We start from the raw sequence: 121,896 nt of genomic DNA, 5'->3' as shown, positions 1-121,896 counted from the left end.
TATATATATATATATATATTCATTTTTTAGCATTGCCCCTCCCCCATCCCGCCCCCGCCCCTCGCAGCCCCTCTCCTCCTCCCACACATACCCACACTTCTTAACACTGGCCCACGCGGCGTGGGGGACATCGTGTAAATCCGCCTCAGAATGGGGAGAGAGCAGCACGATCCGCCCCACACACACACAGCCACCCCACCCCAGGGCAGGGGAGAGCCGTCATGCAGCCCACCTCGCCCGGCACCACAGCCTCCCTCCATCCCTCCCTTCCCGCACACCTCCCACTCCGGCGAACACCCAAACTTCTCCCCGCCCGCCCCCCGCGCCCTAAAACCCAGCCTGGCACTTCCAAACCCGGAGGGATGGACGGACCAGAGGGGACAGAAGGAAGGGGCAGCGCTTTCTGGCATTCTCCTTCCAGCGGCGAAAAGTCAAGCTACAAGTTTGCATGACAGCAGGGATGGGAAGAGAGTCTTTTTTAGCACAGTGATTTATTTTCCTTTTTTTTTTTTTCCTTTTTCTTTTTTTTCCTGCTGTTGCTCGGCTGATTGGTTTGGATAAAAGTTGCACAAAATGGCAGTGCCTTCCAAAAACAAGGCTCGGAAGAAACTGTTCTTCAGAAGTTAAGCGGAGGAAAACACCTTAGAAAAGTCGACCTTTTGCTGCAAATTTTTTTTAAGTCTCCAAAGAAACGTGCGCTTTCCTCCTTCTCAAAGAAAAGGCAGCCATTGCTTCTCTCTAGGCTAGACATTTCCAATTTGTTCCATCTGTCAGAGTGGGACTATGAGAGGTTTTGGTGCAAATTCATTATCTCTGGCAACGCACACCGTATAGTAGCAACTGAAAAAGACCGTGGCAATGGATGAACAATAGGGCTTCAGTTCATCAGCAACAAAAGCGTTGGGGAAATCGGTTGAATTTCAGAGCACGTCCTCCTCAGCAGAGAGGGCTGGACTAGACCTTGGCCAATCCCCCCAAAAAACTTGCAGAACCTCACATACAACACTTCACTTTCTACTTCGGGGGGGAGCAAGCAATATGGAGAAAAAAAAAAAAAAAAGAAAAAAGAAAAAAAAGCTAAAAAAAAGCCAACCCAACTTTCTATGTTTCTCTCCCGTATTCCTGGATGGAAGATTTCTAAGTCTTTTAGAGCCGTTGGCGCAAGAACGACACCATGGATCTAAGCGGCACTTTTAAATAGGGATGGCGAGGGGAAAGACGTGAATTTCTGGAGATACGGAAGAGATTTCTCTGCTCGGAGGGGGTTTGGCAGTGGGGATCTTTCTGTGCCACCCACCGGAGGCTCAGCTCACATCCCTAGACCTATGGTGAAATCTTTCTCTGATAAAGACTAAGAAATGTAAGTATGGCTGGATTTGTGACTGGGGATGTGTGGGGGATAGAGCGATCCTGACTTCCCTGTAAAACTGGGGGAGCTGAGCCCCGGGCAGGTTGAGGTTCCCTGGATTCGTGTGAGCCCGGGCTGGGGTGGTCGTTTCCCAAGCAGCAGGAGCCAGTCATCCTGGCGGGGCTCCGGCCAGTTCTACTCACCCTCAGAGAGGGAAATTTGATTAACAAGACCGGGTTTATGACTTGACACGGCGGCTTACACTGGTTAGCCGATTTTGTGCGTCGGATGCTAAACCTGTTGGTCGTGGGGCGTAGTTAAGTGCGGGAGCTGTTAATTACCCAGCAGACTGCTGGAGAAGGCAGAGCTGAGGCTTTGCAGGGAGTTTTTTTGGCAGTGTCTGGCTGCCCTTGGAAGATGGGCAGGCATAGGAAGCATAGGAACACACAGTCACAGGTCTGGAGTGTAGGAACTAACTTCTGTGACCTCTACAAATCAGAGCTCTTTAAAAAATAAAATAAAATAAAAATTAAAATAGATAAACCGAAGACATATCTTGCAGCAGGCCGGGGTGCAAGGGGTTGCTTGCTGCAGCAAAGCCCACCCGCTGCCTTCTCATGCAGTGGGTTACTGGGAGCAGGCAGCCATCACTTCCCAGGTCATCCTCCAAGTCATAGCCCTGTCAAAACATGCACCCTTTTCCCTGGGGGTGCTTGATAAACTCATGATGCCCCTGCTACTCGTTCCTTCCCGGCCGGGTCGACGGGATGGGCCGGGCCCAGCTGAGCCCGGCTCTGGAGCGCACCTTCGGGGAGGTCAGGGATGGGTCTGGCTGCTTCGGAGCCCGGGGAGGGTCGATGCAGAGCGGCACGGCCGCCGACCCAGCCCAGGGCGTCAAAGGAGCGGAGAGGATTCCTCCAAGGGTTCCTCGTTGCATCCCTCCATCCTTCCCACCCAAAGAGTAGCATCCCTCGGCAACTCCGGTCCACCCGGGATCCGAGACTGCTGCACCCTGAAATAGAACTCGGCTGCTCCCTGAGAAATAAAAAAACCCAATGTGATTCATTAATTTTTTATTATTATTATTATTATTATTATTATTATTATTATTATTATTATTATTATTATTATTATTATTATTATTATTATTATTATAGCTGTGGCTGATGTAATGGCTATGATGCAATGAAAGCGAGCAGCTTAGGTTGTATTTATTTACCCCTCTCACAGCGCTGTAAATAGAGAGCATGCTTTCCCGGTGATCCCGGTTTCAGGACACGGGAGGTCTGGGAAATCTAGTGGTGAAGGCTGTCTTAATGTGTTTTGCATGTTTTGAACTGAAGGCTAGGTGGAGCCTCCATCCTTTATTAAGTAACTGGCAGCTTATAGTATGCAAATCCTATATCGGCCTCTGTAGCTTTCGTCACTTCCATTCAGCAGCCCCAAATAATATTAATAACCTTTAATTTTAAAACATAATTCTCCAGAAATAATGAAGCAATGTGGTTTGTTAAAAAATCATATTATTCATATGATTTCCTGTAAATATTGATTACCACGCTTAACCCTGCAGATACCGGAGTACATGACTCCTATCTGTTTTGTGTCACATTAGATCATCTGCAGGAAATGTAGCTAGTTATTTCCCCATTTAATGTAGAGCCAAGTGTTTTAGTGATTCCTTTAATAATTTCAAAAGTTAATATACTCAGAGCCCCTGAACACACATAGGTTTACCTGTTCATATACATTTAATGGACACGAACCAAACACTGAAAGTGTTTAAATTGTGATCCTTTGCCTTTTATTTCCTGGCTATTTTTCAGATTTAAACAACCCAGACAGACCACAGGGGGTGACAATCACGACAAGAAATGGTAATTTTATTTTATTTTAAATAACAGACGAAAAGATGCCTTACTTACAGATATGAGTGTATGTTCTTTAACAGCACACTGCGTTTCCACGTGTAATTATGGACTCTGTGGGTTTAGTATTAATTTTTCCCGAGATTTTGAATTCTCGACAGCCTGCCTTTTCTTATTTTGGATTTGAGTTAGATATCCCTTTGCATATCATGCGTTCAGCATAACAGAAGTATAATCTGCGATTGCCTGTAAAATGAAATAGTGGTGACAACAGAAATGACGAAGCACCTTCATTAGAAGGTGAGACAGTCAAGTGACTTACCTGGCTGGGAGGAAAGGGATGCTCTGCAGGGAAAGCTGACCTGGGCTGTACTGGTGTGCCGTTGTTTACATCTACTTGAATTCTACCATAATTTGGTGCGAAAAGGGGATTTATGTAATGCTACACCCTCCTTAGGTACCTCACAGCAGTTTAAAAGGAGGGTTCCTGAGAATCTACCCCGCAGAGGGTGGGGATGCTGGCATCAGGACAGGATCTGATCGCAATAATTAGAGAATCATTAAGCATTCCTCTTTAAGGTCAGCAGAGACTGTTTATTCTTAAGAAATCCACGCAGGATGTTTCTTCTTTACGTCACAGCCATCTGGAGACCTATAAAAAGATTAGAAAACAAGCATGGCAATCACATACTAATCTACAGGCCATTAGCAGGAATTTATTAGAGAGGTAGGAGGAAAAACTCTACGTTTAGATTCTGTATTTCCCAATATGCAGGTCATTGCTACAGTGATTTTGAAATAAACAAGTTATATAGATTTATGACAACTGGAAGAAAGCAGGAATTTGACATTCAAGTGGTATTTTTGGCAGTTATTTCAGAACTACACATTGCTTGGACTTTCCACATGCTGGGTAACATTGCAGTCTTGGAAATGTATTTTGCAATTGCTGCATTCATTATTGTGATATTCAGACTAAGTAAAGACTTTTGAGCAGTTCGATTTTGAAGATCTAGAAGTCTGAGAGTTAGAAAATGTAATCAGTGAGGTGGCTAATGAACAGCTAGGTCATAGCCGTTGTGTTGGCCCTTCGGACTTACTGAGGATTCAATGATGAATCAAGAAAATGTGGCAGGTGCATTGCAGTTACTTCCCAAGTCAGTGTGTGGGCGAGGTGGTTGTGAGAACAAGCCTTGGTGTTTTAAAGGTCTACCTTGCATCTTTGAGACATACAGATTTGCGACGACATGCTCTGCATTTAAACTGGGAATATGGGGACATGGTGACGTCTCAAATGCATGCATTTACGTGTTTGCATGTGCCTGTGTTAATATGCATTATTAATACCCATATTTATGTAAGCATAGTTGTCCACACACACATACACGAGGAGCACTTCATTTTTCCTGCCTTGGACTGAAATAATTCAATGCATAAGCTCACAAGTCTGTCGTGTGCAGCACATGCCTGATCACCAACACTGCTGCCCCTAGCTATTGCCAGAAAAAAAACATCTTCTGTCTATCTGCCCATTCAGAGAAGCTCATTAGAATTTTACATAATATCAAAATGATCATGTGCCTCTGGACATATCAGATGTCCAATTCAGTCATCCTTGTTGTGCCTGGACAGCCTGAGAGGTAGTGAAGAAGCTCAGTAACTAATAGAGCAGCGTTGTAAGATTTCTAACCATTTTGTGCCAGGCTCTGTGTTCTCCACAAAGAACGCAGGCACAATTAGCTCTTACGTCTGTCAGGTACAAAGCACTGGTGGTAAATTGCAGTGCCCCCTGTACCAGGATATCTAATACCTGTTTAAAAAAATAAATGCTTGGTTTCAAAGGCCAAGAATCTGAAAGCACAACCAAGTGGTCTTTTAAATAATATGGAGATTTGGCAGGTTGGCAATGTACATGTGTTATTTCTTGGTGGCAGTACTAATTTTGGGCCTTGTCTGGCACATGAAATTCCATCTCCATTTTCATGCTTTTGTAATATTAACTCATGATAAAAAAGGACTGGTTGATGTCATTGTCATTTTACAGTGTAACCACATACACCTCCATGTGTATTTTAACACAAACACATACACACATACATACACATGCACTTGAACTGACACATGTCCATATGGTTTCCATGTGTACACACAAGCACACATATGCTTTATCATGTCAGCAGGCAACGTAGCCAACACAGAGCAACAACTTCAGTTTAACTCTGTGCATTTAAAATTTTCTCCTCCACAAATAGCACCATATGCAAACACAGGTTAATTAACAAGCAAATGTATTTAAAAGCAATGTGGCATATTTACTATGATTGGAACACAGTGCCTGGTATATTGTGGTTTATTTTGCACCCTGAAAGAGCAGCAGCAGAATTAATTTTAAGTCTTGATTCCTTTCAGAGTGCAGAGCAGTCTATATTCCGACTGTGCTGAATTTTTCAGTGTGCATCCTGTACAGGCAGCAGCATGCATAAGCTGCTGAAGTGCATTTATTAATTTCAACAGTAAATATGGTAGATCTCAGTGAGAAGATTCATTGTATCGTGTATGCTCGAGAGACTTTTAATGCTTGCACTTTAGGCTTTGAAAAATTCTATACAAATTGCACTGGTAAATAATTCAAAGTATAAAGTTCTTTTTTGGGGGTAGCAGGAAGGGGAACTGACTTAAACCCTAAAACTGTACAGAGTACATTCTAACAATTTAGAAGGACTTGCCTCCATTGGTTCCTTGAGTAACATCAGCATGCATTTCTTGGCTCTAAGTACGAGGTTAATAAAAACAAACTATAAATCAGCGTTTTTATTAAGGCATTTCGCCAGATGATATATAGCCTTGGGAAAATATTGCTGCAGCGTTCACCTGTCTAACACAGACACAGACACACATACACAGGGGCTGGGAGAGAGGAGAAGGAGGGCTGGGAGGGAGGGGGAAGAGAGGGTATAGAAGATATAAAATACACCGAGCCTGCTGCTCGCTGTTTTCCCAATAGGCAGGCGGAGGAAAACGCCTCGCACAATCGTCCCGGTGTAAATACCTGCAAATCCTTAAAGGGATGAAATACCCCCGAGATGAAGAGCCATTGAAAAAAAAAAAACAAACCACAAAATCAACAAACCGAGCCCCCACCCATACACACACAGACACGCCGCAGCACAGCAAATTGTCAATGTAATTACACATCGACTCACTGCGTAGCACAGACCTGGTCCCCGGCCTCAGCAGGCAAGGCCCCGGCTCGGAGGCACAGGGAAGTGCCTCGCATCCCTCTGCACAAGCCGAGGCTGCCAGAAGAGAAAAGCAGGCAAAGGCGCTCCCCGGCTCCGAGAAAAAAAAAAAAATAAGGGGAGAAAAAAAAAAAAAAAGGCTTTTATCTGTCCTTAGAGAGAGCTTTCCTCCAGTCTTTGGATATGAGAGCTGTCTGCGCTGGCGAGGAGGAAGGTAAAGGCGGCGGGCGGATCTCCCTGCAGCCGGGAGCGGTGGAGCAGGCGATGCTGGAGGCGAGGCGGGCTCGGTCCCCCGGCCGGGGCCGGTCCTTGCTCACTCATGCATACCAATAGCCGTGTGTACTTGAGATTTCTCATGACATCATCATTACCTTGGTCTCCCGCGGTCCAAGACCTCTGACCTTGCCGGGCTGGTCCACATTTTGGCAGTGAAAGCCCTCCAATGATGGCCCTTTTCTCCTTCTTTCAGACCGGGGGCAGCAGCAAGCCGGCAAGAACGCATCTTCTCCCCAGCCCTAGGAGCCCCGAGAAAGCGAGGATCTTCCCCCCTAAAACACACACGCACGCAAGACATTTGCAATCAAGCTGCCACCATTTGGTAAAGAGCACTGTGCCATGCATAATCTAAAGGGATCAGGAGCCGCATCCTCGAATCATCTTGTCACTTTCTACTGAAATGGGATTAAAAAAAAATAAATTATTTTACTATTTTTTTTTTCCTTCTTCCTCCTTACTCTGCGCTGGAAATGGCTTTACATCTTTATAGAGGCTAAAGAGTCTTCAGTGAGAAAGAAGCAATTTACAATGCAAAGAGAGGCCTGTGAAGGGATGGATGCTTCTCACTCTTGACGCACCTTAATAGCTGGTTTTATTTTCTTGTATTAACGGACGAATTGTTGGCTATCGCTGCCGGAAATTACGGGCTGAAAGGGAAAGTTCGGAATAAACTTTGAAGGCAACAGATCTCTTTTGGATGTTATTAGCTGCAGATACACACAGACCCAGAAACCAGGTCACAATTGCATAAAAGGATGAATATTTTAAAGCAGAACTAGTACTCTTGGAGGAAACAACACGCCTGTTTTTCAGAAATAATCTGGATTTTCTAGCAAGGGGGGGAGGGGGGCAAAAAAAAAAGCTTTGAGGGAAGCGAGTTGTTATCTTTGGTTATCTAGCTGTATGAGTGTTTTGGTCTTCATAAAGCTAGATAACCGAAAGTAAAAACTCCTTCAAGATCATCGTACAGCGCGTGAAAATGAAAGACTACTGGGAGAGACAGTAAAATCCGAGAAAGGTCAGGAATGCTTATTGAATCTAATATTTTTACAGCGGAAGGTGGGAGTGGAGGAGATTAAATGGCATACTTATTCCAAAACACGAACTTGTCAGATGGCACAGCACGGATAGCCAGACGCTGCACAGAGGAATTGGTACTGCTGGTAAACAATGCATGGGCAACTATTGCTGTTGAATAAATAACTAAAGAGAAACTCAGAGCAAGGCCAAGAGGATTTTTTTTTTTTTTTCTCCTCTAAGAAAGCTATTTGGAAGCAAAATGATTAATTGCAATGAAGTGGCCTTAAAAACAAAGGTGGTAGCTGATAATGAAGATGGCCGTGGTGCTGATGAAACAGTATGGACTGAACTGAGGAAAAAAACCAAACAACAACAAACCAACCCAAAAAGTGCCTGTGTACATCTAAGACATGGGAGATTATTTCAAATAACATGAAAGCAGGTTTTCAGGAAAAGTTTACACTGAAGTATAAGCAAGCTTAATAATTTGTATCTACTGAGAACTCGGCAGAGCTGCACAAAGATGGAAAAAAAAGTGTGATGGCCGATTTTTATTCTTCTATTCAAAACGCGAGCACAGATGCTTCTCTGTTCTAAGAGGGTTTCCTTGAGGAAGCTACTGAAGCAGAAAGACATGATGGAGACGAGATCGCCTCCCCCCTTGTCAAAGTGTTAAAAAATGTTCTGTGTCTTACTCTGAGCCTAGCATTGGAAATGAAAGTGACATTTACTCCAAAACCCACGTGTGCGCCTCCTCTCTTTTTGTTTAAGGATGATCAGATCTATCCAGGAAACAGCTCTGGCATCCCAAACCGAAATAATTAGGACGTATATAGACCTGACAAAAAAAAAAAAAACAAAAAAAAAACGGAGAGGGGGGGAAGGGGACGGCGAGGAGGGGGGAGCGGGGGGCGTGGAAGGCGGGGTGGGGAAGCGGCGGGTCTGTCTTGCCTAATTGATTCCGTTAAACGGCGTGCAGGAGATGTGAACGGCTGGGCGCTCCCATTCCCACGCTCGGGGCAAGTGGCAGCGCCGTGCCCCGGCAGCCCGTGACAGACAGCGCGGCGGGGGCCGGGGCCGGGGCGGGGGGAGAGCCCACCGGCGGCACCACGCAGAGCTCCTCTCTCTCCTCCTTCCCACCCCCATCTCCCAAACCAGCCCGATCCCCAGCATTTCCCACCCGTGGGGATGCCGGGAGAGGGGATGCGGATGCCTCCCGCGCAAGTTCCGCCCTTCGACCGCGGATAGCCGCGCTGGAGGGGTGTTGGTGGGGGTGGGGGGTGGGCTGCCAGGCTTGGGGCCGTTGGGGTGAAGGGAAGAGCAGGCGTGGCGGGCTGGCCTTGCAAACATCCCCGGGTTTTTTAAGAAACACTAGTTGTTGGGTGCTATTCATCTTTATAATTACCGCGGCTTAGGCACCTCTTGCAGTGAAATCGAGCGGGATTAATTGTGGAGGGTAACATTTTCCTTTGGACTTGACCTAAACATCTTCGCAGAGGCACACTGAGGGGTGATACTGTCCTAGGAACCGAGGGTCTCCGAGGCAAATTAAAACAAGATCAGAGATAAGGGCACGGGGCTCAGCGGTCCCCGTCAAGGCTCGCCTTCTGCGCGCGTGCTCTTTATTTTTATTTTTAACTTTGCAACCAGACTGTTGATATGGAACCTTGTTTTGGGGTTGACAGTGGGAATCTTTGCCTTCACGCCACACAGGGGTAGAGGAAGGGACCAAGCAGGTCCCGGCAGCACCAGGCGTGCTGTCGATTTAAAACAAAGTGTTTGGCCTCAAAAGTTACCCCATCCTCCCCGTAGCAGAGAAAATAACCGCACCGCAGTGTGGGTCGGGGGGTCTCGCCCGCTGGCTGCGGCAGTGCCGGCCGGGCCCCCGGCCAGGCTGTTTTGAGGTAAATCCCGGTTTTGGCTGCGCTACACGTGCCAAAGTTTTACTGCTGCGACGAGCGGCGAGCGGACCTGCTGTATTTACATCCGAAACCGTGTTTGTGCCATCAACCTTTCACCGCAGAGTGCCCGCACGCCTCTCATTTACTGCCCGTCCAGGGGTGCTATTTACCTAGAGCTATTGTCTGCTACAATTAACATTTACATGACAAAGTGCGCCATTTTCTTTCTCAAAGAGCTTCGATTAAGGCAATAGGCTGTTTTCTGGGGAAACCCCTTGTTTACTTAGGCATTCAATGGGGCCAATTTACTTAAGCTGTTGCTTGCGTCTTGGTCTATGATGGAAATTTGTGAAGGAACAAACCAAGAGAAAAATACCAGTACTAAAACCGCTTGTTGGCCATTCTTATACTAATTATTTGTACCTTATTGATGTTACGTGACTATCAACCAATAAAATACTTCTGGCGGTTATTCATATTACTACTATTGTTACTCCTTCACTGCTTTAGGAACAAAGTGTCCCGTTTCTCCCCGCTTTTGTCTTGCTCAACTAACTTCTAACTTGGGAAAAGACAGCAGGTGGAAATGTGGTAACATTCCCCCCAAGTTTATGTTTTAAGAGGCTCAGGCAGCAAGTAACGCTTCCCAGGATTATCTGTCTGTGCGGTGCCGCTTCCCTACAATTAGTGGGGAAAGAAAAAAAAATAATCAAACCCTATAAAGGTTTATGTAACAGAAAAAGAAAGAAAAACAAGTGTAGATATCAGTGGTGCAGTTCTTTACAGGCGAGTTTTAGCACTGGGAGAGGCCAGATACAGTTTATTTAGCATACCAGTGCATTGTAAAACAGTTGGAGAGAAGTTGCAGGTTGCGTGAGTGTGCATGTTAACTAGCAGGGACCCGGGCTCATTCTTTGTGAAAAGGGAGCAGCAGATTGCTGTGCAAGGCCAATGTTAAAAAGGCAGCTGAATTTAACACCATCTGGAAGAAAAGATCCCTTCACGACTTTCTCACACCGTCAGACAAAACTAGTGTCTCTTGTTCTGAGCCCTTGTCTATGCAACCATACAATACTGAGTCATTATACTTTTGCTGAGAGAAAATTTGAGAACACAATATGGGTAACCAGTGAATGACCAAGTTTCATTGTGCCCGCTTAAGTCGATTGAAATCTACGTCTAGAGCCATGAATGGCAGCATTGTTTTCCTCACCGGGGCTGTACTAAATGTCAGCACAGTGTAAAGAAAAACTTGAAGTCTGCAAATAACTTACCAGATCTCAATTATAATATTTTCCCACACTAGAACTAATATCATTGCTAGGGTCTACAATGCATGAAATACAAAAAGGAGGGGGGAGGGAAATGAGTTCATTTACAAGTTATTTTAGCCAGATAAACATTTTAATTTTCTTATGGGAACTGAGCTTCAGTGTGTAGAGGTCCCTAATCATTTCCTGAGAAGTTCAAGTTACCAAACTGCTTCTTATGTGATTAAGAAAACAAGCTGTGTGAACAAGCCTGTATTTGGCATCTATTGCAGCCCTCAAGCTTAGGTCTGATAAAATGTAAGTGCACTCCACAGTACACAGGTTGCTTCTTCTGAGTCCAGAGGAAGATTTCTTCTCCAGTGTATAGCAGAAATAAGGCTGGGACTGATAACCAAACCAGTAGGAAACACATTTCTCCAGGTGCTGGAGGAAATCCATCAGGGCATCTCAGTGTAGACACAGGTACCAGAGGGAGCGTTGCCAGTTCCCTCAGTTTTTACTGAAGCTCTTTCTTTTCCTTTCCCCCTCACTTGATAATGGTTTCTACTACGTGTGCTATGGAGTCCAGTCCTCTGCTTAGCATTTGTGCACAGTGCAGCCTGAGAAACATCCCAAACACACAGCAAAGAGTTGGCTCCATGTGCTTTATTGGAATGTCCAATGTTTTAAATCTTAAGTGACTACCATTTTGTCCATGTCTCATAAAGAGCTGTATGATTCCTGGCACAAAACAGCCAAATGATGAGTAACTACCTTTGTGCTGAACAACCTACCCCTTGGGCTGCTCCACCTGCTGCCTGTCCCAGCAGGGGCATCACCTGCAGCCCTGGATGCTGGGGATGAGGGTGCGTGGTGTGGGCAGAGGGCTGAGCCAAGCTGGGCAAGGCATTGGTGCCAGAGAAATGGTCTTCCCTTGACTTTCTCACACAACCAACTTGTGAGTGAGAGGGGAAGAAGCACAGGCAAGTGTTTAAACTCTGTCCATGGAGGTAGAAAGAGAAGCCAGGCCTCTGCCCGCTGTGCAAAACCCAGCAGCCAAGGAAAGGGGGGCTGCCTTCACCCCTCCAGAGAGGGCTGCTGCTATGAATGGGCATATTCATGAGTGCAGCTCCCCCTTCCCCAAAGCTGCCATTCATATGCATTAGCACAGGGCGGATTTATCATTTCTGCTTCAATTTAAGTAGGCGTTGTGAAACATTTCACGTTGGGGGAGGGGCTGAGGGGAGAGTGCTGTCTGTCAGGGCAGATCCTGCCCTTCCTGCAGGAATCCTAAGTTGTGCTCTGGTTTCTGTTGGCTGCCCCACGAGGAGGGGGGTGTGGGTGCACGGCCATCCCACAGAGACACCACGGAAAAAAAAAAAAAGTCCATTTAGGTTTCTAAAACATGCACCACTTCCCCAGATCGCTCACCCTGGGGTTAGCACATTGATTACCTCTTATGTCCTCCATTATTTAAATTTAGAAGAAAGAAAACGTCGGAATTTGACACTGATTTCCTAACAAAATGGCATAAGGTAAAAAATAAGGGGTGTTTTATAGGTTCTTCTGGGAGGGAGCAGGGAGAAAGGAGCTCTCTGGCTTTGCTGTTGTCCATCAACAGCACCTTGTTTTGTTCTTCCTGAAGCTCTCACTTGTGTGTATATAAACACGTGTGCGCTCCTCTGTATTTACACCCACAGTGTGTGGTGAAGAGATCACCCGGCAGGGTTAGAGTCTGACAGGGATGAACTTGTGCCACGGGCTATGCAGGGAGCAGGATGAGCCTCACACCACTCTGCTGGTTTTGGACATGTATGCCATGTCGTGGGAGGAGAATGCAGTGTTGATTCTGTGACTTTGAAGCTAACGCTGAAAAAAAGCTATTTTCCCTCCCACTTCCACAGAACTAAAGCTGTGAACGAGCCAACTCTTGCAGTCCCAAGAGCCAGAGAGAGGGCTCACTGCTGCCTTCTCCTGTACATTTGGCCTGGAAGGAGAGCAGGCAATACACAGCTGTCGTTAGGCTCCATGAATTACATCTTGCTCTTTCTCCGATAGAAATAACGGGAAACATTTACTCTTTCAGCCTGCTTCGCTGAGGAAGTAGCAGGCATTCCCCCTGGGTACTGTCCACATGGACTGACACAGAGGGATGGGGAGAAAGCTGGGAGGCTTCACCCTCCTCCTCCTCCGTGCCCCCCCCTGCAGAAAACAGCCTGTTTCGCCCCCTCAGCGCCCACCCGGGGGGGTATCCCCCGGTTTAAGAGGAGGCCGCGCTGGGCCTGAGGCCTCCCCAGCCTGCCGGCCGCCCCGCCAGCCTGCACAGCCCCCGTATCACGGCTCCCCGCGGAAGGTCCATGCCCAGCCCCGTTCCCGGAGCGGCAGGCAGCGGCTTCTGAAGCCCTGCCAGCCCCTCCGAGCCCCTGCCAGCCCCTCCGAGCCCCTGCCAGCCCGGCCGGGCCCCGCGCAGCCACCGCCTCCCTCACCCGCCCGAATGGCGGCCCGGCCGCCGCGGGGGCCGCCGGGGGTTAAGCCCCGCCCCTGCCGCACGGCCGAGGAGCTGATTGGTGTTTCCCGGGAGACCGGCGGCAGCGCTGATTGGTGTTTCCCGGGAGACCGGAGGCGGCGCTGATTGGTGTTTCCCGGGAGACCGGAGGCTGCGCGCCCGGGCCGGGATGCGGATGCGGTGGGATGGATGCGGGGCCGGCAGGTTCGGGGTTCGCGTCTCCCCCCGGCCTGTGCTCTCCCTTCCCACCCCCCCCCGGCCCATCGCCAGCCCCTTCCGGCAGCGGGGCTGCCTGGCTAACGGCGGCTGTTAATTGCTGTTAGCAGTTCTGGCTAATTAGTCCTGCCCGCCGTACGAAGAGCCGCCTCTGGCAGCAGCCAGTCCCCCCTCGCCCCCCGCCCCGGGGACAGCGTTGTGGAGTAATTGTGTTATTATCCCCACTGCTCCGCCACCGCGCCGGTGTGTTTGTCCGCCAAGGCAGATTAAAAAAAAAATAATACTTAAAACAGGGAAGACAATAAATAAATAAATCCGGGTCTTAAGCGGTTACTAAAGCCAGTTAATAACATCATGCATGGACATTTAAACTTGTTGTAAGTTGCAGAAAGGATTAGGGAGAAACCACGCTGCGCTGGGCTAATGATACCCCTCTTGGCTCTGGAGCGCTGTCAGGTGGAGCTCAACCAGCCCGCGATGGCGACGGCCCCGCGCCCCTCACCGCGGCATCGCGGCTCTGCCAAGAGACGGCTCTGCATGCCCCACGGCCATGCTCTTCCCCCCCTCCGCCAAGCACCACTGTGTGCTGGGCCGTTTTCTGTGTTAACAGGTTTCCTGGCAAAACATGACTGTACCCCATTGGATCTACTTGATCTTGAAGGTCCCTTCCAACCCAAACCATTCTATGATGATTCTGAGATTCTCTATGTTGATGATGTAAGGACAGGCAAATATGTGGACCCTGCTACAGCTTTGAGTGCTTTGCTTAAAAGCGCAGATGCTTCCAGTGCCTGTGAATAAAGGAGTAATGTTTTGGAAAGGGCTCTCTGGTATCCCAGCCATTTTAGATGCTGTTCATTTTTGTATATGTAACCACTTGCCTTTTATATTTTTGTGCTTTGTTACACTGTAAGGATGTATTTCTGAAGTGGTGTATACTAGAATGGTAAATACACACATATTTAGTGCACGTGCAGTTGTTGGATGCATGGAGTTGAAGGCAAAACTGACCCTGCTTCTCCAGGGGTAGATGCCTGTAGATGTAGTTCCCATCTTATCCAGTTTCTTCAGATCTTATCAACATCTGAGGCTTGTAACATTGGGGAGTCAGAATGAAAGCTCATTCACTCCTCCTAAAAACTGATGGTTTACACGTCTTCAATGAAATGCAGTGTGATAAGAACACTTCTTCATTTACTTAATGATTTGTAGTCTGTTCTGGCTTTGATGGTGCCAAAAGTCACGTGGCATGTGAGTAAAGATTTCAGCAGTGAGCAGGCTCAGCAGATACATTTGATAGAGAGAGTGAGAAACCTGCCAGTGTGTAGGAGGCTGTGATAAGGAACCACCTTCTGCTTGGCCTTTTGACCTCTGGTTTGTACACCAGTGTGGAGAAAGTAGAAGCCAGGTCACAATGAACTTCATAAATAAATGGCTATGGGAAATAGTCAGTAATTTGTCTTCTCTATAGTCTGAGGAGAATTTGTTGGGAAAAAAAATAATGTCCTGTGCTGTGGGTCAAAGCTTGGTCAGTCTATCTTCAGACTCAAAGAAGACCAGGATTTCATCCTTTGTAAAAGGACCTGTATGGTCTGAGCCAGACCATTTACATTCCATAATAAATGCTGTGTGGATGAAAAGATGAACATAATTGTTTTTAAAAATCAGTGGTGGTTGTTTCAGGGTGTTTTTTTTGGGTGTGTATGTGTGTTTTTTTGTTTGCTTGTTTGTTTGTTTTTTAGCAATGGCTTTTTAAGTAAGTTACATTTATTCTGTTAATAATGTCAGTTCTTTGAAAGGGACATTAACATCAAAAGACTTTGCTCTCATTGTCATGTAGAATACTACATGTAGGAAACACGAATCTGGGGTTTTATAAAGTAATATAATTATAATGAGAATAAAGATGATAGTTTAATGTGATTGGAATCTAACACATGATAACTTTTTATGAGAAAGCTGGAGCCAGTAAGAGAAAACTTGCACAGAGAGGAGGGGATCACACGTACATGATTTTCCTCAGCTGTCTAACTCAGCAGCAGCTGCAGTACATTAAAAAAATATTCAAAACTAACATTCTTTTGTATAAAGTATGAATTACTGTCTTTCACTGCTCTCTGTCACAGAAAGCAACTGACATTATAGCATCTCATAATTTGCTATAGGGGCACAGGAAAATATAACCTGGTGGTGGTATGGGCTGAAATAGAGGTAGAACTGATTCTTCACTTATTTTTCTATATTAAAATATTGCTTCAAAACAGACAATTGAAAACTCCTCTCTGTGGTTGGAATTGGTGTGAGCATATGTTATACAGGTTAATGTTCAGCTGAGTACAGAGAATTTTATGAGGTATCAATATTTTACCGGTGGGCATAAATATATTGTTGGGAAATTTATCAATATTAATTCTATGTCTTCCTCTATACTCTCATAATTCTCAAATGGTATAAATTGTGTTTGCATGACATTCACGTAGATCCTCTTTTTGTCTTAGAATCATGTAAACAGACAGAACTGGCATTTACAAACTTGTGTGTGTGTGTCTATGCAAGTAAGTTTGAACACAGAGAACTTACAGTCTGTATCTGCATGTGCATTGTCATGAAGTGAGTTCACTTCTCTCCATTGGATCCATAAGCTCTACCTCCTTTGCCTCAAAAAGACTTCATGGGCTTAGGGAAGATCCCTAATATGACACAGTAACCAGGACTAAGTTACCTCTGTCACCAGTCTACACTGACAGGACAGAAAACTTAAATTTCTTCCCTCTGTTTTCCATTACTACTGATGACAAATGAGATCACCTGAAATAACTATACAAAATCAAGTAACAAGTTGATGACATTGTAGTAAAATCAACAATATCTCTGATAGTTAAAGAAGAGAGCCTCCAGGATTTTACTGCCAATTATATTTGAATTTTCCTCCATTCCAGTAGAAACAATATTTCCTATAGACTGGTCTAATACCTATTATGTGTTTAAAATCTTTGTTTTTCTTGAAGTAAAACTGAAATGAGAAGACAATGTCATAGCTTATAATTTCAAAATGATTCACCAAGTATAACTGTTAGATACTACAACATCTTGCACATCAGTATATTAATAAGTTAATCTAGTGCTCAGAGTCATTATGCATGTTCCTGGGTGTCCTTCTGATGTCTGTCCAGTCCACTGGATTTTGAAATGTGATTATGTAAATTTTTCACTGATAAATAAATTACTCTAATTGTAGTTGAAATACTACTCAAATTCTTGAGGCCATTGCATTTAAATAATATATTATGCATTACTTAATTATTTATCAAGACTAATTCAAAATAACTGTAGGGCAAAGCATACATTTATTTATAAATAGCACATTTTTTGCACCAGGTACAAAAATGTTCCAGGTGTCAAAAAGAAAAACAAGATAGAGAAAGAGAGAATCAAGTTCATTAAATGTAAGGGTTTTGTTCAGATTTATAATACTGCAGCAGTGATGCCATTCTTACTGGGACTGTGCTATCAATTCAAAGATATGTTGGCCAATATCTATAATTTCTATTAGCAAGAAGACAAGAAGGGAACAGTTAATGTGAGTGCATGGAACAAGAAGAAAAGCATTTTTAATTTACACTGAGACACAGTGAGGAGCTGGTATGATTTTGGTGACTGTAGAGTTAGCAGGGAGTGTTAGAGACATATAAAGCACTGCAAAAATTAAAATAATGAACTATGTGGATTTTAAACCTAGCATTTAACACTTGAGTGTGGAAAGTCTCAATGAGCTGCCTTGTGGCTATTGGCAGCACTAGGCTGCCTTTCGGGCAACCATCTAGCTGCACTTGCCAAGGAACTTTATTTTCAGTCCTGTGCAAATTCTCATTCTAGACTGGGTTCTAATCATCACGCAGAAATCATCACGGGCGTCCTAACTTCACACTGTATACACAGTGGGTTTTCTTTTCCCTGTTCAGAACAGACCTTTCTCTAGCTGCTAATGCAATACAGCAGACTGACTGCAGAAAACTGGCAAGAGGGTATTTACTGTGCCATATACAGTAAGCTCCATTTGGTGCATTAGCATTTAGCTATTTTATGCAAATTGAGTGAGAAAATGACTGATGTATATGATTTAATATGCATCAGCGATAACTCGTCGCGTCCTCATAAGAAGAAAGAAATTAAAAATTCATTAGAAAACTAGGCTAGTGTTGCTACATGGTTAAAACATTATTAAAGCATATTTCAGTGTTTTGCTTACACTAGTGTTCTCATCATGGTGCCACCATTTCATGACAAAGAGCGTAGAGGAGGAAACATTCAACTTAAAATGTCTTCTGGCACACATCGCTAGATTTGTATGTCACTAAACAATGAGTGAGCATAGCCTTGAATACCAATTATTTAATTAGCACTTTTGCCAGCCATGCATAGGAAATAGTTCATTTACATGCGTCATGCTTAGCGACTATTTCCATTAAAAGCTGCCGATTTTTGTTTAATGCATGTAGCATCTTAGTTTGCCAATGCAAAAAAATCAAAACATGTTATTATTTTAAACACCTTGGAATTCATTATTTTAATTTAAACAAGTCCTTATATTTTTCTTGGAGGTGTAATTTAATTATTTAATTTAACCTTAAGTGCGCCATAAAAGGCTGGATACAACTAATAATTAAGACCCTCAAAGGGCAACAGAAATGCTCTAAAAGTCCCCAGTTTAATTAAAGGCTATTATTACAAACCTCTTGAACATACGGTTACATTTAATGACAAGTGTTGACGTATAAATGCTGCATTTGAAAGCTACCACTCTCATTCTAAACACTGTTGAAAGGTGATGCTGAAACATGTAAATTCTCCCAGTGAAATCCTCTATTCTGAATAAAAACAGGATACATTTGTGAAATTAAATATTTCTGTCACTTTGAAGATGTACAATTTTGAAACGTTTTACCCAGAAATATTCATTAGTTTTGCTCATGTCGCTCAACATCTGCATAATAAATAGAATATCATTGAAGGAAGAAAGATATGCCAGTTAATGTAAATGAAAGTCAGGCACATTTTGCCAGTAACACACAACATGCAGACACATTCACACGCACAACAAACATTAAGATACTACAAGGAAAACAAATGCTTAATTTCCTAATGTAGTTTAAAACATTATTTCACCCCCACCCAAGAAAAAAAAAATAAATCTCAGTGTATTCAACGAGTGTTTTCACAAGCAGAACATATTTAAGTATATGTAGGAATATAGGCCAAAATACCTGTCAAATCAAAATACAAAGCACAAACTGTTAGTCATGTATCGAGCCCAGTCCTGTAAGCTCCCTGTTATCCAGGTGTTTGTTACCCTCCTACAGTGCATCTTAAATGAGGCAGCTCCTACAAATAGATACTCAGAGGCTTTAGGCTGGGCCTGTCCTACCTTAATACTGAAATTTCTCATTGATGGGTACAAACTTGTGTATTTTGAATTTTAAACCTGACTTTGACTTGTTCTTTCTGTGTTTCCATCCCTGCAGTTTTGCCCCCTCAGGAAGAGCCCAATGCTGCTGTTAATTAGCCATCAGTTACACAGAATGTCAGAGAACACAGGGTATCTGAACTCTCAAGAATAATATGATGAGTTCACTTAGAAAAGAACAAAGGAATATATAATTTTAGTGTTTTAATAATAAAAAACAACATTTTTTTCCCTCAAAGTGCTTAAATAATTGCACAATTTTTATTGATGTTAAGGAAGTTATTTATTAACTAGCTCTATGAATGCTGAATTTATAATTGATAATCTTATTTACTAATAATTTGGAGAGTGCAAGTGAAACAACCCAAGTTACTGTATTTGGAGATGCCATAAACACTTTTGGGAGAAGTGAAGGAATAAGACTATTCAAGACAGGTTTGCTATGGAATATTGTCTAGAAAGCAGAATATAAGATTTAACATGAAGAAAAAACACAAGGTAATGAGTATGTGGGAGAGAAAAATATCTGAAACACAAATAAATATACAGTGGAAACAGATACTAAGTAATAGGAAGAGATGTAAGACTGAAAGTGGACAACAAAGTACTTATAAGATTAAAAGAAGATTAAAGAAAAAAAAAAGCCGTATTTTTATGCAGCTTTTCAATACCATATATTTAAAAGCATCAGATCAGGAGATTGTAACTTCCACATAGCAGTATTTAACTATCTAGGATGCAGCAGGTCATTAAAAAAGGCATGTAATGAGTTAAACTAATGTGATTCAGAGGGGGAAAAAGAAAAGGAAAATGGTTAAAGTGGTAGAATGGAGGCGTTAATTGAGGAAGAAAGCTTGAGAAGTGGCTTAGCTAAGTAATGATGGTCTGTCTGCCTAGGAAAGGTATATGAGAAGAAACTGAGAACAGGAGCTTGCTTTCTGAATATCTGGAAAAATTCCTAGTAAAGCAGTGGATGATGGGCTAGAGTCAAAAGCAATAATGGTGGCTCCATTGCTGGAGTAATTTGAGCCTGGAATGGAGAATAGTACAGAGAACCCATTGCAAGTAACAATCCTGTGTACTTAAGAGGATTGACTAGATCAGCTCTTAGATCTTCTTTCATCTCTAAATTTTTATGATTATACAGTCATTTGATCCCAGGTAATTCTCTTGCTTAAAGCCAAATCTTCAAATAAAATGATTTCTAAAGATGAATCTGGATAGTTCCTGTTTTGAGAAGCACACATGAGAGACCCGTCGTGATACTGTTTGCTGCCTGGCTGCCATCATGGGAGTGGTAGGAATTGGCTTAAAACATACATGCAAAAATAAGGAAAAAAGGGGGTTGGTTTAAGAGCAAGTCTTATACTGAAGATCCCAAAGGTGTAATTATATTAGGTATAGGCACATTTCTTCCATTTTTTTTTGACATAGATAGGCATGTACTGTTTTGCCTTTTTCACTATTTCCCATAAGGCAATATCTGAATTATTCTTTTCTGTGAACTGGTGAAGGATAAAAATATCGTATTACATATCACTATATTATCTCATATAGAAAAATATCATGTGTTTATAAATAACATAGTTAAAAACATGTATTTTTTTAATGCCCATGTCCTAGAGAATTTGCACTGTCCTTTAAAGACCCTAGCATCTTTCCCTTGAAGTCGACAAGTAACACTTGTGCTTGTGGGAGGTCAAGCTCCCTTCAGGAATGTTTGCAGGAAGTTAAAATCACTGAGTCTCAAATAATTTCTAAATTATTGTCTCTGAACTGACAGTGGCAGAACAGCAGGCCAAGTTAATTATAGAGGCACCTGTCCTCAGGTCACTACAGAGCCACTGGATCACATCTTGGTGATAAAAACAACATTCAATAATATGCATTAGCCTTAAATCCATGTTGAGAGAAAATATGTAGGAGAAATAGTTTGGTGCATTACAATTTTAAAATTTTACCATTAAAAAAAAAAAAAAAAAAAAGGAAAAACAAGACAACAAAACCATGAAAAACATTTGAAGAACCTTTGGAGATAATTTCTTATTTAATGAGAATTCAGGCAAGTTTGTTTATTTTGAAAAGCTCTCTTTTCCAGCATATATAAAGGGGATGTTCAGGAGTGAGGGTGAAGCTGTGCCAGTGTGGGGGGCATAACTGAAAGCTCAGCAGTGCAAAGAAGGAGGGACGATGAAGGAATGTGGCTTTTAGGTTTAAGGGTCAGGACATGCCCTGGGGAGGTCCTGGGTCTAATCCTGTGCCTGTGTCTGTGCTGTCTCATGCGATCTTGTTTGATCTGATACTGCCACATGGAGCTTCACAACCCCAGCTGGATGTTGGCACAAATTAGGTGCCACAAAGGGTTGGTGCAGGTGTGGGTATAGGCTTCTTTACAGGATCTGTGTCTTGCAGCCCCTGCCCACCTCACTTCTTGTTTCTGCCTTCTTAGACCTTTTTTTTTTTCCATGCTTGCTGTCTTTTCCTTATCAGTGCAGAGGAGGATTCTGCTATCAGAAGTAAACACAGAGAGCAAATACGTATCTGCTGCTCTGGGGTAAGAGCTTGGCTGTCCTTGAGAGTAACTCAGTGTGGGAGAAAAACATACTGCAGTGGGGGCATCAGTCCTAGAATTAAACTTTTACAAACCAGGGCATATTCTGACCTTTTGACTTTGGTTGTTTCCAGTGATGGTTAGTTGAATTAATTCAGATTTACCAGGATTTAAAACGAGATCAGGATTTTTTTTGGTCCCATTTTTGCCAGCTCTGTTTTCCCTTTTCTAATTTTATTTTTTTTTTTAATGTGCCTTGCAATAAGAACAGAAGAGAGTTTCCTCCTCCATGCATTTCTGCAGTACTTAAGTAAGTGATAAGCTGAGGTTGACAGGTTGAAAAGTTTGCATTCCAGAGCCAGTCTAAGAAGAAGTATGGTAGGTGATGGCAGAAGGAGGATTAGCAAAAGATAACCAGACAGTTATTATATACATTCTGTTTCTGTCTTTGGTTCATTCTCTGGCAAACAGCAGGATTGGATTTATAGGGTATGTGCTTACAGAGAAATAACAATGCAGTGATTAGGAAAACTAAAAGCTCTTCAGCCAATCAGAATATAAAGCATTGCAAAGCTAGGTCTAAACTTTATACCGTAATTGGACTCTCCTGTACTGCAATTTACAATAGGAAATAAATTTTATTCTAAATTTAATATGGAAATTCATTCTGCTGCGTATTTGTGAAAATTATTTTTCATAGATACAGGTTAAGATTCCAGATGAAATTGTATTTAATATATTCTGAATATATTAAAAAGAAGTGAATTATTGCAACAAAGCTTGTGGAACTCTGAAACTGCTACTCCAAAATGCTAGGGTCTGAAACTTAATTAGTAAGTGACAAGACATCTTTTTCTTTTCTTGAATAAATTTAACAAAATGTCACAATTTTTGGTTTTGCCACACCACCTTCCTTCAAATCAGGTATTAAATGTGACCATTAATTACTAATGAGCCTTTCTGTGCAATAAGTTTGGGATAGATTACAGAATGGTTCCCTAAAGTTTAATTAATACTAAAAAAAAAAAAAAAGTATTTTTCCCAAATGCAGAAAACCTGTTGAAGGAAATAACAGCAATTCTATCTTCAGTAGTTACAATGTCAGAAGAATTCTATTCTTTTTTAAGATACACCTCTGTATGTTGGGTATGACTAATAATATTCCATAAAATGTAAATTTCAAGTAGTGACTGAATAAAATGATGAACTCTGGAGTATCCTAAAATAGAAAGAACTTAAATATTCCAGTCTGTTGATCTTGACTTATAAACCAGGATGAAAATAAAACCATTTTCCTATTTTATCTCCAAAGACATTTTAAGTAATGCAGCATTCTTATTATAACATGTAGCATGTGTATGTCAGTACATGTATGTGCATATGTGTATGTTTTAAGTTTACAATGTAAATACATGGGTATATTTACATATAAAATTCTTCATAAATCATTACAAATTCATCCTAAGGTAAGGTACATTTGATTGTGAGGCTGACTGCTTGAGCTACTTATTTTAAAATGAACAAACAAACAAAGAGCCAACAGAGAAATGTTTCAAGACTGTAAGTGTTGTCTTCCACAAGAACTTGAGAGAGGGTCTTACTTCACCAGAATATATGTAGATATATTTAAAAGCTATATTCTGTATTTTAAGAAGGCTTGAGAGAATTGTTGCACTTAAAAAAAAAATAAATTAAAAAAATTAAAACATTGAAATTAGAAATCCTGCTTTGCATGAAGAATCTAAATGCCTATGTTTTCACTGGGAAAACACCTGTTTCTGTTGTCTTGGATCAGTAATGGGCACAGGTGACTTGGTACTGCAGCTGTCTAACTCAGAGCTACTTTGTACCAGAATATTTAAGGAAAGAGCTAGGGTTCAGTATCATCCATGAATGAAAGTGTTTATTGTGCTTTAACTAGTGAACATCTGGTACAATTATTTTGCAAAAATGAGTCTTCTGTTTACACATGACCAAGATGCATGTTTAGATGGATCAAGACTGCCTAGGTGCCAGTTTGGACCTTGCTCTGAAATGACATGTTTTATTCTTCTGAATATTGACAACTGATTTTTTTTTTTTCTCAGCTGCACATTTAGGTGACAACTGGCTTATCTTCAGTGAAGAGAGAGCATTACAGTAACTTGACAGCTAGTAGGATGACATTAGAAAAATGAAGGAGTTGAAAACAGGGCAACTGGGAAAGGAAAATAAGTTTTAATCAATTAGGTACAGACTTTTTATTTATTTTGAGACGTCAGATTATTTAAATAACTAAGGCACATTTTAAGAAGAGGCATCTTTGACTTTTGAATTAGGAGGTGACAGAAGCAATGTTGCAAGAGATTCTTTAACAGAAGTATAGAGAACCAAACGCTCACCCTCAAGGTCCTCATATTTTGGCATAGGAGACACAGTTATTCAGCTTCATGTAAAATTAGAAAGCTTCAGGGCCAGTGTTTTTCAGTTCAAGGCCTGATTATTAGAGAAATATTCACAGGAAGCAAAACTTGTGATTTGCATTAGTGATTGACTGCTAATTAAATAGATCATCATCAGTAAGCTTCCAATTAACTGAAGCTTATGGAAGCCAAACGTGTGTCAGTGGCTCATTTGATCAAAAATATTCTTAAAGCTCCTCAAAGCATCTTATCCTGAAATTCATTCTAGTGCAGCATCTTTTAAGCCTGGAGATCTTCTGAATAACATAAAGAAGTATTAGATTTAGAAGGCAACGTATTCTCCTCTAGATACTGGTTTAGTTAAAGATAAAACTAAATTCAAATATTTATCTGCAATAATTCTTGGAAAGGTCATCAACTTTTGGAAAGACCCAACATCTCTTTAGCAAAACATAATAAATAAATGAAATAAATCCACAGAGGATAGTTTTTCTGGAGAATTTCAACAAATTTATTGGAGCAGACACGGAAAACTCTTAACCCAAAGGTTGTTATAAAGCCCAAATGACTTCCAAGCAGCTGGAAAAAGGTTTTTGTAGTACTTCAGACACACAACAACAGTTTTCAGGGATATAAACTGCTGTGAGCATCCTTTCAGTAAGGATCACAACTGAAACTGGATTTCAGGACGAGGGTGACAACTTTGTCAGTCAGTTAAATATCAAAGCAAATAAGTGCTGAATCTCCCTGCCACTGGGGTCAAACACACCATGCAACAAACTTTCATACAAAGGTCTTATGACAAGTTTATCTGGGAGATTAATCTTCAAAAACATGAATCTAGAAAGACGTTTTCTGAAGAAAAGTATCACGGTGCACGAGGCTACCTTGTTGTTAAGTTTGACCATTTAATGCCAGTCCCATTTTGCCATGTTCTAGTTTAATCTTGTTGGACGCAGCTGAGGATCTTACATCTTCAAAAGCAGATCCTTAAATTAAGCAAAATAAATTATTTATATATAATTTTAAGAGATCATTCTATTTTTTATTTATTCAAAAAAAAAAAAGAAGAAGAAGTGTCCCTGCCCATGTAGAGGGGTTTGAACTAAATTATCTTTAAGGACCTTTCCAACCCAAACCCTTCTATGATTCTATGAAAATAATCCAACCAATGTGGTGTACATAGGTTAGGTATATATTGAAGTTCCTGGAACTTTCATGATTTGCCCTGGATTTTCTTTTCAAGCAATTTAACCCCTCCACCCCTGGCTCAGGACACAGGAAAGATATAACTCTGCAAAAAGCTAAATACTTTCTGTGATACTCTCATTTTAATTTTAATGGAAGCTGAAACCCTTCAGCACTTTGTAGTAGATCCTCAGCAGCTCAAAGGCCTTTGATTTCCTTCTCAAAGGTAGGTGAAAGAAAAACAAAGCAAAATCTCAAGACACAGTCAATGTGTCCTCAAGGAAATTTCTTTTCTGACCCAAATTCAGCAGTGAGTGAAACGTAATGTAGGACATCAGGAATATCTGACAGAAGAAGCTGCATCTGAAACCTGACTATTCTGTTCTGATCTTTAATACTGAGGCAAATGGCAAGTGCAAAACCAGTGGAGAAGTTCAGCAAAAGAGATGGGTGGGAGATTTACAGCTGACTGCCAGCTGAGGAGTTGGGAGAAGCTTCCACTTCCCAACATAAAATTTAGATCTTCTGATGTGGGGCCCTTGAGCAGGTTATATGAATATGTGCAAATATATACATGGTGGCCAATCCATTACCTGTGTTACTGGATGGTCAAATCTCCCACCAGTCTCAGAGGGTTTGGTTACATGCTACCCACAGAGGCAGGGAGTGATGCAAAACTGAGTTGAGTTTGTAATTCCTGTCCCTTTCCTGACGCTTAACCCTTAATCCTAAACACAGGAGAAAGATGCAAATTAATGCACAGGAGAGTAAACCCTTGCCAGAGTAAGAAGGGAATACTCTTGAGCTTTAATTTACTAGACATAATATCAAAATGCCCAAACAACTCTACTTTGTATTTGTGATTGTCATTCTACGTTTGACTTCTGTATATGAGTAAACTGGTCCTGGACAGATTTTAATTGGCAAGATTTATATCTGATTTGCTTTTTGTAAGTGTTATTTTTTGGTAGCTTACTAGTGAGTCAATCCATGGCTTTTCTTTCTCTCCTCTAAGACCGAAACATGATGTGTGGGTACCTAAACTCTTGAGACATTGCTTATAAAACAATGAAGCCTAAAACCTGAATTTTTAACTGCAGGATATCAGTACAGATATGCTGGATATTTGCGGTGTGCATTTCTAGCTTGTCTATCACTGAGGGCATTAATTTCACTGAGAGCATATACTGTGGCTTTCTTGAACCAGGCCAGAAAAGAACATAGGAATGGAAGTGTTCAAGAACAAATTTAGTGGGGAAAGAAGTTAAATTACTGTTGAGGAATTTCATGTTTGCTGAAATGTTTTTATTTTCTCCTGGAAAAAAAGCAAAATGTTTGTGTGTATTGCTATTGCGTTGTATTTCTCTGTGTTCTAATATTGCTGCATGGCTCTTGAAGGCAAGATTCCCTTTCCTGTCTATGAACACTGCAATATCATCTCACATCTAATCAAGTTCTAGCTGTATCATTGGAGTTGCGTAGTTGCCAGTGCCTGCACACTGCAAAACAAACCTGGTGCATAAAGAACAAAACCCACAACAGAATTACAAAACTTTTAAGGGAACAGAGTGCAAGATTTACCTATGGGAATACCTGATGTTGCAATTAGATTTTACAATGAGAAATCACGAAAAAACAATTTTTTGAATTATATTTTTGAACTTAGACTATTTTACAGTTGCATGGGTGTTCTAGAGAACAGAAGGTACCCTTATTTCCCACAGAGAAAATAATCAGGAATGGATTTAAATGGAAGAAAAAAAATGAAATTAAAGAAAAGAAATGATAGAAGATTAAAGAAAAAAACAGGATTTGAAAAATTTGAAACTGAAATTTGAAAATTATTATATTATAATTATAAAAATTATTAAAATTATAATTCAGCATGCTGGTTAGCATAACTAGCTTCACCTAAGATAAAATTTCATAACACCTAAAACCCAGGAATCATTATTTTCATCTATAAAAAATCAATGAAACATGACTTCAGTCCTAATTTTTTTGTGCAGATATATTCTTGCCTAAGTTAAGCAAAAAGCTAAGAGTAATTTTCCCGCTGTTGTTAATTATCCCAGCTTATGTATCCACTTCAAACATCACTTTTTTTCAGTTTGGGTAGAGGAAACAAAATCAAGACTAGTGACTAGTGTAAATAAAATGTGGCTGAATTATGAAGAGCAAGATTCTTTCTGCTATGACAATGAGTAATTTAAACAATTCTGTTGGTGTCCTGAAAATGGAGTCTGTCTCACCTGGTGTGCAAAAAAATGATCTACACACAGAGTTGAGATATTTGTTTTAATATCCAGTTCTGCACAGAAAAGGGAGCAGGGTGGTATTCCACAAAGCTATCTTAGCTTTCTGAAAAACAAGGGCTACTCTTATGCACAGAGACATGTGCAGTTACTTTATCTCCAATTATACTCGTACACATGATTGGTTAGCTAGTTCTTCAAGTGTTTGAAGATTTCACCACCCATGGTCAAAGAGTAGGGGGATTTCTGTTAGTAGGGATCTTTCTAGCCTATGGGTCTGTATTTTAGTTTGCTAATAGTACATAAACATGTTGATGAGTTGTTAATACAGTGAGTCCAATTATTCAGTGTTTTCTACCCAGTGCTCAAGGCTGTAATGAAGATAAGGTGTGGAGAGTACTCCCTTCCATCCTTTTAATCTGTCTCACAGGCTTCTCTCTGAAGGCCAGGCTGTTGACTACTTGGGATGTGTTTTTCTCTCATTCTTGCTTTTTCAGTGTTGTGCAAGCTTTCTGGGTCTCCTTGTGCTGTTTCACGTAATTATTCCTCCAAATGTTACCTATTTCAGTTAATAACTGACATCAGTATTGATTCCCCTGATCAGAAAGTTGACACATTCTCAGACAAGACAAATGAACAGTCAACCTCACGTCTTTGTTTATTTTAAAAAGTGATTTTAGTCATAATAACCACAACTAATTTATAAACAAGTTTGGTTTCTGGTAATCTATATGAGCAGAAATTGAACTCAAGCCTGCACTTCTAAAACCCCATCTATTGTTCTACACAGGTAGTAATGCAGACCTTATTTGCTGAATTAGTTTTAAGTTTGCAACCCTTCAGTGAGAACATGGGGTTTTCCTTGCGCTGGACCCTGGCACAAAGAGCAAATTAAATTTGATTTGAGATTTTAAATTGCAGCTCTGAAATTGGTGCAGCTATTAAATGTGGCCATTTTATTAATGAAAATAAAAATGTTCCTGAACATAAATTAAAAAAGCCCAAACAAACAAACAAACAGAAACGAAACAAAACCCAAAAAACCTCAAAGCCAAAATAACAACAACAAAAAAATCCCCCTACATCCTGGTTATTTGCTTGGTCAAGTATTTTAATAAAGTGAAAAATATTCTCAGAAACATGTTCAGATAAGACTAAAGTGTACTAGCCTAAAACAAATATGAAAATTATTTTTTCATTTGGATCACAACATTTTGTGGAGTTTTTGTTTCAGTTACAAGCATAGAGGTAATTCAAAATAAAAGATGCTCCAGATTAAACACACATTTAAAAAATGTATTGCTTCTGTTTACATTTTGTATCAAAGTTGAATTTCCAAATTAATCTTTTAAAGCACTGGTTTAGGTATTCTGATGACTCTTTTATTGTATTTAGTCTAATAACATGGAAAATAAAACATTCAGAGTTACATTATTGTGAGCTTTGTAACTTTCACAAGTATCAACAGCTGTTAAAATTTAAAAAGCAATCCTAATTAAAATGAATATACAAACATCAACACATAAATCTAATTAGGACCTTTCGAAACAAAATTAAAAGAGTATTTCAAGCAAGGCAGTATTTTTATGGCATCTAACAGAAAGATACTGCAATACACAATATGAATATCAATGCCAGCAAATGTGATCTTGTCAGTGTGCCACTGGTTTGAGAGTTGTTTGAAATGAGAAGTATGTTTTAGGAACATTTAGAAATGTAAATTATACATCTAACACAATAAATTAATAAATACATACATTTAATTGTATTTTTTGCTCAGCACAAAATGTATAGAAAGGAATGTGGCAAAAATCTCATAATGGATAACTGACATGAATTTGTTTTTCCTGTTTGCTCCTCAATCCATTTAAATTCTGATTATTTTTCCCTGTGTAAACCGAAAGTAGTCAAATTAAACCACAAATATGCTGTAGTGTTCAGGTTTTAAGGGCTTATGCAAAACATCCCATTTTGCATGAATGTGTCATTCATTTCTTGCTTTTCTCAAAGACTTACTCAGTCATTTTGGGTCAGACTGTGCCATTGATTTTTAACTAGAATTCCCCACTGACTCTAATAGGAGGTTCTGTTAAAAAAATCAATTGCCTGATCAGGATCACTGTGAGATTCCTCTGAAAAACAACAACCTGATGTCTCACAAAAATAAGTGGAAGTACTGATATTGTGGTAGTGGTCTGAAAGCTGGAAAATAAAGAGTTCGTAGCAAATGATGCTCAAATATAGAAGCCAAGATAAAGGTGATGTTTTGGCCTTTGGGTCTTCTTCAGGCCATAAGTAAAACCTACCATTTTAATTTATTTTTTTTTCTTCAAGCCTGAGGAAGGCCTCAAAGACAGAGCATTGCCTTTGACCTTGTTTGGTATTCCAACATGTATTTTAAAGAAAAGAAAAATGTTGCTGGGGCATAAGAAATAGGGTAGATCACAAGAAAACTGTCATTATTTTTCTTAACTAAACAGACTTTGAGAACTATAGCCCCAGAGTTACTCTAAATTCAGTATTCTGTCCAGGGACGCTGCTGGTAAATAATTAAGACTGCTACTGACTTAACTAAGCCCAATTATAGATCTAAACATTCCTCTGAAAATCACTGTCTAAACATTTCCCTAGTGATGGTGTTTTATGCATAGGACCTGATTCAGCCATCCTGACTTTCATGGTATGATATTACTTGCACATAGAGTTTCACCGAGGTTAAAAGGCCAAATTCTAATCTCATCTGTACAAGGGGTACATCTTGAGTAAAGCTGTTAAGGTCAGAGGACTTACTTTAGATTTACAGCAGTGTAAGTAAAAGCTTATAAGGTATATCCACGTAAGATTTATTTATGTTTGTAAAGGTGACATGCTCGGGCACCTATCTTTTCTCCTAAAGACACAAATTTCAACATTCACATCATGCTTTGTATGCTTACCTTATTTACATATTTCCTATAAGTTATTGGTTTATAATTCATATGTAAATGTAAACTCTTTAAAATAATTTGTCCTTGAATTTGAGGAGGTATTATGGGAGAAAAGAACAATATTAACTCCTTTTTTTCAGCTTTCTTCTCCCAGAGATCTCATACAGACCTTTCCTGTAGTGTATATGCCAGCATGCTCTGCTAAAAATGGGTCTGCCTTTGACAGATACGGCCTTAGGCATGCAGAGGCTGTGACATTCATGGGCATAATGTATGAAAGACTAAAACACAGAGGATGCATCTTTCTGATTTTCTCAAAATAAAGTGATGGAATCACAGAAGCTTTGTAGGAGTACACTCAGCCTCCACAAAAAACCCAAAATATTCTTGTTTAGAAGCACAAGAATAGCTAAAAAAATAATGCTTAGCACATTTACAGCATGGTCTATTCACAACAGTGCACAAACCTTCACTAATTCATCAAGATAGGTGATTTGACATGATGGCTTTTCCTCTTAGTATAGCCATGGCTTTGGGTAAGAGATATATATATATCTATATATATATATATCTATATATATATCTATACACACACACACACACATATATACACACACACACACACACACACATATATATATATGTATATATATATATACACATACTATGTACCAGTGAATAAATAGTGCCAGAGAACAAAACACAGTGAAGTCTACAGAGCCATGAGTGTTTCCATAACAAAAATATGCAGAGACAAAATATAGACACAGTGACAAAGGTGAATTCTGTTCTATACTGAGCCTTGTTTCAACAAGTTTAACTCAGAATATATATTTTTTAATATATATTTTCCATTCAGTGACAAAAAAATGGAGTACCTCTTCAGCACTGTAATTATTTGTAACTTAGATACTTCTGAAATTACAGCTTTGTGAGAGAATTCATTAGCCCCACTCCAGTTATTCTTACTCACCATCAATCTCTGCTGGGCTGCCAAAGAGCCAGGTTTCATAGTAGGGAGTTTCTCAACACATGGAAATGATGATATGAAATACTTGTCCAGGATGGAAAAATGTAATATTTTTCTGTGGTAAATTATTAACACGTTAAGTGTTTTTTTCTTGGCATGTATACTTACTAATGAAGATTATAAATGCTCTGATGGGCATGGCTGGCTGAAGCAGACTTTCAAGCATATAAGACATCATGGACTAGTGACTGAATTATGAAAAGAACCTGGAAGATACATCAACGATGTAGCAGTTGATAAAAGATACAGGCTGGATGACGCAAATGGAAGGCCTGTTGCTTTGCTTTAGTAACATAAACACAAGTCATAGAATCACAGAATGGTTTGGGTTGGAAGGGACCACAAAGACCATCTAGATCCAACACCCCTGTATGGGCAGTGACACCTCCCACTAGATCAGGTTGCTCCAAGCCCCACCCAGCCTGGCCTTGAACACTTGGAAGGGTGAGGCTTTCACAACTTCCCTCAGCAGCCTGTGCCAGTGTCTTGCCAACCTCACATGAAATAATTTTCTCCTAATGTCTAACCTAAATCTCCCCTTCCAGTTTTGATCCATTACCCCTTGTCCTCTTGCTACAAGCTCTCATAAGAAGCCCCTCCCCAGCTTTCCTGGAGCCCCTCCAGGCACTGGAAGGTGCTCTAAGGTCTCCCTGGAGCCTTCTCTTCTCCAGGCTGAACACCCCAACACTCCCAGCCCGTCCCCAGATCAGAGCTGCTCCAGCCTTTGGATCGTCTTCGTGGCCTCCTCTGAACTTTCTCCAGGAGCTCCATGTCCTTCTTATGTTGGAGGCTCCAGAACTGAACACAGTACTCCAGGTGTGGTCTCACAAGAGCTGAGTAAAGGGGCAGAATCCCCTCCCTTGACCTGCTGGCTATGCTTCTTTTGATACAGTCTGGGACATGGTTGGTTTCTGTGCTGCAAGCACACATTGCAGGCTCATGTTGAGCTTCTCATCCACGATCACCCCCAAGTCCTTCTTCTCAGGGCTGGTATAGATCCATTCCCCACCCACCCTGTATCTGTTTGTGGGATTGCCCTGACCCAGGTGCAGAACCTTGCACTTGTCCTTATTGAATTTCATGCAGTCTGCACAAGCGCACCCCTCCAGACTGTCAAGGTCCCTCAGGATGGCATCCCTTCCCTCCAGCATGTCACCTCACCTCACACTGTGGTGTCATCAGCAAACTTGCTGAGGGTGCACTCAATGCCACTGTCCATGTCTCCAACAATGATGTTAAGTAGCACTGGTCCCTGTACCAACCCTTGGGGAACACACTGGTCTCCATGTGGACGTCAAGCCATTGATCACCACTCCTGGAGTGCAAGCATCCAGGCAGTTCTTTACCCAATTAGTGGTTCATCCATTGAATCCGTACTGCTCCAGCTTGGATTCCAGGATGGTGTGCAGGACAGTGTGAAAAGCTTGCACAGGTTCTAGTAGATATCGGTTGCTCTTCCTTTGTCCACTCATGTCAGGACCCCATTGTAGAATGCCACCAAAGCTTAACATGTTTCTGAAACAAGCATTCAAGTCTTTTCTTTGTAGGCTATGAAAAAATACTTTTGCACCAATTTTGTATAATTTGCATAATTAGATCATAACGTAATAACTAATATTTCAACAGTTACTTTTCTGGCTTGAAAATTACATTCCCTTGACTTTCCTTTTAAAAACTGCCAATTCTGCCTATCCATTGATGTTGTGTTAAGGCTGCAAACTCCAAACCAATGCTGATGTATACCATTTCTCTACTATTGGGCTTTTAATAGCTCTTTTAAATAACCTTGTTAAAAATACCTGTGTATGGTTGCAAGAGTGAAACAGTATGTCCCATGAAGTTGCAAATGCTAAGTCTCAGGAAGTGATTTTATCTTCTATTTAAATCATAAGATGCATACAGCAACATTTTTTTTGGCATTTATTCCAAATAATCATTGTATTTACAGTCTAAACAAAATAACACACTATGCCACAGGCTTTATTCAGTAACTCCTGCCATTGTAAATAAGACAATCTACACTAAATTATTTTAATCATTCTCAAACCCAAAAAGAATGTTTTAAACCAGAGGCAGAGAAATGATATTTCTGAAGTTACTCTATATAATTGATGTGTGCAACTCACTTTCATAAGCAATAACCAGGATGATACACCAGCAAAGTATTAGGTATGTCGTGGACAACCTGAGTAGCCACAGTTATGTTTCCTGACAATTTATGTGCTGTTCTCTTTCCTTTTTCCCTTTGGATGTATAATTCTCACAGAACTAATGGAAATTCCACCTGGGACAGCAATGGTTAAAAATTAATTAGGATTGTGATGAAAGATTTTGTATGAGAAAAAAACAAACACTAGAGAAATTCTATTAATATACAGTACATAAACCAGTGTCGTTCCTCATTTGTAAAAATTAAAGATGCCTTAAACTTAATAATTTTAGAAGACATCAATAAATGTGTAATTTTAGGGCTGAAGTGCTCTTAAGCTCAGCAAATGTGATCATAGCAAGGTTTCTTTAGGCTACTTTCAAGGCATGTTTCTTTTAATATGTCTGTTTGGTACATCAAATATTCCACTGAAACTCTAAAATGAAGTTTTCTTTTTATCTGTAAGAGCACTGTCAAAACATAGAGCCCCTTCTGTAAAATCTGATGTAAACTGTAAAATCTGATGTAGACATCTGTAGTCCTTCTCTGTAAAATTTAGTCTGCTCTTTTTTGAGACTGAGGAAGACTCCTGCAAGCCTTTTGTATGTATCTTCTTTTCCTGTTTTGTTTTTTTTTGGGTCTGACTTTCACATAGCTCTTTTTTCTTTATGTCTTCCCACATGTATTTTGCTCTCTTCCTGATTTTCAAAGAAGCTTTTCTCCCTCTTTCTTATGCACACCTTTTGACTTTCCTACTCTTCTCATTCACTTACTGGCAGATGATTCTTAAGTTAGTGAAGTATCTCTGAGCCTAGATCACTCATGCTGTGATGTTATATGGCTATCTGTCACAACAGCCAAACATTCAAAATAGGTTTAGTGCTTTTAACAAACAGCCTGGCATAATTATGCAAAAATCACGCCCTTCTTTATGTGAATAGGAAAACCTGTATATTCCTGGAATTGTTATTCAAAGACTTTTCCAATTGTAACAAGAATCACAGACCGAAATTACAGTGCATTTTATGTATGCTTCACCATCATAGAATCAATAAAGGTGACACAAATTTGCAACCCTGCCTGGTATAAGGCATCTCAAGATCACCTCAACATGTGCATATCCATTCTGAAGTGACAGAATATGGAGATTTTAAAGGTGGGCTAAATAATTTCAGCTCTTTATATATCAAAATAATGTAAGGAATTAGCAGCAATGTCATAAAAGGTTTTTCTTAATGTTGTTACTGTTCCCCAGAATCTTTAAAAATTCTGTTCCAATAAAACGAGATATAAACTGAAGTTATTCTGCCTATGTACAAATATGCACAATAATAGGACATTATTACTACCTCATCTCTAGTTTTGGGATGTTGTTTATTGCTTTGTCATAGTTAGACTTCAATATCAAAGTCATGTCTCAGAATAAATTGGACTTAAACCCCAAGAAACCCTATTTTTGTTACTATGTGTTTCTCTTTCATTAAAAAGTAAACACCTTTTTATTTTCCATCTGGGTTATCTGCACTACATGCTGAACAAACAAACAAATAAAAGTAATGAAGACCTTTAATCTTTCTGTGACAACTTTCAGGGAAGTTAACACCAATAAGAAAATCAGTATGCTAAAAACATTTACTTTGGGCCTCTATTTTAAGTGATTTTTTTCCAATGGTCCTAGGCCACTATACAGAATATAAACATAATGCCAGTGAGGGGAAAAAATAAGGCTTGTCAAATTGAATACAGCAAATCAACTGCAATGCTACCTGCAAACTTCTAATTAAAAAAAGGTGTTGAAAATGAAATTCACTGGCTAAAGAAGAGAGCTGAACTTGTCCCATTAAGTACCTATATTAGTCACAGTTTTTAGCTGCACTGCACAGAGCAATGCACACAATGAAGGCAGCTGAATCCCCTTACAGGGAAGATCCCTGAAATTTTCTTTGCAGTAATTTTGGAAATCCCGAAGTAAGCATTATCGCACAGGGCAGAGAAAGATGACTGGCACACGAAGTGCCATTGTGAAGGTTTCCAGCTGGAATAGCAATCAGGGTCTGTTCTGGTTTGGGTTGGTGGGGTTTTTTTGGTAGTGGGGGAAGTGCCCCAGGAGCTGCTTGGTAAGAAGCTGAGAAGCTGCCCCTGCTCCAAACCCAGCCAAAGATCCATTTGAAGGACAATAGATGCGCCTCAGCAATTAACATATAAAGAATCAACGTAACACCTGAGCAGAGAAGCACCTGGGGGAGAAGAGCTGTGCTGGAGAGGGAGAGCAGTGCTGGTGGTTGGTGAGGAAGAAGGGGAAGAAGGTGGCCAAGCAGAAGTTTCCCTGCAGCCCATGGGGAGATGGCAGCTGTGCCCCTGCACTCATGGAGGAATGTGGTGGAACATTCCCTGAAGGCACCAGGAGGGGTGAACTTGGCCACTGGACTTGGATTTTGTGTCCAGAGGATTTGCTGCCTGTAGACTCTGATTATGCAGTGCTGGAAGACCCCAGAGCCAGGGGAGTTTGTTCCCTGAGCAGCCCATGACTCTGTGGGAAGCCCAGGCTGGAGCAGCTCCAGACCTGGTGGGAAGGACTCATGAAGGAGAGGTTGGTGGAGGACTCTGTCCCATGGGAGGGACCCCGTGGGGAAGCAGGGAAGGACTGTAAGGAATCCTTCTCCTGAGGAGGAAGGAGCAGCAGGAACCACCAGCCTGTGAACTGACTCTAAACCCCATCCCCATCCCCCTGTGCTGCTGGGGGGAAGGAGGGAGAGAAACTGGAAACAAAGGGATTTGGGCCCAGGAAGAAGGGAGGGGTGGGGTGACATATGCAAGCCCTGCTCTGGGTGTGTCTGTGTCCTGTGGGTGTTTGATTAGTGTGAAATTAAATTATTTTTTCTCCAAGGTGAGTGTTTTGCCCTGGACCTTAATCGGTGAAGAACCCTCCTTGTCCTTTGTCTCAACCCATGAGCTTTGTCCTCCTCATCCCAGAGTGTGTGTGTGGGGAGCTGAGTGAGGCCATGGGGCTGTTCCTTGGTTGTCCTGTTGGGCCCAAACCACAACAGGGTCTTGCACTGTTTGTGTGAATTTTTTAGTCTTGACTGTTGACTGTACCCTCCCCATCTTAAGAGCAGGCATGGGATCAAATGAGTTTTACTTCACCTTCCTTACCTATTCTACTGAAGAGTGTTATCAAAATAAATACCTGCCACTGAAAAATAGGGGGTAATAATAGTTCTGTGTAGCTACTCCTTCTCTCCCTAGGATGCTATAGGTTTTTATTTTTGGAAGTTAGAAAGCAGAGTGCAACTTGCCTTTCATGGACAGGACAATGAAAATGATGACATGCAGCTCAGCAGTGCTACTTTTTACACTTTTACTCTACTTTGAGACTTCCAGTTATGAACCTGCTGATCCAGGAGAAATATTATTCCAATTACTGGACTTTGTACCAAGATTTCTGTGTTGCTTCATATTATATCACGACTGACTATTTTAATTTATATTAATCATTACATAAATATGTTTGAAGTATTTTAAATGGTATTCTGTGAGAAATTAATTTTTAAAACTACATGGAAAACAACTCAAGACAAAAAAAATATATTTAATAATGATCAGATAGGGTTTGTATTAGAGCTTCTTCCTCAGGATCACCATCCATTCAAAATGTCTTGCACTGAGAAAGTTAATGCAGTGGATGGATCACAGATATTTGATTGCACTTCCATGCAAATGCCTGATGCAATGCTTGTGTTAAATGGTGTGCAATATTATTTTGCTGTCTTGTTATGTTATGTTCTACTATGGCCTATTGTTTGTTACTTCAGAAGACCAGGAGTTTTCAAAACCAATTTGTGGTTTGTCCTGGAGTAGGATACCTGCATTAACACGTGCTTGCAAAAGTACCAATATTAGCATTTTATGGTGCTTCCACTTCTACCCAGGTAGCAAAGACTTACCTGCATTTTCACAGGTCACATAGACCTTGTTAGAGAAGGGTTTTTTGTTAAATAACATTTGTGGTTTCTTACTGCTGCTCTACTGCTCTGGACCTTAAATTCCACAGAAATCAAAGATGGTGAAGACTTAATAGGTTATCTGGTGTTTTTCTGTGTCACTGTGGGATTGTTCCTAAAAGTATATTCTTCAGTGTTTTGTCTTGCAAAGAACAGGAGTCCACTGTTTCCCCCTGGGAAACTTTAAACAGTCTAGTATAATCCACCATTAAGAACTTTTTTCCTTGTGTTCAGCTTACATTTTCCTTGTCTTCATTTAATTCAGATGCTTATATTTAATGATAATAATCTGACAATCATACTTGTATCCTCTTTCTAGATACATTTCCAAACACTTTGAACCTAGTTGTGCAGTTACCACTCATGCACAATGTCCTACCAGCAATGGAAATTTAGTCTTTGAATGCAATTCTGCAAGGTGCTGGGCACATCCTGCAAGGTGTTTCAGGTCTCTCAAATTTTCCTGGTTAAATTCAGGCCTTTTGCCTTTGTATTCAAACTTCTCCATAACATTGTCCCAGCTTATTTGACCTAGATATTTGACCTGCCTCTGCCCTCTCTTTTCAACAAATGATGTTAATTTTGGTGCCCTGGGCATCTGCTTCCCTCCACATCTGCATAATTTTGTCTCCTCTTTTCCATTTGCATGGAGTATTTTCTTAGCAGGAGCTAAAAACCAGTTTTTGGCATAACAATTAAAGAAACATGGATGATATACTTCTTGCAAGCACAGGATCAGTGTGTCCCAATGGGTAGAAAATCTAGTAAGGGAGCTAGGAGACCAGCGTGGTTAAAAAAGGAACTGCTGGGGAAACTCAAGTGGAAGAGGAAAATCTATAGATCATGGAAGGAGGGACTGGTCACTTGGGAGGAATATAGGAATGTTGTCAGGGAATGTAGGGAGGCAACTAGGAAAGCTAAGGCCTCCTTGGAACTTAACCTTGCAAGTCGGGTTAAGGACAGTAGAAAGGGCTTTTTCAAATACATAGCCAACAAAGCTAATACCAGAGGCAATATAGGCCCACTGCTGAATGAGGTGGGTGCCCTGGTGACAGAGGATATGAAGAAGGCAGAGGTGCTGAATGCCTTCTTTGCCTCTGTCTTTACTCCTGCAGGCTTTTCCCATGAGCCCCAGATTCATATAACCCCAGAAGTAGTCAAGATAGGTGAGGACATAGTAGATGAGGATTGGGTTAGGGATCAGTTGCATAATAATGGACATCCATAAATCGATGGGTCCGGATGAAATGCATCCAAGGGTGCTGAGGGAGCTGGCGGAGGTCATTGCTAGTCCACTCTCCATCATCTTCAGTAAGTCATGGGTAACAGGAGAGGTGCCTGAGGACTGGAGGATAGCAAATGTCACTCCAGTCTACAAGAAGGGCAAGAAGGAGGACCCGGGTAACTATAGACCGGTCAGCCTCACCTCCAGCCCTAGAAAGGTGATGGAACAACTTGTCCTTGGCACTATCTCTAGACATATCAAGGAGATGGGGGTCATCAAGAGCAGTCAACATGGTTTTACCAAGGGCAAGTCATGTTTGACTAACCTCATAGCCTTCTATGAGGAAATTACTAGGTGGATAGATGATGGTAGAGCGGTAGATGTGGTTTATCTTGATTTCAGTAAAGCATTTGACACCGTCTCCCACAGCATCCTTGTAGATAAGTTGATCAAGTATGGGTTTGATGATCAGGCAGTGAGGTGGATCAAGAACTGGTTGAAAGGAAGAAGTCAGAGAGTTGTAGTCAATGGGGCAGAATCTAGTTGGAGGCCTGTGACTAGTGGAGTCCCTCAGGGGCTGGTACTGGGACCGGTGTTTTTCAATATCTTCATCAACGACCTGGATGAGGGCACAGAATGTACCCTCAGCAAGTTTGCTGATGACACCAAGCTGGGAGGAGTGGCTGACACACCAGAAGGCTGTGCTGCCATTCAGAGAGACTTAGACAGGCTGGAGACTTGGGCGGGGAAAAACCTGATGAAGTTTAAGAAGAGCAAGTGTAGAGTTTTGCATTTGGGGAAGAAAAACGCCATGCACCAGTACAGGTTGGGGGCTGACCTGCTGGAGAGCAGTGTAGGTGAAAGGGACCTGGGGGTCATGGTAGACAGGAGGATGACCATGAGTCAGCAGTGTGCCCTTGTGGCTAAGAAGGCCAATGGCATCCTGGGGTGTATTAGAAAGGGTGTGGTTAGTAGGTCAAGAGAGGTTCTCCTCCCCCTCTATTCTGCATTGGTGAGGCCACATCTGGAATATTGTGTCCAGTTCTGGGCCCTTCAGTTCAAGAAGGACAGGGAAGTGCTTGAAAGAGTCCAGCGCAGAGCCACAAGGATGATTAAGGGAGTGGAACATCTCCCTTATGAGGAAAGGCTGAGGGAGCTGGGTCTCTTTAGTTTGGAGAAGAGGAGGCTGAGGGGGGACCTCATCAATGTTTACAAATATGTAAAGGGTGAGTGTCAAGACGATGGAGGTAAGCTTTTTTCAGTGAAGACCAGTGATAGGACAAGGGGTAATGGATACAAGTTGGAGCATAGGAGGTTTAAGATGAATATCAGGAAAAATTTTTTTACTGTAAGAGTGACAGAGCACTGGAACAGGCTGCCCAGAGAGGTTGTGGAGTCTCCTTCGCTGGAGACATTCAAAACCCGCCTGGACGCCTTCCTGTGTGATGTACTCTAGGTGACCCTGCTCTGGCAGGGGGGTTGGACTAGATGATCTTTCCAGGTCCCTTCCAACCCCTAGGATTCTATGATTCTATGATTCTATGATATTTTTGTATGTTATTGAATTATTTTGCAATTCATAAACATTGAAATCATAAACCCTAAGATAAACTCACTTTTGCTAAATATTTAACTGCAGTAACTTCATTTTTTGCCATAGTGTTTGCATCTCTCCTCTCATTTTACCCTGTTCTCAAACTTGTGTTCAGATTGCAGTATGAGCAAACTTCTCTAGGAAAAGAAGATACTTGCTTTGGAAGTGCAATGCCTAACTTAAAAAAGAAATCATCTATTCTTAGTAGAAAGAACAGCAGTAGGATTATTTTTATCCTGAAATTCCAATAGGGAAAAAAAAAAATAATCTGAAATTTTCAATAGGCTTTGTATTCCAAAAACAAAGCTTGAGCTTAAAGTAAATTAATAAATAGAAATTAATTAGAGGAAGTCCTCATTTCTGAGTGCAGCTCAAGCTTCACTTTGAGTGGAGGAAACAGCAGGAATTTCCCTGTGTGTATTAGCAGTGCTCAGTTGAAAAAAATATGACTTGGGATGCTGAAGCAATGGATAACCTGTTTGACAGAAACTACAGCAGTATTTGCAGTCACTCTGGGCTAGTTCTTGAACTGCATCTGCAAATTAACAGTTATTTGCTCAAGTGTTATAGGTGCCTTTTTATAAATTCTGTCAAAGCGCTTCCTAGATAAATGTATCTGTATATATATATGTAATCTGTTCCTCTCTGCTGAAAGTACCCTCAGAGTTTCCAGGCTGATGTACAGATGGAATCTGGAGGTGAGTCTGCTTTCCTCTAAAATGGTGTTTGAGGAAAGTAAGGCAGAAGAAGTATTAGTGATGCATCCAGTGATCCTAGGTTGAATGACTCACAAGAAGGGAAACTTCAATGAAGAACTATTTTAATTTATCAGGAAAAAAAAACACTCATTGCCCATGTTATTCTGATCTTCCATGGAAACATATCTGGGAAGAACATCTCCTGGTTTTAGCCCTAGTTCTGCAACTCCTCTGGGAAGTGCCTTGGTTTTGTCTTTTATTTGAACTGACATAAGTATCTCTCAGTTTTACGAGATGACATTTATTTGTTTCACTGATATCTACATTTTCTTCAGCTATTTGCCTCAGGCCTGTGTTGTACTGTCTCTGAAAACAGGCCTATGCACTCTTATGGACCCTCCAGCCTGCGGTCAACATCTTTAAATTATCAGCACTTCACAGTTTTCCAAAAGAGTCCTCTGTTACTAGAAAGGAAACCAGATTGTTTTACAGTTGTTTGTATACCAGAATTCTCGTGTGTCTTTAGACTGTTAAATAAATGGTGACAAAATACAAAATTTCCTAATTTATTTGTTTATATAAAAAATAATTTAAAAATTTAAACTATTTTCAAGTTCTCATGCTTTGACATTTTTGCCAAATCCACCCACTCATAAATCACCCACCAACAAAATAAGGATTGCTTGTCCCGGACAGGATGGATGACAAACAATGTGTGTTTGCAATAATCAAAATTTATTGCATACAACACTTTATCTCCATTTCAGGCCTTATTGTGGCTGGGCTGAGCTCTGTGTTCTTCAGCACTGGAGAGCAACTGGTGTTAAGCACATCCACTTGGCCCTCTGTGTAGACCTTTCAAGGTTGTTACCTGCACAGAGTTTGCCTTTTCCCTTCTCATAGGAACCTTTCACTGCAGGCCAGAGCCTGCAAAATGAGAGACAAAAAGCAGTTGACTCATAAAAGGGAACTGAGACAGGCATATGGAGTGCCCTGCTACATTCACTTGAAAGTTAATTTTGTACAACAGTGCACCCTAACACCTTTGTCACCTGTTGTTTCTATTTTTCTTTGAGCCTACAGAAAATGGATATTAAAACTTCTTTGTAAACTTAGTTTTAGATGTGATGTATTTGTATTTGGAATTGAGAAGCCTCTGTTTGCATCATTCCTAACTACCTTAATACCTTTCTACAAACTCTTAATTGAGAAGGTGAGATTATATTCCTCCATTTATCCCAAATTCCTGATATTTATTTTAAAACAGAGTACTATTATTTCTTTAGAAGAAAAGAAGCATAGCCATAAAGAGAAAATCCTGTGCATACACACACTCTCCATTGCCAATTACGTTGCCAGATAACAGCAGCAACAACAACAACATCTTTTGACTTTCTTTACATACATTCCTGGCTTTTTTTCTTCATCTATATATCCTCATGAAGTCAAAACATGAATTTTAAGCTTATAATTCATGTAAGTACTAGGTGAATAGGAAAAACTCAAGAGTGATGGGCCTATTTATACTGAGTGGCGACTTCCGTACAATTCAATATTATCCTTTTCACTGACAGAGTTCTAGGACCTGGATTTTGTCCTCAGCAAAGACATATTTCTGGCAAATTAGTGGAACTGACTGCTCTCTTAAATATTTAGTTTAATGTTTACTTATGCAGAAGCATGCCAGGGGCTGATGTCTAAAACCAACTTCTGTTGGGACAAGGGGGACCATTTCTAGCAGCCATGGTGGAAGATGGTGGATCTCCTGGGGAACAGGTCTCACCAGGATCAGGGCTGCTACTGGGTGTGGAGAGGTGAACTGGAGACAGGGAGCTCAGTGAGGGCCTGAGGCTGCTGCCAGAGCACAAATGAGCTCTGAAGGAGGCTCAGTGTCTGCAGCAGCAGCAGTAGCAGGATGTTGGCACACAGGAGGATGGAGATGGGCCCTTTGCTCTGGGAATGGTGATATGAGTCATGTAACTGCATCCTGAACCTGCTGATATTGGACTGCCCATTGCTAAGCAGCCTGGAAATTATTGTTTTAGTTTCTTCGTTGAAATGGGGAAGTTGTTCACTTTGGTATAGAAAATATTATAATTTTTTAAAATTATTTTTCCTTAAAAATTAAAAGCTTGCATTTCTAATAGCTGCAGTTCCAGCTCATTTATAATTGCTGTCTTGCTAGGTTCTATTACATGGCTCTTGCAGCTAAAATGATTAATAAGAGACAGTCTTTCCAGGTGGCCTTATTCAAGTTTTTAAAATTGTTTTCATATTTAGTCAAGGAGATTTATAAACACTTAGTTTAAAAAAGCCTGAAAATCTATGAGAAAATATTGGGGTTTGACTGGACTGTATTTTCAGAAGTTTGAAGTTGTAATAAGAATTTGACTTTTCGATAAATTGATTATCATACTCTAAAGAAATAAATATTAGAAACTAAATTTTATTCACTCAGTATGTAGCAGACAGAACAGATACACATGTCATAAACAGCAATCCCTTAAATGCTGCCAGTAAGTGGAATAAGCTTTTTTGTATGTATCTTTCTCTCTTTTACATGAGAGAGGAATTCTAGTATTTTGGAACCTTGCATATACCCAGCTAATATGTCTGTATATGACTGTGTATACGTATACACTTAACACTTATGTATATAAAGTTATAAAAGGTTAGCTTTGAAATTTCTTAATTATATATATATATGCTGGTCTACTCAATGGTCCTGATTTCCTTCTCTCTCTCTCTCTTCCTCTCTCTCTCTCTTTTGTTTCTTGTCTATTTTTGGTAGAGAGTACCAACCCAAGTCAGTCCAATTGTCTTAGTTATGTAGTTTAAATCATCAGACTAAAGAGTAGGAATAAGATCATGTGAATAGTTGGGAAAAAAGCCCCACAGCTATAAGAGTTCAAGACACAAACTCAGTTCCCTTCCTTTTGCATCAACAATATGTCATTTTCCATTTTGCAAATACTTAGGCATGCAAGAATCCCCTTCAGGGTAGTTAGGTGACTCATATGCATAACATTAAGCACACATATTGCAGTGCAATATTGGGTTCTTGTTTGTTGAATTCCTCTCACAAGGCCTTTTTGTCACATCAGTGACACCACGGTGCCCTTGCACAGTGTAAGCCCATCACAGCTCAGCCTGAAGAAATGTTTGCTCCAATGAGATAATAATTTATTTTCAGGAGTAGGATACTGGAGCACGTTTGTGTGGATTGCAGTCAGAAAGCGCTCTGTGTGGAGTGATACACTAACAGGGATTACCTAAGAAGGATAAACATACTAAAATATCAAGATAACCTGTATTTCTAAGGTGTTTTCCAAAGGGTAGGTTAGTATGGGGTGCTCCTATTGCATGGTCCTTTGTTTTTCAATATAAGTACAGCTGGCTGTTTTCCATTTTTGAGTGACAGATAGTAAAGCAATAAATCTTACTATTTTGTTATTACTTCCAATAGCACCCCTAGGAAATTAAGAAAACAGTTTATTTTGCTTGTTAAATTGGTTGTTTGGTTTTGTTTAATGGATTGTTATGCAAGGAGAGCTGGAATGTCTAATTGCTTTCAAAGGTCCCTGTCCTGTCCACACTTAGTCTCCAACAGGGGTTGGTTCCTGTGTTCCTGTGCTGAAGTGATCTGGGTTCTGCATGGATTCACTTCCCTCCCCCTATGCTAACGTTTGCTGGCTCAGGGCCTAACACACATGCTTAACTTCAAGTGCAGTAGTCATGCCATTGCACTCAAATGGGGGAGGTGACCTTATGAAATAGCTACATCAGGGATGTACCATACATTATTTTCATGGCAGTTCTGCAAACACAGGCAGCAAACATCTCTCATGCTGCAACCTGACGCAACCTGGAAGACAGAGCCAATGGGCAGGAAACTTGAATCTAACAGAGACACACATTAGTCTGGTGGAGGACTAGGGATTAACAGCTCCCAAATGTGTATTGCAGTTTTTGGATGTGATGCATTTTTTTAAAGTAAAACAAACAAACACACAAAGCAACGCCAGCAAAAAGTATGTTTGTAAAAGGGTTAGCAAAGCTTTTCTGAGAAATGTTTTCTACAGAAATGTGCTTTTGTACTTTATGTACTTGCATACTTCCAAAATGCAAACCAAATTCTCTTCAGATAATGGCAATATCTGGGGGAGTGGATGTATTACACTTGCATATTTTTTTAATTTTCAAAAAGGTATTTTACCTAGCTTCACCGAACATCCTGAGGTTATGAATGGAGGATGTTATAAATGATAAATTTCTTTCCATCTGTCTTGCCTTTAGACAGTCTGAACTTTGTCACAAGTTCAGAATGGCAACTTGTGCTAAACACAGTCATAAAATAGCTCAGCACTGTTTGTATCAGAACTGCATTTTTTACCCATTCATACAAAGCATACAAACTCTACATTAAGGCAATATTCATGTGTGATGTTACATGTCCTGATAATTTTACCTAATGAATGCTGGAAAATAGGTACTCTCTCACATCACTCAGATTACTCCAAACTCTAAAAAGAGTATTTCTCAACCCTATTTTTTCTTGTAGTATGTCTTTCTAGTGCTCAGCTGGCCTACAATTAGCAGCAATTATTTTTATTCTGCATGTGCTAATTCAAAGTATGTAAACGGAGCTAATCTAACTAATTTCAGCAGTTGTAAGAGACATCCTACAGAGGGGAAAATTAAAATTACAGGAGAAAAAATGATACTGTTGTATCTACGAATCAGGGAAGAATAATCTATTGTCCATAAATATGTTTTTATGCTTTCCTGTGTTAGAAATGCTGCAATGGACAAAAAGAATCAAGTTGCTACTCATGTACAAACCTGTCCTCAGTACACTGAAAGTACAGATATTATTTATTCTTGGCTTTTCTATGTCAGATTTTCAGCTTGCTTCTCAAACTTCTCTCTAGAGGAAGGTATAAGTCTTGATTTCCAGATGAGGAAATTGAAGCAGTGCTTTTTCTAAATAACAGAAAAACTAAAACTAAAACTTTGTCTTGGAGTAGAGTGGCTCCTATATAAAAACTCACATTTTATCTGAGTATTTTACATTGAAGCACCAAAGCTAGGTTGTAGGTGCACTTCAGTAACCTCCTTCTTTTATTTACCTGATGTGCTTCGGAGTACATGTCAATTCTGCTTCATGTGTCTGGGCTGGACACAGTCAGATCCAGAAATGAGTTTTGGTGCCATCAGTTGAACACATTATTGAAGCTGGGCGCCCACATACCTGAACCAAAATTTCCATCCTGTTTTCCCAGGGGCTGCCTGCAAGACTACTGATATTTTAGGTGTAGTGCTAAAGGCAGACAAGCTTTATGTGTCTTTGGAACTTCTCCTAGTGAGAGTGGAACTAAATACTGTGCCAGCGACTTGAGCTGCCCTGTCCTGGCTGTCTGATGGCATGAGTTAGCCACTGTCCTGTGTGTGATGCTCTCTGGTGACAGAGCAATTAGGCTACTTCGGACCAAAATCAGACTGTAAAGGCAGTCTGGGCTCAAATAAGAACTCAAAGCACAATGAGACTATCATTGTAGCCCAGAAAATCTAGATTGGTCATATCTGTGTGCTCGAAATAGAATTAATTCTCATCTCTTTGCTTAGGTACAGGTAGCTTGAGGCTTCAGCTGGTAAAATGGCACCCTGGACAAACAAACACACATACTCTAAGTGTATTTTATGCCCAGCAAATAAATTGCTAAAAGAGATTTCTTGCATGAACGTCCACTAATAGCTATGCCTATTGCATAAGGCTTTAAAACAGTATACCTGAAGTAATAAAGCTCACAATCAGCCAATTATCTTTTTATTCCCTTTTAACATGCGTAGAGGTATACATGGAGGTAAAGAGTTTACTAAAGGTCAAGTACAAGATATTACCAGAACTGGCGTTACATGTAGGGGTTTTCCAGTGCTGTTTGTATACTTGTGCTTGATATGGCTACTTCACTTGTTCTTTTACTCTAATATAAATGATTTTTTATGACAAAAGTGTTAGAGAGCAAAATAGCCTAAACATTATTGTGTAATTACTTCTGTGTCATGCTACCTGTAAAATGAATGATTCATCTGCTCTTGGCAGATGAGTGCACATCTGCACAAGTTTATTGACCATAGAATCAAAGTGAGTTCTTGTCCTTTTAAAGTTTTATTTAAAGTAGAACAATGAGCATGTTTTACAGCAAACACCTTTTTCTAATGCACTTAATAATTCTATGTTTCAGAGCAGTGTATGGCTAGTGACCTGTCTTCCCAAGAGATGTCTCTTTGGAATTATTCCTGGAATTAGACCAGCATGAGTTCTTCTCTACCAATCTGAGGTAATACCACTGAATGGCAAGAAATACAAAGTGATGTATGTCCAGCTGACAGTGTCAACCCTTGCAGAAGTTCCACATGCCTGGAGACAAAAATAAACACATAAATAAAAAAGCCAAGAGAGTGGGTAAATCTGGGGGCATCATCACTTCATGAGGCATGTTAAACATACATTCCTCTCTGAGGGATATAAGGCAAACGCTTCTGTATGTGATGGACATGTTTTATTAAGTGATAACCCAGACTTCTGCCATGAAGCACCTTCTTGAACATTAACTAGTTATTTACCTAACAGTTTAGTGGCAAATACAAGGGCATTGTCATTTTTGGTTAATTTGTACATCCTTTACAAAGAAAAGTCAGACAATTTAAAATGAGAATGAGGACAGATAATGTTATATGCTTTGATATTGCTCAGGCTGAAGACTTTTGCTAGAAAAAAAACATTCAAATTCTCTTTCCTTCAACCTGGTATATACCAGATGATGTTTTGGTTGCAACTTTTTGTATCAGGGTGAGCCTGACATAAAGTGAGGGCAGAATCAGGCCTACAGGGACATGCACATATAAATAGGGCCAGTATAATTTGCCAAGTGATATGCATGAAAAGTAATTTACTTGCTGTGGAATTATCTTTTGAAATGTTTTCTTTAAGTGTTCATAGCTAAAAAGCAGCAGAAATACACCCAGGTCTGAGGTGTATCTGTATCATTCTGCTTCCTTGAGGTTATATGAATTATGTATGCCCTCTTCACTTTGGATAACAGTCTGGTCTTGGAAAGATATTAATTATTATGTAATAACTTTCTCTAATTGTTTCTCACTTTAGAGGATTTAAAAAATTGGTTGTGTTGACAATAGCAAAGGATAATTAATGGTTGTTAAAATGGCTGTAGTACAAAATGAAATGCTCACTGCTTCTGCTAGTAATGTCAGAAAGAAAAAGTCTGTATGATTTTAAGGATATTATAGTTGCATTATGTTTCTGCTCCTTTTTATGGGAGGAGAAATATTCAAATGTTTCTGCCGTTTATGCACCCGGAAAAGCCTGCATCAAGTCAATCAAATTATTAATCGGATAGCACATTAAAATATCCCTAAACACACTGCAAACAACGTACAAATCCTTATTGTTCAGAAAACCTATTTACTTTAAAGGTTTGACCTGATTTCAGTGGGAGCTCTGTTAATAGGGGGTTGAAAATTTAGGTTCTTAATAATAAAGAAATCTTGACTTCAAAAATACAAATTAAAAAAATAAAACACATTTTAAAAAGCTTGAAAAAAGGTGTTTTTCACAAGTCTGTCATTTATTTATTTCAATTACCAAAACTCATGAACATATAACTTAATATAATGCTAATAAATGTCTTATGTACTAGAACATACTTGTGATATTTGTAGGTGTTTTAACATCTCTTAAAGACAAATGCTGCCTCATTTCGTAATAATTGTCTGAATTGTGTACTTACTGCCAAGTCAAAACATGTCATGATACATATACACCCATCTCATACACAGTAATCATGTACATAATTATGTATATGTTTATATACATATGTGTGTATAGCCCTCGAATTTCTGGTGGTCTCTAATTCTAGAAGCAAAAGAAATGCTTATGTTGCTTTCTTGAAGAGTATAGTATTCTTCTGGTGCTGCTGCAGCAGGGTCTCCTCCAGGTTCCAGGCGGCTTCTTGTGTTCCTGCTGCAGGGTCTCGTCCAGGTTCGATTTGGCTTCTGGTGCTGCAAAAGGGTCTCCTCCTGGTTCTATATGGCTTCTTGTGCTCCTGCAGCAGGATCTCCTCCAGGTTCCAAGCTGCTTCTGGTACCGCTTTGCCTCTAAGGGCTAGTGTTGCTGAGGACTGGAGTGCACAAGGTCCTTGTCCTGAACCCATCTAGGCCTGCAGCTGTGGAAGGCAGGACAGCATCAACAAGCACAGGCAGCAGCCACCCTCACTCGCCATGGACCACCTCTTTGTCAGTGTCCTCGTAGCAAGCAGGAAATGCGGCTGAGTACAAGAGTGTGCCATGGTCTAGTCCTGTCTCTGTGTGTCCTCCAGCTCTGGAAGGGAAAGGAGGACCCGCTGCCACCTGTCTTGCCATGGGCAACCCCTAAGCCTTCCTCTTCCCACCTCAGCCCTTGCTCATTCCTCTGCTCACCCCCAGTCTGGGCTGGCTCACCTCCCAGTCCCTGTAATGTTCTGGTGGGGGTGCCAGGAACCCCCTGTGACTCATCATAGCACCTTGGAATCTTGGAACCTTGGAATTGGGGAATCCCAGAATGCGTTGGGTTGGGAGGGATCTTTGCAGGCCATCTAGTCCAACCCTCCTGAAGTGCAGAGGAACCTTTTTATCTAGATCAGGTTGCTCAGAGCCCCATTAAGCCTGACCCTGAATGGTTCCATGCATGGGGCCTCCACCACCTCTCTGGGCAACCTGTTCCTGTGTCTCACTGCCCTCACAGTAAAGAACTGCTGCCTAATGGCTGTTACAAATCTGCCCAGCTCTAGTTTAAGACCATTGGTCCTCACCCTATCACTACATGCCCTTGTAAACACAAATTTAGCCTCTTGGAAAGTATTTAACTCCTTAATTTAAGAACAGGATACACACAGGAATGGAAATTGCCTTGCAGAGCTAAGCAGCTGTTTGTAAGGAAAGCTTTGGTGAAGTTTCACCTAAAGGCAGATGTGGTCCCACCTTACGGGGGTTGGACTAGATGATCTTTCGAGGTCCCTTCCAACCCCTAGGATTCTATGATTACCTGTTGAGCAAGAATTACCAAGCTAACCAACAGAATCTAGGTTACCTTACCCATGCAAAAGAGTATGGACAGGACAACTATCGTGTTCAACTGAGTGGACTTGGATCAGTAAGATGGCTGGAGTTGATGCAGTTCACCTTCTGAAGAACAGCTTTTTAAAAAATATGATACTATATTTTTTTAATGTTTAAAAATAATGTAAAATACCTACAGGAGCAGCTGCTGCTGCTCCCGGCTGTTTTTCTCTCTGACCTAATGAATCTTGAATATTTTTTTGCAAGTCGAACAGGAGTGAGGAGTGAGTTCCATTGCCTAGTAACTGCCCATCTATGGTGGTGGGAGCTAGTTCTGACTTTCTCTGCAAAAATAAGACCCAGAAGCAGCCAATAATAAGGACAGACACAAGGATTTAGGTGGAATTTAGGCTGGCTGCATCTGGGCCAACTTAATCTACGTAACTCATTTGTTCTGACATCTCTTCTGGCTCTGCCAAATAGGTCAGAGTCTCGTGGTGAATTTATGGTAGGTATATGTACTGAGAGCTGAATGTGCTCAAACAAGGCTACTTAAAAAAAAAAAAAAAGTCAGGATCCTGAGCAAAGCTCTGTCAGTAGCATCTTCCACTCTCCTGCAACCACCACCACTACAACCTACAACTTGCTGGTTTTGTGCTCCTTCATGGAAAGAAATAAAAAGGCTCTGTAATGAAATGGCCTCCTCTGTGCTGAAAGACTTATGTTTCAGTAACCAGGATTAAAGAAAATGGTAAAATACATATCAGCAGCTACCCCAAACCTTCTCTACCCAGTCTTTCACATCAAAAACACTGTTCAGTTTTAACTGATCAGTACTACCAGTTGTAAATGGTGCAACCGTTCTTTCAGGGTCTACATGTTACTTGCACAGGCCCTCCTTTTGTCATCGTTTTACAGAAAAAAAAAATATGGCAAAGATTAAAAAAGCCTTTCTCTTTGCATTGAAACCTTGGAAAATTGCAACTCTGGGCTGTAAGTTTGGGAGTTCTGTGAGTCAATATACCAAAAGTTTCATTAGAAGAGAATTGTGCAGTCAAGCTTTAGAAAGTTTGGAAGTGTAAGAATTAAAGCGTCTTTTGAAGCCATTCTGACTCTGTCACAATACTGGTTTTCTCACTTGTTCAATCAGAGGAGTCTGAAGGTAAGATCTTCAAAGCTGTAGAACAGTTTCCTTTCATTTGAGCCAATGGAGTAACCAGTAACTGAGGTCAGACACTTTCCTGCAGGTGAGCAGCTTTAGAGGGAGAGACGTTCTTTGCTACCAAGTTAAGCAGCAAAGACAGCAGTGAAACACTGGGTGGGGGTTGCTGGACTCTGTGCTTGGAGCCGGGGTGGTCTTGGAGCCCCTACAAGGATTCACCCTATGGCAATTTTATTTCCAAAGTGGGCATTCGTTGGCTACCTGTGAAGGGAGTATCATACTGAGGTATAAGGGCCATAAAGTGAGTGGACTTCTTCTGAGCACAGTGGAAAAGAAATGAGAGCAGAGTTTTTGTTTTCTGAATGGCACCTAAGTGTGCTTTCATAAATCTACTTTTTAAAGCTTGTGTTGCCATATAGCTCCTTTTGCCACAGTGGGAGAGCTATAAATATATATATGTATGTATGGAAATAAACCTAGGAGACAACAATACAGTGCATTTTAAAGCATGTGGCAGGAAGAATACCCTTGGAGAGCTCTGTCTGAAGACTGCAAGACTGGCTCTAATTTCCAGAGCTGCTGTTTTCATTATTAGCTCATTCTCAAATACTTTTATCACACAGTTGCTTATGTATCATGCTCAAGATACATCATAAAGCTAAAGCAGTAAGAGAGTCCTTGAGAAACGTTTACTAATTCCACATCCATTTAGCATCCCCACTATCATGGCACCAAGTTTTTTGTTGATAGCTTAGCCATCACCAGTTTGAACTTCTGAAAAAGGAGAGAGGAAGTGTAAAAGGTCCATTGTGAATCCAGGCTAATACCAGGCTACCTTTTATGCATCGTTATATGGAAACAGCAGCATTTTGTGACTAAGAATACCTGCTGCTGCCTTTAGCAAAATGTTAGCAGCTACTTGTACCAAAATAATAGTTTGTTTCTATGCAGTGTTTTTTCTAATCCATTATGCAATACAAATTCATTTTTTCTGCAAATTTCAGAAACAGAGAAAATGCATTTCGTTGTTTACAACAGTTACATGTGAAATTGTATCCATCTGGATGAATATTTGTACATATATAATCAAGGATCAGATTTTGACAGTTAAAACTTAAACATTGCTTCTACCTGCTGTCACCAACAACATAAGGTAGGATGAAAGTGACTTGGAAGGCTGAGCCTCCCAAAACTAACAGCAACAATCCCAGAGGAGGTCAGTCAGTCCAAGTAGAGAACCTACCTGATGAAGAAACTGAAACTAACCCAAAAAAGAATTATCTCTTTGTTTGTAAGCTGCTGAAATCATCAGAGGTGACTTCCAGTGCCTACAGCTGTTACCTCCCTTCTGCATGAGAGGCTGGCAAATGCCTCACCTCTAGTCAAGAAATGCTTGTTTATATTTTTGAGTGATTCGCTTTAGTGGGCTCTGCTCTTCTGTGTATGAGTACTCTGAGAAAGTCGTTTACTGGAGGAAAAAGCCACTACAGCAGAAAATAGTAAACAAATATTACCAAACACAATACAAAAAGTTTTGATTCATGGTCATGAATGTTAAAAGCCTCATTCCAAAGGTAGCATTAACCTGGTCATAGACAAGAAACATCTCATGTTACTTATGTAGCTGAATAAAGCTATTGATTTAGAAATAATTATTTTAGAAATAATTATTACAGTTATTTATCAGTAACTAAATAACTAGTATGTTGGAGATGATATAAGACAATTTGCAAATAATTTATTTATATTAGATATTACATGTATATATAATTTTATTATTTCTTGTTTGTTCTCTCCTCTGCTATACACTCTTGCACTCTGGGCTGTATAAACTCTACTAACTTCTCTAGTGCCTGTGAGAAAAAATGACACCACCTTGGGCACAACCCTTTGTCTATTTTCTCTGTAACCCACTGTTGTTATTTAGTACCAGTACCCAATTTGTTAAGTATTGTACACACATGTAACATTTCCCAGGTGAATAACATCAAAATACACTTGGTTCAGTGTAGGAACCACTAGAAAATAATAACATACTTAGAGGATCCAGTTTTAGGATACAAGGCAAGAAGTAACCCTTGGAATTGAAGGCTTTTTGTCCCTATTGAGCCTTATGTGTCAAATTCAGTTTTATAATATCACTTTATCCAGAGTAATGTAGTTATACATATAGCAGATACCTCACTTGTCATGAACAAACACATGCTTCTTAATTGTTACCTACCACTACTCTGTTTGCTTAAATAATTATCAATAGAAAACCTGAATCATAGAATCATAGAATGGTTTGGGTTGGGTGTATTATTAAAGCAAAAGATTTTTTTGAGTCAGTTTAGACTTTCACTTGTTGTTATATTAAACAACAGTAAATCTGTTGGTATTTTATAAGCAAGAGTGTACATCTTAATTTAATGTTAATTATACTGATAAATCAAAAGCTAATACCAGATGGCTGGAACAATTTTGAAGAAAAGAAAATGTTATCTCTGTGTATAGGTCTTGCTTTGGCATTATATTGTACTCTGTATCAGAAGAACAAAGCCTATAGGCCTAATAAGGCCATGCAAATAAGGTGAAATCAGCAAAAGTATGGTTGGGGAAGGGAAGATGTAAAATACAGCCATCAGTGTAATAACCAAGGAGTAGAGAATGTAAATGTTTAATGCTTCCACAATCCATTTTTCTGTCATCTTTTTGAATGTGTAGACTTGAGATTCTTGAAAGACCAGAATGAAACAAAGGTCTCTCTTTTGGACCAAAAATATTAAAAATGTTATTTTACGGATTGTCCAGATATAACTTCCTAGCCTACAGCTATTTACTTTTATTTTAAAAATAGAAGCAGCATGGTAATAATTGGTGGGGAGAATGAGGAGGAGAAACCCCTCTATTTGTGCTTCAGTGAGGTGTTTTTTTTTTCTTGGTCTGCTGCACTGTCTGGTTGCCAGCTCCCCATCTCAGCCGTGATGGAAGCTCAGAGTACAATAGAAGCACAGCAACAATATGAATTACAAATACATGGATATCTTAATGCACGGCCTTCCCCCCCTCCTCCTTTTAAATGAATGTAATCTAACAATATCCTCCACTCTAAATTGCTTTACTACTACTGCAATGTCTTGCAGAAATACCTTGATTACTCACAGAAGAACACAAAACCTCAGCCCCCAGACAGCATAATGTTAATGTAAATTGTTTTGCATCTGACTGCAAATTAACCATCTTTTTTATTCCCATTCTCTTCTCATTTAATAATGTGGAGTGCATGCCCACATCATGAGCACTAGTATTTTACTTATAGAGAATTTATTAGGAATATCAAGTAAAAAAGGGAGGAAAACATAGGTGCCACACATGATAAGTACATGTTGTGTTATTTTTTATTGTTGTAGCCCAGTAAAATAATTTGTATCAGCCTTTGGAAAAGTATTAATTGTCAATTATTTGTTTGCAAGTGGAGAAAAAACAAAACACACACACAAAAGCCAAACCAAAGCAACAACAAAAAAAAACCTCAAAAAAAAAAAAGGGAAAAATGCACCAAAATTGAATGCATATCAAAAGTATTTTTAAGTTTTAGAGCAGATGTACTTACAAGAAACTATTCATATGAACAATCTGCTGGTATTAAGAGGTGAACTTGAGTAAGTGTAGTTACTTGTGTGCAAGAACTTGCATAATCAAACCCTTGTCTGTAAATATTTAGAAAATAAATAATTGATGAAATACACTATATCCTTCTGTTTACAAGATGGAAATGTCCACTTGGCAATTGCTAAATGTGCTAATGAAAGGCTTTCCTAAAGAAATGAAAATTAACTAAGTATAAATGACTTCTTTTGAACTAGTTAAATCCTTTCTTTACTTGTTACCAAAAGAAAAATCAAAATGAATAACTCTTTTGTGAAAAATCTGAACAGTGCCAATGTGGGCTTTAATCAACAGAATTGACAAGGATTTACAAATCTTTTCATTGCAAGTGCTTCTGCATATACACAGGCATATATGTATGCATAAATTCATTTTATTACTGCCATTTTACACAAACAGAACCTTAAGTAGTTAAAGTACCAAAAAAGCCAATCAAAATACTCTTGGTATATCTGTAAGTCGATAAACCTCTTAAAATTGTCTCTTAAAAAAACTCCAAACAGCTACATTATGGAAATGCAGACTGCTTTACAGAACATTTGCCAGTTATATCTTGATTTTTTTTTTTTTTAAATTCCCACAGGAATATGGACATGCCAGTCATACAAACCATAGAAACAGGGAAAAAAAGTAGAACACAGGGACTTGTAAATAAATCTATGAATATCAAGAAGCAGAGATTCTAAGATTAAGCATTTTACCAGTACAGTCATTTGCTTGTAAACTGTAAGGGCTGACATTTGGGAGCTGCTGTATTGCCAGCTCTGCAGAGGGGGGAATATGTGTGTGTGTGTTCATATGTGTGTATGTTTGTATGTATGTGTGTGTGTGAAAGACAGGAGGGAGGAAGGGAGGAGGAAGGGAGAGGTGGGGGTAGAGAAAGGGAGGTGGGGACAGGCAGACACAATAAAGCATAATAACATTCCTGCATGTCTAATAGCTTAAATATGCTCTGTCTCTCTGTATCCTGTTGCTACTGATATTGCAAGCCGAGTCAGAGAAGGAGTTTATATTCCATCAATAGTTTGTCTTTGATTCAAGTACTTAACAAAAAAAAAACAAAAAGAAAAAGGAAAAGAAAAAGAGAGGAAAAAAAAGATCTGTAGCTTCAAGTACAAGGAAAATGAAATGTTTAATGATATTTTCAATATGCAGGAGTGTTTACATGCCTCACATGCTGCTCTCCAGTAATAAAATAGTGGTATTAAATTATTTACATCTTAGTTATGTAGCACACCTTATTAGTAGTTAATGAATATTAATAGTTCAAATTAATCTTTTAACAGCAACATATTTTTTTTTAATTTACAATTTTAGAGATATAAGACCAAGCCTAGCCCATAGATAGCAGTGCACTTCCTTGATATTATTTGCCTCCATGGTGGGTGTTTTGTGGGAGCAGAGTACTTATTTGTTTATTTGACAAATGCTGCGGCTTTAACAAAGAGAGGCTGAGTTGTCTTAACAAAGACGAGGGGGGCTGAGTGTACTGCTTGCAAGAGAATAACCACCTTCCAGATCACTTAAATCCACATTATATGTAGTGTGGGTCCTCAGTGTCTTTTGTTTCCAATGTCTTTTGTAAGCTTTTAGGGTTTGGTGGATTGTTTGTGGGGGAGTTTTTTGTGTTTTGGTTTTTTTGTTGTTTTGGGTTTTTTTCTTCCCCCCTTCTGCATCAAATGTCAAGTTAATTTACAGGCCACTATTACTGATATGTTTCCTTGGTCTGTGGTTTTCTGTGAAAGGCAGGCAGCTGAGACCAAGTCTTGGGGTGAGGGGGAGGTGCAAGAGAGTCCACCGCATGTACAGTGTGCGCCCGCGCCTGTAAATTGGCTGCCTGTATGTATGACAGCAGGATGGGGGAAACCTCCCCTCCTCATTTGCATCCTGTAGAATATCCAGGATTAAAACCCACCAATTTCCATACGGGATTTAGACCTGACATTTGTTACTCAGTTCACAGGCCTCAAAGGAAAGTTGGTTTTCTACTCATAGGCAAAAAATCTCTGAAGATAAATGAAGACTAGCTTAGCAACAACAGTAAATAAATATCTTTCCTGTATTTCTTATGAATTTATCTTATGTGATTACCAGACAGCTGCTTCCCACCAAATTATTGTATTTTACTCTTTGGTAATTCAAAAGAAGATATCTATCACACCCACTGCATGTCATTTGGCAAGTGGGTCAGTTTAATTCTAGACATTTACTTCCCATAAATAAAATTCTGGTTTTACAGGCAAATTAAAACAAACCTTGAAAAGCTATGTAAGAAAGACTTTACATCCTTCTATCTTGATGTAAAATGATGCAAATTTCTACCTGCTGTAAACATCAATTAGTATTCTTCAAGCAGCACGGAAAAGGCAAGCAAGAATTACATGTGAACATGCCTGTAGTGCATTTATAACATAGACTTAGCTCATTTTCGTCACCTGATAGCTTCATAGAATATTTTGGTGATGTGCAGCACTCCAGTCTTAATAGCTGGTAGCCATAAAAACCTATAATCCAATCTTTTAATAAAACTTTAAATAAACCAGGCCTTCACTTTTAATGATAGCTGGTACAATGCCTTGTCACAGAATTCTGTGGTTCTGTGATTCTGTAATTTAAAGGAACGTGTTACAATTTTCTCAGAGTCTTGGTCTCCAGATCATCTCTCCCAATAACTCTGATGCAGGGTGTCGGTGCCTCCTGTGAGCTGCTTAGTGTCTCAGAGGACTGGGGCTTTAGCTAGCATATCCACTTAAACCTGGCTCCCAAATCTCTAGTCTTCCCTGAACAGCTTTTTCAAACTGAGCTTGGTCTGAATAGTGAGAGCAGAGGACACCCACAAGCTCAGTCTCAAAGCTGATCCCACAGGAGTTAGGATAATGTTAACATTAGAAGTATGGACTGAGAGAAAATAGGGATGAAGCCCTAGAATTTTTCTATAGTATTCCATTCACAAGGTTGTGAATGTTCAGATTATACAGAAACCATGCCCTGATGCTTATTTTGGCCCCGTGTCTGCAAGACACTGAGCATCTCTGGAATGACCATCTCTTGGTGGGTGGGCCCAGACCCTTTGTTAACACAGGGCAGGTGGGGATAAACCTTAGTCACTCCTTCTGTGGCTGCCAAATGCAAAAGTATGTATGCAGAGCAAACAGAGAGCCACTTATGTTTGTGCACATCCATATTTCATGAAAAACATCATTTTAAGATATGCATTTAATCCTCATGGATGCTCTGACAGATTATAAACTTTAGCCATTTAAAAAGTGCAGTGCTTGGGGACCATGTCGCTCTGTGCAGACGGGATGCACCCACACACAGATCCAGACCCATGTGTGCACCCATTTTGCACTCCTGTCCTGTGCAGTAATATAGCTGTAAGTCACACTCCGTGTGTCACAGCTGTGTGTATGCATATACAGTAACTTGAAACAAACATGTAAAATGTTAGATTTGGCACCCTGGATTTATACCGAGAGAAGGCTTCATTTCCTTCTGGCTAATTTCCCCAATTAAATCTGAGACGTCACATAACAGCAAAAGACAGGACTTTTAGGGAACTCCTTTTCCACTATCTTGTTACATATGGAGGACAAGATTTACCTTATGTCCGTTAAAAATACTACACAAAATAGCTTAAAAAATTGATCAAGAAAAAAAAAAATAGATCTATTTTCCTAAGTGCAAATGCAGTGGTGTAGTTATGTATTTCAGAGAGACAGTGGAATATATTATTAAATTTTATGAAGAGCAAATACATTATACTAAGAACACATACATTAAAAATTAGAACCTTGTGTATGCTTTTTAATGTGGCCTGCAACATTTTTTCAGTTTAGCCATATATGGATAAAATAATTTACGTTAGGACTGAAAGATTCACACAGTAATGATGCTGTGTTTTGTTTTGTGAATATTTTGATGAATGTTGCAATGTAATTTACACAGTTGGTTTTTTTTTTGCAAATCAATTATGGCAACATCCAGTAATACTGTAATTTACAGTGTTACAGGCAGTTTTAATCTTTATTTTTCATAAAAAGCTGGGCTTTCCAATTTTACTGATGAATATCCACTATATTTTGAGGCCTGACAGTCCACTGCATCTTCACCTGCAAGTAACTTTACGGATCTCAAATGGAATAATGCAATAAATCTGAAGATCTAGCAGAGGTGTTAGCCACTCAAAATACAAAGACAAAAAAAAGTTAGTAATCATTACAAACCATACCTTTTTACAGAGATCTCAGTTCATTTCTCTAATAAGCAATGTATCCAAACCTATAGGAAGTACAACACATCTGGAACACAATTGCAGCTGACCGTATTTAACAGCAGACCATTTAATATCTTTGTTTTAATAGTCTGTGCTTAAAATGAAAATGAGAATAAAAGCTTGCTAAATCGCTCTATCAGGTGAGTAATCAGATTACTGAAACAATTAGACACATCAAACTAATTTTCAGAAAGCAGTCCAATACAAGAGGTGTTTTACTCTCCATTGTTTTCCATAGGTAACAGAATAATAACATTTAAAATATCACAGAAACACTTTTGTTCATTTCACATAAATAACTGGCATTAAGGGAAGACAATTTTACGTGCATGCACACATACCACATGTACATTAAAACCCTGAATTTTTAAAAAACAGCATGCTAGTAAAGTATTTGATTTTAAAAATATTTTCTTGAAATTCCTACCAGTTCACCCTGCTCCCAGGAGAGACCAAGGAAATATTAAAAATACTTCAGAAATAAAGAGGATATTTGTCACTCTCATTTAAATTGATGTATGCTGCTGTCCTATAAACGTCACATCGGATAACCCTGAAAAATTACCATGAATCTCCATAATTACCCATATTCATGACGGTGTTTTGCATAGTGCTAGCAGCAGACTGCATGGGGGGGCTATGAAGGGAGGCAGGGGGAGGAAACACCGAATTGTTTGACAATCTAAAATTATTATCAGCATGCTAGAAATAGACTCAGCAACAGTTCCATTTTAGCTTGGTTTACAAAAACAAAGCGAAGTCCCTGGTGCTGCTCTCGTAGATGTTTACGACTCACCAACAGTTCTGTGCTGCCTTCTTGGCTGCAGAAGTTTATCAGGGATAAATTGGTAAGAGATGTCTGTGCTAATTAGAAAGGTCTTTTTTTTAATATTTTTTTTTTAATTACTGACACTCGTAAAGAAAAGCGGGAATGAGAAATTGGAGGAATGATTTTCCAAAATGGCCAGTTTTGGGAGGAGAAAGACTGCATTTCCATTATTAGCCCGGGATGCCTGTTCCTCCTCTGCTCACCCCACACAGGTGATCCTGGCACAGATTCAGGTGCATCCTCACATCTGCATCCAAGATTAGGCCCTGGCAATAATTCAAGCAAACTGTTAAAAGACCAAGAGAGACAGAAATGTTATCCTGCCACTGGCTAAATAGCTTTCTGTGCTGAAAACAGAGAGCAGAGTTAATCAAAGGCTCTAGAAGTAATTATCGGCAGGGTTTGGGCAGCACGAATGCTTGGGTAAACAGCAATTGTTCTTTCCACCAGATACTGAATAGAAACAACAATACTGGCATTGTCCTCCACTTCTCATTAAGGAGCTTCAGGGAGGGAGCCAACCTCTGGGAGGCGGGTGGGAAACTGACAGTCAGGCCATGCTCCAGAGGAGCCTTTCCTGATCCCGCTGCAGCAGGCTCTGGCTTTTGGCATCGGTGGTGCCAGCTGCATGGGGAGAAGCCAAGCCTGTCATACCATCTTCTCATCAAACCTTCAGTGTGGGGGCAGAAGCGCCATTACAGCTTAATGAAGAAACAAACACAAAGGGGAAGCTTAGGCCTCGTTAACACGTGCGTTTGTTTGCTCCTGGCGAGATCCCGCCATGGAAGGGCGGCTGCCTTGGGCATTCCGTTTGTTCGGGATTTTTTTAAGAGGGAGAGAGGGATGTGGGTGAGATGCTGTTTACTGTGGTTTTTCAAACATCGTAGCCTTAACCAGGCAAATTGTTGCTGTCAAAAATTGCATTTGCAACAGCTCTGTCCACCACCACTGTCAGAGCCAACAAAGCTGCACTTTGAAGGTGTTGATATTAACAATATTCCACCACTCCCATCTGAAGTGTTCACTTACACATCTACTAACACAATTGCATGCTTTTGAATGAATAATCACATGGACCCTTATATGCTGCTGAAGTTAATCTGTTCTTCAGGATTAAAAGCAGCATGTGATGGCCCTGGGTTTCTCCTAAAACCAGGCTACAAGCTTTTCTCCCCAAACTGTGCTCTCCTTCACAAGCACCTCCACTGACCTCAGTGGTGTTTCCTGTGGGGCCAAAGGGTGCTCTCTGTGAGCAGGGACCTCACAAGCTCATCCTCAAGTTCTGCTTCATCTTCTCTATTCGGAGCAAGGTGGCTTTAACCAGGGTCCCAACCCAGAAACCTTTTGCTTATTCCATTTCTAGTGGAGCCAATGGGACTTTTGTGTCTGCAGTTTGAAGAATTAAGGCCCTTGTCTGCAAGCTAGGAGATTACACTTTGTGCGGAGGAAGGTTACATGAAATCTGTGTGAAGTGACTTGTAGAATTTCTCAAGGACTCAGAATTGCCCCACTTTGAACATGTTTTAATGTGAAGATACACTCAAACCCGTGTGAGCTTGGGTGCTTGAATATGTATGACCAGAACAATGAATTGGAGGAAAATATGCATAATATTTTTTTACTAAATTTATATAGGTAGATATTTTGGAGGCTGGAGGTTATTTAAATGTTTGCATTCATAAGGTGTGTGTGTATCTGTATGAAGATGTAGGTAGATATCTACATGCATAGAAGTATTTCTGTGTCAGTGAATTTATGTTTCCATCTCAATATATGTGAAAAGAAGTCCAACAATGGAAACAATTCTCAAGTGTTTCTTGCACAGACATGTGTATGTCTTTACCTGAAAGTGACCAGGGAGCTTGACAGGCACGATGTTATATTGTTGCCAGTATTCAGCCACCTTGCAGGAGCATGTGCTGTGCACAGACCCAAAGTGAAATTTCTCTTAGTTTATGTTGTAGTTCATTTTCTGTCAACCATAGCACACTGATGGAGGGTACTTTAAATGTTAATGCTCTAAAGAAAGCATGAGATCCTTAATTGAATTATCTGTTTGCAGAGCTACAAGGTGTGTGTAGAACCCACAAGAAAGATCCATAACAAATCCTTATCTTTGGAACTTCAGGTGCAAGTCAGATGAAGGTAGCCTATTTGCTTGAAGACTATGACAAAGAAAGATGTACACAGGATTTTGTATAGAGAAATATCTGAATTTTAAGCAGGAATTTTGAAAAAAACCCAACAAACGCAAACAATCAACTTGATACTTTCTGCTTTGGACAGCCAAATTTCTTGCAATGACAACCCGAGAATGGTTTGCAAAGTTAAGTTTCTTCCCAAGTATGCTCTGCTATAGAAACAAAATACACAAATATTTGAAGTATACAAAAACACATCATTTTATGAAAGCTGTCATGTCTCTAATAGGCTAAAATGCTGTTTTATTGTTACATTTACTGAAACTAGGATTTCAGTATATTTGTTTCCATATACTGACTCATTCTGCTTAGGTGGCAAGGAAAAAAATTGCTTATGATTCATTTGAATTGCAAAACCAAGACTTATTTCACAAAGACTCCACCCACTGGAATCTTGATCAATGTAGGCTTTATTTCATTTTTCCAGTTTTTAGTATCGTTATCACAAGTCATTATTTTTATTTTATTTCACAGAAAATTAAGAACTACCTTTCTATTATGAGGATTAGTTTTACCTTTCCAAGACGTAATGGCCTAGTGTTTTGTCAGGTTTTTATGATTTAAAAGACAGTGAAATGACATGTCTTTATCTGAGAAATGTTTCTGCAGATTCAGAGATACTACAGGAAAAAAAATTTAAAAGTCCCTATTTTCAGTAATAGGAGAATTTTTTTCACAGAAGAGTGGTCAGACACCGGAACAGGCTGCCCAGGGAGGTGGAGTCACCATCCCTGGATGTGTTTAAGGGTCGTTTGGATGTGGTGTTGGTGGATGTGGTTTAGGGGAGAACTTTGTAGAGTAGGGATAATGGTTGGACTCGGTGATCCTAAGGGGCTTTTCCAACCTGAATAATTCTATGATTCTATGATTCTATATATATCATGTGTTTAGATACATGATTGTTGATGCCAGATCTCTAGAGAGAGCATTGAGATTACCACTTTTTAAAAACACTGTTTCTGGTTAGTGAGCAGTACTACAGCCTTCAAATTCCAGGGAGAATTAGCCCAAAGTGCTGTGTATTTCATGCTTTAAGTAAATTTTTGGGAAAAAAAAATTAATTGATTGAATATGAAAAGTTGTTTAGGAGAGTAATGGAATCTTTTCTACTTAAATACTGTGATAAAACTCTCTTCTGACTCTATTATGTTTGAAGGCAAAAAGTTCTGTCCCAAAGTGCTTTAAAAAATCAGAAAATATTATTTTTAAAAGAAGTTACATATGTGTACACACACACATACATACATTGCTATATATATACACACTTACTATGCTATTGATGCATGCGTGTGTATATATGGGGTATCCATGTACATCTATAAATACACACATATACATATACACACCTATTTCTCCATATACGCTTACTATATTATATATAAATATGTATATAAATATATGAAGTATGCTCACAATTTTTGTATCTGCAAGTAGTATTTTATGGGTTTTATATATTACTATGCTACTATATATAAAAAAACCAAAAACAACAACAAACATAGGAATATATCAAGCATGACATAAACCAGCAGACTCATTCTTACCAAGCTTAAGCAAAAAGCACTCCCAACAACAATTTTTAAAGTTTGTGTTTTCACTTCTTCTTCTTTACTAGATAAGAGATACAACATAATAAAAAAACCCCACCAAGATAAAATATTACTGTGTTGGTTACAATGAATCATTTAATAAGGTTTTGAATATGCCATTTTTTACTTACTTCTCTAGTACTCCTGTGAATAGTCTTCTCCAGCACCACTTATATAGTCAGTGACATATAAGGTGAGTGAAAATTGCAGAATTAGACTCTGAAAGGAATACTAAAAATCCTAATAAAATCACTGGAGCAATCCTGCAAGATACTGTGTACTCTGCAGCTGACATGAACTCCTGACCAGGATGAACTTGAAAGTGAGTCCTCAAAGATACACAAAAATTTCAGTGCTTTGTCAATTGGGAGAGAAAAGGAAAAAGACTTTCTTGCCCTGTCTTTTTAAGAAAATTTTGCTGTACCTGTTGAGAATGGGTTTTCTGAAATGTGCAATGTTTATTGTAACAAGTTATTTTCTCCCAAGTACATACCATGTAATTTTCCCCCTCCTTAGACTAAGTAAAATCATTACAACTATAAAGGACCAGAGTTTGGTCTCAGCTGGAGATTTCTTTGTGACAAAGGTCTGCCAAATTCAGTCTGATTAATTACGTTCATACCCAGTGAGATAAATGTAGAAGGTAACATTTATTGCCTTGCAAGGCTGTCAGGATGTTTAATTTGTTCATGTTTGTGCATTATGATACAGGTCCTCACGTAAGTAACCACAAAGAGGGTTGTGCTGTGAAACGGGGTGAGATAACCATACACATGGGCATAGATCTAGCCAACACCAGGTGACGGTTGGGAGGAGGTCCTGGGTGAGCTCTGAACAGGTTAGTGCTGATACCAGCCAAGGGAGGCCTGTTCACCACCCCAACCCCCTGCCCAGAGTGGGTGAAGCATTAGACAAAGTGTGGGAAACAAGCACTGGGTAGGTTTGACTTGCGTCTATCCACACCCAATGAGCTCCATTGAAACCAATGCAAACCAGGACGAGGTGACGATCTCCAAAAGCATTAGATATGTGTTTTACAGAGCAATGGCTATATTAATTAATCTTCAAAGTAGAGAGGTTTTGCAATGCCTTGAAGAAATTCAGTGTTTCTGCCTGCAGGGGATATTTTGGAAATTCCTGCTTTTTAATGTATTCCTCAGGCAAAGCAATCACTCTTTAGGAGCTAAGAATAAAAGTCAACCCTGTCAAGGTTGCTTTAGAAGCTTACAGAGAGGATACAAAATAATAGAGGCCACAACGTCTTTACTTCCCACCCACTTTCAAATTTGGCACCAATATAGGAAAAATAAAAACAATGCAGTATGTCTCCAGACCTTGTATTTTCCAGCAGCAACCTCAATTTTGTCATACGGTTTTCTGATAAAAAGATCAGTGCTAAACACTGAGCTGTGCCACAAATGCGTCCATTCCCACAGCTTTATGTGTAACATTCAGCTTTCTATAAGGTTCTACTATTTTTTTTAATTAATTCTCTTAGGTAACTTTGGGGTTTTTTTCTGTTGCTCTCCATTGCTGCATCTGTTTTTTTGTCAGTCTTGTGCACACTTTAACCTCAGAGATGTTCTCATTATTTCTTGCTTCTTGTTTTCTTAACTTTGACTGTTTACTCTGCATCCTTACTGTTAAGCCTCCCTTCATTCTCCCTGCTCTCACAGCCATGCTTGGCTGTCCTGCCTCTGCAGCCACAGTTGCTCTCATAGGTCCCTGGTATTCACCCTTCAGCCAGTGCTCACTCGTTTGTGCACTGCCAGGCTTTATTTCAGCTGGACACAATGAGGCACTCGGGTGGTGCAAATCTCTGGACTTTGAAGTCTAATTGGGAGGCACTTTTCTTTCCCAAGAAGTGCCATACACTCAGCTAGCTGCTCTTTTGGGTATGAGAGGGCCAAAGAAAACTCTTTATCAGGAGAGCTCAGACCACCCTTTCTTAAAGTAGCCTCAGACTGTGCTGTTAAATCACAGGCTGCCTTAGAAGAGCATTGTCTTCATACATTCTGCACAACTGCATGAGGGTGGAGAGAAGACAGCAGTCCTGTGTGCTACCCAGGAATGTATCTACCGTTAAATTGCCCAGTTCAGCTTTGCCACAAAGCCCACTTAAAAGCTAATTTTAAATGATCACCCATATGCTTGTTTTGAAACACAACTGAAATATTCATTGCAAATGCAATTCTATCTACATTTTTAATATGATGAGCCTTTTATACATTGTGGACAATGTTTTTTCCTGCTTTCAACTCTTCAGCATCTCTTATTTCAATGCTTTTGTTTTATAAAAATACAGCTGTGCAGTTTTTCTTTGCTAGAAGCTTGACATGGTCCAAGTCCTGTGCTAACCTGCACCACATACAATTATTAAATTCAATGAGTCACATTAGGTGACAGTCCTCTGCAAGGTTCCCCTGGCCTGTATGGAAAAATCCCTGTCCTCTTGAGTGCACAAAACAGTCATCAAACAAAGGCTGCTGCAAACTGCAGGTGTTGGGTTGTGCTCTTCACAGTATCCCATAAAACCAGGGAGCAATGTGAATTAGGAGAGGTTGCTTTGTTCCTGTCAGTGTGGGCGGGGTTGCCAGAGTGCCCCCCACACTGTGTGTGTCCAGGCAGTCACTCCTAACCTACAGCTTCTGGTGCAAACCCTTTTTTCCCCTATGTGTGGAGGGATGAATCTCATCCTCAGCTGCTTGTACACGACCATGTACTTCACCTGGCTAAATGTTCTTAATCCACGTGAAACATTTTGCAGCCTTAAAGGTTGGTTTTTTTTGGTAACCTGTCATCCTATCGCATAAAAAATGCTTGTTTACTGTTTTGTGAAGGCTGGTGTATTTTCAGACATGACCACATACATTTGTGTCAAATCAAATCTACTGAGTGTGTCTATATGTAGGCTAACAAAAATGACTGCCCTGGATGTAGACATTGAAGTGAATGTTTGTCACGATCCTGTATTCAGATACGTGGCAATTTTTTACGATCTTGCCGGGACAAAACAAAGGTAACACAACATCGGGTGCACAAAGAGGCACCGGGGCTGGCGTGCGGTCTTAGGAGAGATGGGGCAGAAGCCCCTTGCCTTCTAACCCTCCTCACCACAGGGGCAGGCTGGGGCTGGACTCTGCCTTCCCTCCCCTGGGATGAGCCCCACGGCAGCTGCTCCCTTTGCTGCCCGGCAGGACCTGAGGAGAAGTTTAAAGGTGATCCCAAGTGGTGAAATTGAGACGCAAACGAGGTCAGATGTCACTCGCACAACAAACTTTTCTTAGAGTAACACAGCAAAGTCCCTAGAGCGGATAGGACAGGGAGGAGAACAGAGACAGAAAAGAAAGGAGAAAGCAGAGATACAGAGGACAGCAAGCGAGAGAACAGTTACCACCACGGTCCAGCGACGTGGTCGGTGGGGAAGTGGTTCTTGGTGGGGAAGTGCTGCCCTGCACCCATAGAGTCCCAGATTTTTATACAGTTCTTGCCCACTGCACCCCCACTTTTCTCCCTGAATAAGTGAGAAAATCCTTCTATCTTCTCCATGCTCCTCCAAGATAGGAGGGGGGTAGGTATGGTGCCGGGGCTATGTCCTGCAGATAGTCTTTGTTTGGCTAATTAATGAGATCAGCCAAAGCAAAAGAGGAGGTTAAGACAACTGGCACCACAGGATTAGTTTATTGCAGTGGAGGTTTGGTCCTAGGAGGCGGCTTCATGCTGGCACTCTTTGTCTTGTCCTGCTAAATCAGTGGTTTTCATGAAGTATCAAGGCCTGGTTATCACTGGATATTCTGCTCCCAGTGCCAGCTGTAGAACTCCTTTGTCTCCAGTCTCAGCATGTCCCACACTAAACTCCCCAGTTCTCAGGGACACATTGCAGGAGGGGAAGCAAAATGGTTGAGTGGGTTGCTGAGACATCTCTTTAGTCCATCAACAAATGTTGTTTAACTCTCAGATCAGACAAGAGATATCCACAGTGCCTAAGTCCATCCCTTATCTCTTGGGTTGTTTGAGACAAGCACTATACATCCTGAATGCCACACCTATTATCTTGAATTTAGTTCCTAAATCTTTCTGTATTCAAAATTTAATTAGATATGTGCCTGCTCTGCCAATTCATTCTTATTTTATTTATCTATTTATTTGCTCAGGTACTTAAAGATTAAGTGACATGTTTTAATGAAAGAGTCTATTCTTAATTTTAAGTATCTTGTGAAAGTCCCTCAAGTGGAAATTATTACTCAGAAAACTCTCTTCTGTAAGGAGAGTTCTCACACACACAACGTTTGGCAAGGATGGGCCCTTAGACTGCTATGAGAGTCCTTCTTAAAAAAGAAAAAAAGTTCAATTTAGTGAGGTAAGTAATTGTTTGCAGGATCAAGCCCAAACACAATAAATGTGAACATGAGAGAAAGAGGAGCGGTTTGCAGAGGTGTCAATTCATGATGAATGCCAGTAAATTTGGAAAAAGTACTTCACTTTCTGGCATTAATAAAATTTATACTGTAACTGTATATTATAATTGTCAATATAAATATATTAAAAATATCTAGACAATATATTTCTGGAGTGAACATAATTCCCATAAACCTCAAAGATTCAAAATAAAAGGAGACAGCCCCAGGTGCCTGGAATGCTAAACAGTGAAGCACACAGAGCTTTGTTGGCTTCTACGGAGCTACTGAGATGATGAAAGTTACCTGTATTCCTAAGTGTTGGCTTTATTGTGTTGTAATGTCAGCTCTCTTTTATGAAGTGCACTGGTACCCCTTTAAAAGAAAAAGAGATCCTGCAAAAGTATCAGTGCAGGGGAAGCCATGCAGTAGCTCAAGGAGTTGCTCATAAGGGAAAACACGTGCATTTCTGTTATTTCTGTCCTCTTCTTTTAGGGCTCAATTCCATGCGCATCCATCCCTAAGGAAGTAGTGTGCATTGATCCATGCCACAGGGAGACTTAGAGGAGATCACTATTTTTTATTTTGCTCACCTCTTGCTCCAGAGAACAGTAATCTGTAGGTGAATTGTTCCAGTAGTAAATTACTCCTTGCTCCCTGCATCCCTGTGCCTCCTGGAGAGCTGGGGGATGCTGCCCATCCACTGTGCCTGGCTCACTCTATACCTGCTAAAGAGTTGCAAGGTGATTGCAGAAGGGAGTTGAGAACTGCTCTCATCCATATGCAGTAGGCCACAACGAAGTTTTATTATTATTGTTTTCCTGACTTTCTGTTAGTAAGTAAATCTTTCTCAATAGATGAAAAAAAAAAAAAATACAATTTTTGCTTTACTCACATGACTTATGTGCCAAGACTGGATGTGCAACTATCATTGGGTGAAAGCATCAAACTAAGGTATTCTGCTCACAGAGAAATTTACTTGAGAGGGAGAAAAACACTGAGAGTGCCATAAAGTCTTCTATTTTCTTCTGGAAGAGGATAAACTAGCTGATGCAGAGGGAGTAGGGCCGATGCCATGAATCCAGCAGATCCTTCAAACCAGTGACAGCTACAAAGTGCCCTGGCAGCAGAATGCTGTGGACGTGCAGGAATACAAGTGTCTTAGAAGCTTTGCTGGCAAAGCCTCTCCTGGTGTCATGATGAGAGGCTCATGGGAAGCTGAGGACCGAAGCTAATACTGATAAACTGACAATTCCTTGAAAAATTCTCTGGAAAACCTCAAGGAAATTGTGCTGTGGAGGCTTGCGTGGTTCCACAGTCTTGAGCCTCCCTGGTTTCTGTTTCATGGATGGTGTTCCTGTGGCTTTTGGGGGGATTATTCTGGTTATACTTGCCACCAGCCTACTTTTTGGTCATTATGTAAGAGAGAAAAGCACCAGGCTGTCTTGTTACTTCAAGCACTTAGGAAAACAATGATTTAGTTATTGCTAAATGTTCAAGTTTTTGCACAATTTGTTTATCCTGCAATATTTATGAATTATTTTCCTTGAAGTATAGACTCAAATTGGTATGTTCACAATATCCTTGTTTAAATAATTCTCTTTTTCTTAACAGTAGTGTTATAATAGACTTAGCAGTTAAATGGAAAGCCAGTTTGTGTTGATTATAGTCAGGAAAGATCAGAATCTAAGGTACTTATTTCACCCCACAGATGAAATATTTCTGTCAAATCAGAAATATTACAGAGCTTATGATAATATTCTGTTAAAATATTTTTCAAACACTAAAAATATATTTTAAATTAAAACTCTAGAAAAGCATTAATGCATTTTCTCAGGCTGTGTCACTGAGAATGAAGACCAACAATGTTTATTAATTGAGTCTGTCTTTCTAACTTTTGATGCAAAAATTGTAGCCAGGAAAAAAAAAAAAGCAATTTGCCAGAAAGTGTTTTTTGGCTTTGGCTTTGGTGTTTCACTGAAAAAATGAAACAAAAAAAGATCCAGAGGAAACCAAGTGAACAAATTTACAGATGCTGAAAAGGCTTTTCTTCAAACAAGTCTGAATTTTTTAGGTAGCATAACTCTTTTTTTTTTTTTTTTTTTTTTTGCATGTCCAGAGCCAAATAAGAAAATTGATTACTCCCTGTAACAGTCAGCAGAAGTTCCCTGGTAGTTCTTACTTTATGGAAGACCTGGTCTCAGCTAGAAGTTGGTCACAACATTAGATTAATTTTGTGTTGTGTTTGTTTATACCATCTCTCCAAAGACTACCCTCACTTGCTGTCTGCGATACCATAGAATCAGAAAATCCTATGTAAGAGATGATGCCAAAGTAAGACAGCATTGCTATGGCAAGCCAAAACAGGCTTGGTTTTAGTTTTGCACTAATTTATGAGCTTACAAACATGCTGTGTGACTGCTCAGTGGGCTTGGTGGGCCAGATGGTTGAGAAAGGAGAAATGTCTTTGTTCTATGCCAGGAAAATGTCTTTTTGATCCAAATTTACTGAAAAACTAATATGCAGTGCAAACAGGAGAGAACTGCTGTCCAGGGCTGGAGACTCCACAGCCTCCCTGGGCAGCCTGTCCAAGTGCTCTGATACCCTCAGAATAAAGTTGTTTTCTCTCATGTTTAGGTTAAACCTCCTGTGTACCAGTTCATGACCGTTGCCCCTTGTTCTGTCACTGGATACCATTGAGAAGAGTCTGACCCCATCCTCCTGACACCCCTCCTTTAGATATTTATAAGCACTGATGGGATTCCCCCTCAGCTGCCTTCTCTCTAAGCTAAACAGCCCCAGCTCTCTCTGCCTTTCCCCATAAGGTAGGTGCTTCAGCCCCTTAATCATCTTAGTGGCCTGTGCTGGACTCTCTCCAGTAGTTCCCTATCCTTGAACTGGGAGAGGCCTCACCAGGGTAGCACAGAAGGGAAGAATGACCTCTCTAGATCTGCTGGCCACAATCTTCTTAATGCACCCATGAAAATTCTGTTTCTTTCTATTAGAAAACACTGTATGCCAAATGCTAAATTGTTCCTTCCTCGCAGTATTTTAACCAATCATGTGCTATTTACATAAATAAAAGTGTGGTGACCAACACTTATATCAAGAAACAAAGTCCTTGCTTTGCAGTAGTTTCAGCCACAGATGCTGATGTGCAACATTTGATCAGTGGCAACTGCCTTTGTTTTTACTTTCTGTTTCCATTTGTGCAAATGCCAGCAAAGTCCTGATTAGGATGCTGAACATACCATTAGCAACATCACTAGTAAGTGAGCCCTCCCCGGCTCTCATTAGCAGGGTCCTGCTGCATAGTGAAATTGTCACTTCAGCTCAGGGAGCCGGAGCAAGGGATGTGACAGGAGGTGCTGAAGGTCCATCTGTCTGTCCATGCATGTCTGCGCTGCAGCTGGAGTCACGAGGATGGTGGGATTGGTTGAGGTTCAAGGTTGCTGCTGACATTCAGCTGTCACAACTTCATTGTCCTCACGCCTTCACTCCATTGACACATTCAAGGGTACTTCATAGCAGCCACAAAGAGCTGGTCACTTGATACCATTGCACTCCCTACACACACAAACCAGGAGCTTGTTCAGGACTGTTGATACAGTTTCACGTTTATTCATTAGTGAAGCCATTGAAATTGGCTCCTAACAACACAGGCTTGTTTGTTTAATCCAAACATTTAGCTATGTCTCCTTAAAGTTTTGCACTGTGCCCTCTAATTGAGGTAACGTTATCTGCATTTTAATGCTAGGCCATTTGTGTCCAATGAAAGATTACCTGAAGAACCCTGCCATTTACCATGGCAGTTTAAATACAGGCAGTTGCAAAGAAAAAAATCTACACAAAAGATGTAAGCAAGGGAAAAAAGGCAGATATTTATTTGTTCTGAAATCCAATTGTGCCAAACTAGAGTCTGCAGTGAAAAAAAGGGAAAACATAAGCTTGGGTCAGGGAAGAGACAGTGATTAGCTCCATTGTTAGGGGCACTTTGAGCTTTGTTGGTCCTAAAGAAAAAACCACTAATGAATCTATTGAAGCTTGCCAAATTTTGGAAGACAACTTTGGTTGCGGTGCTTATCTGAGACAGTAAACCATGCTGATACAGAAAACAGCAAAAGTTCATCTTTATTAATTGCTTTTCTGCACAAGCCCTGCAAAGAGTGCTAACGATTGCCTATGCAAAAAATATGCTTTACTTGGGAGAGCAGTTCTTCAATTTAAAACTTTGATTTTGGGAAACCAATGTAAGGTGGATAAAAATTAAAGTAAGTGAGACTTGGGTGCTAGAGGAAACTTTAAAACTCCTTTTATTACTGCTTTAACAATCAGGCCAGTGGGGAAAGTGTGTTTTCTTTGAACGTGCTTAGAAGACATTTCTTTTGATGCTCTTCTTGATGCCTGATCAAGGACTTGAAATGCAGACAGCCAGACCTCACTACCACAGTGAACTTGGACATTGCGTTAGTCGCATATCAAAAGCTCTCAGTTGCTAAATGCTCTACTCAAAATTGCAGGTTTTACCACACCAAGCTATTTTCTTCGGGTTTTTTTGTTGTTGTTGTTGTTTTTTCCTGTCTGCTTTCCCATGTACTGCTGAGCTCCTTTGTCACAGTGCTGGTGCAGCAGAGCGAACTTCCCACCTCATCTGATGGGGAGGGACTACCTCTAGAGGCTGTGAAGCTGCCAAAAAAGCTGTCAGGGATGCCAATTAGTGTCAATTGTTGCCGTCGTTCTCGGATATGGACACCTGTCCGTTGGGAACCAGACCGAGACCACCCAACTAATTTGACAGGAACCAATGAATAGGCACCAGCTGAAAGCTGTCTCCAGTTACACATGGGCTATCTGAACCAGCCCAACAAGGCCAAGCATTAGGCTGTGCAAGCAGAAAGCCATGCATCGTTGGCAATGGTGAAATGGCAGTCCATGAAAACACACATTGTCATGTAGGTCACAGCTGATGTTCAGGTGATGGTGAAAGGAGGCACCAGAAGCCAGCGTTCATTTCGAGGTGAGGTACCACCCACTCTGCCCTCCATTGAGAACCCCACCTAGCCTCCAATTGGCTTTACCTTTACCAAACAGATCTCATCTGGGCCTTTTTTATCTAATTTGGATCTCCAGTGCAATCCCAACCTCTCCACTGTCACTGGGTCAATTAGTGGGTTTTAAAATTACCAGACAGGACAGCTGGTAATCTGCCTTAGCAGGAGGTCAGGCGAGACTTTCCTGAGGGGTGGCCAGCAATATCTGGCTGTGGCTGGCAGGGTTTTTGCCTGCTTCATAGCCATCACAAGACAGCCTTGGTAGCCAGAGGCCTGACTCCTCTAAGTGTTATTGCTGAGACAGAGATCCAGCTTTAACTTGTTGAAAAACAGTGCAGATGAAAATAGATATGGTATCTGGTAGTAGGTGGTTCCTTTGCAGTGCTTATAAATAAAATTGAGGCAATTTAATCCCACTTACTCTGTGTAATCCTTCCCTTGTGAAACCCTTCCAGTGAAACAGTTCCTATGTTTAGTCATGACCATGCAACCAAAGGTTACCAAGTTCTTTACAAGTGCCTAAGCCTTTACTTCATATCATACTACACCAGTGGAACTGAAAAGGTTTAACTGATCCTTTTCTCCACTTTTTCCAGTTGTCTTTAAGTCAGAGAATCTTGGTGTATAGGTGAAGGTAAAGATATCATGTCCTGCAATTTGCAAGAAAACCAATACCTGAATTAATATGTAGCCTGTGTTCCCATTGCTCCAGAATTAATCAACTTCTGCAACTCAGCCTTGCCAGACTTTTGGATTTTAACCTCAACAATGTATATTTCTGGGTAGTTTCCAGTTTTACAGGATGCAGTACAACCCGGATCCTTAAAACTCCAGTTATAAATAGGTGTGAGGATGCCAAAGTGATATTTCATGCTTCATCCATTCCTAAGGCCACTCTGTAACAGGCAACAGAGAAAAAAATAAATAAATTTCATAGGAAGGAGGTGGAGGTGGAAAGCAAGGAGATGGAAACAGCATACATGTTGTGCCAACTCAGATAAATCTGCCCTGGATACTCTTTGTGCTATGTTTATTGGGAAAATTATGAAAAAATAATAATAAAAAAAAATCAGTGGTAAATTACCATGCAATAATAAAACACCACCAACAAAGAGCATCAGTGTAGTACAGTGAGGTTATCTGCATAACAAATTTTCCACCACTTTGAATGCATGTGCAAACAGAAACATACAACATACTACCAACATCACAGTGTTACTTAGCTAGTTCTACCATCAGCATCTGTATTTCTGGATGAATTACAAAGCCATGCTAGGGGGGGGGAGGGGGGAATAAAAAAATAAAAGTATACTTCTGAGTCTGATTTTGCCTGTTCTGGATGTGCTGTAAACCCGGTTATTCCTATAGCCATCAGCAGCAGCTTCAATACTCAGTTTTTTGGAAAATCAGGTTACTTAGGAGAAAAAATTTCCAAAACACTTCAAAATGCTAATAGGAGGTGTCAAATCTTTTGTTGAGCCAACTGACATGTTGAAAAATATGGGGAAGATTTCAGGTTCATGAACATTTCCAAACATAAGAATCTCTCTCATAAGAAATAGGAACTCTGCCTGTAAACTTTATAACTTTACCTCTTGCACTGTGGCCATCATGACCACAACAAAGTTACTATCAAATTTACTTATAAAAAAATTTATCTATGTATTTATTTGTTTATTTGTTTGGTTTTTTATTGATATGACAATGTACATTCCTGATATATAATGATTCTGTATTGGGATTAAGCCGGTTTCGAGGCTATGTTACTCTTCTGCTTTTTTAATGTTTCCTTTTTTTAATCAATTTTGTTCTGAAAAAGCTCGTATTTCAATGGCTTTTTTCAATTTTTTAGCCCTAAATCTCCTCTTGGTAAAATCAGTGGGACCTACATCGCTGATGCCTGAAGAAGTACAACAAAGCCACATTGTTTGGATAAAACATATGAAGCAAAGGTTCCTCTTGTGATCTTAAAGGCCAGTTCATTTTCTTCTATAGTTCAAGTTGGCTTCTCATTGACACAACTCATTTGCACTCTTCTACTTCTTAAATAAAAGGTAAACATCATAATGTATCACATATTCTTTATATGAGGCCATTAATTAATACAGGGTGTGTTTATCTATAGTAATATAGCAAAAATAATAGAACTTTTGTGAATGAGTCATGGAGAAAACGTCTGTATTTAACAGTTAAGACTAGCTCTGGTGGTCTGACATACTGGTATGAATTACATCAGAAGCCAAGTATTCTAATTCCCTCTCAATTTTTTTTTTACCAAGAAGTCTTTATCTGGCCTTAAATATAGTCCAGATTCTTTTAAAATTTGTCATTGCCTGCTAGTTGCACCAAGTTGTACTTATATATATTTTTTGAATGAAGTTAATTAACAGTAGTAAAAATCAACAATCTGAAATTCAAACTGCATTTAGACCAGATTGTAACATTTTTGTAGTTGTAATAGACACATTTTCTGTTGTTCAAAACTAGACATTTTAATTACATTATCTCTTTCTTTAGATAAAAATAAATAATTTTTAAGGTATAAGAGACTTGCTGGTATAATTTCATTTTACCTTTCAATAGCACAGAACCAAACCAAGTTTCCAAGAAGCAATTGAGATAACATTTTGTTCTTGCAGATTGAAAAAGAAAAAAAAAAAGGACGGTGTGGATAGGGAGGGAAGAGCCAAAATAGGGGAGAGCAGCTTACTATTCTAATAGTATAATAGTATAATTTCATGGAAGGAATGCTGAAATACTCTTTAAGATACTTTTTAATCTAGAATGAGAATTATTTGATGGATTTACATAGCAGTTAGCAAGATCCATAATCAAGACAATGACTCTTATCTACTGGGAGATCTAAGAAACCAGGAGCATCTGTTAACATCATACAGTTAAGCAGCGTGCAACTGGCTTGCTTTGTCACAGCAGTGCTAATAGGACTCTCATGGTGTTAACAGCTAAGTTCATGTAAAAAATAAAGTTTTATTTATCCAATAGGGGTAGGGACGGTGTTGTATTAGAGTTTGGTGGCCAACAATCTTGTTAGCAATGAACACAGCTGGACATGCTGACCTGTGCCTAGTACAGCCATGAAGGATGTGGTACCTCAACATAGGCTCCAAATAACTTATTTTTAATAACTGCATAATTTGCATTTATAAATTATTTCCAGTTCTTTTTGGTATTCTTGTAGCCAATGACCATGTTGGCATCCTGAACATTTTGGGGTTGTTTATTTTTTGGCTTGTTGCTGATGGTTAGCAGAAGAGACAGTTTCAGGTTCTGTTTGAAGAACCTCGGGGCTCTCTTTTAGGCAGTTCAGCCCAGTGGGATTAAGGTTGACATGTTTCAACTCTATTTCTTTATAAAATAAACATAAAACAATGGCTTAGATTTCTAATAAAACTCTTGAACCATGCAAGACTCAAACTTTCCCTGATCCTTTACACATCTGCAAATAAAAATCATAAAGGAAGACTACAACAGGATAAATCAACACGAAATTGAAATCCACTGCAGCATATTAAATGGTGAGTTCTCACTGAAAGACAGGGCGACCCGGCGGCTTCTTGCAGTTTGAAGCTAATTGCTTTCGTCAGGATGGGAACGTCTGGAAGTCCACTGCAGTGTCCCACCAGCAAGGCTTCAGTAACTGAGCCGGCTTGTGGAGAATGAGCCCACTTTGTAGTGACACAGCGGGCTCAGACACCACCTATTCTGCTCTCCAAACTGTCATGCATAACAACTTTATTGTGCTAAATTGAACTTGAAAACAACCAAAGGCTATGAGAAGGAGAGGCTATGAGAAAAGCGTGCTGTCAGTGCTGGCAAAGGCTGACCTGGAAAGTAGGCTCAGAGACAGGAGAATAAAAGACCAGGGCCTATGAACACAGCATATTGTTTCATTTTAAAGTATGATTCCCGTACCAAAGAAAGTAGAAAATGTGATGTAAATTTATTTAAATAGATTCCGCCGCTTAAAAGTTTGCCAGCCGCTCTTATCCAACTTTCCCAGCTCTCTGATTCGTTACTTACAGTGGGAATATAATGACATATAGTCATCATTGTAACAGCTTCTTTGCAGGGGCACAATGATGATTAATAGCTAGCAGCAAATTTTCACATGAGCTCTGAAGCACTATAGTGCTAAGCAGTCAAACACTCCCAAATCCCTCTTTTCTGTTCCACTGAAAGTCCTCTCCTTGTACCTTGCAGATATGAACAAAGCCTATCTTAATTCCAATCAGCTTTTCCTCATTCAAAGAAACTTTCTCTTTTTCATAATTGATTCTTGTGAATTTTTTTCTTCAGTCTTCCGCTGAGCTTGAGACTTTTTTTTTTCTGGAGAACGCAGGAAATCGTTTCTGTCATAACTTGTTTTGTTCTTTTTTGCCTTCAAAATATATTTCAAGACATTTCTCAGCTAGTTGAGCTAATGCATATTAGAAAGAAAGAGAAAACTGAAAAAGAAACCTACAATTTCTCTGCATTAAGAGATATTAACCAGAAACATTGAGGGATAAGTTCAGAGGAAAAACTCTAGCAACAAAAGTCAGAGTGGAAAGCAACAACACTAGGCTGCTTCTTTTTAGTGTATCAATTTCCATTCCCATGAGAAACTTACAGAAACTGGAATGGATTAATTTTTCCCTGCAGAATTATTTCAAAGATAACTTTGAATAGAAATATTTTATCAGAAATATTGAGAAATACTTTGAAAAACTTTATTTTTATTTTGCTCTTCATTTACTGACACAAAATTATTGATTTTCCACAAATGTCCACGTTGATAGAGGAAAAAAAAAGCTTTAGAACTGGTTCAGTTTTCCTTTCATAGGTTTCAGTATGGTATAACTGCACTTTGAGGGAATGACACCTGTTTTACAACAAAACGAGCATTGGGCAAATCAGCAGGTTTCAGTTTTGATTCTTTATTTGGGAAAACACTTTTAAAGAGAAAGAAAAAGATCAAAGTCATTAAGGCCAGTCAGTTCCACCCCACCCTCCCCAGTTGAGGAGGTCAGTTACAATTCTATAGCTCCGTAAATGCATCACATGCACTGTTACTGTTTGACTGGTAGACTTTGCACATGATTACTGTTCCACCCATGAACTGCTGTACATCAGATCTGATCTGCAGAACCCAGGAAAGTGTTTCCTTGACATTTGCATATTGGGTGTAACATACACAAGAACAGATTTTGAAAGTAGCATAGTATCTAAGAATAAATACTTTTTGCTTAAATTACTTCGTACAGAATGTGAGGGTAAACACATTCATCACCAGTCTTCTAATTCATTAATTTTAAGAGAACACCATAGTCAAGTTATCCAGAAATTCAGTGAGTTTATTTTCTAGAAGAAGCAAAAAAAATTGTCTTAATTTTAGTCCAAACATTTAGTTTTGAAAAGTTGCTTTTCATGTGTAGAAAATATTAATTTTGTATCAGGGATGAAAGCTTCTAGTGAGAGAAACAGCATGGGACTTTGCATTTATGATTTTCATTGAAAATATCTTAAAGTTACTCAGGAAACAGCATTGCATATCAAAATCCCTCAAGAGATCAAATTCTTTCTGCTGCAGCCCCTTACATCCAGGTTGGCTCCTTTCGTATGTTTCACAGATTTTTATCCTGGTGTAACTTAGCAGAATTAACTATTATTTAGTACATGTGACCCAAGACTTGAATCAGGCTCTGAGAATTTTTGTCAAAAGTCATTAATGTTCAGTAAGGTTGCATTATAAAGGTGGGACTCTTTTCCTGCATCAGTGGGCCTGATTTCTTACACTTAACTGAAAACTAACAAGAAAAAACAACAAGTGATTTCACTTTTGAAATTTATTTGAAATTGTTTGACATTTAATTGGAACAGCTAAAAATAATGCAAATTCTGATACTTATCAGTTACTAGTATTGAAGAACATTTGCACTGCAGTTATATAAGAGTGACTATCATTGAAACTATTCCTGGGGAAGTGGAATTCTAAACCTGCACATGGATAAGGGTGATCCTTTCACTGGTGTACAGACCCCAGATTCCTTGGACGGAATCTCAAATCTACCCATTGTCCATGTAAAGCAGTGTTTTGTACTTAGAACTCTGAGTTTCCTTCAAAATATGTAAAATCTTGTGTAGTCAGGGAACCTCAGCTATGGATCTGAGAAGCTTTATGTGTGCTGCTTGTTTCAGCAGATATGTAGAAGGCACACACACCCAACAGCCTCAGCCAGATGTATGCAAATAAGCTGGCATGGAGGGCTAAAATCTCTGATGATAAACCCTTTTCAGGATGTGTCAGCACAAGCACATTCAACATGCCAACACATTCATGCATCCCAATGTATCTTTTGGAGGACAGCAGAAACACAGCACAGTTAGGGTTTTGCAGCTAGCAAGGTCGCAAAGGTGCATTTGTCCCACTTTTTGTGGTATGTATGTGCTGGTTTCACAGACCTGAGGTTTATGCTGCTGCCAAGTTGGATGGGAAAACTCTCACCAGCATTGTCTAGTGATTTGTAGGGACAGGTCATATTGCATAATCTGCTGAACATATTAGACAGATCCAAACCAAGGGCATGGCCAAATAGTCTTCATCATTGCAGAACTCTAGCTCTGAATCTCAGACTCATGTCTATGTTGTGAGCTTCTAAGCTATCTTCCCTCACTTTGAAAGATGTCCATTCCACTTCTACAACCACTACTGAGATATATTGGTATGCACTTAATCTTTCCATGGTTTCTTCAGCACAGCCCTCTTCATACTCAAAGAGCACATACCTGACCAGCATAGCAGTTGCAGGTTTGCAGATTAAATGTAGGAAAATATTTACATACATATACTTGATTTTGGTGGGGGAAAAAAGGTCTAATTTTGCCATCTTTACTCGTGCTGAGTGGTAACTGAAGACTTCAGTGGAAGTGCTATAACTAACCATGCAGGAGAAACAGGTGTTAGAATTTACTTCTTTGTCGTTTTGAGAGGCAAAAAGTGAACACTGTGTTTCTTTTCCTCTCTAGTTTGCCCTAAATATATCCTTTCCCTCTTTCTACCTCTAAGACTAGCTAAATTTTGCTGTTACCTATTCTTCTCCCCCAGAACCTGTTCTCTCACACGATTCTTCTCTTCCTCCATGCCTTTTTTTTTTTCTCCCCTGGAGTCCAGAAAATACTCATTGCTGTTCTCTGCAGCCATCTGAACTCCTGTCTTGCCTTTTTCCACACCCCTTGGAACTTCTGCTGAATTCCAGGCCACCAGAGGTCCATATCTTAGTCCTTTTGCTTTGAAATAGTCTTCTAGTTCATTGCCTCTTCTTGAGTTTTGAGACATACAGGCTTGCTTGTCCTCTGCTTTCAGCAGCTTTTAGTCACCTTTTTTAAGCTCACAGTGTTATGTAGCAGTGCCACAGCCTCTTTGCATTTAAGATCTCAGACCAGATGTGTCTACTAAAGAGGTGTAATTCTCCCTGCAAGGGTTCACATTTATAAGGAAGAAGAGTGTCTGCATAGTCCTTCAGCTCTTCCTATCTTAAATTTTCTCATTCCAGTTCTATACAGTTACACATTTCGGAGTTATTCTAGTTTATTATCGAGGTCCAGATCACTACTTGTTTCCTCTGTGGGCTGCCAACCTTGTGATAAACCTAGATTAAATATCTTTACTAAAATTGTGCCAAAGCTGGTGAATAAATATGTTTAATTGTCTTGGGAAATGGCACTGTGAATGTGTTGGCATTACATTTTGTGCCTAGTTTCAGCTGAAACAGTATCTGTTCAACAAAAAACCCTGAAAGCTATGAAGAAAGACTTTTTCAGTTCACTCAAGTATCCAGAGAAAGATTTTTACTTCTACATTTCTGCCCTGAAAGTCATGAAAGATAAAAAAGGCTTACAGAAGGTTATTCTAGAATATGCCCCCATCTGCCATTTTCTGGCAGACCTGGTTTCTGCATACTCCTTAGGTCACCAGTAAGCACAATAAATCATAAGTATCATTAATAACATAGACACAGATAACCTGTGACATCATGTTTCTTGAATTATTGTTTTGGTCCGTTGCTGACAATTTCTCTTAATTGCTCTGAAAGCAGACAGTACATTCTGTCTAGAACTCGATGATTCCTGCTTTCTCTCATTCTCACCTTTAACCTTTTACTTTCTGACTCTCATGGATCATCAGCCTTTGTATGCTTATCCAATAAAGGACCTTCTCAGAAAATAATCTCCTTCCAAGCATAATACATCTTATTCCTCCAAACTCCTAAAGCAAACAGTCCTCTGCAAAGAAAAGGAGAACTTTGTACTGTTTAGAAAATAAGGAAGCCAATGCATTGTCCATTATGGGTAGAGTCAGCACATGTTGCCTCTTGACCAAACATCATGCAAAACAAAGCTCTGTAAAGAATGGAGGAGGATAATGTGAGTGTACAGAGTACACAACTATTGTGACAGGAAACCTGCATGCATTGTGATGATGGAGAAGAACAGACTCAGAAAGGACATGGAAAAACTGGATTATCACAGCTCATCACATGAAAGAAGTTAAAAGAGAAGGCTATGGGAGATATCAAAAAGATTTAGTAGCATTGGCATATAAAGGTGTCCTTCCTTCTTCGACTCACAGTAGACAGTCTATTCACACTTCCACATTGTTAAAGGATTTTTAAAACTTCCAAGAGAGGCATTGGAAAATTGGAGTGGGTCCAGCAAAGGGCCACCAAGGTGATTAGAGCTCTGAGGAGCTTGACATAAGGCAACAGTTGAAGGAATTAGATTTATTCAGGCTGGGGACAGCAAGGATCAGGGACTCAGAACAATCTTACATCTAAAAGGTTGTTACAGAGCAGAAGCTGTCCTTGCTTCAGAGTGATACACGATGACAGGACAAGGGGCACATGGTGCTTGAGGGGAAATGCTGTCTGGATATAAGAAAAACTTCACTAAGAGCAGTCTTGAATATTGGAACAGTTTGCTCAGGGAAGTGGTAGAGTGTACCTTCCTGGAAACATTTATGTCTTGGCTTGACAAGACCCTGAACAACCTAATCCAAGGCCCAGAAGGCTAGACTAGATGATCTCTACAAGTCCCTTCCAATGTAAACTTGTTTGTCGTTCTGTGACTCATACTAGAACCAAATAGAGCATAGCATTAAAATCCTAGAATAAGGCTAATTTTAAAGGCTATGTTAAAAATTAACACTCATTTCAAATATCAAAATAAAGTACTTTCAAATGACATTCATTTAACATGGGGATGCTCACTGGCAATTCTAAAACAATTGAGGGTTCTAGGCCGACATTCTCTGGTCTTCAGACAGCCATTCTCCACTCTCACCCCAGATTCCTCTGTCTAGTAGGTGGCTCTGTCGACTTATCTGTCTCAGCGGTCTATCTGTCAAGCATGAATAAGATACTGTGAGCTTCAGTTAATATAAATAAGTAACTTCCATGTTTATTGCAACAGCAATCAGACAATATCATTTTGAAAAAACTGATTTTACTTGTTTTAATGGTGTTCCACTATGACTGGTGTCACTACACATCTTTTATTGCATCTCCCCTTTGATTTTAACTCCTCACACCCCCATTAGCTGTACTTCAAGTCCCATAGTCTCTCCTCTGTTAGTTTTAATCATCAAATCATCTAACACTTCCGTTTTGTTACCTCTCATTTCCTATTCCTCATTGTATCATTTGTCCTAAAATATTTAATTGGTTCTCACATTACTGCAGTGAGGTGCTTTCAACCTCATCTCTACTTGGACCTGATCCTTATGTATCATCTTTCACATCAAATCTCTTTTCTCTGTTCGCCTCCACCCCTAGCTTGTGCCCTTTCCAAGATTTACAATTTGGCAGTGTCTTTCACTTCTGCAGTGCATCCTGCTCTTCATTTCTGGCAGTGTCATTTCTGTTTGGATTATTGACTACAGCTATGGCTTTTTTTGTAATATAGACTCCTGATCTTTTTTTAAGTCATTAGTATTTTCCTGTCATACCACAAATACTACTGTATCTCCCATCTCTGAAGTTTCATTTTCTTATGCACTTTTGCCATAAAACTAAGAAGGTTCAGTATCAAGTGATTTCCCTCTTCTGCATAAATTTTCAAATGTTATGTTTGTTATAAAATAACTGTGCTTCTGTTCCCTTTTCAAGTGCTGATTTTACAGTCTTTTCCACCTTTTCTTCAGCTTTGTGTCTCTCTTCTCAAATCCACTGGAGGACTCAACAAGTCCCTCTTCCATTATGCCTGGCATGTTCCTTCTTATTTCTATTCTCTTCTCTCCTTTCCTAACACCGTTAAAACCTGATGGTCTTGTGTCCTTGTGCTGTGCTCATCTTCAGGCACATGATGTGCTCTTGAGGGAGAAGAGGCTGGACAGCGGTTGCTGAAGAAGATGAACAGCACTTCAGGAGGACTGTCTGAGCTGTTGAAGGCAACTTCTCAAGCTCCTCTCCTGGGCAGGCTTTTCATTCTTCTATGAGAACAAGGGGTAGCAATCATGTGCTACTAAAGAAAATAAGGAGTACTCTAGATCTCTGTACATAAAGATAGCTTTGCCTCAAGGAGGAATTGGATTTAGTGACTAGACAGGCATGAAGATCTCTTTTTCTACATTTATGTAATTTTGTTTGCTTGCTTAGAACTGACAGTGTGTTTATTGACCTACAATGCACAAAAAATAATTTATTAACTGGTGTTAATAACAATAAAATTATAGCATAATGACACGAATAATGCCACAAAAATGGGAATAAATTTGGCATGAGGGAAGGTGGTTGTTTTATTCATCTTCTGTGGAAATTGTGGAGTAAATGCCTTTTTTGAGGTAGGCTAAAATGAGAAATAAGGAGGGAGTCCAGTTGTATTAGAAAATTCAGATGTACTGCAACTTCTTTTTTTCAGAGAACTTCAGGTGAGCTTCTTTTTGGGTCAGGCTGGCTCAAACAGTCAGATAAATAAGAGAATTACTATGCAATGGCCATCATGTGGCTAACTTCTGCCATTTGTCTCAATGAACCAGGCATAAATTTGAAATACCCAGAATGACAGGATAGAGGCATTAAAAAACCAACCCTGTAAGGTGCTGTGTGAGACACGCATCAGTTAAAATTGGAATGGGATTGGACAAAGGGTTGTGGAAGTGAAACATTCCCTGTAAAGTTTCTATGTTTATTTTAGGTGTTTTCTACTTTTTAACCATAACATAAATCTCGGAGTCATACCTAAGCTACTTTAGATCTTGGTGCGAAAAACTTGTGCTCTGATGCAGAGATTGTAGTTGCTTGGGTTTTGGCAGCTCCAGGAAACAAGTTCTGTGAAACACCAGGAATAATATAAAAATGGAGCATCACTGTCAAGCTATCAAAAAGAAATCAAACTTTCAATATATACTAATAATAACACTACAATCTGGGAAGGTACTATAATATGTTATATCCAAGATAGTGTGTTCTAAACCCACTATTTTTTCCTTACAAAGAACCTTTGAGAAGGCAACCTTTCATCAGAAGTCTTGGTAAATTTACCCTGATGAACTTAATAAAATTGGACCTGATACTACTCTTAAAACTCATAAAATTGCCTGCATTTTGACATTTCTCCTTTATCGGTTTGTTTTTCCCCATGGAAATATACCAAAGCCAAACCCAGAAAAATCTTGAAATCTTTTGCATGTTTTTGATAAGACACTTACTTCAATCAATGTTCAACTTGCAGTAGCTCTTTGAGCCATGTAGAGTGGAGTTTTTTTAACTTCTCTTCTTTCTCCATCCTACAAACAGTAGTTAAAATAAAAATAAAGCAATTTAAGTATCACCTACATGGTGGACCATTGAATTTGTTGTTTTGCTGCAAAGTAATCTATTATGCCAGAGCATACAGTGAGGTCTGTGTACCTCTTACAACAGAACTGCCTCAAGGTGAAGTTTTTGTTTGCAAAATTGAAAGTTTCATTTCCCTTTTGATGGAATATTAAACTTTAAAAAATACAGTTAACCATTAGTGTGATATGAATCACAGCTTTTGTTTATTGACATAATGGAATTTCTCTATTACATAAAACATCCAGAAACCACAGATTTCCTTTCTATTCAAAAGAGTTTCCATTGAAGTTCATATGAATAGACTAATCTTAGGAATTTTAATAATCTTATAAATGTTATAAGCTTTTTCTGCTTGTCATATTTCATATGAATTGAAAAAAGTATTTAGTTTAAAGGTGTTATGAGTAACCATGCACACCACAAAGCAACTTATTTTCTAATCTTTTTGGTCAGACAGCATTTTCAGATGATTGAGATTGGGTGCAATTCTCTGTTGAACTCAAAAGGGATTGGCATTCTGTCAAAAATAAAAGCAGTATTTAACAGAAGAAAGGTTTATCTTTAGCTAGTTAAAAATCTCTCAGTAGGATAATGATACAAAACATTTTCGTTGTTGCTTCCTCTCCTTCTTAGTTTGTCTACTGCTCTTCATTTTCCAAATGTTTACTGTTCTTTGGATGTTTATAAAGGGAAGGGGGGAAGGTGATTAGACCATGTCTGTGTTGAGAACTAGCTTCAATACTCTTTATTGTTAAGAATGTAACTAGATGCTTAACTAAAATACTTGATCCTCTGTATTTCAGTCAAAAGCTCCTTTTTAAACCATTGATAAAGCAAAGTCAGAGGAAAGGCATTCCCTTGCTTTATGAACTGAGGAAGCAATCTGGGTATGAGGTTTTGAAGATATCAATCTCCCCACGTAGGAATAAAGTCTGGAGCTTCTTCCAGGATCTATATCTTTCACTGGAAGTTGGACCTTCTGGAATCCAATGCAAGGTAGTACTCACAAATGGGGATTTTGTTTTGTGAGGGTATAATTGCACTAGTCAGTTTAGTCCTAAGATATAATATAACCCTTTACCCTCCTTTATTGTGGGCAGCATTGCTGTCATCAACTAGCAAAATTTCATGAAGACATAAACATTGTTTCCGTAGGCTCAAATGTGTAGAAATTTGCTTTGTGGCACTATGCATGAATTATATCAATCAAGGCAGAATTAGAGAAATCTTGATTTGCTGTATTATGGCAGGAAATCCGATTATAAATTATACTAATGGTGTAGCCACAATTTAGTTTACACGCTACTGCAGAGGTACAATGGTCATTTTGTTGTGTTTGGTTTTATGCCTAATCTCTGTTACAGAGTATTATATTTATGGTGAAATTAAGATTTTTTTCTTCTTTTTTAAGCAAAAGATACTCAGTTGTTATTTGAATTGTCCTCCCTGATATTGACAAAATTCCAAAGTGGCATGTATCTTACATGCTGCCACTATGTTAGGCAGTTATATGTGATATATATTATTCTGTCTCCTCTTCAACCTGCCTTAAACCATTTGGCTGTAATCCAAATTCCTTAAAAATCAATGAAAATAATTTCCCTGATTTCATTAAGTTTCAGATTTGACCTCTAGTAAACCTGTCTAGGGCATCGTAAGCACGACGTGTTCCTTCACCAACAGTACATTTAGCTTTTCTGGTTTGATTTTTTTTCTTTTCTGCCTGGCAGCTTGAACAGCTTTGCTGTTCTGCTTGCATTAGCTTCACAGAGTTGTGCAGAATGAATGGTCAGACTGCTTTGACCCACACACTGTCAATCTCAACCTCCAGATGAGATCTATCATCAGCACTGGAAAGGAAATATTCATAAAAGCACTTGTACTCAAGCAATACCCTGCCAGAATCCTGGCTGAGGGCAAGAGATACTTTTTTTCCTAGGAGGTCATGTTGCTTCTGGACATGAAAACCTGAAAAGTTTTGGGTTTTCTGCTCCAGTTTGTCTGGACATTGCTGCTCTGAAGCCTCTGTAAGTCTCCGAAAGTCTCCCGAAGATCTCTGAGAACAATTTAGATGTGATCAGCCATTCTAATTACAGGATAAATGGGGCAGGAGGCTGCTGGAGCAGCAAAGAGCAGCCATCCCTGCTTGCTTTGCTTGTGTTCATGTCCAGGAAAGCCAGGATGTCCACTGCTTCTGTGATGGAGGGTCTGGTCCTTGAGGACCATCAGTACTAAGACTAAGGACACAAAAATTATACTACCTCCCACCTTCTCTGAAAAGCAATCTCAGCTCTTCAGTGCTCTCTGGTGAGCTATGACATGATTACTTGCTACCCTTTGATCTGGTCCAGTCATTGGTGATGAAGTTCTGTTTTGGCTCCATGACTAAGAAACATAGACCTAATTTTTTATGTGAAGGAAGATGGTCATGGGCACTGCTCATAGTTAGTCCTGCCTAACTCTCCTCACCTACAGCGCTATGAGGGGCAGCCTTCTGAAAGTCTTTGGGTCAGGACAGGCCACCAGGCAGAGGAGTTCCATTCCTATTGGTCTTTGTGTTTAAATCTCAAGGTGTAGGGCTCTTCTCCCAGGCAACTAGTGACAGGACAAGAGGGCATGGCCTGAAGTTCCACCAAAGGAGGTTTAGGTTGGATATTAGGAAGGACTTCCTCATGGAGATGGTAATTAGACATTGGAATGGACTGCCCAGGGAAGTGGTGGAGGCACCATCCCTGGAGGTGTTTAAGGAAAGGCTGGATGTGGCACATAATGCCATGGTCTGGCTGATGTGGTGGTGATGGTCATAGGCTGGACTTGATGATCTCAGAGGTCTTTTCCAGCCTTGATAATTCTGTGATTCTGTGAAGAGTCAGTACCATCTTGTCCACCGAGGTTATGAAGGTATCTCTAGCTTCTGTTGTTTTATCCATAGCAGTGTATGTACAAAAGTGCTTTAAAACAACTAATCTAGCTGGAAATGTTCCCCACCTCCACCCTCCATCTTACCCTAACCTTATCTTTGAGGGACTTCTGAAAGAACTAGGATGAAGTTTTCCGGGTCCTTGTTTTGATTGGTTTCTTGCTTGTGTATTTGCTTTTTTTCTGGAGGTGTGAGGTCCCTTCAATAAAGGACACACTTTTAAAACTGGGTCATCTTTCCCCACATTCTGGGAATTTTTTTCTTGAAAATCTACAGAAAAATATGAAAATCCTCCTGTACTCTCTGGGTAATATGGGGAGGAGAAAACAAGTCAACAATTTTAGTGGATACCTTGAAAACCAGGAATCAACACCCTCTGAATCTCCTGTGACGAGATTTTTTTTTTTAAAATATTATCTTAGAATATAAAATATAACTTAATTTATTTTATGTCCAGAGTTCAAGTAATTATATTGTATCTGGGTCACATTATACAGAGTTTCCTTGTAACCATGAAGACTAAAAACTCTCAAAATGTTTATTACAAAAACAGGGATACGTTTTCTGGTTGTTTCCAAATGTCTTATTTTTACAAAATTGCTTGGTTTCTAGGAATTCACTTCTCTCAGTAGTCCCTGAAATGTTGCTCAACTCCAGCCAAATCATGGGAGGGAAGCAGATCACAGACTAGGCTGTCACAATCTATATGGATATGATCAATATGGATATATTACACATTTTAGCCTTTGGCTAAACCACAGATCAAGTGCTGCACAGAGATCACTTTGCCTTCACCAATTGTCTACACACCAGGGGATAACTCCTACACCCATGGGATAATTGCACTTACAGTAGTGTCGGGTTGCTGGATGCTGTTGATATCAGCTGTCCATGCTGAAGGAAACAATAAGGCCCATTTAGCTCCAGACACAGTCCAGAAGATCTGGTGAATGCATGTCATCCCCATCCCATGCATACCAACATCTCTTCTCTTACTTCAGGAAGCAGATTTTTCCATTCCCATTGAACTCAGACAGTAAAGTGATATCACTGCACAGGGACGGAAAGAAATATCTGAAATACAATCCAGCAGGATGAGGGGTATTTTGGGTAGAGAACAGGGAGAAAAGTGAAGCATGAAATGAAGAAATTTGAAATACTTATGGTTTTTCTTGGAAGGAAATAATTATCTCTTTTTCCCCTCAAATATATAATACCTGTTTTAAATTATATTTTTCTGATACCACCTAAAAGGAGTAGCACATTCCCACAAAACAGAATCATAGAATCCTAGAATTGTCTTGGTTGGAAAAGACCTTTAAGATCATCCAGTCCAACTGTCAACCCAGCACTGTCAGGGCCACCACTAACCCATGTCCCTCAGCACCACATCTACACAGCTTTTAAATCCCTCCAGGAATGGTGACTCCACCACTGCCCTGGGCAGCCTTTTCAAATGCTTTATAACCCTTTCAGTAAATAAATTGTTCCTAATATCTAATCTATACCTTCTCTGGCACATCTTGAGGCCACTTCGTCTTATCCTATCACTTGCTACTTGGGAGAAGAGATGCCAGGGGTCAGCAGGGCTGTCTAGGTCTTCTGTTAGGCTTGTGATGACAGGCTTATTTTGCCTAGATACATCAAACAGCAGAGATGGCAAGATAATCTGCTATCTTAATTTGATAGCATACATACATCAGCTGCTTAAGGAAAGTAGATCAAAGGCTCATAAAATGTAACTGCAGAGAAATTTGGCACACCATATCTGACCTGTGCCTGTATGACAGAGGTATTTTGCTGAGGTAGGCTCAGTAGCTCCATTTCTAGATTGTCTGTCATAGAAAACCTGATTTTTTCCAGAAATACAAATCTAGATTGCCTACAACAAGTGTGTGCCCAAGTTTTTAAAGCTGCGAGTAGCATATTAGAAGCACTCAGTTTTTCCAGATAATTTTGCCTGTCAGTTAGTAGTGACTACTGAATATTGACCAGCAGACCTGAGACTTCTAGTAAGAAGGAAGAATACATTTCAGAAAGATTATTTAAACAAAAAAATGTATAATTTTATAAATACACGAAGAACTAAAATAACATCATTTTTCAGTAACACTTTAAGCACTGAAGAAATAAGGCTGAAGAGATACACACAGTCTCTTTGAAAATTCCTCGTTCCCTTTTTTGCTTTCTGGTTGTTCCCTCTTCCTTTTTTCTCAGATTTCAGTCTGAGCTGCAGAACTGTTACATTAAAAAAGAAAAATAAAAAGTAATATAGATGTAGTGCTTAGGGACACGATTTAAGCACTGAATAGCGTGGGTAGATTAGACTATGGTTGGTGGATTTAGGTTATGGTTGGACTTGAGGATCTTCACGGTCCTTTCCAACCAGGATGATTCTGTGATTATATGGCATTATACGGGAACTAAGAAATGCAATTAAACGTAAATAAGAAATTATTTTTCCACCAATAATTTGCAGCTGAGTTGTATATTCTACAATGAGAAATGTGCACATACTGTACATATGGGAAAAATAAGAGGCCCCATGTTCCATTTATTTGAAGATGATCTGTAACAGTCTCCTCCTAGGACATGTGTACTCCAACAATAGCAACAACTGCTGAGCAAAAGAAGATAAACTTGGAAATCATCAAGGAAAAGGCTGTTTTCAGATAAAAAATTAAGAACCAGCCTCATGGAAACACAGTAAAGCACCTTAATAACAACAATGGGTGAACTACATTAAGTACACCCAAAAATACAGTTTAACTTACTGTAACTATAAAAAAGGATTCTTAACTTTCCCGTCTGAGTATGCTACATGTACATCTTATTAGCTCATTTCCAATAACAAGATTCTAATGAAATTGGTTGAAATGCAATCTATCACTGTTTGTGCTAAGAACAGTCGCCAATCAGGAGCTGATTATCAGACTCAGTCTTTGCTAAGTTGTACCGTCATTAGAGCTTCAGTGCAAGAGCAAAAGAGCAAAAACAAAGCTCTGCTTGTTTTCCTGTAGTGCGTTCTCCCTCTAGGCCATGTCAAATCTGCAAGGAGGTTTTCAGTTCCACCAGACTCTTCCCCCAGAGGCAATATCATCACAGTGGATGACAGCTGGGTTCCACGAGCTCTTCCACTGGACCCAAGCTTCAGAATCATAGAAACATAGAATGGTTTGGGTTGGAAGGGACCTTAAAGACCATCTATTTCCAACTCGCCTGCATGGGCAGTGATGCCTCCCACCAGCCCAGGTTGCTCAAGGCCCCATCCAACCTGGCCTTGAAGACCTCTAGGAAGTGGGCATCCACAGCCTCCCTGGGCAACCTGTTCCAACATCTCACCACCCTCACAGGAAAGACTTTTTCCTAATGTTCAAACTAAATCTTCTCCTCTTTAAGCTTCAAACCACTGCCCCCTGTCCTCTCACTCTGCACCTGTGTAAAAAGCCCTACCCCAGCTTTCTTGTAGGCCCCAGTCAGATATTGGAGAGTTGCTATAAGGTCACCACAGAGTCTCCTCTTCTTTAGGCTGAACAATCCCAACTTCCTCAGCCTGTCTTCATAGCAGAGGTGCTGCAGCTCTCTGATCATCTTCATGGCTTTCCTCTGGACACGCTTGAGGAGTTCTATGTCCTACTTATGTTGGGGACTCCAGAATTGGACACAGTGCTCCAGGTGGGCTCTCACCAGAGCAGAGGGTGAGAATCACCCCTCCCAACCAGCTGGCTATGCTTCATCTGATGCAGATCAGGACACCACTGGCTTTCTGGGCTGTGAGTGCACATTGAGGGCTCACGTTAAACTTCTGGTCCATTACTACCTCCAAGTCCTCTGGTCTGTCCTCAATCCATACCCCTCCCAACCCATATTCATTCATGGGATTGCCTCGACCCAGGTGCAGGACCTTGCACTTGGCGTTGTTGAACTTCATGCAGTTTGCACAAGCTCACTTCTCAAGCCTGTCAAGGTGCCTCCGGATGGCACCCCTTCCCTCCAGTATGTTGACTTCACCACATTTTGGTGTCATCTCTTCAGAGTCAAAAGGCTACTTAAGAATTCAAAATCACTGTAGGCTGTGGCAGGGACATGATATTGGTTCCAAATTGACCTTAATTGTTGTGGTGGGCTAGGGTCAATCTTTAGGGTTAATCTTCTGAGCCCAAGTGAGGTCTGTATCTCAGGCAGCTGCTGTGTCCTGAGTACCATGCTCATCTGAAAGCAGATGACACAGTAAGAGTTTGGTTGTTCCTGTAGGTTGCTTCAATGCTCAGACAATAGCCAAGTAAACAGTCAACAGCCCCAGCCCCACAACGCTATAATAACAACTGTGGATTTAACTTTACTAAAAACCAAACAAACAAGCAATCACACATGGCTCTGACAAGGCTATTTTTCCTCTGGTTTATGAGACCTAACCTCAATTAGAATTTCTGGCTAGATCAATTAATTTTATTCCTGAAACATGAAGGGTTCCTCCAACCTCACCTCCTCAAAGTCCAATAATCACAATAAAATCACTAACTGATAATAACAACTCAGTCTCATGTACTCAAACCAAGCAGCACACACATGCACACTCAAAATAATAAGACTAAGAAGAATCCAAGTATTGTAAGAAAAAAAAAAAAAAGGCAGAGGTTTTGAGGTTGACTGTTGGCGCATGCTGGAGAAAAGGTTGCATGGACCAGTAGGATCAGATGTGAATCAACACACCTCCCACCAGAATATCTTGATTCTGTAGTCAACAGAAAGAGCTAAATGTTTTTGGGGTTGATTTAAAACATCTAAATTAAATGCCTAAAGTCAAATGGTGTAAATACTCCTGAGAATAAACAGAGGGAAGTGACTTGAGCTTTTTTATATTCTTGCTAGAAGACAACAAGGTACTGATTTTGCCAGTAATTTATAAACATTACATGGATGATTTTACATTCTGGTAGTGAAATACTGACAAGGAGAGTTTAGCAAAGGAAAAGGCTAGAATCATGAGCCTGGCCCTTTTATGTTAGACCTTCATGGATACGACAAAATTTGCTTTGTTATTTTAATTTGAAGGTAAGACAAAGATTTTACCCTTTAAATGAAAGGCAAATACAAGTAATCCAAGAGGCTTAGCTATCATTCAGGTAGCATCTTTACATGCTGCAGGGCAGTGAGGGAGATGGCAAGAGCTGTCAAATTTCAAGGAGAATGCTTTCTCACTGGGATACCCAGAAGTTCAGCATTTCTCATTTCCCACTCCATTTCTTCTGTCACACATGGCATTCACACCATGTCTGAGGTCAGCCAAAAACTTTATGGTTTTTCAGGAGGTGCTTGAGTTCTAAAACCCATATTCAGCTGAATATATCTCTAAGGTCACCAACACCTGTGTCTCTCTTTCTTGGCTTTTTACGTTCTTGTATTTTGCAGTGAGTGGGAACTCTTACCTCCAAGTTAAGTTGCTGCAATTTTCTCATGTTTTGTAATTAACACCCAGAACCTGCATTTTTTTATTTTTTTTTTTTTAAGAGAAGAATGTCGATTAACAGATTCTCAGTACACTTTGCTCTTGACTTACTTGCTTTTAAGTGGGACCTTACTTATAATGAAACCATTGTGGCTGAGGACAGAGTATTGCTACCGTAACACAGATCACTTTGTGTGGTTTACTTACAGGTTAGTAAATTATGGAAGATCAAATATCTCACGGAGCTGACACATATGGAACTGATCTTGTAGCAACCTTGTATTCACAGTCTCAGGTTCAATATAGTACATTAAACTGTCACTTTTGAAAGGCAATTCCTACGGCAAACAAAAATGGTGCTTGAATGCTAAGGGATAAACAAGATGTGAGGTAGATGTTAACTACTGTATTTGCAAATAAAGCTCAGACTCAGGCTGCTGACTTGCATATTTGCAGATAAGGTGCTAATTGCATGAAGCAGGAATTTGAAAGATGAGAACTGAAAGCTCAGAAATATTAAAAGGGTGTAATTGTATTTAAAGAGATAACATGAAACTACAAGGGGGGAAAACAAGAAAAACTGAAGTTATTAATTCCATCTTACATAATTAAATGAAAAAAATTGAATTTATAACATTCCAAGGTGTTATATAATAGCTATTAGATCTTTTAACTAAACTTAATGCTTTTCAAAATATTTTCTTGCATGTCCTATTTTATTTAGTTAATTTATTATCTATGGCAGAAGTGGTGGAGGCACCATCCCTGGCTGTGTTCAAGGAAAGGCTGTATATGGCACTTAGTGCCATGATATGGCTGATGTGGTGATGTTAGGTCATAGGCTGGACTTGGTGATCTTAAAGGTCTTTTCCAGCCTTGGTGATTCTGTGATTCTGTGTGATTCTGTGATTTTTGTCACTAGGTTCTGCTTTTACTCTAAACATGTTAGTTCTTATGTCTTAATAGAATCAAAAGTTTCATCAACAGTTTAAAAACCTATTTATAACTTGACTAGTAAAAGTGAAAAATAGAAAAGCAGATTGTAAAAAATATGAGGGTGCCTTGCTCTTGGCCACAGAAGGTGGATTACTTAAAAACATATCAACCTTTTATGCTAAAAAGTAAATATTATTATTGCCTGTCTCCAAATATAAATGATATAATAAATAACTGTACTTCAGATCTCAATGTGATGGACAGAAGAAAGATTTAATCACTGCAATTTGGTTGCTGCCAAAGAATCACTTATTTTTCACTTGGTTGCATTCAGTGTGAGCAAAATGAGGAAAGGTTCAACTAGTAATATGGCACATACATCATGCTTTCAAACTGGAAATCTTATGGACAGAGAAAATGTAGGGATATGTTGGACAGGAATGTAGAAGCAGCACAGAAAAAAAAAAAAAAAAAAAAAAAGTTACTGAGAGGTAAAAAATAAAATGGATTGCCAGAAGTATGAAAATGAATTTTTGTGCAGGTAACTGAAGACATGAAGACTCCAAAAAGAGATTAATTGTATCTTTACATAAATAAAGAAACTGATAGAAGGATCTGACAATTTCAGAAACAGAACTATATATTAAAAAAAAATTAAATACACCGGGAAGAAAACAGATCCTACAAACATTGGAGTTCCATTAGCAAACAGTTACAATTAAACTAGGAGGAGACAGGCAACCCAAAAATTATTTCTATTCTCCATTTGGAAACAATAAGGACATCCTTATTATGTAAGAACAATCTTTAATGGTGTTAATAAGTGCTTCCAGTCAATTAATTGTTGTTATACAACATCTGCCAGTAGGTATGAGTAACTTCTACCTTAGAGTCCTAAAAGACTTGGCTGGGAAGAGCACTTGTTCACTCATGTTAATTTTTAATAAACCTCAGAATAGTAGGGAAATGCAAGAAGATTGGAAGAATGTTTCTGTGACAATATTTAGGAAGGGCACATGGTCCTATACAAGAAACTTGAGCCAGTGAGGAAAAAAGCTGTTTTGGGAAAGCTGATAGGGAACCAAAGGGCAGTTTACAAGTTACTGAGGGAAATGAACTTTATCAAATAGACCTGATTTCTGAATAAAACTACTGCTACCAGGTAATGTAAAACAAAAGCTGTTCTCCCTGCCCTTCCCAACCCCAAACAAAGAAATGGTAAATGAGTTCAGAATTGGCTAGTGGGTGGTTCTAAAACAGGAATTTGAAAGTAGGGATTTTCTGCTGGGAGCTTCATGGTGTGGAATGATCACTGAGCCAGGATAGAAACAATTTTCTTTCTAGCAATTTCTCTTTTCAGTTAAGTCTCTTCTAAGTATCTGCAGTTGCTGAAATTAAGGGTGTGTTTCTCAGTCAGTATCTGTTTCTAGGACTGGTAACCCTCAATGTTTGTAATTACAGATAGAGAATGGCATGCACAACCAAAGTCACTTCTTGGTTCTGATAAACATCTTATGCTAGTCATTCAACTGCTGGCCCAGCATTAACCCATGACAAGGTGATTCAGAAATCAAACCTGTATTCATCTTCTGAGGAAAGGTACAAAATTGACAGAACCTTTAAAGTGGAATGCAGTTAATGTGCAAAGAGTCTGTACTGCAGTCATTCCCCAGCCAACCCTCATTGTTGGCAACATTAGAGGAGCTTGGTGTGCTGACTCTAAGGACAACGGCACTGAGGGAGGAGGGCAGTAGAGATACCATGGCCAGGTAGACATCGGTACCTGAAGGTACCATGGAACTGATAAGCTGCACGTTTGGAGACATCGTGGCTGGACTTTCTAATAAACATGAGGATCTGAAGGTCCCCTAGAACAGACAAGTCAAATATTTTATACCCTTGATGAAAAATGACATTTTTTTGACAAAAGACACTGTTCTTTAGTGAACTTTGTTCCTTATAAACTCATTATAATACTAAAACACATCTCCTTCCCAAAAGCTACTTGCCTCCAAGGGCTGACCAGCCCTCACTGAGCTTGCACTCTGAATTTTTTTCTAATCTATACCTTTAAAAACCAAGTGAGAGAATACCATGACAAAGGTATGTATGACTAGAGTCCCTCAAGGTCCACCTGGAAGATAACGACCCTATAAAATTGGCTTAAGTGGGGGGTGATATCAGGGAAGATCCCATCCATGTCAGAGGAGATCCCATCACCAGGCCTTTGCCAGGATTACTCTTGACTTCTGGGATCAGCCAATGGGCTGAGCCTCACTTTCCCCCAGCAGTAATGCCTTTGGGTAAGATCCCAACACTCAGTTACACCTGCACCCGCAGGAAACATAGAAACCCCCCGAGAACTCCCTTTTCCCTTTTTTTTTCTTCTGCCTTTTCTCTTTCTTCCTTTACACATTAGTAGCGAAGCTGTATTGCTCATATTCTTGGTATTTGCACCTGCTTGGTAGACATTTATTCCCAGCAATCCAAATAATGTGTGTATCTGTTGCTCCAATAAATCACACTGTTGTCTGACTTGGCCATGAGAGTTGTCCCTGGATGTGAACCATACCTTAGTGTTTGGCCGTGCTTGTTCAGGTGGGGTGTGACCAGGCAGGTGGTGTGATGTTAGTAGTGGACCCGGACTCATGATAGTCCAATACAGGTGTTGGGCACAACTGGACTATTAACTCTGATTTGGGCATCAGTCAGGAACTAAGCCTCACTACCCCAGCCTCTCTGAGAGCTGAGGATCATCTGGGACACAAGGGGGTTTAGTTTCTGCCAAAAGATTTAGCTCTTTTAAAGCTACACAAGGAAGGGGAGCAGGGCTAGTGCACGTCAACATTGTAATTGATGACCTGGTTGTAGCTCTAAAATCACTGACAAAGTAATAAACACTGAGGAGGACAATTAAATAAATTGGTCTGCTTCACTTAATAAGCAAAGTCTGTTCTGATATTTTGATACAGATGTGTGAAAGTTGCATGTAGAAAGCAAGCTTTGCCTGCAAAATCTAGGACTGCACCCTAGTCTCTAGCAACAAAGATCTCAATGTCACACTGGTCTAGGACAACTCTCTGCCACCAACTCTGTGCCAGGACATCTCTCCACAGATTGGCAGATGACACAGGGCTGTGCTGATGTCCCAGCGTAGAGATGTTCCAGTGGAAAGATGGTCATGGAGAGTTGTCCCTTCCTGTGTCACACTAAACTCCAGTCTTCCTGTGGCAAGAAATGGGTGGTGTTACCCATGCAGGTGTAGTGTCGTGTAGGGTTTGTCTTTGCACTCTGAAATGGTAAAAACATCTTTAAAATAGTTCAGTGTTTGCAAAGGCAGAATGGGAATAGAAAGGGCCCCTTTAAATAGATCTTATACTGAAGGTAATGTTTTGCAGTCAGACTCATAAAGACTCCATCCATTCACTTTATCTGAAAGCAGATTGAGAGGGGACTTGGTTGTAGTGTGTATTCATCTTCATGGGGAAAACCAAAAGGAGGCTCTTTAATCCAAGAAAGGAACAGGAAGAATGGGTGGCTAGAAACTGAAGCCAAACAGATTCAAGCGAGAAGTGAGACAATCTTTTGCCAGAGAAGCTGATGAACGTTTAAACAAATTACCGAGGGAGGCTGCAGGATCTCCATCTCCTAGATAGAGACTCAGCACCTTTTGTAAGATGTGCTTCAGCTAAACACAAGCAACAGTTCAGTCAAAGAGCAGAGGTCCTTGAGCTGAGTGCAGGACAAAACAGATGAAATGCAGTGGCCTGTGATGCTCAGAAGGTTGGACTGATGTGTTAGTTTTGTCAGCAATGTATTTGAAAAAGCCCTTTCTATTATCCTTAACCCGACTTGCAAGGTTAAGTTCCAAGGAGGCCTTAGCTTTCCTAGTTGCCTCCCTACATTCTCTGACAACAGTCCTGTATTCCTCCCAAGTTACCAGCCCCTCCTTCCACAATCTATAGTTTTCCTTTTCCACTTGAGTTTGCCCAGCAGTTCCTTTTTTAACCACGCTGGTCTCCTAGCTCTCTTACTAGATTTTCTACCCATTGGGACACACTGATCCTGTGCTTGCAAGAATTGGTCCTTGAATGTTGTCCAGCTATCTTGAGCCCCTTTACCTTCTAGCACCTTGTCCCATGGGACTTTCCTTAACAATTGATTGAAGAGGCCGAAGTTTGCTCTGTGGAAGTCCAGGGTTCTGGTCCTGCTGTGTATCCTGTTCCTCCCACACAGGATCCTGAACTCGACCATCTCATGGTCACTGCAGCCAAGGCTGCCATTGACCACCACTGCTTCAACAAGGCCCTCCTTGTTGGTGAGCACAAGATCCAGGAGCGCTCCTCTTCTAGTCGGCTTGTCCACCATTTGCATTAAGAAGTTGTCATCAATGCACTGGAGGAACCTCCCAGACTGTGAAAGGCTGGCTGTGTAAGTCTTCCAGCAGATATCGGGGTAGTTAAAATCTCCCATGAGGACCAAGGACTGTAATTGTGAGCCTGCTTTCAACTGCCTGTAGAAAGCCTCATCAACTTCCTCATCTTGATCAGGAGGTCTGTAGTAGACCCCCACAACTGTATCACCCACACCACCCTGCCCTTTAATTCTTACCCACAGACTTTCAACTTGCCCCTCATCAGCCCCTGCACAAAACTCGATACATTCTAGTTGCTCTCTCACATAAAGAGCAACTCCACCACCTCGCTTCACCGACCGATCTTTCCTAAAAAGCACATAGCCATCCATGGCCACATTCCAGTCGTGTGAGCTGTCCCACCATGTCTCTGTTATTGCTACCAGATCATAACCCTTAGACCACACACAGACCTCTAACTCTTCCTGTTTATTCCCCATGCTGCGTGCATTGGTGTACAGGCATTTCAGGAAGCAAGTAGAGCACATCGGTGGGACTAAATCCTCCTTAGCCCATCCTCCTACAGGCCCTGGTATGTTCCTCTTGGGCTTGTCCCTAACAGACCCAGTTTTCTCCCCTTCCCTCTTCACATCTAGTTTAAAGCTCTCTCAATGAGCCCTGCTAAGTCCTGCCCAAAAGCCTTTTCCCCCTCTGGGACAGGTGCATCCCACCTGCCACCATCAGGCCAGGTGTCTCATAGAGCAGCCCATGATCAAAAAAACCAAAACCCTGCCTTTGGCACCAGTCTCGTAGCCATTCATTGATCATTAAACTCTTCCTGTTTACCTCCCCACCTATTCTTGCAGGAGGTATGGAGGCAAACACGACTTGCGCTCCAGACCCCCTAACTAGCCGTCCCAGGGCCCTGAAGTCTCTCTTCATTGCCCTTACATTTCTTGTAATTATTTCATCACTGCCAACCTGAAGAATCAGCAGTGGGTAGTAATCAGAGAAATTTACAAGATTAGGGAGTTTCCTTTTAACATCTCTAATGCAAGCCCCAGGGAGGCAGCAGACCTCCCTGTGGGATGGGTCAGGTCTACAGATGGGCCCTTCTGTTCCCCTCAGAAGGGAGTCACTCACCACAATTACCCTCTTTTCCTTCTTAGTTGAAGAAGTCCTAAGTCGTGGAGCTGAGCGACAAGCCCTAAGCACTTCACTAGACAGATCTACCACTCCAACTTCATTTTCCTGTCCTTGAAGTTCCAAGGCCTCATACCTATTCTTCAAGGGCAACTCAGAGGGCAGAGGGAGTTGGGAGGGTTTTTTCTTTCCTCTCCGAGGACGGACCTCCATCCATTCCTCCATGTCCCTAAAGTTCTCTCCTTCTGTCTGAGGACAGGAGGGGAGGGGATCCATCACTTCTTCTAGAACCTCTTCCTTCTGCCCTTCCCTTAGAGTTTGGCTCCACCAATCTATTTCGCTCTCATATTCTCTGATAGTTCTTAGTCTTTCAACCTCCTCTGTCAGTTTAACCACCTGCCTGAGGAGATCACTGATTTGCTCGCACCTCACACACGCGGTGCCACTGGCTCCCTCCGGCACCAGTGCCAGGCTCAGGCACTCGCTGCAGCCAGAGACCTGCACAGCTGCGTGCCTGCTCAGAACCTCCGTCTGAGTTCCCACGTCCTTTTTCAATATGGTTTTAGGGCGTGTTGTCACCATGCTAGAGAAATTTACCGGTGTTCTCTGCTCCCTGCCTCCTCTCGCACCACTCTCCACGTGCCCTCGCGCCTCTCCCTGCTCCTGCCGCTGCCGCTCTCCGCTCTGCGCTGCCGCGTGCTCTGAGGGAGCTGCCGAGATGGCCGCTGTTAAACCTTGCTGCCGTTCTCAGCCACGGCCCCACCACGTCAGCCTTCCTGTTCCTCTCAGGATTCCCGCTCAGACTCGGGTCTCCTCGCTCTGCTCCGGCTTCGCCGTCTCCGGGAAGCCCGGCCCCTTCTCTAATCCTAGAGAAGCCTGAAGCTTTAGGAATTTATGGGTCAGTTATAGTAATCTTAATTGCAATATAATTGCAAACACCATTACAGTTGCAACAGGAATATCCTTTTTGAATTTAAGAGACACAGCTCAAGAGAGTGAATTATCCTTTGGGAAAAAAAGAAATAAGATTTTGGGTCACAAAAAATCTTACTATTAATCTGAGGCCCTAAATAAGTGAGGAAACAGTTGACCAGATGCATTTGTGTCCCATGAGGTGCTCTGCCATTTTATGGTGTGGTGCTGCCCCCACAATCCCTGGAGAAGCCTACACTTACACTTGGGTGTCTTGTCCTGCTTCTCTCTGTTCTCCAAATAGGCTGTTTCCATGGAGTCTCAGCACATGCACCCATTGCAGGTGGAGCCTTCTGCACCCTCAGAGGAGTGGGCAGAAGGGATTACTCAGAGATATGAGTCCATCAGTTTCTGTCATTTGTGAAAAAACTAATTGACTATGGCATTTCATTAAAAAAAAAAAAAAAAAAAAAAAAAAAAGGCTGCTTGTAAAACATCTGTGGTCAGGCTTTAGATGAAAATTTCACTGAGATGCAAAGTTCATTAATTATAACCTTGTGTACATCTTCTCCTTGACCTGCTCATCACCTTTTGTCTAATTAACATCCACTATCTATCAGCTTAAACATTTCTAAGTAAACTTAATTTCAACATGTCCTGAAAACAACTCTGAAGAGATTAACATTTTAAAATTCTAATAATTATGAATTTGAGTGCCCTTCTCCTGTAGCTTCAAGAGTGAGGCAAGGATAAAAATCTTCACCAGGGCCTTTGTGGGGAGAAGTTCCCCAAAAACTGTGGAGTGTACTTTGAATCACAGTGGAGTAAATCACAGTTTTACTCCTCAGCTTCCTTGGAGAATTTCTGGGATGTGGGAGGTGGTCCACATTCTTGTTATCCCTACTGCAGTTTTCCTCAGTGTTAGACAGCTATGCAGAAACCCCTGGACTTCCTTAAGCATACTTAGAACAAAAGTATCATACAGTTCTTTGCCCTGTTTAGGAGAACTTAGTTGAATATTTTCCTGATTGTTCTGTAACTATTCTAAAAATTGAAACTCACTGCATGCAGCTGCAAAACTGCGTTGTAGATTTTGGCATTCCCATTCCAGCCTCTAAGATTCTGTGATTTCCAAGTAGGTATTCTTGGTTGTTGTATCTACTATTTGGAGGACTGACCAGCTCTTCCTGTGCACATTTATTTGCCTTTGCAAACATGGGTTTTTTTGGCTGAGGTCTGGAAGTGTCCTGTTAAAAAGAGTATCCTTTTTCTCATAGTTTGGATTAACATTGTCATGGTAAGTTATTTTAATTTAATTTTTTGTGTGCCACACTTGAGGAAAAAGCCCTTGACTGTTCTGTATTCTGGGTATTTTTTTAAAGAAGAAATATCTGTGTTGGACAAGCTCACATTTTGTTCTTTTTTTCTATGTTTTTCCATTTTTTCTCTCACAATTACTGCAAAACCAGCTGCATTTAAATAAAAAAATCAAATTCCGAAATAAAAATTTTGAGAGTGAATTATATAAAACTGTAGTGGAAACTGGTTTTTGGCAGCCTTCAAGACATTAGGATTTTGATTCTTATTAGTATTGGGATGTTGGCAATGTCATTGCTTCCAGAATTAGTTGGTGACTGTTCACTGCAATAGGATTACTCCCATATATTGTAAACTTTTAAAATTTATAATGCTCCTTAGGGGACAACAATGTCTGACTCCACTGCAAAACTTTTATTGCTAGTGAAAGGTGAGCCAAAATTAACCTTACATCATGAAAGTGCAAAGCAAGTAAGGGAAATTAAATTATTTGCATAAGCTCTGGCTATATCTGCTAAATGTTTTCTAACCATTCTAAGAAAGAAGAACAGAGGGCAAACTTGCAATGAATATAAAGAATAATGGCCAGTAGCATGAGTTGCATGTTACTTGAATGGAAAATAATGTATCACATCTGAAAGAAAAGCTGTTTATTCTTGTGTTTCACTGCCTGTAACAATCCTTACAATGTATCTGTGAAAAAGTGAGAAACTGTACCACTATTAGCATGAATACTAGACACATCAAATTGGTTGTACAATAACAGGACATTTGCTATTGGTGTATGCACACAGACAAAGCAGCCATTTTGGAGGGGGTGGAGGGAGAAAAAATAAATGAAATGGTGTGGGTGTTTAACCCCTTGTCTACCTTTCTGGCTTCACATAGTTGTTTTGATAAGGATAGCCTGGCAAAGTGTCTGGAAATTCCTTTAAAAAGAGCCTACCATAAGCATGCAGGTTAAATGCTCTAACAAAGATAACACACATTAAATTTGTATTGATAGGGTAGCAGATGAGATAATGCAAGAAATGCAAGGAGCTGGTTTAGAATAAGCAATTTTGTGTTGTTTTTTTTTTAATGTGTGCACCCTGGGTTGAGGGGAGTAAAGGAAGGTGAAGGTTACAGAAATGAACCATACTCTACGTACAGTTTTATTTCATGGCAACAACATCGCAGGCCTTGGGTCAGACATGTGAAACTATTTCTCAAAGAAGCTGCATACATAATTGAGGCCCTATGGAGGGTTCTCAGTTGAAGTTGCCAGGCTACATTCATTTCAAAAGCAGAGCCATTTGTCATCAAATTTAAATTAGCTCTCTCAGCACTGGAGTCACAGTTTAAAGCACAGCTTTGCAGACTGTACCTGCTGTCTGAGGAAGGAGGAGTGGTGCCTGCTTGTCAGCAGCAGTCTTATTTCATAAAGGAAGGAAGCATTACCAGTATTTAGTCCTGTAAAAGAGTAACCTAAAAAGGTTAATTTCTAAGGGATATCTTTATGCTTTATTCTCTCTTAGAAAAAACAGTAGTCTTTTTCTTCCATTGTTTTCTTTCCCTTAAAAAAAAAAAAAAAGTCACATTTTCAGTTTAATTTGGAAATAAATTTATAAATCAATATTTGCTGCTTTTTTTTCTGCACACTGTGGCTGCCTTCACAATTATTTTTTTATTATTATTATTTTAAATGGGGTTTCAAGTGCTTAAACACAGTTTAGCCATTCAAGGTATTTGTATTTTTCAGCCCTCCACAACCCACAGCAGCTGGGTGTAGCCTTTACTTGTACCGGTAATCACCGTGGATGTAATTGCAATGTGACTTTTGTCACATTCCAGAATTACTAATGAGAGAAAAGATGCCTGGGCTGCACCAATTGTTTTTATTTCTTATTTATTTCCTTGGACAGCCCAGGCTGCCTTGTGCTATCTGAGCAAAGCAAAGATGTTCTTGCCCCAGGGAGCTCACAAGGGCTCACAAAGCAGCACATAGGGATTGGTAATGTCATCTCTTAAGGAGCAAAGAGCAATGAATTGAAGCAAACACCCAAAATCACAGGCATCCATTCACCACATCCATCTGTTTCACTGGGCTCGTGCCTGCCCTGTGGTCGCTTCCAGTAAATGTTGTAGCAGTTGAGTACCAATGGCAAAATATTTCTGGAAACCTACTTTCATAACCTGGAAAGAGGACTGCTTGCTAGAAATTCTTGGTGCCCTTCCTTGATGGAGATGTTGGACATTCTTGAGCCCAGCAGGAACACACGTGTGCTGGAAGCTGAGGTGCTTTGGCCCAGATTCTTGAATGTCTTTCTCCAACCCTCAATGAAATAAAATACCTTTGAAGGCAGATGCTTTGTTGGGTAGAAGCCAGAATGATCCCTTGAAACTTCACAGTCTTAGCTCCGAAAAGAAAAAAAAAAAAGCAGGTACAGCAAATATGACTCATAACATTTACCCTTTGACTTTTCTAAGGGAAGATATATCATGTATGCATGTATTTCTGCTTATTGGTCTAAAACTGTGAACCATTTGCTTATTTAAAGCCCTGAGCAGCTAACAATGCTACAGAGCTAGTAAATCCTGCCAAGCACTCTTTGAGACTCCTGTTTATTTACTGGTGGAAGTGATGAACCCTACTCATGTATCCATGACAACCCTGCAACATGACGGAGCAGGACTAGGTCTTTTCTTGCTCCTGCAACAGGAGATTAAAAGTAAGAGGTTAAATCTCATTAAATAGCAGAAGCTTTTCAAAAGATAAAACACAAAGTTTATGGGGGCATATGATGGTTGTTTATGGCAATATATTTATGCTATTTCAATGCTTTCATGAGGTTCCTCCACTGCTTGTAAATAGCACTGAATGGTGAACATACCAGGAAAGACAAAACTCCCGGAGTTCGCAATATAGGAAAGTGATTTAACAGCATCAAGCCTGAATTGTTAAGAATATCAATTTTAAAGGGTATTAAATTGGATCATACTGTAATTTTAATCTTTTTCTTGAAGGTGTTACAGGTTCTTTACTGTTTTTCATTCTCACAACAAATGCTTTGATTAAGAATACTATACGATCCAGTGGATTAGTAATGTAATTGCCTATTTATATTTTTAAATCTATGCATTCTCTCAGAGCATTTGTGTTTGCTGTGCCATTGATATGTTAGATTTATATGACTGAGATGCAAATTATGTGTATGTGGTGGAATTTAGACATAAAATGAAAATTCAATTCTTTATAAGCCATTGTTTCTCTTATTGTTACTTTTGGTTGTGTTACCATTGCCTTGACAAAGATTTTTATTTAATACATCAGATGTCCTCCAAATATATTGTATTTTCCAGACACATTAGTATTTAATCTAATGCATAAGGTACACGGCTAATATGTTACCTATATTCTGATCACTGGATAAAAGAAGCTTTTTGTTTAAATATTGTGTATTCCTTGAATCTGTCAGTTGATTTGCTAAAATTGGAGATGAAGTCCTGAAGAGATCTGTCAGCCTTAGCTGAGCACAGGCATCACTGTACATTAATAAATGAGAATAAGGGTGTGGCAGCTCTGGAAATTACACAGAAACCAACCCTTGAACACCATGGAATAACTTTTTACTGGCTTTCAAAACAACAGCAAAGTAAAACAATAAAGATAAAACTGAAGTGTAGTAAGAAGAAATTAAGTATTTCTAGGTTTTCCCCCACATTTTCTATCCCATTCTCAGTACAATACAATTGGTCATCTGTGTACAAGCAGAATGAACATACAGTCACTTGCTAAAGACCTGCTTTCAAGATTCCAGCTTTGGTATTGCCAAGTTTCCATCCAAACAAGGGTGGAAAAACTCCTCTTTGCAGTATCTCCTTTTTCTGGTCAGGCCTTGTAGACCATCACTGATCTGTTATCTTAAAGATATTTCCCCAATGCTGTTGTACAGAAATTTCAGAGAAAACTCCTAAAAAGAAAGGAAAAATAAAGACCTGGTCAGACCAGGGGTGTCTGTCTTCACCATAACACAATAAGATAGGAATGGGATCCACCCCCTTTGGATAGTGTTGGTCACTCTGTTATTGGAAATATTTTGTACCATAATGTAAGTTTCACAGACAAGTAGTCTCACTAGTCATTAATCTCTGATGATCTATACAATCTGGCTTGCTGTAAGAGGAACTGAATGGTATCATTGGGTTATTTCACTCCTTTATGCTGATTAACCAGAACTTAGACAGATTGAAGAGACTCTGAGAGATTTCTTTGATTTTTACAGCTAGAGAGGAGTGTGTCTTTTTTGGGGAGTGCAGGGAAGAATACTATACTTGTTGCCACTTAGAGGCAAGTAAGGAATATTACAACCTGTGAGTAATCTAGCCAGAGACAATAATGATTGTCTTACTTGCCACTTCAGTAAGGTCGCTTGCTCTGTCTGCCTAAAAGGGGGATTAATCCTCCAAGCACGACTGCCATTTTGCATTTCACTGTTCTGCAGGCAGAGATAATTTTAAACATTCAGAAATGGCCAAAAGTAGGCTGGCCAAGGGTCATGGTGGCTTGGAGGCTTCTCTTCCAGGTTTTTCCACCTAATCTTAGAAAATGTGGTTTTTGGTTCCAGTGAATTTGGGTTTCTGGTTAAAGAGGAGTACAGACCTTGTGTTTTTAAGATTTCTGTTAGGTTGATGAGAAGACATCTGAACTAGGCAGAGGTTTTTAACTACACTGTCAGCAACTTTCAAATGAGTGGTTATGATGTTATCTTATTTTGTAGTCTTGCTTTCACTTCAATTAGCATGCAAAACTTATTTGGTACAGAGCGTGCAGTTCCAATACATTAGCATTTTGTGGAATAGTTTCTTTCCTACAGCTGATCAGGGATATTTTAAAATCTTTTACTGCATGGTTGAACCTCCTGGAATTATTTTGGGCACCCTGCAGGTATATGTTATTTTCAGCAACGTTTGTCTAGAGATAAATAATTGTTTAGCAAGTTCACCTGCAAGAAGTGTTAATTTTGTCAGCTATATTTATGCCTTCTGAAATGAGATATCCTTAGTGTGTTTGCACCATGATAGCAAATGGTAGTTTGTAAACCTTTGTAAGCAGTAGTAAACTGAAATGCAGGCAGGAAACCCACCAAAAAACAGGCAGAAAATTAAGGGAGGAATGAAATAAGTTGAAAACTAAAATTTAAAATAGGTGTCTCAAAAATACTTTTTGAAAATGAAACCTATTTTAAGAAAGAATAACATAGTATGGAATTTATATTAAATTTGAAGGCGAATTCCTGAAAAAAGGCATATTGACATTCATGACAAAGCAATCTTCTCACATGAAACAGTGCACGCAGAAAAGGACTATGGAGAGCAAATTCCAGTTTCAGTGTGTAACTATGAACATCACAGCCTTGCACATCAGATGCTAACTCACAGGGAGAAGCATGTTGGCCTCAACCTTAATTTCCATATCTCCTGTCACCTGTCTTTACTTCACCAGTTTTCTCAAACTGCAGCATCACTGTCTTTGTGCATCACCTGAGGAAGGTCTTCTCCCAGCCTGCGCCCCAGCTGGACAACTTTGCTCTTCAGTGTGTTACAATACTCAAATCAGTTGCCATGATCTGCATTGGATGTCCAGCAGACATCCTATTGCAAATAAACTGTTTTATTCTCCACTTGAAAACAACAACAACAAACCAAGACCCCCTGAGAAAACCCCCCCGAAGACAACGCTTTATTGAAATATATTGAGACTGCATTAAAAAGTCAAATACCTTAAAGAATAAGTGAAGTAACACCCTTATTTGCACTGTTATTTCCACTTATAGGCACACGTTAACCGTGGAGCAGTTTTAGGAATTGCAATCTACATGCAGGATTATAGGGAATAATTAGATGTTCTATACATAGAATACTGTAAAGTTTCTTTCCATTGTCTGAAGTGAGATAGAGACAAAGATTAAGAAGTGGGTGATAATTTTGTATTTTTTGTTATTGTTATGAACAAAGTTCAAAAAAACCTGCCCATGCAGGGGGATTGGAACTAGATGATCTCTAAGGTCCCTTCCAACCCAAACCATTTTATGATTCTAGAAAGAATTTGAATGATCTATAGTTCCTTCCTCATCAAAGTGTTTTTACTGCTTTTTTCCTCAAGATGCCAACCACCAGAGTGGCTGAGCAATAATAATTTGCAAATAGTGGAATTTCTCACTCTTATCAACTAAGTTAGAGGGACTTAGGAAAGCTTTATTCAAATATATCGAATTGACAACATTCACTGTGACCATTTGTTATTAACTGTAAAATGTAAATAATAAGAAGAAAATATGTAAATCGTGCATACTATTTTGTTTTAGAACATCCCATTAGATAAATTGTTTTAAAAGACCTCAGCCGGTATTTTGTGTTCAAAAGGCAAGGGAACAAAACAACTTTATTTACTGGAGGCCAGATGTTAATTTAATTGTTGTTTGTATGCACATCTACAGCATTTATATGGCAAGAAAACATCAAAGAATTTTAAAACTTGTCTTTTTAGTTGCAATTATGCACTTGCAGATCTAGAGCAAGTATAAAATCTCACATCAACAAGGAAATACGTAAAACTGTGATTTTCAGCTTTCTTTTTCTGGGATAATGTTACTGAATCTACTAGATGGAATCAGTGATCCCATTTCAAAACTGGAAGCAGTCTAAAGAAGGTTTGGTTGAATATGGCTCTGCTGTTGACATTGTTCACTAGAAACATAAGTCACAGGATGGTTGAATTGCCATTATTAGCTCTGGGCACAAACTAGACTGCTAGCAATAGGTAAATCATAGAAAGATTAATAGATTCTATTTGATACAAATAAGCATCCAAAAAACATGTAAGGTGAGTATTGTGACTGACTCATGAAGAGGACATTGTGTTTCAGGTGATGTGTGGGATCCAGACTGTGGACCTACAGGAGGTCTCCAGGTTGTGTAAAAAACCCAAAGAGTTGATTGATGCTGTTGTTTTCACCACTAGATTTTCTGATGTGCTTGGCCAAAGTATAAAATAATAGAATAACAGAATGGTTTGGGTTAGGGACCTAGAAGATCTAGGTCCAACCCCCCTGCATGGGCAGGGATGAGATCAGGTTGCTCAGAGTCCCATCCAACCTGCCCTTGAACACTTCCAGGGATGAGGCAGCCACAGCTTCCCTGGGCAACCTGGGCCAGAGTCTCACCAACATGATAAGAAAGAATTCCTTCCTAACGTCTAACCTAAATCTCCCCTTTTCCAGTTTGAAATGCAACGGTCTTAGAAACCCAAAGCATACATAGCCAATGTAATTTTCACTGTATAACACAAAGAGCATCCTACAAAATATCAAAAAAATTGGTGTCCAGGTAACTTTCATATGAAAGAAACCCAAAAGCCAGTTTCTGACTTTCAAAAACTTTCATAAGATCAGTATTTAAGTTCAGATCATTGCTGGTAAAGAGCTATTTTTTGGTTTTCAAATGTCTGAATGGAAAATTTATGAACATTTTCAGTTCTTGTTAAAAATTTTCATTATTTTTCCACAATTTTTGTATTGTTCATGTTCTCTTTTTGATCATAGAATACACAGAATTTCAGTAAGATTTTTTTTCTTTTTTCAACAGATAGTTTTATTATACTAAAGTTACATTTTGTAGAGCAGCTCTAGGAAAATATTCTAAGTGCTGTATATAGTTTTAATTTGGCTAATGGTATTTACAGAAGAATTAATTGCTAAAGTATAAGGAAGTGACTTAGTTCAGGTGTAGGAAATTTTAGTCAATTTGCACATATTAACTGTATTACTTAAAAGAGATGGGACAAAGTGCTTGAATTTATTTGCCTAAAATTAGGAAGCTAAAATAATATCAGATCATTTATAAAAAAATTAATTTTAAAATCAGAAAATTCCCCTCATTTACACTGGATTTTTAGAATGTTTTAATCAATTAGTATTGTTGTTGTTTAACTGTGCAACCTTTTTACTCATAAGAAAAATTTAGTCCTGACCTGGCCCTGCATGCATTCCTAATCAGTTTAATTAACAGGAATACTGTCACCAGTAAGCCAACTCTAAAATGGTTATTTGCTTTATTCTGTGTATCCTGAGGGTATTCAGAATACTAGCCCAACTTGTACTATTTTACAATAGTAAGTCTAAAATATGAACACCTATAAAGCTTGCAGAATATATTGAACTCACTAATTAACTTCTGAATAGTCACTAGATTGCCTGGGGGATGCAAGTTGGGTCCTAAAAAGAGCTCAGTGAAGGGACTGGTGATTCTGGCTTACATAAACATGCACACACACTTCTGTTCTTACAGTGGGAGCTTGGTCTAAGGTCAGTCAAGTTTTTCTTCATTTACAAAAGTATACAGATTTACAGAGCCCTCTGACACAGGGCTTCATACTTCTGTGACACGAAGATGCTATTTCCATTAGTCTGAAAATAAACATTAGGCTAAGTAGATGTGTAAAACTCATCTCTCAGACTCACAGCCTGCAGGGTGCTGAACTCCCTGGGCTGTCTCAATGTCCTGTGTTGTTGGGCACATTTGTCTTCTGCAGCACTATGTTCAGAAAGCTCCACTGTAGGACATAGATTGGATCCCTCAGTAACCCACACGCTCCCTGGTTGTTTTCACAAACTGCATCAAAGCAATATGTAGACATGGTGTATTCAACGAGCTCATGTGCCATGTCTATTTAAAACTCTTTTTTTTTTGCTCTATACCTGTCAACAGAAGTAAATTACAGCTCCTTTTTATCTATAGAGTGCTCTTGAATATAATTATCACTCTTCATTTTTTATAGGAGAAATGGAGTTTAGAACCGACTCTCGACACTTGATGCACATTTGGCAGGAGGCCAAGGAGAATCAGAACAAACATCCAGAAGAAAATGCAAAATACAAGAAAATAACAGCAACTTAGTATGATTTAATACCAATAAAGCGGTTAAGGTCAGTGGAAACGATACTTGATCTTTCCTTCTTCTAATAAATAAAAAAAAATATTTTATAATACATTTGAGCTACTGTAGCATGTCCCTGATAGGACTATCCATAACAGCCTGTATGGAAACACTGTTTTTTCTCCATGTCATAGCAGCCAAACTGTTGAGTAAGGCTCGTGGTAGAGGACAGAGGACAAAAAAGATCTACATTCTCTCTTCAAGAGCCAGTTTCTTCCACTCTCTACAATTTAATTTGTGTTCTTTTACTGAAGCAACAGGTAGGAGCTCTTGCTCTAATGTGCTGTGATGCAGCCATCCTATCAATCCACACCTTCAAGGTGGTTTTGGGTCTCAGGATGAGCTGACTTTCAGCTGTGCCTAGCAGAACCTGAGCAATGCAAGTTGTCTTCCTACACCAAGTATGGAGGCACCTCTGTGGGACCCTGCTTCTTCCCTTCTTTTGTCACATTTGGGTGTTTCATAGTAAGATGTCACAGCAGCTGAGGTGGGGACCTCTGGCACAGACTTCCTCACCTGAGCCCTTCATTCATCCTCATTCACTGCTCAATCTGCTGCTGCTCCCTTCCCATCCCAAAGAACCTGAACCGTTTCATGCAGAAAACAGCAGTTCAAGTGAAGTGGATGGAAAGGTCTTCCCACCCTGGGCCATGAGAGGGTGGTTAAGCTATGTCCTGGGAGGCTGCAGGAAGGGATAAAGCTCAATGAGGTGAAGGGACACAAGCATGTGTTTCCTATAATCCTGTTGGTATTACAAATAAAACACAGAAAACAACAGGTGGGAGGTGCCACTGACTCCACCATGCTTTTTTTTCATGTCCCTGCTGGCAGATGTTTTCCTGAGGATCTTGTGAGATGGGCAAAGCTGAGGAAGCCCAAGAGGCGGTACATATGAAGGAGACCCCTGGCTGTGTTGCAGCAGGTTCTGGTGAGAACAGGCTTGGTGAGTACCTACAGGGTTTGGTGAGAGGCACCAAATTTTAAACTGTTCTCCTGCTTATGAATTTTAATAGACATCTTACCTAATGTGTTTCTCAATTAGCTGCCTCTGAAGTAATGATGTCAGTGCTGCTATATCAACACTATGAACAACATTTAGCTATAATTTACCTTATTGTCAAATGGAGAAAAAAGTTTAAAAAATTACTTATATCTAGTTAATTAAATTATCCCAAGAAGATACTTAAGCCTCCATTTAGCTCACCTGATATTTAAAATCAGGTGACAGACATTTATGTTCTCCCATCTGCTGTTTGATCTTGATCACCATAATCATTGTCTCACAGGAACATAATTACTCTCTATGTAACATAGAAATTTAAATACAATCTGTAATGGCATTTTAACAGCTGCTGGGAAATAAATGCTTACTTTCCATAGCCTGGTTTAAAAAATGTCAGTCACTAAGCACACAACTGGGTAAGGATGGGAACAACTATCTTACAGTAGGCAGGTGTTAGAAAGTGGAAAACCAGAAAAAATTGTCACCACTTCACCATGGAACTAAACTCAAAACCAATTAGGCCTTCCTTGGCTGATTTTGTGTTCTGCAACGAGCAAGGAGGCTAGACTGGACTCAATGATGTTTGCAGAGACCTGACTTCACTGATTTCTTGTTTGAGACAAAAGTCACACCAAGTTTATGACTCCTGGCATCAAGATAAACTTAGAAGTTTCGCCTCATTTCTGCTTTCAAGCTATTTAACTGACAGTGTAAATATTTAAAAATTATAAATGTTATGTCAGAAATCATAATAAATTAAGAACAGTTATGCAGGCTTGTCCTTTCAAAAATCGAATCTGCTGCAAATGGGGCTGATGAGTATCTGGAGCAATGCAGTACATGAAATAAGAGAAGCATTTCAGATGGAGCTTCCACAGGCAGACATTTGCAATTACAGATCAATAGAACTAACCACCTGTTTCTCTGTAAAAGATGTCTCTCTGTAACATATTTAACTATAAATTCCACCTATTCAGAGGTTTTCTTTTTAAAAAGCACTGCAAGGTCTAAAATAATGATGTTACTTGCAGATTGCAGGCACCTCATGGCATTTGCAGCAGTGCAGCCTTTCCAGACTCCTGTGTGACTGAGAACCAGGGAAACAGTTTTGCAGTGGCACAATCTGCAAACAAGAAATACATACTGTCATCTACCTGGGAATAACTGGCTCTGATACCAAGACAAATCCCTCACCGTCTACCTGTTATCTACTTTTCACTGGAGCTGTGTCAAACTACTGAGAAATTAAACCAGTTTTGAGGATGTGCACTTTTTTCCCACCTGTGCTAAAGCAATATGGCACCAGATGCTGAGGATGAAATAAACCTGCATCACACCTGTGTGGAGTGGGAAGGAAAAATATTTTCTATTAAAATCCTGAGAGTAGGAAAGTGGAGATCTTTGCTTCCAGATCTTAATCGGAAGCTCATAAAAATGAACACAGATTATCAACATGGCGTGAAATGATGTAAAATCAAGAAAGATCAGTTCCTAATTTCACTTCCACTCTTTTGAATCAGAAGAATATTCTGCTTGCATTGTCTTTTCCTGTGGGATTGATATACAATGTTGGGTAGCCAGGAAAGATCAGTCTCATATTAGGAATTCAGAATAGTCTTAGTGCAATTTACAGAATAACCCAATTTTTGCTGGACTTGAAGGGGAACACCAGTATCCTCTTGTACTTTCAGAGGGCAGTACCAGGTATGTCATTAAGAAGTTACCACTAATACTGAGATGTCCCTGTTTCATCAAGCAGCTTCCAGAGAAAAACATCCCCTTCAGGCTGTGAGGTGTGCTGCTTGCACTTCTGGTCACTGGCTGCCTCCTGCTACAGGGATGCAAAGAAAACTGAAATCCATGTACTTGATCTGTGCTGAAAATTGCAAGATATTCCACCATTGCTGTGAAAGAGCTTATTATTTCTGCAGAAGCTACTGTATCTTTCCAGGAAGACATCTTCCATTGCTGAAATATATTTTAATTAAATAAGTTCCCGAGAAAAAAATAAACCAGATAATTAAATTGATGGCACCAGAGTTGAAGTTTGGCATTCTGAATTCTCTTCTGTTTGTTTTAAAAAAACTGAAAACATTAATGAAACCTTGTTTACTTTGTTTGTGTATCTTTTTTTAAGTACCTATAAAAATTACAGCTTATGAAAATGTTAACATGATTAGCACCACCATCAGAAAAAGTTTTCCACATCTTAGAATGTGGAAATATTTTTTGCTTAATACGTGAAGCAGAAAGTGATTCAGAAAGATAACACCTTAGTCATGGATCATTTTGTTTGACATCTGTGGAGAGAAGCAGTTTAATTTCTGGGATTTCTCTTGTGATAAAGAGTAAATGCTAACTTTGTTTTATTTTGGTTTGTTGTTTTGAGTTTTTTTTGTTTGCTTTGCAGATGAGGTATTTTAGCAGCATTCAATAAAAGCACTTAAGGTGGATCACTGGGAAATGCATCTACAGTTCTAAATGTGTTTGGGAAGACAATAAGTTAGAAACAAAAGGAAAACTTCATCTTTATCTGCATCATGGAATATTTTGAAGGCAGTAATTGTTGCTAAACTGCATAGTGAGATGTGGAGTTTTCACTGCTTTGGGAGCAGTGATAGTTCTGATTTTGGACAACACATGGCATAAAAATTGCTTGAGAGAAGGCACTGCCAGAATGTAATATAAGTAAAAACCTGAGTCTCAGTTTGTTTTTAATTTTTATTCAAGCATTCATCAATCATTTGCAGCTTTTGAGCAAATCAATAAGGCGTGTTTGCTACGTGCACTGTTTCTAGTGCATGCACAGTTGTAAGGTGTGTGTTTCTTCATGCTGGACTACAGTTCTCAAGTCCTGCTGGAGTCAGAGATGTGCAGGAAGAACCTGCAGAGTGCTCAGAGACTGCTAATTTAGCTGTGTCTTCAGGGTTATGCATTAACCTGTGCATTAACCCATGCATTAACCCATGCAGGTCTGAGTACTCTGACAGGGTTCTTCATGTAGGAGTGTCTCCTGAGGTGACACAGAGATGAACTAAATGGGAGATGAAAAAGGTTCAAAATACCCTTGAGATGCCTGTACAACCACTGAACCAAAATATTTATTTGCTTGCTTGCTGACTTACCTATTTATTTATTTCAGGTGGGATTTAACAATAACTTTTGCTTGGGCCCTTTCTTTCTTCACCTGTTCCACCGTATAGTGGAAATGCAACTCTTCTGTTAAATTCCACTTCTTTTTCTGGCTTGCCTGCAGCACCGTGGGCCCTAATGAACAAATAAGTTAATGACATTGTGTCATTTTATACATACATAAACTTCAGAAACAGGCTGATTTGCAGCCAGTCATAATTTTGAAATGGAAATGGGCCAGGAAAGGCTCTAATCAGTACCTAAAGTGTGATTTTCCTGTTTTATAGGAATTCTAAATATTATATCTTAAAATTAAAAACCAGTTTGTTTCCATGAAATGTGGTTATGAACATTTTATTCTTTAAATTTTCTTAGATAACTGTATTTTCATCTCTATTAAATTACTGTATTTAAAAACTTCTTGCTTATCCTTGCATTTATTGTGATCAGCAACGACATTACAGATTGATCTTAACCAAAAAGTAAAATTAAATGAAAAAAAAACCCTTAAAACTGTTTCAACTCACTTGTCTTTTTATTGTTATTTTACATTAATTTTATAAGTATAGAGTTTAGCTTTTTAGGAGTCCTGTCAGCCCTTTGCAGACAAAGTCTTTGTTGAAAATATATGAGAGAAAAAATTACGAAATTGAGCTGTGATGTTAGCTCTGTGTGTGTGTAACACAGCCCCTGATCATTTTTCATGCCATGCTCTGCTGGCTATTCACAACACTTTGTCCACCAACACAATTAAACTTTTGATGCAACTAATGTATATGTTTTTCTCAATTTTCTAATAAAACAAACTACTCATACTGCTTAACACATCTCTTTGTTTGGACTCCTAATTAAAATCTTTACATTCTTACACATTTCCATTTCTAGGCATTTTAGTTCTAAGCTTTAGGAAGTTGAGTTGATGATGAGGCTTCTCTTTTTGACCTTGGTCTATTTTGAATTGGTTATGGTGACATGTACAGCCAAAAGTTCTTTGCAGCTCCATCCAGTAGTGAAAGAAGACTTAAAAATAACAAATAAATACTTGATCTTAAATAATTTTTTAAAAATATTCAGGACTACACAATATGTGACCACAACAAGTTCACAGCAGTTTGTAGTACAAATGATTTTGAGAGCTGTGAAGTGATTTCCATGTACCACAACCATTTTGGAGAAACCAGTGTCCAAACCTGTGAGGTGGCAATGGTGGAATACCAGGTGTCAACATTGTTTCTTCACAGCCAGGACAGACCTAAACTCTGCTCAGTGATTGTTTCAGAGAAAAGTGAAGCAGTGTGGACTTTCAGATGATTTAATTTCCTACAGCTTTGCTTTCTTACCCTTAAATTAATGAGTGGAATTAATGGTCCACGACTCTGAGCTGGGTGTGTTTAAGCTGCAGGTGCAGCTCCATTTCCATGTAAGGGACAGTCAAGGATGTCAGACAAAGTGCAGGTCACAGACAGGAAAAAAGGAAAATCTGCCCATGGACAATCATCCTTCTCCCCATTAACTCTGTCTTTTCCCTGACATTTAAACACTCAAGCTAATGCAAACATAGCACAGAGCAAGGAATAAATTGTGCTGGCTAATGGGGTGCTGCATCCTGCTCCCACTTCAGAAGAGACTGAAACAAGGACCAGTATATACTATCTTCTTTAGAGCATCTTTCATGGGAGATCATTTAACCCCACTTGTTTGGGAATTCATGTGGTAAGTGAATCTGGCTCCAAATTTGCAATGGATATTGAGCAACAGAAAGCAAAAAAGTAAAGAGCACAAACTTTGTACCTTAAGTGTACACATAGAGTATTTGGAGGGCAAAATTAGTCTTGCTTTACTTCGCAAAAAGCCAAAAGACTAAATTGTATGGATCTACAATACTGATTGATCATCAGCCTATTGGGAGGATGAAGGCAACACCACCAACTTCAATGTGCAATGATTTAGCCACAGAATTTACTTCCTTTTCATGCCACGCCACCACATGAGTCAGCCCCAAACCACTCAGTTTTGCATTTCCCTTTTCACTGTTCTTTTAACCTCTATGCCAGTGGAATGAAGAGTTAATAAAATTTCACTGCTACGAGAGGTCATTTCACAACTAGATGCAATAAATTGAAGTGGAGAACTGAATAAACGCCAAGAAGATGTTTAATGAGGTGGAGTTCTGGATGTACTCTTTGAAGAACATTTGCAGAATTGTTTCATTCCTTTAGAGCACACAGGAAACAATAAACTAAACCCAGTACTAGTGTTGACTCTCGCAGTTGCATTGAGCTCAAACATTTCAGCTCCCCTTGGAATTACTGAACCATCTAATATCATGGAAACATTCCTGTGTATTTTGCACAGCAAAATGCTTGGGAAAATGGTGCTTCCTTCAGCCTAAATATTAAGAGGGTAAGACTTGAACCTGCTTATTCATATTAAAACAATTTCAGGCTTCAGACTGGTGAACAAGTTGTGTTTAAGCAGTACAGAACTTCAACTTCATCACGTCACACCAGTTAGATCTTTACAGTTTTGTCTTCTGACAGCAAACAGGAGAAGACTATACTAGGAAACTGTCAGCATTACATGTATTGATTTTATCTAAAAGAAGCAGGCTGGTGTTACTAGCTTTGCATGTCAATGTGTGGACTCCACTGCCAACCCCTCAAGGAAAATGTTAATCTCAGCTTCTAAATCTCAGCATGCAATGTACAGATTCAATCTTTGACATGATTATTCTTGGAAGAGCAAGAAATCATAGATATTTAACCAAATTGGAATTGACTGTGCTGCTGGAAGGAGTATAGTTTTGTGTCAATCTTGTTGCCATCAGTGGATACCAGTCAAATCAGGTACCTTATATAGCAGGAGAAGAAACAAGAAGTAGATGCCAGCTGTTTTTTCTTATTTAGTATCTCCAATTAATACAAGGGTTTAACAGTTTCTTTGCATTCTTCCTCGTTTCCCACCACACTAATTAATAATAATAATAATAATAATAATAATAATAATAATAATAATAATAATAATAATAAATAATAATAATAGCAGCTCTGTTATTCCTACATTACTCATGGTGCTGTGTGGATGCTAAGATGAAATCAACATGCAAATTCTGTGGGACAAGTAACAGAGCGAGGCAAATTTGTTACAGGGAAGAAAGCAGAAAGATTAACAATTTTTTGTAAAGTATCTTATATGATTTTTTCCCCCCTCTGCATTTCTCTTGGTTTGTTTTCAAAGGATTAAGAGGTCTCTGTGCAACTTAGTTTTGCTTCCTGCTTGATCCTGCAGTCAGAACACAGCATCTGTGGAATGCTTTGCTACAGAAATGTCAAATGTTGGTATTTCAGCTAGACAAGAGTCACCAACCCTTGTCTACCTCCATTTCTGCAAGATCTCAAACCAATGGTTTCAACAAGCTGTCTAGATCCTGAAGGTGAATTTCAACAACCTTGGTGACTTAAAAACAAGTAACTTAGCCTAAATCTTCCCTAACCTGCTCTTTCCCTGCAGGAGCTGAAGTCTTGCCCTTTTAACATGACTGCCAGCCATGACAACTGATTACAGCCAAGTAACAACTGAAAAGCCAAACCAAATGAAACTTTTGCTGGAGTGACTTCCATGTATCTTTGTTCCTCCGAGCAGTCAATGAACCTTTTCCTTTTTTTCCTGCCTCAATACTACTGTGCTTACTGGACACTTTCTAGCTACCTGTTATGGCTGGCCCTGGTGACACCTGAACATCCTTTGTGCCTCAAGGACACAACAACAACTTTTAGTGAGTCACACGCAAGGCCCATCTGGCTTTTTATCCTGTCTCCGACCAAAGCAAGTAGCAGCTATTTAGAAAATGACAAAAGAATTGGGCAAGTATGCACTCATTTTTTATCAGCATCTTGTGGTGGAAGAACATCCTGACCAGGAGTTTGCATCCTGGCATATAGTAGCACAAAGTGGAATTTTTTTCCCAATTAATTCTCCCCATAATTTAAAGGCATTTTTAGCATACACAGTACTCCTCAGTATGAAGTTCCATAACAAAACTGCACACTGGCAGAAATAGCTTTCATCAACTTGTGCTGAATCTACCACGTATTAACCTATCAAATGCATTCTTACTCATTTACCAGTTTTCTCTTTCTGTACCTTGATTCTCCCATGTTTTGTCCATTCCGGCTTCTCTGGGATGTGCCAGCTCTTATGCCTTCTTTGTGCCTTTGTGCAGCAGAGTTATCCCAACTGAAGTTTCCATTGGGATGTCAACACCTTTAGACTTCATGTGATCTCTTGTGAAAATGTTTGGGTTTGATGAGGCAGCATCTTCTAACTCTCCTTCTCCTGCTTCCAAAACCCTGAGTGAAAAAGGGAAGTTAGGAAAATTAACAGCTAGTATGTTTATAGTTCAGAGCTGAAACGATGACCTTAATTTCCCTTTAACAGTCACCTCTTGGGAGGGACCTTAAAGATCTATTTTCAACCCCCCTGCATGGGCAGGGACACCTCCCACTAGATCAGGTTGCTCAGAGCCTCATCCAACCTGCCCTTCAACACTTCTGTGGATGAAGCACCCACAGCTTCTCTGCGTGACCTGCTCCAGTGTCCCACCACTCTCTTAGTAAACGTTTTCCTCCCAGTGTCTAACCAAATTGTCCCCTCTTCCAGTTTTGATCCATTACCCCTGGTCTTCTCACATCAAGCCTCTGCAAAAATGTAGATTAGTTGTCACCTGTTTGCATCAGGTGACCCATCAGAACAAGAGGTTTTTGTAGTCATCTTGCTGAAGCCGGAAGACAAGAGATCAGTACCTCACGCATGTGAGGGCAGTGGTTTCAGAACAGAGATTCCTTGAATAAAGCTATGGATGCAATCCCAGGGTTTGGCATAAATGAGCTCTACACAGAAATATTTACCCAATAAAGAAATAAATTATTCCATATTTAGCTCTGTGATGGCATAGGAAGACATCTGTGAACAGCAAGCCAGTACTGTAACACCAACTCACTGGGCAGGGACTGATGTGAATGTATATTTGGAGAATCAGACTCAGCTGTAGCCATCAGCCTAAGCACAGGGCTTTCATAGGGGATGTTTATAGATGTACACAGATGTTTCCTGGTCCCAGATCTTCCTTGGACACCCAGGTAAAAAATAATAATTAAAAAAAAACCCCAAAACCACAAAATGAAGAAAAAATACAAAACCCAAAAGGATCAGTATTATCCTATAACTTATTCTATATCCTCATAAATTCTCACCAGAAATAAGCAGGCAAATCCCCAAACAGCATGTCTTCTCTTTGTTGATCCAAATAATGTATATTCCACATAAATAACTGTTTCCTTTTTATTTTTCACTCTAGCAGAGTGGACTGCTTAACTGGCCATGTAAATGTCTTCAACAGGATAAAAGCCACTTAGCTACATAACACATACTATGGGATGGACAATGAGGGAAATTCCAGGAATAGTTTACAGGCAGAGGTTGTACTCCTGTGGTCATCATTTTAGGGAGGAATGTCATCTGCCTTGCATTATGTTCCCAAACATCTCTCCAGGTGAGCACATGTACATATTAGTAAATGGCAAACTTAAATGCAAACACACACATGCCACTGTGTGTGTTTACATATATGCTTATGTTACACAAACTCAGCTTTCCAGAAATGGCAATAAAGAAGTTATGCACTGTTTTTTAATAGCAGAGCCAGTGCAATGCCCTCTCATTAGCACATACAGTTTTGCAGGCATAGTTGCTGGAGTTTAGACCTTTAAACTGGCAATAATCTCTACTAACTTAGGTTACTTAGCAGTTAGGCACTTCCAATTAGAAAGAGGCACCTCCAGAAATCAGTACAAAGAGATGGGATTTTTTTATCATCTGGATGCTACACAGGCACCTTAGTATCTTGTTTACATTGGATGTCTTAATTTAAGACAGTTTAAGTTAGAGGAAACAACTCCTTTTGCCAGCTACTTCATCGCTTTTACAAAGCTCAGAAAGATCATCTGAGTATGCAAATAACTGGATGGGAAAAAATGAGAAAGAAGGGTAATATCACTAGTGCTCTGGCAAAAACTTACTAGACAGGTGAAGAATCCAGGCAGAGCTAAATTTCCAGCCTGCACTTAACACTCAAGTGCTGCAAAGTTGCACAAAATACACATTTTCAAGATCTCTGTGTGCTACCAGCTTCCACTACCTGCACCTATTGCCGTGTCCATTTCCAGGCAAGGGCAAAGAGGTCTTCAGGTAAAAAAGCCAGTGTTAATTTTAATGGGCAGAAACAACATAACACCAGCATAAATGACTGGAGTTGTTAAAATGTACTCATTGCTGCCTGGCATCTTCAGAGTGCCATTGATAATGGAGGAACTAGGAAAAGCATGGAAATGTTAAAATATTGTAGAATATTTTCCTCCACTAAGGAAGTTTATAAAAAATATTTTAATATTCTTATTTTAAGCAAGTGGTATTGCTAATACTCCTCAATATATTAGAAACACACTGTTTGCTCACAGTCATTTCTGAAAGTTAGGGAGTG

General features: G+C 39.7%; 1 long non-coding RNA gene across 2 annotated transcripts; it reads left to right on the top strand.

Moving 5' to 3' along the window:
• The first annotated feature begins 1,323 nt into the window (after positions 1 to 1,323).
• LOC127395921 (uncharacterized) lies at positions 1,324 to 111,206 on the top strand. 2 transcript variants are annotated; one of them, XR_007891875.1, is made up of 4 exons: positions 1,324 to 1,360; positions 3,175 to 3,225; positions 47,354 to 47,449; positions 111,065 to 111,206. It is a non-coding gene; the product is annotated as an uncharacterized LOC127395921 (long non-coding RNA). The 2 variants fall into 2 exon arrangements; XR_007891874.1 differs by lacking the exon at positions 111,065 to 111,206 and having other exon boundaries at positions 47,354 to 48,722.
• The last annotated feature ends 10,690 nt before the right edge of the window (positions 111,207 to 121,896 follow it).

Source organism: Apus apus, chromosome Z (assembly GCF_020740795.1).
Source record: "Apus apus isolate bApuApu2 chromosome Z, bApuApu2.pri.cur, whole genome shotgun sequence".
Classification (NCBI taxonomy): domain Eukaryota; kingdom Metazoa; phylum Chordata; class Aves; order Apodiformes; family Apodidae; genus Apus; species Apus apus.
The sequence above is the reverse complement of the archived record's forward strand: the minus strand, read 5'-3'. Positions and strand labels throughout refer to the sequence as shown.